Genomic DNA, 117,381 nt, shown 5'->3' on the forward strand with positions numbered 1-117,381 from the left:
CAGGCCCTGAGTCCAAGGCCCAGGACTGGCAAAAAAAAAAAAAAAAAAAAGAATCTTGTGAACTTTCCTGTCTGGGCTGGCTTTGAACCACAGATCTCAGCCTCCTGAGTAGCTGGGATTACAGTTTGTGAGCCACGGGCACCTGGCTGTTGGTTTGTTTGGTAGTCTCATTATGTGACTCAAGCTCATCTCCAACTCCTTCGCTCTTCCTCCCCACCCCCCTGCCCACCCCTTAGCCTCTCAAGCGCTGGAACTACAAGCATCACCTCCCTGGTCATCTGGAATGCTTAATGTTGATTTGTCTAGACTTTACAGTGAGGGACCTCCCGGTGGCATACAAAGGTCTAGAGACACCAATCTCCCAATGGCCAGGAGGTGTCTAGGAGGAAGAGGTAGCCAAAGCTCTTCCTGGGAACAAGTTGTGTTGAACATTTTCAAGAAACAGAAAGCACAAACCAACCTTAGCTACACTGACGGCTCATGAGTTTTCCAGGGCACACTGCTCTTCCATACTCGATTTGCATGTGATACACAGGATGGAAAATCCCTCCATACTTGCTTTGCTCCCATAACTACAGCGCCCCAAAACAGCTGGGGTCCTACCCTTCATCTGGTTCCCGGCTTCCTGGCCCCTGGGACCCAGCCCACAGTTGCCTTGGAGGTGGCAGCTGCTAGGAAGGCGGTGGCTGTAGCAAAGGCCTAGAAAAACAAGATACTTTCACATGTGACTCACACGAAGGACCAGAAACAAAATTACAGTGTGAAAACCAGAGCCGTCTCCGTCTCCTCTGGGATTCCCCTCCTAGTCCAGCTCTGTGTTACTCCTTGAAAGAGCCCTAGCCATGGACCAGTGCTTAGAACCTTACAAGAGACTGCCAGCCTCCCATCTAGGGCGGGCAGGGGCGGTACTGCCCTGCCCTGCCACTAAGGGGCTGGGCTTTCCTGATTGATTCTTCCTCAGGGTCTGGGTCTCAAAAATCTGGGCGCTGGTGGCCTATAATCCTAGCTACTCAGGAGGCTGAGATCTGAAGACTGAGGTTCAAATCCATTCTAGGCAAGCAAATCTGTGAGACTCTGATCTCCACCCCCCCCCCCCCCACACACACACACACACAAGCCAGAAGTGGAGCTGTGGCTTAAGTGGTAGAATGCAGTTTTAAATGAAAAAACAAAAACAAAACCTGAAGGACAGCTCCCAGGCCTTGAGTTCAAGCATACTTAACGGGAGAAAGAGGCAGATAGAGATTCACCCCATGGCAAGGCCCTGGGGGACCCATTGCCCCAGAGCTGCTTGCTTCTTTTAATCTGTCCTGTGAGATATTCCATATGTTGCCAGTTAACTCTGGATTCGTCCCAGACCACCAGAGCTGATGTCTATAGCCTGCAAGCAGTAATTCTAGCAGGCACATCCTCCACCATGGCAGGCTGCCGAAGCCCCTGGCCTTGGCTGTCTTCCATGACTGACACACCCTAGGCTTTTTCTGCCACCCCCAAGAGACCAGTCTGACTTCAAAAGCTACTCCTGTCAGCCACCAGTGTGACCCTGGGCGCTTCCTCCCTCTGAGCCCCCAGTTCCCTCACCTGTAAAACGAAGCTGCTAATTAAAAAAGAGGATCAGGGGAAAGATTAAATGAGAGAAAAAGGAAATCTAACATGGGCAAGAGACTCCACAAACCTTCATTTCCTTTCGTTGTCATATTTCTTTCCAATCATACCTGTTTTCTATTCACTTTATCTTCTGCCTGCTTGGTTTCATTATTATTATTTTCGCTGTTGGTTAAAAAAAAACAAGAGTAACATGGTATACTCATGCATTTAGCTTGGTGGAGCTGTCAAGTCTTCATTATCTTCCTGACTCAGGGAGGGAAACTGAGGCCCAGACACAGTGATGTAGAAAGTGGGCTCCCAAGTCAGACTTCCTAAGTTCAAATCCCACTTCCAGCACCATGTGACCTTGGGCCAAGTCACTTAGATCCTGTGTTTGCTTATCCATAAAATGGGTATGATGAGGGCCTGGTCCCTGCCCTGGGTGGGACTTAGTCATTGTGAAGGACTTGATAATGCCTTTGTGATTGTGGAATAAATGCTTAAAATTTTAAGAATATATAATGTAGCACATGTACATTATTAGTACATACTGAAATGACCTCATGGTTGGGCTTTGCTCTAAAGTATTTAAGGAGAAAGAGAGAAGTTTGCCAGGTGCAAGTAAATCACACCTGTAATCCTAGCTACTCAGGAGTCTGAGACCTGAGGATTGTGGTCAAAGTCAGCCCAGGCAGGAGAATCTGTGAGACTCTTATCTCCAGTTAACCACAACAGAAGTAACACTGTGGCTCAAAGTGGTAGAGCACTAGCCTTGAGCAAAAGCTTAGGGTCCAGGTCTAGATGTCAAGCTCCATGACTGAGAGAGAGGGGGTAGGGAGATTGAAGCTAGATACCCAGGGCTCATACTTGTAATCCAAGCTACTCAGAAGGCTGCGATCTGAGGATCCAGGTTCAAAACCAATCCGGGGCAGAAAAGTCGGTGAGACCGTTATTTCCAATTAACCAGCAAAAAGCTGGAAGTCAGAATGTGGCTCAAGTAGTAGAGTGCTAGCATTGGGCCAGAAAGCCAAGCAAGAGAGAGAGGCCCTGAGTTCAAACCCAGCACTGCCTGACCCCCAATTTTTAAGAAATGGAGAAAGAAAGGAAAGATGAGAAGGAAGAGTATTGTGGTAACATCTTAACATTGGCTAAATTGGGGTTATGGGTTATATATGAGCACATTCTTCCCTCTATCTTTGAAAGTTTTCTATCTGAAAAAAAAAAAAAAAAAGCCCCTTTCTATGACTTGTTCTAAGGCCGGCGTCACAGGATGTCCTGGACGCAGGAGGTATCCAGAAATTTCCCAAAGCATCATTACTGTCATTGCTTGCTCTAATACCACCAAGCCAGAGAAGAGCCAGGACTTCTGACCACCAGGTCTCTCTTGGGGACACCTTGTGTCATCCCCACGGGGGACTTCACCAGCTCTGAGTCACAGCCTCCATCTCCCACACTGAAGATAAGGTTAAAGCAGGAAACTGAGGACCAGCTGGGTGGCTGCCGGAGCTCTGAGGCAGTCTGTTCCTCTTGTCAGGCCTGGTGTTGGTCATCCTATTCCAAAGGATCCTTCCCGAGAGCCAGTGATACTAGGCCTGCTTCAGAGACCAGGTAAGCATGCCACTATAGACTCCCGTCTGACATAAAACCGAACGTCCAACCTCCAGTATACGGTGGTGGCAGCTGTTGGGGAAAGCAAGGGGAAGAGATCTGGGTCCAAGCAAGCACCCTGAGTGAGTGAGTACCTGTGTCCTCCCTGCCCTTGCAGTTTAGACTCGGCCTCTTCCAGATGCGGCCACCGGGGGGCGCGTTGCGCAGGCGCTGCTGCTCTCAGGTGGAATCCCCAGCTTCCCCTGCAGAGATTGGCAGTGGGTGAGGCTGCCTGGATCGCCCTGGGCAGGGGCAAGGAGTAAGGAAGGGGGGACTGTTTGCGAACGCAGCACGACCCCCAGCCACACCTTCCCCACACATGAAACTGCTCATTTTCACTGGTATTTTTTGTACTGACAGTAAAGTTTATTTTTTCATTAGAAAGGCAGTTGATGCTGTGCCACTATTCCCTCCCCGCCCCCCACACTTGGCAGGTTTCTCACCCTTGTAATCCCAGCTACTCAGGAGGCTGAGATCTGAAGATTGCAGTTTGAAGCCAGCCCCAGCAGGAAAGTCCATGAAATTCTTTTTCTCTAATTAGCCACCACCCACCCCATCCCCCCCAAAAAAACGGAAAGGGAATCTCTGTCTCAAGTGGTAGAGCATTAGCTATGAACAAAAAAAAGCTCAGAGACAGTATCTAAGCCCTGAGTTCAAGTTCTAGGACAGGCACAAAAAAAAAAGGGGGGGGAGGAAAGAAAAGAAAATGCAGCTCATGCGCAGTGCATGAAATGGGTACTTGGGATTTGTTTCATGCTTAGTACAGGTCTGGAGATTTCTTGAGCTTAGAGCAAATGGTCCCTAAATTGATGGGTTATGGGGTAAGAGAAGTTCCCTACCCTGCCTCTATACCTCAGTTTCCCTTGTGTGCATGTTTGGAGGTCCTGATATTCTCCCCCAAGTCTTTCTGAATTCTAGTAGTCTCTCCCTTCAGTCCTGAAGGAGAAATGGGAGGATCAGCCCCCCAATCACTGCTCCACAGGGCCCCCCACTTTCTGCCTCCCACCTCCCTTCAGCGTGCTGTGTGGCCTCCTCCAGGACCCTCCCTGACTACGCTGATTCCCCCCCCCCCCCCCCCCCCGCCGCCGCCTCTTGGAAGTCTGTGAGGAATAGTCCCTGCTGTCCAGGGCACATAATGGCCTGTAACTTCCTGTTCTCCATGTGCTCTGGTAATGACAAGAGAAGGTCAGCCTTCCCCATGCCAGTCTTACAGCTCAGCTCCCCAGCCAGCCGGTAAGCTGGTGCCCAGAAGCCTTTGGGACTCTCTGCAAAAGAAATGCCAAGACTGCATCAGGCCCCCAGCTTGAGGTCCTGGAAGCTGGGCTGAGCAAAGGGCAGGGCACATATTTCTGGCTCCAAGGTGCAAGCAGAAATCCAGGCACTTACACAGAGGCCAGGAGGCTCCCCAGCTTCCCAATCCCTGCCTTTCCAGAAACCAAGCACCCAGGGCAAGCCTGAGGGCCGGGGGAATGGGGCCATCCCACTGCACCCTGGGGCCCAGGCTGGGCCTCCAGTCTATCACAGGCAAGTGACTGTGGCCCAGCCTACTATAACTGGGGAACCCCCCAATGCACACCCGGGTGGGGGAGCTGTGTATTTCAGGAGGGGAGTTTTTACCCCCAGAAGCCATCCCACAATGAATCAGGACAAACAGAGGATCCCAGCCTTCACCTTATGTCTGCTGTGTGTACCAACCACCCTCAGCAGGCCCAGGATGCTAGATAGAAGCTTCCTCCACACAGTGAGAGCATCCCCTGAGACAGGGATGAAGTTGAGAAGGAGAATGGAATGCACTCCCTTGGAGCAGGGGAAGAAAGAACCCCCAGTGTACCAAGGGATACTGTCTCTCTCAGATGTTACTCCCAGGTGTGCCAGGAGCAGGGACAAGGGTGCAAGTCAGGCTTTTTTTGAGCCTGGACGCTTTCCCTGAACTCTCAAGGCTAGTGCACCACTTCCGGTTTTCTGATGGTTCATTGGAGCTAAGAGTCTCTTGGACTTTTCTGCCCAGGCTGGCTTTGAACCATGATCCTCAGATCTCAGCCTATTGAATAGGCAAGATTACAGGCATAAGCCAACCAGCGCCTGTCAAGTGATGTCTTGTTTTAAAACCAGCTCCACTGTCCCTTCCCAAACTATAGGTTCAGAGGTGGAAGAGGAGGAAATGGGGGTGGGGGGAGGAAGGACAGACCTTTAAAATCATTGAAACAAAAGGTAAAAATTGACCAGAAGGGGGAAAAACCCTTATTGCATCAGTAACTAATGACTGAGCAGTGAACAGAGCGAAATACAGGCAGTGGTGCTGACGAGGAAAACCACAGTGTTGGCGGAGGCCACCCATGACCCCAAAATGAAAGTGTCCCTTTCACTGTGAGAACACACGCCGCTCTCAGGACTCCCCTCCACCCCTCATCCCACCCCTTGCCACAGCCACCCAGAAATTGGAGGCTTGAAGGCCAGGAGAACAGGATGTGATTCCCCAAAACGTGAAGATCTGGAGGCTGAGACTGCCTCTAGGAGCCAATAACATCCTCTCCCTAAAGAAGCCCTAGGGCGGGGGGCGGAGGGAGGACAGGTCCCTCCACCAACTGAGGACTGCCCGCCATCTTCGCGCAAGAAAGGGAGACACTTCTGCAGGATGTAGAACCAGGACGGATTGGGAGCCCAGCGATGTCAAGCTAGATGACATCACTGGGGCAAATTATTTCCTCTTTCAGAGCCGCAGTTTCCTCATCTGTAAAATGGGGTTAAAAACCGGACCTTTCAGGGTTAGTTCTGTGAGGATGAGGTGAGATCACAGACAGGAAGGTGATGGTGCACTGTGAAGTGCTGTGCGCACATCTGGAGTCGTCCTTGGGACCACCAGATATTTACTGGGCATGGGTCCCTGTTAGGTCCTGGTTCTGCCCAAGGATGGAGACATTAAAGAGCTGTAAGAACATGCTGGGGCAGAGCAGAAAACCGAGTGAGCAGGATTTCCTAGGCCACAGCCCAGAGAGACCAGGTAATGTCCTGCTGCTGGTGTTGGGACACATAGCCAGTCCTCCATCTGGCCTTGGGACAACCTAGCCCAGAAACACTCTCCCTGCTGGTTCTCATGACGCCATCCTCACTGGGCAGGGCTGCTGCTGGTAATGCTGTCACTCAGGGCTTGCCCTGACCCCTGGCTAGCTGCTGTGTCATCACCCCGCTCTAGGGGACACTTCACCTCCTTATAGAAGCTGCCAAGTGAGATACACAGTAAGGGTAAGGAGCAGGCGGACTGCCCTTGGCTTAGACCTCAGCTCTGCCGTCCACCAGCTGTGTGACCTTGGGCAAAGAACTTGACCTTCCTGACTCACTTTTCCTAATCATAGTCATTCCGACCTCATTAGGCTGTTATGAAGACTAAACAGATGATTGATATCAAGTTTTGTATATCTACAGTACTGGGTCCAGCTGAGTTGTGCAATTAATTTTTATCTATTTAGTAAACACAGACTATAAACTCTTCCAAGCAGTTACATAAAATAGCTCCTTTTTTTTTCTTTCTTTTCTTTTTTTTTTTTTTATCAAGGGGCTTGAACTCAGGGCCTGGGCGCTGTCCCTCTTTCACTCAAGGCTAGTGCTCTTCCACTTTGAGTCACAGCGCCACTTCCAGCTTTCTGGTGGTTAATTGGAGATAAGAGTCTCACAGACTTTTCTGCCTGGGCTGACTTTGAATCGTGATCCTCAGATCTCAGCCTCCTCAGTAGCTAGGATTACAGGCGTGACCCATTAGCACCTGGCCCAAAAAAACCTTCAAAATGGGCTGGGAAAGTGGCTTAGTGGTAGAGTGCTTGCCTGGCATGCATGAAGCCCTGGGTTCAATTCCCCAGCACCACATGAAAGGAAAAGCCAGAAATGGCGTTGTGGCCCAAGTGGTAGAGTGCTAGCCTTGAGCAAAAGGAAGCCAGGGACAGTGCTCAGGCCCTGAGTCCAAGCCCCAGAACTTGCAAAAAAAAAAAAAAACAAACCCACAAACCTTCATAATTCTCATAGGAATCCCTCTAAGAGACAAGTAGCATGAGCAGTCCATCTACACATAAAAAGAAAAAACAAAAACAGAAGTTAGATGACTTGCTCTAAGTCATAAAGCTTCCACGAAGCAGGGCCAAAACTGAGACCTCCGGCTGTCTCCTATCCTCCTTCCCATCCTTAGTGTTAGAGTGATAAAATAAGTGAGAGAGGCTGATTAAACACAACCCTGCCCCCCCCCCGACCCCAGGAGGTCTGAGGGAGGCGGGTGGATGGACTCAGACTTTGTGCTGTAGGACATTGCATTGAGCTGCTTCTCTCCCAAAGGTGCCATAGCCTCTTAAGCCCGCTTGAGATCAGCCTCTTACAGGGTTCACGCTTGTGCTAGCCCCTGTCTGGACACCTCCAGAGGCACCCAAACTTTGGCTGTCACCTAGGAGCTGAACACTCACAGAGCCAAGGAAGGGAGAGAAAGTTGAAGGGACCACAGTCAGCCCTGGAGGGCTCGGGAGGGTGGAGACCCTCTCAGCCCCTTCCCTCCTTGCCCTGTGTCATACACCTGTGGGGACAGGCAGCTCACCACTGCCTCAGCCACAGTGGAGGGCCTTGGTCGGTCAGCCACCGCTGGCCAGCTCTGACTGGTCGTCTGGCTTCCGCAAGCCTAGATGATGAAATCTCTCGTGTAATTTCCTCCCATTAGCCCTGTCTCTGCCCTCAGGCCTCGCAGGGCCCGTGCTCTTCCAGTAGGCATCTGGAGTTGACCATCTCCTGCTCTTGACAGGGGGAGCCTCCAATCGGCTGAACATGCGGGAGGCCTTGGCCTGGCTGCAGAAGCAGGGCTCCTGATGCCTTCCCACCTGCTCTCCTCACCCTCCCCCATGAGAAGAAGAAGAAAAAAAAAAAAATGATTCCGGGAGGGAAGTGACTTGCAATGAGAATCATACACAGACTGGGATTTTCAAGCCCAGCTCTTGACCACCAAGAGACCAAAGACACAGCATCAAGGGACAAAGAGACTCAGGTGCAGGACCAACTCAGGAGAAGCTGTGTGGTTTCAGTGCTCAGGGCAGTGGGGGGCTTGGGAGGGAGGGAGGACCCCACGGGTCCCATCTGGGCAGGGAAAGCTTCCTGACTAGGGAGAACCAGAGATGGCCTTAGAAATACAAAAGTCCCACTGGAATCTCCTACCCTGCGGGGTAGCTTCCTGTCCTGGGCCTTCATGCAACATCTGGGCAGCAAGCATTTATTAAATGCCACAGAATTCCCATTATACTTATAGCTGGGGGCTGACGATGTTCCATGATCCCCAGAATCTAAGACCCTAGGAGGACAAATGAGAAAGCAAAGAGAGAGAGAGAGAGAGAACTATGACCAGCATTTTGGGGTTCAACAGTTGCTGATTCCTCCATGTTTGGGATATCCATTAGCAGTGTCTCCCCTGGGATACCTGGGTATTTTGGATAAAGAGTATCTCACTGCTCCAGGCAACCAGGGACCCTAGCACCCCACAACATATATATATATAATTGAAGGAACCATATTGTTCATATTTGGAAAAAGAGTAATGTAAAAAAAAAAAAGTAGGAGGAAGTCAGGCACCAGGAGCTCATTTCTATAATCCTAACATCTGAGTTCAAAGCTAGCCTGGGCAGGAAAGTCTGTGAGACTCTTATCTTCAGTTACTCACCAAGTCTGAAGTGGAGCTGTGACTCATGTGGTAGAGCTTTGAGCACAAAAAGCTAAGGAATAATATCCAGGCCCTGAATTCAAGGCCCATACTAGTACATACACACGTGTGTGTGTGCATGCACGCGCACACGCGCACACACACACATGCACAAAGTAAGAGGACTTGGCTGATAGAGGCTCAATAGGAGTCTCAGAGCTCCCTTGGCTGTGTGTGTCAGGACTGGTGGTACATGGACTTGTCTCTATTCCCCCTAACACCCTAGCTTCCCTGGACCAAAGAGGTGAATCTCAGTCCTGTCCAGGGGGCTCCAGGCTAGGAAAGTCTTGAGGCTTTCTGTGGGAAGCTAGGCTGGGCCATACTGCCACCTATTCCAGATGAGGGGCAAACACAGAGAGCCAGTGTCCTGGGGAGAGGATGCGCAGAAGGATGTTCCCCATGAACAAGGGCTGGGAATGCATTAGGGTCTAAGACCCGAGATGCAATAGAAGGCCAAAGCCTATCCAACGATCCAAGTCTCTGGGGCCCTGGGGCACTGTGGAGTCAGAGTCCACCAGAAGTCAGAGATGAGGCCATTCATTGTCCCACTTATAGAAAGCCCTGTCCTCTTCGTCCCTACTTGCCTTCCTCCAGGATGTCTCCTGGATTTCTACATTGTACACCATGATAGGAGTCCACCAGGACTTCTGTTTGGCCTAGTATCTCCCACAAGATGGCAAGTTCCTGATTGCAGGTACTGGCCCTAATTGATCACTGCCTAAAATGATCTGTCCACCCATCTGTCCATATGACTGTCCACCAAAACCTTCTGAGCCCTGCAGTTTGCCAACTCTGTGCTCTAGGGATAACCAAAGTTCTTTATAGGCTTGTGACAAGAATACAGATGTAAGCCAGGCAGAGTGGCTCATGTGCATAATTCTAGTTTAGTCAGGAGGCTGAAATCAGGAGGATCATAGTTTGAGGATAACCCAAGTGAATAGTTTGTGAGAGCCCCCATCTCAGTTGAAAAAGCTGGGTGTGGTGGTATGATTTGTTATCCCAGCTATAGTAAGAATTGTAAATAGAAGAGTGGTGGCTTACGGTCAGCCCAGGCCCGAAACATAAACAAGATCCCATTTCTAATGAGAACAGCCTGGTGCTGGTGGCTCATGCCTATAATCCTAGCTACTCAAGAGACTAAGCTCTGAGGATTACAGTTCAAAGCCAGCCCATGCATGAAAGTCCATGAGACTCTTATCTCCAGTTAACCACCAGAAAGCTGGAAGTGGCGCTGTGGCTCAACATGGTAGAACCCTAGCCTTGAGCACAAAGTGGCTTAGGAACTGTGCCCAGGCCCTGAGTTCAAGCACCATGACTGACAACAAAGGGAAGGGAAGGAGGGAGGGAGGAAAGATGGAAGGGAGGAAGGAAGGAAGGAGGGAAGGAAGGAAGGAAGGAAGGAAGGAAGGAAGACCTAGAGTTTCTAGATGATTCAGGCCCAGAGAAGGCAAAGGATTTACTTGAGTTTGTTCAGCAAGCCAATGATGGAGTGGGGGCAGAGACATGGGGTGGCTCTATCAAGCTTGCTAGTGACCAAGCATACTTGATAACTTTTGGTACTTAGCGACACTACTGCAGTTGCTGTGGTGTGGCAGACCTTTCCTCTAGAAAACCAGGGTGAGGATTCTCTTCTGACAAGCCAATCCTAATTTTAGTCATTGGGGGCCCAGACATCACAAACCCTCCAAACCCATGGGACAGAGCTCCTGTGTTCTTCCTCAAGCCAACCTGGCCGAACTTCCTTTGGGTTTCATCAAGAGAAACCAAATGTTAGGGTTTTTTTTTTTTCAGTTTTTAATCCTGATAATAATTCTTAGTATTGTATAAAATCTGAGAGGCAAGGGCAGGGGAGAAAAATCCCACAGAAGCTTCTTGGCTTTTCCTTGGGGAGGGGTGGAGGGCAGGGCTAGTGGTGGTACTAGAGTGAGGTCAAGGCCTCATGCTTGCTAAGGAGTTGTCCTGCCACTTGAGTCATACTCTCAGCCCTTTTCACATTGGTTATTTTTTTTTTTCCTGAATACGGTCTCACACTTTTTTATTGTTGATGTTCTTTTTAAGTCGTTCCTGGAGCTTGAACTCAGGGCCTGGGCATTGTCCCTGAGCTTTTACAAGGAAGGCTAGCACTCTACCACTTTGAGCCCCAGCTCCACTTCTGGTTTTCTGATAGTTAATTGGAGATAAGAGTCCCACGGACTTTCCTACCCAGGCTCTTTCCTACCACAACCCTCAAATCTCAGCCTCCTGAGTAGCTAGGATTACAGATGTGAGCCAACGGTCTCATGCTTTCTGCCTGGGCCAGCCCTGTACTGTGACCCTCCAACCTCTACCTCTTACATAGTTAGGACGCTAGGTGCAAACCATCGCAGCCGGCTTGTGGATTGACATGGGAATCTCTTTTTACTTTTTGGGCTGGCCAGGAACCCCATTCCTCCCACCTCTACCCCTGGAGTGGCTGGGATTGCAGATGTGAGCCACCAACCATGGGGATCCAGCCCCCTTCCCTGTTCATGAAGGAAGCAATGACTCCTAAACACTTCTTGCTTCATTTCCAGGAAACCACCTCATAGCCATTTCATGTTGTCGTCATGACGCAGGGTCACAACCCACCCTGACCACCTTCCCCTCCCCCGTAGACACCCAAGCTTGGACACACTGTGCAACTACAATTCCCCAAATGTTTTTTTTCCTAGGAACAAGCCACAGTCTGCCTCGCGGACATGTGACCCGGCTCTGCCCTGAGCCGGCCCTCCTGGGCTAGCCCTGCTGCTGGAGGAGGCTGCAGGAGCCCGCAGCCAGCCCGCCTGCAAGCAGCTTTTTGGCAAGTCCTAACAGGATGCCAGGAGGGCTGGGGGCAGGAAGGGAGCTGCTGGCTGCTAGCTGGGAAGCTCTCCCTGCTGTAATTTACTAAATCCATCTGGGACTCCTTTGAGACATTTTCTGGAAATACCACATTTCAAGGGTCTCCCTGTTAGGAAAGGTCAGAGAGTTCATGCAGGCCTTTCATGTTAAAGGAACTTAAAAGGAAAGGAAAGGAAATGTATCTTTTCAGCTTTAGCTGTGATTAAGTAGGCTCAGGCCATGAGAACATTCAGATGATTTACATGACGTTACACGAAAAGCCAATTAGCCTAACAACTTCCGAAAAAAAAAAAAAAGTCTAGCTCAAGAGCACCCATTTATTAGAGCGTTTGGAATGCGCCAGGCCTTGTGCTAAGTTCTTTCTCGGGGTAGTGATTTATCTCCACCTCCCTTTAGCAGGGCGAGCCAGGCCCAGGTAGGTACCAGGCTCACCCAACAGGAAGCTGCCACTCAAGATCGTTCGTTTGCCTGGGGTCCCATGGCAGGTGGAAGGCCCAACAGGATGGAAATTCAGGTCTGTCCAAATCAAACATTGAAGTTTTGTTGTTGTTTTTTATTGGTCAGTCATGGGGCTTGAACTCAGGGCCTGGGCACGTTCCCTGAGCTTTTTTGCTCAAGGCTAACATTTTACCACTTTGAGCCACAGCTCCACTTCCTGAAGATTTTTTAAAATATAATTTTATTGTTATTATAAATGTGTTTTACAGGTAATGTGTGGTCAGGTAAATAGTACATTTCTTTTTTTATTTGTCGGTTGTGGGACTTGAACTCAGGGCCCGGGCGCTGTCCCTTAGCTCTTTCACTCATGGCTAGTGCTCTACCACTTTGAGTGACAGTTCTACTTCCAGTTTGGGGGTAGTTGTTTGAAGATAGTGTCTCACAGACTTTTCTGCCCAGGCTGGCTTCAGTCTCCTGAGCAGCTAGGATTACAAGCATGAGCCACCAACTCCAAGGAGCTGCTGCTGTTGGTACTGCTTCCTCCTCCTCCTCCTCCTCCTCTTCCTCCTCCTCTTCTTTCTCTTCCTCCTTCCCCTCCTCCCCTCCTTCTTCTTTTCTTCTTTTGCTTTCCCACAGTTTTCCCCTCCCCTCCCTGCCCACAAGTTGCACAGGTCACTTTTTCATTTTTTCACATGCTACTGAATAGCATGATTGCATTTATTCACCTTTCCTTCCTCCCTTTCTGCACTCCCTTCTTTGCCCCCTCTAAAAGGAAAAAGAGGGGCTGGGGATATGGCCTAGTGGCAAGAGTGCTTGCCTCATATACATGAGGCCCCGGGTTCAATTCCCCAGCACCACATAAACAGAAAATGGCCAGAAGTGGCGCCGTGGCTCAAGTGGTAGAGTGCTAGCCTTGAGCAAAAAGAAACCAGGGACAGTGCTCAGGCCCTGAGTCCAAGGCCCAGGACCCGACAAATAAATAAATAAAAGGGGAAAAAAAAGCAGAAACAAACACCACCACCGTCAGCAACAACAAGAAAAAACTAAACCAACATGTACTGGGACTTGAACTCAGGACCTTGCATTCTTGCTTGGCTTTTTTTGCTCATGAATGGCACTCGACCATGTGAGCCACATCTCTACTTTTGATTTTGGGGTGGGTTTTTTTTGCCGGTTAATTGGGGAGGAGCATCTTATAGGCTTCCTGCTCTGGCTGACTTTGAACCTCGATCCTCAGATCTCAGCCTCCTTCCTGAGTACAATTATAGGCTGGAGATGTCTTATTTTTAAGCCTCAAGCCTTGAGGTTCCTGACTTGGCCCTGCCTGCACCAAGCTTCTAAGGACAATCAAACTCAAGTGCATGAAGGTGAAATCTGGTTGCCACTTCTAACTTGGCTGCCTAAGTTCAGAAGACTCTGGGGCCTCCCTGCAGCTGGTCCTGTCCTGAGAATCCTTAGGCCCCTCTATAGTGGAGCAGCCACAGCAGATCAACAGTCATTACCCCATGGATGACCTCCAGAGCCCTGGTACAGGATCTGAGTCACGGCCTGGAGAGATGGCGCAGGCTCAGCTCTGGCTGGCTGTAGGGAGAAGCTCTGAGTCTTGGACCACTTTATAAGGGCCATCCAGGGAGACTCCCCAGTCCTCTTGGTGGCCCCTCTTTGCAACAAGAGCCACCCAGAAAGCCAGGACCCCATATCGTGACAATCCATTCGTCACCACCACCTAGCTCTGGAGACCACACAGTGTGTAAGGGCTTCTTGTCATAATGGAGAACTGGTGTGTGGAGTTAACATTCCGGCACTCTTTTTTAAGCCTTGAGATCTTGGGTGGCTTACTTAACCCCTCCGAGTTTTCATTTCTTTATTAGTAAGATAAGAGTCCCCATGTCACAGAGTTGGTGTGATGATTAAATGAGATAATGTGTGTGAAGCTGCTAACACAGTACCTGGTCCACAGTAATAACTCTGCCCATGATGCTGATTTTGCCATCAGCGCTGGCCAGGCAAAGGGACTCTAGCTGGGGTGTCCCTCTTCCTCTCCCTCCTCCTCCTCCTCTCTTCTTTTTAGATGAGAGTCTCATTACCCCCAGGCTGGCCCCTGAACTCATGATCTTCTGGCATCAGCTTTCCCAGTGCTAGAATTACAGATATGTACTACCACTCCTAGTTCTTGCCTACCAGTTTGAAAACTCCCATTCCTTTCTAGCTCTTCAAGCCCTCCTTGACTTTTCTCAGGCTGGGTTGAAATCCACTTCCTCTAGGAAGCCACCCTAAGTACCCCAGGCTGTTTGATCTCACTGTGTCTGACCTCCCTCTACCCATTGTCTATATATCTGGGCTCTAACAATCTCTCAACTTCTCAAAGCAGTCCTACTGGGTAGGACACCTCTGCTCCTCCTGTCTCCACAGAGCACCTAGGTCACTAGTCCCTCCATGTGGTGTGCCTCCAGCCTGGCTTCTAGGTGGATATGGAGGCTTGTTATTCAACCCCCGTCTCTTTTTCTTTTGGTCAGCCATGGGACTTGAACTTGCGAGAGCTGGGCACTGTCCCTGAGCTCTTTTCCTCAAGGATAGTGCTCTACCATTTTGAGCCACAACTCCACTTCCCATTTTCTGGTAGTTAATTGTAGACAAGAGTTTCATGGACATTCCTGCCCAGTCTGGCTTTGAACCTTGATCCTCAAATCTCGGCCTCCTGACTAGGATTACGGGCATGCGCCACCAGGACTCAGATTCTCCTCCCTTTCTTGCCCCTTCTCAAGCTCCTATTCTCTCCCTAGGAGAGAGCCCATGGATTTCACAGCCCTACAATAAATGTGGAAAGAAACGAGAGTGAATGAGCATTAGACAAAATGTCCTTATTTTCTCTTACCAAATAAGGATATTTAAGAAAAAAAAAAGCCTTACTATTTAAAGAAAGATGACTTTCACACAAATAAAGAAGACCATAATCTCTAATTAAAGGTGAATACCAAGCTGGGGGAAAATTTACCCTTATTGAGAAAACAAAAATGCACCTAATTTCTCTGACTTTTCTCCTTCCTTGCAGTGAAGATTTCAGTCTCCACTGGCCTGTGCCTCCCAAGACTTCATGGTCTCCCAATTGTTCTGAAGATGGTTTGGTCTGTGCTGGAGTCATCCCCAAATATAGTAGGACCCCCCTACCCCCCAATACCTTTGGTTTAGGTGAAACCCTGAGGCTGGGGAGGCCCCTGGCTCTGGTCCAATTCTGGCAGGGTCACTTTTGGCTGGAATCTTCCTCCCTAATCAAGAGGGAATGGAGGTGCGGGGGTCACTTGAAGGAAGGAGATGGGAGAGACCCAAGGACGCTAGTCCTGGGAAGGGAGGAAAAGCAGGCACCCTAGGCCGGAGGTGGGGGGCCCAGGCTGCCCGCTGGGCTGGCGCAGATAGGATCTGAACACACAGAAGCCGGGCCCTGGCTCTTTGATCCGCGGCCAGCCAGGCTGAGCCTGGACAAGGGAGGGGTGGCGCGGCTGTCTTCCGGCCGGCTTTGCGCTGCTGCCAAGGGGTCCTGTGGGGCCGAGGGCTGGAAAGGCATCCAGTACCCCCCCCCCCAATACCTCCTGTCCCCATTGCTCCCGGAGGAGGGGGCGCATCTACACTGATTCCAATACTCCAACCTGTTGCCGGGTGAGAATGGGTGTGGGTGTGTGTGGGGGGGCGGGGGGATTGGAAGGTGGGGGAGCCGAGGAGGGAGGGAGACGACATTGCAGTTTGCAGCACCGCCAACCGAAGGTCCGATGTCCTTTGCAGACGCCATGGCTCAGCCTGTCCTGGAAAGTCCGCGTGCCGACCCAGGAGAAGCCAGCGGTCCGTCCACCGGGATGCTGCGGTCCCAGGAGCCGGCCTCGGGATTCCTCGCGGCCCACGTGGCTGCCGGGGCTCGCAGCTCCGGGCCCAGGGTCCCGGGGTGGAGGCGGTGGATCCTTCTCCCTTGTCCCGCGTTAGGGTCTCGGAACCGCGGATGGGAGGAGTGCTGCCTGCCGGGGCCGGGCATGCCGAGTGTGCTCGGTGTGTGCCCGTTCCCACGTGGGCGGGAGGGGAGGCCTGGCCGGGATGAGGCAGGGGGCAGACAGTGGGGCGTGGAGGAGTCCTAACCTTGGGGTCCCAGTGCAGCTTGTTTTTTTTTTTGTGGGTTTTGTTTTCCCGTTTATTCTTTTTTTTAATCGGTTGCGGGGCTTGCACTCAGGTCCTGAGCGCCGTCCCTGAGCTGTTTCGAGCAAGGCTAGCTGCTTCTCAACCACTTTGAGCCACAGTGCCACTTCCGGCAAACGGCAGGGCTGGCTTTGAACCCTGACCCCCCCCCCCCCCAGATCTCAGCCCCCTGTGAAGGTAGGATTACCGGCGTGAGCCACGGGGCGCCCGGCTCCCAGCGCAGCCCTGAGGAAGACCCCAGGCGCACCAGGCATGCCAAGCTGCCCCTCAGCCCCACCAGCCGGCGAGAGGAGAAGCCCAGGCCCAGGGTGGGGATGTCTCGTCCGCTAGGAAGCAGGGTCAGGACTTGGCTTGAGAAGTCCTCGCCTTGGAGGACACGACGGCTTTCAGGTTGGTGAGCGCCTCTCGCGCCAGGAGGGCGAGCCCTTTAAGACTCCGCCCAGGGAGCACGTCCCAGCCCCGCCCAGGAGCGGAGGGGGGGCGGGCCCGGACCCGCCCGCCACGCCCACCCTGCCGGACCACGCCCACCGGCCCCAGGCCCCGCCCCCGGCGCTCCGCCGGCGGCGCCTTTGATGTTCCGCCCCGCCAGCTCCCGGAGCGGCCGTGCCCGGCGCCCTCGACCCGCGCCCACCGCCCGCCCAGGCGGGGCCAGCCCGCGCTCCGCCCGCCGCGCGCCGGGCTCGGAGGTCCAGACTCCGGGCTCGCCGCCTCCCGGGCCAGCTCCCGTCTACCCCGCACGCCCCCACGTCCCGCGCGCCCCGGCGGGCGGAGCAGCGCACCATGCCGCAGCTGGACGCCGGCGGAGGCAGCGCGGGTGGCGGCGGCGGCGGCGGCGGCGACGACCTCGGCGCGCCCGACGAGCTGCTGGCCTTCCAGGATGAGGGCGAGGAGCCGGACGACAAGAGCCGGGACAGCGCCGCGGGCCCCGAGCGAGACCTGGCCGAGCTCAAGTCGTCGCTCGTGAACGAGTCCGAGGGCGCGGGGGTCCCGGGAGCCGACGCCGGGGCCCGCGGCGAGGCGGAGGCCGGGGCCGAGGTGAGCGCGCGGCGGTCCCGTCCCGCGGGGGTCCCCGTCCCCCACCTCCCCCCACCCCCGGTCCGTCCCCACCGCCCCTCATCGCCCCTCTGCCTCTCCCCGCAGGCCCTCGGGCGGGAACACGCTGCGCAGAGACTTTTCCCGGACAAACTTGGGGAGTCTCTGGAGGACGGTGAGTGAGTTCTGCTCGGCCCGGCCCGGCCCGGGGTGCCTCCCCCTCCCCCATCCGCTGCAGCTCCCCGGGGCGGACGAAGCCCGGGGGGTGGGGGCGGGGGCGGGTTTCCCGGGCTCCGTGGGGCCCCAGCCACTTCCGGTGCCCTGACCTTTATAGGAGTAAACAGACCCCCGCCATCTCCGCCTCCCCTCCAGCCCAGGTGACTGACGGATCCCCAGCCACCGCGGGGAGACCGCGCTGCTGCCCCCCTTTCCCCGGCGGGAGGGATGGGGTGGGGAGCCGTCTAGGGGGGGAGGCCTAGACTCGTGGGGTTCTTCCCCCAACAACTTGGCACCTGGAACACCCTCCACCGGTTCCCAATCAAGGCACGAACTTGAAGGGGATCCCTTGGCAGTCCTTATTTCATGATTATTTTTCTTTCAAGAGCAGACCACAGCCTGCAGCTCAGCAGCTGCCCGGGCTGGTGTCTGACCCAGCTGTGGTTTTTCCAGGCCTGAAGGCCCCGGAGTGCTCCAGCGGCATGTACAAAGAGACCGTCTACTCCGCCTTCAATCTGCTCATGCACTACCCACCCCACTCGGGAGCCGGGCAGCCCCCCCAGCCGCAGCCCCCGCTGGTAAGTGACCACCCCCACCCCCCCCCCCCCAGCCTGTGCCCTGCTACAGGCTGGAACGCGGGCAAGAAAGTGACTTTTGCTGTTTCTCCCCCTCCTTTGGTGGGATCTAAAAAGCTAAAGAACTTTGCTGATAGGAAAGAGAGGCTGCCTGGGGTCATCACCCCCCTGCCCTCTAGCTGTTGGCTTTTGTCTTCCCAGCTTGCTCACAAGCAGGTTGGGGGGCCCTGGGAACAGTGGACAGAGAGAGGACGGTTGTGTTTAGAGTTCGCTTTCTCATCCTCAGCCTTGGAGGGATGGGCAGGAGAGCTTGCCTATCTGGTTCATTCCTGGTTGTGCAGGAGAAAAGGTCTCCCCTCCGAAGGACCCAGCACACCAGGTGGGTTCTGAGCAGGCCGGCTTCCTTGCATAAGCATCAGGAATAGGTTAGTCAATGGTGTCTGTTGGCAAGGGCCGTTTCATTGGATGGGAGCTGTCTTTAACTACCCAGAGCTTAGGGATGTTTGCATGATCACCACAAATCAAGCCCCGTTGCTCCCGGGTGCAGATAAAGTGTGATGAGCCTGTGTGCAGAACTTGGGAGCAGCACAGCTGCACGGCATTTCAGACTGTCTTCAGGTGGCCAGGGTTACGGGTGAGGCCATGTGGAAGGCTCGGAGGTCTCTGATGAGTAACTGCTGGTGTAACACAAGCCCAGGAGAGGTGGGGCCTCCGGCAGCTCGTGATGGGGTCCACCCGAGAGGGAGGAAAGGGCATCGCCGAGGCTGAAGAGTAAGCACTGTGGTGAGAGCTGTTTCCTGCCGAAGCTAGTGGGAGGTGAGAAGGCAGACAACACAGGCTGCTCTCCAGAACCCCGGGTGGAAAACCTGGTAGACAGCTGATTTAAGCGGTGGATGCATCCTCTGGACCCCCTTTCTTCATCTGTGACCCAAGGACGTTGGCTGGCCTGACCTGCTGGAGTGTGCTGGCTCCTGAAGTGGTTCCCTTCTAAGCCTGTGGAGAGCGGGTTTGCTCCCCAACCCTGAGGCCTGCCTTCTGTCTGAGGAGGTGGTTAGAGATTTTAGGGTCCTCTGCAAGGTCTAAACTGGTAGATTTAGGGCCAGTTGATATAACCTACCACTTGTAAACCACTGGCAGGCGTTGCTTGGACTGAGGCTAGGGTCATTGTGGTCATCATGACTAGTTAAAAAGCCTAGGCTGCTCGTCAGGGGCTCACACTTGTAATCCTAGCTACTCCGAAGGCTGAGATCTGAAGATCATGGTTCAAAGCCAGCCCAGGCAAGAAAGTCTGTGAGACTCATCTCCAGTTCACCACCAGAAAAACAGAAGTCGTGCTGTGGCCCAGAGTGGTAGAGTGCTAGCCTTGAGCGAGAAAAAGCTCAGGGACAGTGCCCCGGATCCTGAGTTCAAGCCCCACAACTGACAAAACCCCAAACAATTAGGCTCCAGAAGTTTCCTGGCAGGGGGCAGGCAGCAATTCGGAGTTCCTCTCACTACCTGGGCTAGCGGCAAGAGAATACCCAGAGACAGAGGGCCTTCTTCTGCTTAAGGGTGTGGGTGATGAGACCATTCAGTGTTCAGTCCAAGAGTGGGTGGACCTTAGACTCCCACAGTCAGGATCAGCCAGCCCTATGCCCTGGTCCCCACCATGTAGAAAAATACAAGTTGCAGCGGTTTGTGGCCATGTGTCACACGTGTCCTGCCTGACACTCCTCCCCGTGGCCCCTTGTAGGACACACTACTGGCCTCTGCGAGTGTGGGAGGAGAAGAGCAGGATCTGACACTGACTTTCTTGCCTTGGCCTCTGCAGGTCCATGGGACTGGAATGAAAACAGGGGCTGAGGCCTGGGGAGAGGTGGGGAGGGGGCACTGGGTAGGAAAGATGTCCATGAGCATAGGGGAACAAACCCCGTAGTTCCATCACATAGCAGGTTGAAGTAGTTACTTTCATCCTCGCAAGTACCGTGGCCTGGTTTTGTTTTGTATTCTCTGCTTGGAGACCTGGGACGGGGTTGGGGTGGGGAAGTATGCGCTGGTTGCAGGCTGGACCCCGGGATGCTGGGACACGTAAGGCGTTATTGCTTAGGGAAAGGCAGGCTGTTGCATGGGCAGTACTAAAGGTCTGGTCTGTCCATAAAGGACAGGAGGCAGCATTGCTCCTGTGGCCCTTCCCTGGCCCCCACCCAGAGCCTGTGGCCTGGGCTGAGCCTTTTACCATTCAGGTGAAATGTCCAGACAGACACATGGAGGAAGTCCATTAGTGGTTGCCAAGGCTGGAGGAGGAGGAGGAAGAGGAGCAGGAGGAGGGTGGGCAGTGACCACTAGTGGGGATGGGGCTTCTTTTTGGGGCTCTTGGAATTATGTAGGGGAGCAAGCCTGTGAAGAGGGGGGAGTCTGGCACCCGGCGGATCCTAGATTTAGGGAGAGCCCAGCTAAGTGGTGGAGATGGAGGACTAGACCCGAGCCTCACTGTGACGATGAAGGGCCTGGCGTGGGCCTGAGCTTCCCTCTAGTGCTTCCCATTGTCCAAACCATTCACCAGTCTCCCTGCCTGGGCCTCTGCCGTCCTCCCCCTCACTCCCCTGGTGGGTTTCTGACCTCAGGACTTTTGTACCTACTCTTTGAGCTTACCACCCTCTTCCACAGCTCTTCACTAAGTGCCACCTTTTCATTCCCCCTTCCAAGCTTTCTTCGGATGTCACCCCTCAGGGAGCTTTCTGTGGCCCTCCTCTTCCTCCTCCTCCTCCTCCTCCTCCTCCTCCTCCTCCTCCTCCTCCTCCTCCTCCTCTTCCTCCTTCTTGAGGGGCTTTCCTGGCCCATCCTGGAGGCTCCTCAGTGGCGAGGCAGTTGCCACCGCCTCTATCTGGTGTGCAAGCCCTGGCTTCCTCATCTGGATAACGGGCAACTGAGCTCCCCTCCTAGACTTGAAGCTATGCCAGAGGCTGGGGTCCCGGTGGCTTTGGCCAGAATTGACCTCTTTTCCTGGGCCACTTTGGCTCTCCTGGTGCTTGGTGGCAGTTCCAACGTGGCATCCTGTCGAGACGCCGTGGCTCCTCATCGGGCTCTTGGATGTGGCTCAGGTGCACCAGCCCCTAGTGCACCAGCCCCTACTTGCTACCTGACCTCACCTACAGGCTCCTTTTCAAGTGGTGAAGCAGTACTAGGAATTGAACCCTGGGCCTCGCTGGCTTACACTTGAGCAGTGTCTCTAGGCCGTTTTGCTCTAGGCTGTCTTTCAGCTCCGGAGCTTTTCCCCTAGGCTGTCTCATACTTAATCCTGCTGCCTATGCCTCTTGCAAAGCTGGGATTACAGATGTGCACCACCATGTCCAGCTTGTTTACTGAGATAGCGTCTCTATAGCTTCTTATTTTCCCCAGGTTGTCTTTGAACTGAGATCCTCCAGATCTCTACTTCGCAAGCAGCTGGGATTACAAGCTTGAGCCACTGTGCCTGTCCACCCAGGGGATTGATTATTGGGGAAGAAATAACTATCCCTAAGGCTCCAGTGGGAGCCGTAGCTGCTCCTCCATCCTGAGATGATTTATTTGGAAGTGACTCCCCTTCCTCACCCACATAAAGCCCTTTGTACAGAATGCTTTGTAAGGGAACAAAAGAGGGAGGCCAGCACCCGTGATTCACACCTGTAGTGCTAGCTACTCAGGAGGTTGAGATCTGAGGATCATGGTTCAAAACCAGCCTGGGTAGGAAAGTCTGCAGTCCTTCAGTTAACCACCAGAAAACCGGAAGTGTCGCTGTGGCTCAACGTGGTAGAGCACTAGCCTCGAGCAAGAGAGTTCCGGTACAGCACCCAGGCTCTGAGTTCAAGCCCCACAGCCAACCCAAAGAAAAAGATTTGGGGGCGCTGGAGGAGAGGGACGGGGCCTGCCTTGCCATCTCTCCTGGTTGGACAGTCGGGCTGTCATGCATCCGGATTTCCATTGAGATTATTTTTCTGGAGCACAATGTGCCGAGAACCATGGGCTGAGGAAGTAAGACGGGGCAGGGCCTTCTGCTGCCCCCGTTGCCTGTAGGTCTGCCGCCGTGTAGTCCTCGCGGGGCGGTAGCGGTGGTGACGACTTTGCTCTGGGCCGTGCTTCACCCCCAGAGCTGTGTGCTGAGTGACGGGACTAGGTGATCTCAGACCGCGTCTCTGTGCGCGGCGTGCGGGCAGCCTGCAGCCTCGCTCCTCTCGCGCCAAGCTGGGGCTCTGCCCTGAGGTGGCTTCCCGCCCCGTTCTGTTCTGGGGTCAGAGTGGGATGGCTGCCATTGGGGGTGAACTAGCTCAGCGGGACGGATGAATATTTATACTCAGGCCAACAAAGCCTGGGTGTGCTAGGACGCGCGTGGGGGTGCGTGCGCGCGCGTGCATGTGTGTGCTCACGTGTGCACACGCGTGCTGGTGCTTGAACTCAGGGCCTGTCTCTGAGGTTTGTTTTTTGTTGTTGTTGTTCACGATTAATGCTCTGCCACTTGAGCTAAACTGGAGGTAAGGCCTCACCGACTTTTCCTGCCCGGGCTGGTTCCGAGCTGCGATCCTTAGGTCACAGCCTCGTGTGGAGCTAGGGTTCTAGGTGTGAGCCACCGGCACCCGGCTCACGAGGACTCGTGTCCTCAGCTCCCGGGGTCCCCTCCAGGTGGTCTCCCCAGCCAGAACTAGAGGCATTCATTCCACCTTGGCCTCCACTCGCCCTGAGACTTGGGTGTGACTGCAACTAAAGGGGGGAGAGAGGTGAGCCCCCACCCCCACCCCCTGGTCTCCTGAGGCCTCGGCCCACCCTCTGCCCCAGCAGTAAAGGGGGCGAACAGAACTTCCAGGGTGCTGGTGTGAAGTCACGAAGCCCCCGCTGCCTCTCAGCCTCCTCCCTGCGGTCCCAGAGCCGCCAGGGTCACACCCCACACCCCGGTGGCAGTGCTTCCTGTCACTGTGTACAAACAAGTCTGTGCTGAAGGAAACAGGTGTTTTGTGGGGTCACAGGAGCGCCCTTCCCCCGCGGTAAGGTGCTGGGATCACCAGCGCCCTCCTGTAGATGGGGACCGCCGGGCCAGAAGAGGCCCCCGGAGCAGGACAGGAGTGGGGGCCTCTCCACTTCTGCCGCTGCCCCTGCTGCGGGCCCCCAGCGACCCTCCTCACCAGAGAAGGAAGCGTGGCTCCGCTTGGGTTGCTGAGACGTGGACCGGCACAGTGGATGTGGGGTGTCTGGCAGGTGTGGGTACTGTCCAAGTTGAAGCTGGGTCGGAGGCCTACAGGACTCGGAGAAGGGAGCTCAAGGCTGGACTGGTGTCTGCCCCCCCCTTTACCCCCTGCGGTCCCCTAGCTTCGGATGTGACCCTCGGAATCCCTCCAGTGTTCTCGGCCTGGTTTGGCCAAGCCAAGCCTCTGCCCACCCCGAACTCAGTCCTGGCAAGGCACGATGCTTTGGGGGTGGGGGAAGTGAGCACCAGGGTTCTGCTTTGCTGGATAAAGAGCACAGGGGGGTGGGGTGGCTGCGGGGACAGCTGGCAGAGCTTCTGGAAAGGAGCCTGGGGAAGGGGGAGCAGGAGGACGCCGGGGTGGGGAGTAGCCCAGCAGGGGAGACAGAGACCCCGATGTGCGTGGGCTCAGACCCGAGCCCAGGGCGTGAGGTGAGGCTGGAGAGAGCCGGCACGCGGCGGCGGGGCCCAGGCAGTGCTGGTCCCGGGGCCTGGGAAGGCCGGCGGTGCGTGGGGCGAGTTGGCAGCGTGGAAGGCCAGGGCGGTGCCTGCCGCAGATGGCTTGAGTTGGACGCGCAGGGACCCAGGCCGGCGGCTGGAGGAATTGGAGCAGACCAGGGGAAGGGCATGCTTCGGGCTGGGGGACCCCAGGATGCCGGCCAGCGCAGGTCCACGACCCCCCCCCCCAGGTGGGCATCGCTGTTTTCATCTTATTGCAGCCTTTGGGGATTCTGCCAAAGTGCTGAAAGCGCCTCTGGCTGGCACTTCCTCGCGGTACCCCCGTGCTCGGGGGGCAAGGGGGGGGCAGGGGGTGTCCCCGAGAACCAGGCAACTGCCAGCTTCTTCCTGGGGCCGTTTGCCGCCTGGGGAGACCAGCCTGAGGCGCGGACACGGGAGGGAAGCCACGTCCCCAGAGCCCGGAGGCAGCCCGGTGACACAGCCTTCACCCCGCGGCGGCCGCGTCTCCCCAGCCAGCACGCCCCGAGATCTGAGGAAGCGGACGGACGGGCTGCCAAACGCGCCTCCTCCCGGCCGAGGAGCTGCCTGGGCTCCACGCCGTCTGCTTCCAGATGACGCGTGTGCAAGTGGAGGCCGCAGGCCGTGGGCACACGGGGCCACCCCCCACCCCAAATTGTCTGAGTTGACCTGGGTGCCAGTGGTGGCAAATGGCCTCCTGCTAGAAGAGCCAGATTCCCCCTGAGGCTGGGGGGGGGGGATGGGGGGGCTGCAGGGGGGAGGGGCGGCCCTTCCCCACTCCATGTGACGCCGGCAAATCTGTCACCAGTGTGGGGGGTGGGGGGACCTCTGCGGTCCAGGTGGGCTGGCCAGGCCCGCTAGTTGGGCGGGCCCCAGGTGGGACTGGCCGGGACAGGTGATGGCGTGCAGACTGGGCACTCTGAGTAACTCCGGCTTGGCTCCGGGGGCCGCGGCCCAGCCTCCTCCTGGTGTGCTGGGCCGCCATCTGAAACGCATTACTGATGCTTTGTAAACTCCACATCATTCGGCCACATGAAAGCCTGGGACCTAAAAATAGCCGCTCCCGGAGGACGCCCCGCACCGGCGGAGCCCAGCTGACCTCTGCACGCACACCCACCGCCCGGCCGGCCGCCGCCTCTCCTGGGGAGCCGGGACTGGCAGCGCCACACCCACTCGCCCCGCGTGGGCAGCCCCGCCGCGGCCCGAGGCGCTGTCTAGGCACAGATCTTACCTGGCTGGTCTAGGCTTCAGGCCTTGCGGCCTCACCCGAGGCACAATGTCTGGGGGGAGCCAGGAAGCGGCCTTGAGGGTGTAGCGCAGCCTCGGGGCCTGCTCCGGACATGTCGCTGCCCGCCGTTGTGGAGGGCAAGCTCCTTGCCAAGCCGTGAGGCCCAGCGAGGTGGAAGGGGATGCAGGAAGGGGGTCCAACCGCCCCAAGATGGGCTTGCCCGCCGGTGGGGGAGCAGCCTGGGCCCTGGGCTTGGGTGAGGACCAGGAGGGCCTCTCTGCCAGGGCCCACTCCTCTGCCCTGCTTTCTGTGGGTTCCCTCTCCCTATGGTCTCTGACCAACTGCAAAACCGCTCTTTTCCCTAAAAATAAACATGCTTATGGGATGGGGGAAGCTTTGTAGCTATCAAAGGAAATAATAGGGTGTTTAAGAAAATTACATTGTGTCTTAAGTAACCAGCATGAAAGTCATTAAGCTTGAGGCTTCATTCAGATCAGATGGTTCTGTGGCCAGCCTGGTGGCCAGGCCACCGGAGGGTGGGTGGGCCTCAGACACGGGGTGACGGCCAGGGTCCGGGCGGGGCTGGCCGCTCTTGCAGCAGCCACCCCAGAGCTGGCGGGCAGGCTTTGAAGCCACGTGCGGCCCGGGGAGCCGCCCAGCCGCCTGTGGGGAGCAGCCAGGCCCCAGGCCACGAACGCGGGAGGCCGGCTTGGGGGCGGGAGGGGGTGTTTCGGGGCTTGTGTGGCAGTTTGGACCTGAAAGAGCTCAGATCTGGACGGCCCAGGCCACCTGTGGCCCTTGGCCACACAGAGCCCAGCGCAGACTAAGTGCAAAGCAAAGAGTTGTTGAAAGAACAGCAGCCGCAACAGCTCCGTTACGTATCTAGAGCTTCCCGGGTCAGGTAAGTGCTGTTGTGGCCCCGTTCTCCAGATGGGGAAACTGAGGCTCAGAGAGGTTTAAGAACATGCTAGTAGCCAACAAATCAGGATCCAGAACCACCTGCACTCCTTGCTGTCCTGGCTGGTTTGTTCCAGAATGCGTGGTACTGGTTGCGGTGCAGGCTGGGAAGGTGAGTGAGGGTTACCCCACACCCTCCTGAGTTCATGAGCAAAGAGAAAGTCTGGGGGTGATGACCTCCAAGCCTGGGCCTGGCCAGGGCTGGCCCATCCCTCCTCCAACACCTGCTGAGGGCAGGCGCCCAGGGTCCAGAGGGCTGAGTTGGTTGGTTGGGAGGCCAGAGCTTCGGCCCTGCGGAAGCAGTGCCATGAGGGAACGTGTTGGGAGCCACCCTGAAGGCTGGTTGGGGTTTGGTGTCTGGCAGAGGCTGGCAGGAACTGTCCACAGGAAACACTCTGAGCCAGGCCTGGGAACGTGGCTTGGCCGTAGAGTGCTCTCCCAGCATGCTTGAAGCCCTGGGTTCGATTCCTCAGCACCACATACACAGAAAAAGCCAGGAGTGGCGCTGTGGCTCTCCAGGACAGTGCCCAGGCCCTGAGTTCAAGCCCCGGGACTGGGGAAAAAAGTTAAGTCTGGTGTGGAACCTCTGGGAGTGGCATGGGTGTAAGCCCCAGGGAGCTTCCTGCAGCCTCCCTGGGGTGTTTTGCCGGGAGGATGGGGGCTTTCTACCACTGCCCTGTAATCACCCTGGTTTATGAGGGGCTCAGCATCTGGCCCGAAAGTAATCAGACTGAGGTGCCAAGAAAATGGAGGGCCAGCATCTTGACCTGGCACAGAACTGGCTTTCCTGGAAAGTCTCTGTCTAAGAACATGCTTGCTTTGCGTGGGGGGGGGGGGGGGAGGGGAGGGCCTGTCGTGGGGCTTGAACTCAGGATCTGGGTTCTGTTCCTGAGCTACTCTGCTCAAGGCTGGCAGTCTCGCGCGTTGAGCCGCAGCGCCATTTCCGGTTTTCTGGCGGTTCGTTGGAGCTGCGCCTCCCCGGCTTTCCTCCCCGGGCTGGCTTCGCACCAGGATCCTCAGCTCTCGGCCTTCCGAGTAGCCAGGTTTGCAGGCGTGAGCCATCAGCGCCCCACCCCTTTTGTTTCATTTTGCTCTTAGGTACAGACAATACTAGAAAACACAAGTATTAGTGGGCGAGCCCTCCCCACAGCCCCACAAAGCAGTGGACATTGCATCTGGGGAAGCGCCACGCAAACGGCAGAGGAGAGACCGGAAGCCGGGCGCCTCCTCGCTCCCAGCCCCTCCACAGTGCCCCGCGCCGCCCGGCTCCCCATACCACCCTTCCCCTTGCTGTGCCTGTGCGCAGTGCTAGGGGGGATCTGTGGGCCTCTGCTTCCCTCACTGGGGGGGAGGGGATGGGAGCCTCCAGCGGCCGCTGGTCGTGCCGCACAGAGCCCAAGGCTTTGCCCGGGCAGCCCCATCCTGCGGTGGTGTGGGCAGTGAACAGCCGGGCCGCCCCAAGACCCCGGGATCTCCTGCCTTCCGTAACTGGAGCAGGAATGCAGGGCTAAGACTGGACACGCACCCCCATGTCCTCGTCCCCCGCCCTCCAGCCATCATGGAGGGAGGGCATAGGCCAGATTGTGCCACAGGTAGCCTCTGTGTCACAGCGTGTGTCTGTGTGTGTGTGTGTGTAAGAGAGAGGGGCATGCGGCCGGCCATCTTGTTTCTAGGCTGGCTCTTGACAGCTGCTGCCCCTCACAGCGGTGCCCGCGAGGCCCGTGGCTGAAGGGGGGGAGTCTCTGGTCAAGAAGCCCAAGGATGGGGTACCGGCTCAGGGCCCTCTGCACGCTGCTGGGCACCTGGCGGGCCACTACCTGCGCGGGCTGCCATCTCCCCTGAGCCTCTCCCCCACGCCACCCTCCCTCCAGAGCCTCGCTCTCCTGCCCCTCAGCCCGGCAGAGCCCAGGCTGTGGCCCTCCTGCCCTGGTCCCCGGGGCAGCCGAGGGGGACGCCGCTGTCAGCCGGCAGCTCAGCTACAGCGGCTCCGGAAGCGTCTATTTTCCTTCTAAAAACATCCTGTCCCCGGGGCGTCCCCGCCTGGGAGGAAGGGGCGAGCGAGCGCACAGCCCGGCAGCGCCCACGGCCCTCCAGCGCGGCCGCCCGTCCCCACGCCGCGGCGGGGCCTGCCGTCTGCTGTCCAGGCCCAGCGCCAGGGCACCGGCCACGTGTGCACACGGCACACCGTAGCGTTGTGGCCAGCAGCTGGGACGAAGCCTCCTGGCCCACGAAGGTGTGGGCCCAGCCCTTCCCCGGCCCACCCACTGACAACGTCCTCCAGGCGGGTCCTCCGGAGCACCGTGTCCAGAGCAGGGCTCCCGCCACCCCCTCTGCCTGCGTGGATCAGGGCTGGCACGCTCCGTCGGGAAAGCCCAGGAGCCTGCCAGCCTGCCTGCCTGCCTCTGGGTATGGAGCCTGCCAGCCTGCCTGCCTGCCTGCCTGCCTGCCTGCCTCTGGGTATTCCTCGGGGCCCCTCGTGGGGCTAGCCAGACTCCCAAGCTGCTGAGCTGTTCTGGACAGGGCCCCCCAGGGCCGGTGAGGGCCAAGCTTGGAGCCTGGCTCCAGGCACAGTGGGGCAAAGAAATGAAACCCCAAGGTGGCCTTTGGAGTGGGCCACCTTTTCAATTCCTTGGAGAGCTGCACCCAGAGAGAAAGTGGCCCAAGCTCGTGCCCCAATGTGGGCCTGGTGTTTTTCCAGAATAGGAGTTTTTGGTTTTTTTGCCAGTCCTGGGGCTTGAACTCAGGGCCTGAGCACTGTCCCTGGCATCTTTTTGCTCAAGGCTAGCACTCTGCCACTTGAGCCACAGCGCCCCTTCTGGCTTTTTCTGTATATGTGGTGCCGAGGAGCCGAACCCAGGACTTCATGTATACGAGGCAAGCTCCCTACCACTAGGCCACATTCCCAGCCCCGAGTTTTTGTTTTGTAAAAAGCACAAAGTTACCATATCAAGAAGTGGCAACTGAAGTTTTCCCCTCTGCTCCTCCTGACTCAGACCCGCAGGTGGCTGGGGGGTGGGGGTCTCAGGTGCCGCGTGACCCTGGGCGTCTTCCGGGCTGCGTCATTTGGTCCAGGGCTGCTGTGTCCTCCTTGGGTCCCCATGGAGTCCCATTGAGGGCCCAATCCCAGACCACAGGAAGGGCGGGAGGCCCACGAGGACACAGGCAACTGTGGCATGTTGGGGTCCACACAGGAGGAGGGATGGACAGGGGGCCCTCCTGGGGGGGGGGGAAGGACCCCTGAGAGGTCTCGTTGTTATGCGGCCTGGGAAGTGGGTAGGAATTGGCCTAGCGGAGTTGGGGAGAGTGCCCCAGGCAGAGGGAAGGGCATGGCCCCCCATGGTGGAGAAGGGGCGAGATGGGGGGGGTGGCGCTGCCTGGCATCCTTGGAGACCCCGAGAGCCCAGAAGAGGGCCCAGTCGGGACCGCGCGGGGCCGCGTGACCAGGCGACTCTGACCTCTCCAGCCTCGCCCCCCTCCACTGACTTGTCACCCACGGAGTCCAAGTGACTCGGTTTCTCCTCTGCATTGGGAGAGCAGAACAGCTGCCTCCGCGGTTGACCCCCCTTTCTGCCTGGGTCACCTTGGGCGCACAGGGCTTTTGAGGTGTGGCTCCCACACGGCGCCCGTGGGCGTGAGTCCGGCGGGCAGGCAGAGGCCCCGGGGACTCTCTCGGGCGAGTGTGCCAAGCGCAGAGCCTGGAGGGCGAAGGACGCAGCTGCACTCAGGCCCTGCTCGTGGAGGTGAGCGACTGTAGCATGAGGAGGCAGTAGCCGAGTGGGGGGGGGCAGGAAGAAGGGGCGAGCACAGGCACCAAGACAGAGCAGGCCAGGGACGGTGCAGGAGATAGGGCGAGGGCTTTGTGGGCCATGACTGGCTTTCTCGGCTCCCGATGCCGGTCAGTCCCTAGCAGGCGGGTGTGGCGGAGCCCCCTTGTCCTGGAGGCACCCGAGGGGGTCCAGGAAGTGCTGGCCCAGCCCGGCTCAAGGAGGAGGCTGAGCTTAGAGGACTGGCACAGTAGCCAGATCTCCCTGCCCCTCTGCCGTAAGGCCTTGGCCACGTAGAGGGTGGCATCTCGGAGGTGCCGCTTGCTAGACGTGTGACCTGGGCCTCGGTCTCCCCATCGGTCAGCGGGCTGGTAACTGTGCCCCCTCCACAGGTTGGTTTAAGGCGTCTGGTGCTCAGCCGCCCCTGACATTGCCTGCCTGGCCCTTGGTAGCTCAGTGGTGCACGGATCCCTGTGTCTGCGGGTGGATCCCGGCCCACTGCGGGGGGCTGGGGCGCTTGCCCCAGCGGTCTGCCACGGGAGGAGTTCACAGAAGGGTCTGGTTGGGCCTCTCAGGCTCCTCCACCCCTCACGCCGGCGCGCAGAGGAAGCGGCCACTGGGAGAGTGCTGTGGGGCTCGCGCGCCTGGGGGTTTTCAGTCAACCGTCAGCGAGGGAGTTTCTGGTGGCAGGCTGCGAGTAGCAGCCTCCGGAGCAGAGCAGCCGCTGCGGTCGACAGTTGATTTTTCACCTGAGCCTGCAGAAGTCAGGAGGCGTGGGCAGCCCAGCCCAACTTGAGAGCCAAGAAGCAGACCTACCGGGCTGGGATGTAGCTCAGTGGCAAAGCGCTTGCCTGGCAAGTGCCACATCCTGGGGTTCGATCCCCAGTACCAAAAAAGCAGACCTACCTCAGGAGACCCCATGTTTACCTCCTGGCTCCAGCCCGCTGAGAGGGGAGGCAGGCCCCAGAGGGAGGAATTGTTAGCCGTGAGCTCGGGCCGGGGTCGCAGCCCTGCTAGACACAGCCCCTCACCTGGCCACGGGCAGGAGGCTAGACAGCCGACCAGCAGGATGGGGGGCCACAGGCTGGTGGCAGAGGCAGGGAAAGGGGTCTCCCGATCAGAAGTGTAGTCCATGAGTTACCCACATGTCTGCACCTCACCATTGTAAGCACTCTGCAGGCCCCACTCCCGGCTTCTCCACCCCCCAAGAGCCAGTGTGAGTGCTGAGGTGCTCAGGGCCTGGTGGGGACAGCCACCCTAGGCCTGCCTCCTCCCCTTGGGGGAAGTCCCCGTCAGGCAGGGGCAGGAGGGGAAGTCCTGTCCCTGAGCGTCCCAGGGGACCCCACCATGTTGTCTGGGAGGTCGAGTCCTGGAACAGCCTTGGGCCAGACAATCCAGCGGCTCAGGGATTGGGGGGGAAGGGGGCTCTGTGCTAGATGGCTCCCCCTGACTTGCTACCAGGTACAGAGGGGGCCGGAGCCAGATGCAGCAGCTCCCTCCTGTGTGAGTGACGCGGGGAAGGGTGGCTAGGTGCTCAGTGCCTTCCCTGGAGGCCTGGCCTCCCAGGGGTCTTGAGTTGCTGGCGGGTTCGCTGCGCCCACCCATCGGGCCAGCACTCTGCCTGTGCCTGGTGGCAGACTCCCAGGGGAGGCAGGACCGGCCCCCTGCGCGCACGGGGCACGTAGCAGTCATGAGGGGCTGAGCTGCATTATGGCCTTGCCTAGGCCAGCCTGAGCCCTCCCGGCTTTCCACCAGGTCTAATGTGTTAGTCGGCAGTGGCCATAAGCTCTGCTGTCCAGCTGGTGAAGGCCTGTATCCTCGCAGATGAAAGGCCTTCCAGATTCCCCGGTTTCCTCTTTACTAGCCCCTCAGCAGCTGCTTCCCAAGACTCTAGGACTCAGGTGGACCTCACACCTGTGCCCAGGGGGGCAGACATTTTACAAGGACAGAAACTCAGGTCCCTGAGGGGGAATGGGACCTTCCCCCCTTACACAACATTTTTAAAAAGCTTTTTTATTAGCAGACACTCACTTTACAAACCACCACCCGAGAGGGATGCCCACGCTGCTATGGCAGTCCTTTACTGAGGCACGGAAGGTGTCTGTGTTGTAGGTCCGGGACAGGAGACCCCCGGGGGGAAGGGGTGATGCGTGGCCGCTGGCTGGAGCGTGGGGAGCAGGGGTGGGGAGGAACACTGGCGTACAGAGGGTGGAGCATTAGGAACTGATGCCCTGAACCCAGGGCCTGAGACGAGAGGCCATTAGCTGAGGAGTTACGAGCACAAGGTTTAGGGTTGTTCTGGCTTGGTTCTGCCAAGTTGGGGGCGGGGGCCAGCACGGAGCTCTAAATCATTAGATGAGATGTTTGAACCCATGGCCTGGAAGTTGGGAAGGTGATGAAGGCCCAAGAGTGGCTCGAGAGAGTCTCCTGCTGCCAGGCTAGGTAAAATGAAAACAGTTGTCGGTTGGGTCTGGAATGGTAGAACCCTCTGGGAACCTCGAGTTGTCTTGGGAGGGAGTCAGGGCCGGCTGCATGGGAGGGAGAACGCATGCGACGTCTGGGGAAGGGCTACAGAGGGACGAATGGTGGCCCCTGTGCCCCAGTGAATGGGACTGAGATCCACAAGGTGCAGAAGGTGCTTGACGTAGCGCCCCAAAGGGCCTCAGGCGTCCACACTGCCGCCCGCACTTGTTGCCAGCTGTGTGGACATGGAGGGGAAGGGCGCAGCTCACTGCTGGAGACAGGAGGCAGACCGGGGCTGGTACTCAGTGTGTGGGCTTCGTGCCCTTCCTAGAGTTGGGCTCAGACCCAGCTTTCCCTCTGCCCTCCCCTGGGGCCCCCAGTAGCCAGGTTGCAACAGAAGATCCTAAAATACCAGTCGGGAGTTTGGGGTGAGGCACACAATGCAGCCTCATGGCTAGCGTCGTCAAAGACGCCCTGCTTCCGTGTGCCACGCCGTGCATCACATTTTCAGACAGTGGGCACCCTCGAGTATAGGCACACACTGGGCACAGAGGAGTGGGCCTTGGGGGACAGTGTCTCCCGCTGGCTAGGTGAGGGGTGGCGTCCTCTTCCCCATGAACAGATGACTGAGTCATCTCTTGACTGAGAACCAACCACTCAGCGGTGTGAAGAGTAAAGTCCTGTGGTACTAAGAAAACCAGAAGAGCGGGGGCAGGGTGGGCCTGGAGGGAGCCAGGCCTCACCTTCCAAGTTCTGGGGCTGAGGTCCTTTCCTGGAGGAAAGAGCGCCGGGCCCTGCTCCCTGGGACTGGCGGCTGTGTGCAGTCCTGCAGACGAGCCACTGGCCTCGGGACGTCTGGCAGGAGAGCTCTGCCGCCCAGGACCTCGGCGCGACTGCGCAGAACGTGGAGAGGCTGAACGGGGGCCCCCTGCGACCCCTTGACAGCTGGGTAGCCCAAACCCTGCCTCCCTTCCTCCTCTCTCCTCCTCATGCTCACTTCCCCTCCTTATTTTTCAGCACAAAGCCAGTCAGCCCCATCACGGGGTCCCCCAACTCTCTCCTCTCTACGAGCATTTCAGCAGTCCACACCCCACCCCTGCACCTGCAGACATCAGCCAGAAGCAAGGTAGGGTGGGCCTGGCAGGGGGAGGGGGCCCAGGGAGACCAGGGCCCTGAGAACATGAAGGCTTCACGGTGGGGTGGGGGTCAGCCACCACCTGTGCAGCGCTGATAACTCAGAGCTGCGGCCTTCGCCTCCAACAAGAAAATGGAAAGTGGTGGTGGTTGTGATGGCTGATTCACCCCAGTCCCAGCCCAAGTCATTCTGAAATCTACCCTTGTCAGCTGTGGGAAAGCTGCTGACTCAAGCCTGGGGCTGGGTGGAGCTCTGGCTCCCCGGGCCAGGTTCCTGTAGGCCTTCTGCTCAGAAAGCCGGGCTGGAGCCTGCAGGACCAATCCCGCTGTGGGCCTGGGAGAGTGGCGCGTGGCCTCCCACTCCTGAGGGCTGCACAGGCCAGCGACCGCCTCCTTGCCCGCGGTTCCCTTACCTGTCAGGCCACTGTCCATGCTAGGATAACCCTTAATAAGCCCCTATGTCTAGACCACTAGCAAAGGGAGTAGAGTCATAAAATGACCCATCAGAGGCTCTAGAAATCACCAGCAGCCCGGCTTAGCGCTTACCTGGCCCATTCTACAGTTCACAGGCCGCTGCAGACCCCTGACCTCTCTGGATTCTACTCTCTGACCTCAGGCAGCATGGGACAGCTCCCCCACACTGTGAGCTGGTGAGTGACCCCTGGGAAAGGAGCCGTGCCCATCTCAGTGTAGACAGCAGCTGTTGCAGGGAGAGGACAGAATGGCAGCTGTCAGAAGCTGCTGTTTCTCAGTGCTTATTGCTGGGTGGTTCCTGTCTTGGCTGAGTTGCTTGAGGCATCGGCCCTCTGCCCAAGCCCAACAGCCTGTTGGCTCTACTACAGCCAGGCCAGGACAAAGCACCTTGACTGGGCCTGAAGCATTTCTCAGCTGGAATCACTCCTCTGGCCCTTGGCAAGCTACCATGGTCTTTAACCCCTTGACCCACATGACCTGGGCAGATCTCTAACCTCTCCAGGCCAGGCAGTCGCCCACATGGAGCAGGAACCACTGACCTCCCAGCAAGACAGGGAAGGAAGGCCGCAGGCTTGTCTGCCCCTTTCCCACCTGCTCTTCCTGATCAGCCCACTGCTCCTTTGCACAGAGCTCCATTCTAAACACAAAGCAGGCTATCTCCAAGCACCCTCAGGAGCAAGATGGGGCACGAGCGCTCAGAGCCCAACCTGGTAGGGCTGGGCCCGGATTCTACAGAAGCAAACTATCTCACCAGCCTCTCACAAGTTCCCTAAGCCAGAAAGTCGCAGAGAGCCTGCAGAGGAAGTTTAGTCACTAAAGCTTTAAGCAAAGGAGTGGGAGCCCTGTGTCCTCGGGTCCCACTGGGTAGCCGTGGCTGCCAGAAGAGAAGGGGCTAGCCGTCTCTTCACTCAGCCCTGCGGTAGGCCACACAGGGTGCTGGGTGTGTGGAAGCACTACTTAAGCTGACTGATACTTAGGTTTCTGCCTTCTCAGAACTCATTTGCCAGGTGTGTGACCTAGGTAGGCAAGGAGCCAGACAATGACAGGGCACTGTTAGTATTGCTCTGCTTGGGAGCTGTAAGGGCCCAGAGGGGGCTCATTCCACTTGGGATCTTGGAAAAGGAGTCACTTAGCCAACCAACATGTGAAGGATGGATGACCAGGAGTTCAAGCAGGCAAGTTGGGGCGGAAAAGCAATTCAAGCATCTGCAGAGTGCGAAGGCTCTGGGGTAGGTGTCATCTAAACTGAAGGAAACTTAGACGGCAGCTGGGAGACCCAGTAAATAAGTCTGCTGAGCTGGTCCTGGGAGAAGGCTAACACGTTAATCCAAGGCTGGGCACACTAGTGCAGCTGGTATAAGAGACACAGTGCAGCACAAGTTGTCCACTGGTGGCGGAGGCTTGAGATGCATCTGAGTAGTGAGGCCCATTTGTCTCAGGCTGTGTATTGGTCAGGTCCAGTAAGGTGTGAAAGTCCTTCCTCATGGCTGGCTGGCAACCAGGCTCCTAACAGCTGTCTCTCCCAAACACAGGCCCAGCCCTCCTCTCTACCCCCTGTCCCCTTCCTGCGGATATAGACAGCACTTCCCTGCCCCTCCCGCAGCCCCTGGCGCCCCCTACCCCAGGTGAGTTCCCTGCTGGTAGCCAGGTTCCTGCTTCCTGTCTCCCAGGCTTCAGTGCCCACACAGGGCTGTGCTTACCCTGTGTCCATCTGTCCGTCTGCTACTCCGTGCCTAAAAACAAAGCTAGTGGGAGCCCGAGGCCTGAGCACAGCCAGGACAAGTGTACACATGATTAGCTGTTCTGCGCCCTGCGGAGGCCCTTCTACCCGTGTTCCCCACACTGCTGGCCCTTAGTGCTTCCCTGCAGGGGCCCCACACCGGTGCCAGCAGTAAGGGACAGGACTGAGTTCTCCCCCACAGCACAGCGAGGTGAGCGGGGAATGGGCCTCGAAGAATGGCAGCTGCCTCTTGCACCCTTAATGGAACCAACTCAGCACAGGGAGGGAAGTCTAGACAAGCGGCTGGGGAAAGCTCAGAGACCCCACCAGGCATTCAGGTCAGGGGAAGGACCATGGGAATGGAGTTTCCTGGGAGAAGCAGGGAGAATTACAGTAGCTGCAGCTGGCTGGAGAGATCCCAGGCAAGATTGAGTCTGGGTTTGATTCTGTGAGCAGAATCAAAGAAATTTCAGGAGTGAACCGTGAACCAAGAACATTCTGGGTCATATGGAGAGAAGCCTTAGGGGTCAAGTGTGAGAGCAAGGAAGCCCCCAGCCCAAGGCTCCCGAGCCCCAGCCAGTGGGGGCCGGTGGTAAGGTGGGGACACTCAGCGCTATGTGGTACTCGGTAACCATGTGAGCGGCGCCCGCGCAGTTCTGCAGTGTCTGCAGTGTCGAGAGTAGGATTGGTGTGTCGCATGTGTGTCTGTTCACCTGTGCCCTCAGGCTCTGGCCGCAAGCCCTGGCTCTGTTACCCATCCTGCCTCCAGGTTCACTCACCCGTCCCTGATGCTGGGTTCCGGGGTTCCGGGTCACCCAGCAGCCATCCCACACCCAGCCATTGTGCCGCCCTCAGGGAAGCAGGAGCTGCAGCCCTACGACCGAACTCTGTGAGTGGAATGCCCAGGGATAGGAGGGGGTGGAAGACAGCACATCTGTGCCTTCATGGGGCGCAGGATGGGGGGGCTGGCAGCTTAAAGGACTGCCAGCAGGCCCTGCCATGCCCTCTTGTGGCATGAGCCATGACGGGCTATTTTGTTTTCCCCTTTAATTCATTGCCTTAGAGTAGTGCTCTACCACTTGAGCCGCAGCCCTGCTTGTGGCTTTTTGCTGGTTATTGGAAGAATCCCACCGATGTTCCTGCCCCCCACTGGCTCTAAACTTCACTTCTCAGGTCTCAGCTTCCCGAGTAGCTAGGATGCCCAACTTGAGTGCTCACACTAGCAGGAAAGGGGCTAGCCAGGTACTGGTGGTTCATGCCTGTAATCGTGGCTACTCAAGAGGCTGACCTCTGAGGCTCTCCATTTTAAGCCAGCGAGTCAGAAGTCCATGAAACTGATCTCCAATTACCCAAAAAGCCAGAAGTAGAGATGTGCAGCTCAAATGGTAGAACACTAGCCTTGAAAACAAAAGCTCAGAGACAGCATCCAGGCCCCAAGTTCAAGCCCCAAGACCAGCAAAAAAAGGAAAAAGAGCTGGGCTGAGAAATCTGTATCCCTTCTCCCTGGCTATAGTTAATTCTGTGGCACTTTAGAGATGTTTGTAAACCCTAGGACACACCTTATGCCAGAGGAGGGTGAAGGATGATCACTGGACACAGGGCGGCTCCTGAGCAATCTGTGTGCTTCTCAGGAAAACACAGGGGGAGTCCAAGGCAGAGAAGGAGGCTAAGAAACCTACCATCAAGAAGCCCTTGAATGCCTTCATGCTCTACATGAAGGAGATGCGAGCCAAGGTCATTGCAGAGTGCACACTCAAGGAGAGCGCCGCCATCAACCAGATCCTGGGCCGCAGGGTGAGGCTGTGGGCAAGTGGGCTGGCAAGGGTGGCCCCCAAATCCCTTCACCACTGATGCACCCCCATCTGCCCCGCTTTCCTACTCCAGTGGCATGCACTGTCTCGAGAAGAGCAAGCTAAGTATTATGAGCTGGCCCGCAAGGAAAGGCAGCTTCACATGCAGCTATACCCAGGCTGGTCGGCACGGGACAACTACGTGAGTGACCAAAGATACGCCACAGGGTGGGTCGGGGAGCCTTCTGACACACCATATGCCAGGCCACAATCTCAGAGAGCAGAACTGCTCATGATACAGATGGGGCAAAGCACCATCCACGGCTACACTGGAAAAGGCAGAGGCGCTGCTGTAAAGGCAAGCTCACACATCCTGTCCCCTGCAGAATGCAGTGGTTGGGCCATATGCACAAATGAGGGAAAATCTGGAACTCATTCCCTCAATTCAATTTGGAGATTAGGAGAGGAAGAAGCCCCCAAATGTACCCCTAACAGCCTTGCATTGAGGTCTCAAGACAGGCGGGACTATGCCCAGAATCCCAGCAGTGGCTGGCTAAGCAGCAGGCTAAGCCACCTTCCACCTCCCAGATCTGAGTATCCTTTCTTTTCCTTCAGGGAAAGAAGAAGAGGCGGTCAAGAGAAAAGCATCAAGACTCCACTGCAGGTGAGGTCTGGCCTCAGCAACAGAACGTCCTCCCCTGTGCCCATTTTGGGAGAATCCCTGCTCTGGCCCTGAGGGGAGGGGCAGAGCACGCAGCCTGGGGCCCTCTGGGCACAGGTCCTTGGAGACAAGTGCGCCTTCAAGTCTCTGTGCCCCAGGGATCACCAGCAGGAGCAATGTATAAGCAGGTGGTGTGCCAAGAGGCAGGAAACCCTTCCAAAGCCCTTTGAGGACAGGAATGGCCCCAGTGTCCATCTTCAGTATGGAATGTAGGCATAGCCAATGGCCTGATCCCTCAAGGGAATGTGGATCAGAAAGACGGGACACCTGCAGCAGTGACACAGCAAATGGATAGAGTGGGCAGGTAGCTGTGGTGGATGGACTTCCCCAAAGGCATTCTTGGGCTCTTGCGGAGCCTCCACGCTTGAAGGGGCCCTGGAAGCCAGAGAGGAGCCTGCTTGGGTAGACCACCTCCCTACTCCATTCTTCCCACTGACTCTTCTGCCCAGCTGGGTGACACCTTTTCTGATACCTTGCTCTAGGCCCCCACGGAGGCTAGCTGTGCCATGGAAAGGTCCCTTCTGCCTGTGGGGGCTCTGGGGTATCTGTAACTGGCTAACACTGATATTACCTCTTCTTTCTGGGCCCTGCTCTGCCCTGCTGCCTGCCTGCGCGCCCTCTGTCCTGCTCTGCCCCTCTGGCACGGCTGTGAGCAGACCCTGGCTCGCCTAAGAAATGTCGTGCTCGCTTTGGCCTCAACCAGCAGATGGATTGGTGTGGTCCCTGCAGGTGGGTTTGTCCCCACCATCATTCTCCCTTTGCTTCAAGCTGCTCCCCCAACTGCCTATGCTCTGCTGGGCCTGTAGCTCCCTCCTTTGTCCCCTCAGGCCCCACCCCTAGCCTGCCCAGGAGACAAGGGACTAATCCACACCTCTTAAAGAGTGCTCACCTTATATACATGAATCCCTGGGTTCGATTCCACATATATAGAAAAAGCCAGAAGTGGCGCTGTGGCTCAAGTGGCAGAGTGCTGCTAGCCTTGAGCATAAAGAAGCCAGGGACAGTGATCAGGCCCTGAGTTCAAGCCCCAGGACTGGCCAGGAAAACAAAAGAGAATACAACATAGCTTGTAGAGATCACATGGGTCTTAGGAGTGAAGGGACAGAAACAGAAGGCAGGCAGGTGCCACCCAGGTATATAGAAAGTCCTCAAAGACAATCACACGCCACTCAGGCGGAATGGGACCCCGTCCTCAGATGTCAAAGGTGGGATCCCTGATGATAGAGAATGCTAAGAAAAAGCAATAAACACTACAGGACTGTCCAGTCATGTGACTTGGTAACTTTAGACCAAAGGGCTATAAAGGGGGGAAGCAGTATCCCTGCGCTATCGTAGCTAATGGGCCCCATGGCACCAAACTTGTTTGCTCTAAGAAATACTGTGGGTATGAAAAGTACCCACCAATTGGTTTAAGTTACATAATTTAGATCAGGCAAGGACTGAGGCTCAAGGTAATCAACTACTTGGAACTATCAAAACCAAATTGGCAAGGCTCAGAGGATAGAGCACCAGTCAGGCAAGATGAGTAAGGGCTAGACCCTGGGGTTCAAACCACAGCACTTGTATTAAAAAAAAAACACTGGGTGCTGGTGGCTCAGGCCTATAATCCTAGCTACTCAGGAGGCTGAGATGGGAGGGACTGTGGCTTGAAACTGGCCCAGGCAGAAAAATCTGAGACTTACCTACCAGAAAACCAGAAGTGGTTCTGTGACTCAACGTGGTAGAGTGCTAACCTTGAGTCAGAAAGCTCAGGAATAGCAAAGCAAAGCATGTAGGTCCCGAGTTCAAGCTCCACAAAAAACAGTAGTGCTGTGGCTCAAGTGATAAAGTGCTAGCCAGAGAGTTGCTCGGGCTCTGAGTTCAAGCCCCAGGACTGGCAAAAAAAAAAAAAAAAACCTTTAAGAATCACTTGGTATAAGAGTATAAATTAGGCAGTGCTGCTGCTACCAGGGCAGACACACACTGTTCTCAAAGGGGGGTGGGGGTCCTCCTGTCCCATTTTATGCTAAACAAACTGGCCTAGAGAATTCCTAAGTGGTAACGGGCAAGAGCCATTACCCATTTCTTCCCTTAAGCCTAGTTATAAGGAATGGGGACTACACAGCCTACGAGCCACAGGCACTGCAGAACAGAATCCAATGTGAAGCAGAAGCTGTAAAGACCTACGCTAGGGGATGTTGTCTCTGGAAAAGCACAGGCCATTCTCGCGCCTACTCAAATTCCCTCTGCCACCTGGTGGTGGGTCCTGAGAATTGCACCTGCCCTGGGTCAGGCCAGGTGGAGGTTGTGAGGGCACAAGTGTGTCAAGATGGGACCCACGGTAAGATAGATGCGGGTGTGAGGGCATAAGTGGGTCAAGATGGGGTAGGCAGATAAAAGGGTAGCCAGGCCTGTGCAAGATGAGCATTTTTTTGGTTGTGGTATATGACTGTGAATTCACCCTCTGTTTACAGATAACTCTCTTCACTATTCCTAGGAGGAAAAAGAAATGCATTCGGTACTTACCCGGAGAAGGCCGCTACCCCAGCCCCGTTCCTTCCGATGACGGTGCTCTAGGCTGCCCCGGGTCCCCCGCTCCCCAGGACTCACCCTCATACCTTCTGCTGCCCTGCTTCCCCACAGAACTACTTGCTGGCCCTATGGAGCCAGCACCAACATCCTCAGGCCTCTCTGCTGCTCTCAGCCGCCCAGTCCCCAAAGCCCCACAGGCCCCCCCGCATAGCACCCTTCAGAGTACACAGGTACAGCAACAGGAGTCTCAGAGACAGGCGGCTTAGTATGCAGGGTACACCCCCAAACCTGGGAAGGAGCTTCAGAGATTGAAATCACATGGAAACCAGACAAGGACCTGTCCGGGTCCCAGCTCTGAAGCTTTCAGAAGCTGCACAACTTCTGCCCAACTCTGACCCGGGGCCACCGATTCCAACTGCTCAAGCAGTTGAGATCACATCTGTGTTGTCATCCCGTTCAGGGCATTCGGGTGCCTAAAGCAGCCCATCTATTCTTATCTGCTACGCTGGCCAGATGCCCTTGCCTTTTTTTTTTTTTTTTGCTGTAGGACATAGATGGGCTGGACCTTCTCTACAAATGACTCATGTCCCTTCTGCCACACCCTCCTATGCCAGACACTTCACGGACCAAGAATGACCCTAGTTTTCACAAACACGTGTGCAGTTAACCCCAGAGCTCAAGATGACAATACTTCGCATGGGGATTGAAAAGCTGCTTACAACAAACCAGCTGCTACTCCTAAGCTGGACCAGAAGAACCTCCCATGTTCTCAGCTTGCAAGAAATGGAGCAAATGGAATTAGGTCTATGAGTCCAGGCAACAGGAATAACCTGGCCCTCCCTCCTCTATCAAGCAAGTGTGGGTATGGAGGGTATCTGGTTTTACTTCCAGTTACACGGCACCATTTACTAAATCTACTCACTCCCACATCCAACTCATCCCCCTCAATTGAGCCAGCTTTTGGGCAGCTATGGAGAAGACAAAACCTGGCCATCCCCCTGCAGAGCCTACTCAACATGCAGACCAGGCCAGCTTGCATTTCCTTAGGGGGCTGCAGGAAGAACCATCACAACGGAAAAGCAGCCCAGAAACGGCTAGTGGACACGACTTTCACCACAACCCACTTTAACAATTTTGAGCCAAGCTTCAGTCCTGAGCCTTAACTTTCTTTTTGCATTCACTGTACATAGCCTGAATCCAAAGAAAACTGGTCATCTACTCCACATGCCCCTCAAGAAAAGCTTTTAGTTCCTATTTAGCCACTGGTTTCTCAGAATCAAAGATCACACATTCTATAGTGTAGTGTTATGAAAAGTCTTGGGGGTGGGGGGAGACCAATGTAGTAGTCAAAGTATTTTTGTATTAATGTGTCATCATAGAGAACCTTTTTTAAACATAATAAAGATACTTTTTACTGGGTTTTTCCAAAGCCTGGCACTGAGCTGTTTTGGGTAACAGAACTGAACACTTCCCTCTTAACAGAACTTGGGTTATCACGGTGCTACGCATTACCAGGCTCTGGCCTAGGGAATCGCTCTCCCAGCCAGGGATTTCTCTCATCTTGTTCTCTCTTCCCCAAGGCTGGCATTAATCTCGATTCCCCAACTAATGCAGGCTAGCCTACTTCTGTTTTTTTTTTTTTTAAATCAGTGTCAATTTAATATCCTACAGAAAAATTTTAATGCCACCCTTTCCTTCCAAAGGTCTGTGTTAAAAACAATTTTCCCATTTTCATCCAAGACTTTGTATAAAGTCTGAATAATAATCTACGCTTTACATGGCATTGTCCACCACACTAAAGTGTATTGCTGCCAGGCACCTGGTGGCTCATGCCTTTAATCCTTGGGACTCAGGAAGTTCAGACCTGGAGATTGCAGTTCAAAGCCAGCCCAAACAGCAGTCGGAGATTCTTATCTGAGATTCAATTAACTACCAAAAGGAAAAAAGCCAGAAGTGAAGCTTATGGCTCAAGTAGTAGAGCATCAACCTTGAGTGAAAGTAAGTATACTCCTCCATTAATGTGAATGGTATCCTAAAGCCACCAACAGGTTAATCAGCCATCAAATGACAAATGTTAAGTGTGTCACACAAGCCTGATGTTGGTGGCTTATGCCTATAAGTTACTCAGGAGGGTGAGATCTGAGGATTGAGGTTCTAAGCCAGCCCAAGCAGGAAAGTCTGCGAGACTCTTAACTCCAATTAACCACCAGAAAACTGCAAGGGGCACTGTGGCTCAAAGTGGTAGACCACTAAAGTACATGAAGGACAGCATTCAGGCCCAGAGTTCAAGCCCCACGACTGACAAAAAAATCTATGACAAAGGACTGCTTGCTATAGGCCACTTTCATGCACTTGAACATTTAGTTCACAGATTTAACATTTAAGCATATACCTGTAATCCTAGCAGTTGGGAAGCTGAGGCAGGAGGATCATGAGTTCAAGGCCAGGCAGGGCTGTATTGCGAGGCTATCTCAACAAAGTAGGCCACTAGAAATTGTAATCCCAGATCTGCTTCTTGGGAGAGTGCTAGAGGAAACCAGCCATTCTTTGGACATCTGTCCCATTTTAAAGAACTCCACTCTAGCTACTGGCCTACTTGTTTCCAAAAACTACATTCAAACAGGGCTTGTGCAAGGCTGGGTTGTTCCATCTGATCTGGGGTCTCATTTACAGCACACTGGTTACACAAAGTGCCCTTTGTATGGTTGGTACAGGGCAGTCTTTGGCAACTTTGTTAGAATCAGACCAAATCTCTAGAAAAAAACATTGACTTCAAAAAAGGAAATCTGACTCCTCCCAAATAACACCACAACACTCCTGTGAGGCCAGAAGGTGATAAGATTATAAACACAAATTGAACTTCAAAACTATTCCAGTCCTCCATCATAGGCAGCCAAGAGCCAACCCAGTTTTCTGAGCTAGCACAGAAACAGGATTCTAGTCTCAGGTACTAATTCTACATACCTGGCTGTCTTGACTACCCTTCTACAGCAGCTGCACCCCATCCTGTTCAGAGGGGATAGGTATAGAAAAGGCTCAGCCTAGCAAGTCTCCCAATTGGTGTTTCCCCTTTCCTAAGAAGGGGCCTAGAATTGAATTCTAAATGCTCCCATGGTCTCAAGTTTCTCTTGACTGTAGCAACAAGTAGGGTCTGACATACTGCTTTCTAAGTCTGTTCCATATACAAAAAGCCACACTAGCAAATCCACTTAACAAGCAGAATGCTTCTTTACATCGTAGGCAGGAGGAAAACGAGTTATTTCCTCAACCACCTCTAGAACAAACAGAATGAAGGGTCTAGACTAATAAAGCAAAGCAGAACTTAAGGCCCTAGGCCCCAATCTAGTTATACAAAAAAGCTCAACAGGCTTTTCTTTGAAGTTAGGAAGGTTGTATTAGCTGACTGGCCTAAAGTTTCTCATCCAGAGTTTTAATAGGTTAATAAGGTTCTTTGAAAGTCCACTGAGCTGACTATGGTTCCTAAACAGTTAATTCCCCCAATCCATGATTATAATCACCTTGTGTGGACCAGTCCTCCAGTGGACATCTTAAATCTCATGCCTTAAATGGATAGCTTTGAATCTTTGTAACATTCATGAAAAGTTTGGTTTTTAAATTTCAAGTGACAAAAACCCAGTGTAAAACCAGCAAGCCAGAGAAGTATCAGAGTCCTTACCGTTCGCTAAGATGGATGGCACTGTAGACGGCAGCTATGCATTTTCCTTGGGTGCAGAGAAAATTGGCAAACATTCTTCACCTCTACCTACCAATCACCCAAAAATACCCAACATTTTCTGCTTATTTTCTTTCCTGGCAAAATAAAGGGTATTTCCTAATTAAGCAGTTAGGTTAAGAGGCAACTCCTCTCCTCTGAGCATCAGTAATTGGGAGAATTGTCTTCATAATTTATGACCAATAACTAATTTGCAAACCAAGTCCGCCACCAAGCATTACCTCTTATACATGGGAACTACTCATTTTCATCATGCCCAAACCTGTACTTAAGTGATTTTTCACTTCCATTTGTTTTTTAAAAATTCAGAGCAGTACACTTAAAGGCAAGTCTGCCACCAAGTAGCCTCTAATTCCGTCTCAGAGGGATGACTGCACAATCTTAACAGCTACTGTTTTAACCTGCCAAAGGTCATCAAGCATTAAGCAGCAAGGCAAGAGTCTAGTTTCAAGGTATAACATACCACATTTGCACAAAGCTGAGAGGTAAGAAAGTTAAGAATGAGGGTATATTCCAAAAGTGAGGCATAGCTGCTGTGGGTAATAGGAAAGGGCTACTTAAGATAATAGCAGGGAACAAGGGAGAGAAATATAGCAGTAATAGCCAAAGTGAGAACTGCCCTATCTGATAAACAGCCACAAACAGCCCATTTTCTCAGAGGAGCTTTCAGATATAGTAACATGAACTTTAAGAGACAGCTAGACGCTGGTGGTACATGCCTGTAATCCTAGGTACTCAAAGAGGTTGAGATCTGAAAATCACAGTTTGAAACCAGCCTAGACAGGAAAATGAGACTCATCTTCAAATAACCATCAAAAAGCTCGAAGTGGAGCTGTGCCTCAAGTGGCAGAGTGCTAGCCTTGAGGAAAAAAGGTCAGGGACAGTGTCTAGGCCCTCAGTTCAAGCCCTAAAACTGGCACAACTTGCACACACACACCACAAATTACCATAGTCTCTATCTGAAAGATGCAAGGAACCTTTATGAACAATGGTGTTTCTTGCTTTTGTCCTTTTGTCAAGGACAAAAGTCCTTGTGCGTGCACACACACACTTGGAAGGCTGAGGGAAGGAAAAAACAAAAATCCCTGGGCCACATGGTCAGATCCATCTCAAAAAAATTTGTGAGAGGACTCATAATAGGCTCCTGTTTCCTAAAATCTACTACTTAGCTAGTAATCCTAGATCTTCGGTGAAGATTTGGGTGTGTCAGGACATTAGTAGGCTGCAGGACTTATTACAGTATGCATTATAGAGGAAAAACTCCACCTAGAACTGGACTGTTACCTTCCCAAGTGAATCAGAATAGAAAACAAGCTTAGGGACCAGCAAACTTTCTGTAAAATGCCAGAGAGTGTTTTAAAGCCTTCAATGGTTAGGTATTGGAAGGGGGGCTCTTATTTGTTACATTCCTGGAGCTTGAACTCAGGGTCAGGCACTGTCCCTGAGCTTTTTTGCTCAGGCTAGTGCTCTCCCACTTGAGCCACCCCTCATCCCTCTACTGCTGGCTTTTTTGCTCATTAATTGGAAATAATAGTCTCATGAACTTTCCTGCTCAGGATAACTTTAAACCACAATCAAGGCTAACACTTTTACTTGAGCCACAGCACCACTTCCAGCTTTTTCTGTTTATGTAGTGCTGAGGAATAGAACCCAGAGCTTCATGCACGCTAGGCAAGCACTCTACCAGTAAGCCACATTCCCAGCCCCATTTTTGTTTGCTTTTTTAAACAATGCTTACCATATTAGTATTTAAGAACATCATCAGATACAGACCACGTGTGTACTATAGTTTGCTATCTTTGGCATAGAAAACAGGCATGATGGTACATGTCTGTAACCTCAGCCCTTGGGAGGCTAAGGCAAGAGAGATCATGAGAAGATCAAGAGAGAAGCTAGCCTGAGCTATGTAAGACCTTAAAGTTATAGTATACTGCTATCATAAATCTAAAAGGCATAAGGCCACCTTAGTAGATCAAGCAACCATTAGGATAACAAACATTAAGCAAGTATAATGTGTAACAACACATAGGGCAATTATAGGCAAAGTGAATTTGGCAAAACAATAGGTTTAACCAGCCAAAGCCAAGTTAGCTCACAATAAAAACAAGAAAACTGGCCGGGAATGCGGCTTAGTGGTATAGCACTTGCCTAGCATGCATGAAGCCCAGGATTTAATTACTCAGTACCACATAAACGGGAAAAGCCAGAAGTGGTGGTGTGGTAGAGCACTGGCCTTGAGCAAAAGAAGCTCAGGGACAGAGCCCAGCCAGGCCCTGAGCTTAAGACCCAAGACTGGCCAAAAAAAAAAAATCCAAAAAACCTACAAAAAGCAAACAATATGTGAACTAGGAAGGAGGAATAAAAAGGAATAGGAGAGAAAAAAAGAAAGGAGCAAAGAGTCAGTTTACCTTTGTGAGTCATCTCAAGCCATCAAAACATTTTCTACCTTAAGGAAGCCAGCAACACCATCAGGGCAAGTACCAACTGCAGCACTGGTTCCAGTTAACATATAAACAGGAGTTAGAAGCTGGGCACTGGTGACCAAGGGCTATAATCCTAGCTACTCAGGAGGCTGAGATCTGAGGATCAAGGTTCAAAGCCAGCCTGGGCAGGAAAGGCTATGAGACTCCTATCTCCAATTAACCAAAAAACTGTAAAGTGGTAAGAGTGCCAACCTTCAGTGAAAAAGCTCAGGGACAAGCACCCAGGCACCCACCACCAACAAAAAAACCTACAAATTAAAAAATAAATAGGATTTAGGAGACAAAAGCCTATCAGTACATTCAGGTTCCAACAGCAATCTAACAATTTACTGAACAAGACACATCTGCTTAAGAATTTTTTCAACTAATAACCAAATTTAACCCACTTAAGGAGACACATTTAAGCCACAAAAACAAACTGTTAACCTACTCTGCAACTTACTTTTTATTTAAAGAATCTTAAACTTATGAAGGATTTTTGCATTTAGCTACCTTACTTAATGGGAAAAGGTTTTACATGCAACTAATGTAACTGTTTTCTCCACAAGGAAATCCTGATCATAAAAAGATGACATGCCACATGAATTAAGTGTTTTTAATCAAAAAGCCAACAAGTGTCGAGTTACAGTTCTCCCTCCGCCCCCCCCCAAAAAAAACCCACTTGAACTTGGTAGTAACGGAGTCTCCAGCAACATATTCAAAGTTGAGAAGATTAAAAATTAACAGGAAAGAGTCCTCAGGTCCAATTAAGAGCCCTGCTTCATACATACCAGTTGTCCTGGCTAGAGTCAACCTAAAAACCCCACTAAGAACATTAACTTCAAGTAGCCTTTTTCCAGTTTCCAATTTGTGAATAGAGACATATTTTGTTAATTCTATCAGAAACTTTGTTGCAACTTATTTACAATGCCAACTTCTAAAGCTTAACCAAAGTTAACTAGTCAATAAACTAGGCAGAAATTGCTCTACAGAGAGAGAAATCCTAAAATGCCACTTTCCACAGAGAACCCAATTGTTTGTTTTATTTTGAATAAAGAAAAGAGAAGCTTTTGCTCGGACTAGAAGAAACTCAGTCGTAAGTTTGGGATGTGTATTCAAACTACACATGCAATGAGGACAATATTACGCTAATGCAATTGATGTGCTGTTGCATTTGTCTACTGTTTGTCTATTATTAACAATTATAAACAGAGCAGTGCAACTAGTATTTGGAACAATTCTTATAGTGTTTCAGTGTCAGGCACATTTCACTTCTCTTCACACCACTGGTTCTCTTTGCGTACCTAGAAGAAGAGACACACATTAGGAAGTACCTTAAGTAGTCTTTCCTAAGACTTGTAAGTACTAGGTCCTGCTAGGCCTAGAGGCTAGACACTAGAGGCTAAAAAACCCCAATAGTCTGAAGTCAGAAGGGCAGATGAAAAGCTGGAAAAGTGTTAAGGGTTTATTTCTAGTCTGGAACTGGTGGTTCACAGTAACAGTAATCGGGAGGCCGAGATCTGAGGGTCATGTGTGAAAGCCAGTCTTCTAGACAGGAAAGTTCGTAAGATTCTTTTATCCATTTAAGCACCACCAAAAAAAGCCACAAGTGGAGCTGTGGCTGAAAGTGGCAGAGTACTGGCCTTGAGGAAAAAAAGCTTAGACACAGGGCTGGGGATATGGCCTAGTGGCTAAGAGTGCTTGCCTCATACACATGGAGCCCTGGGTTCAATTCCCCAGCACCACATATACAGAAAATGGCCAGAAGCGGCGCTGTGTCTCAAGTGGCAGAGTGCTAGCCTTGAGCAAAATGAAGCCAGGGACAGTGCTCAGGCCCGGAGTCCAAGCCCCAGGACTGGAAAAAAAAAAAAAGCTTAGACAGTGCACAGGCCCTGAATTCAAAGCCTCGGGACACATGGACACAGACACAGACAAAGACATGGACGGATACACACATACACAGGTTTATTTCCTGATTCCCTTTCTTTGCTTGACCAGGTTTGTATTCTGCGCTGCTAAAATGATCAAAAAAGCAAAGGCAATGGGCACGTTAAGTTTCAGTCCTTCAGGCCTATTTTTCTAAAATCAAGTTATGTTAACCTATGACAAAATGTCCCAGGTGTTAAAACTAGAAATTGTTACTGAAGTCATATAAAAGCATCCCTCTAGCTCAAAACCCATTTTTTTTTCTTATGCTTATAAAAGGGCAGTGTCATTCAAGTGTTTATAGACTCAGGCAGGTATGTGTATATGCAGGACGCAGGGTATACACTACTCCCTCAAATACCAACACTCCTTAATAAAGCTTGTGATCAAAGATAAGCAATGTGATACCTACCTGGGCTTCCTCCTCTTCAGTAAAGTCATTCTTGATGTTGAAAGTTTTGCGAATCTCCTCAGGAGTTTTCCCCTTAATCATATTGGCAACAGTCTTGCATGTGACATCAAGCAAACCTTTGATATCTAAGTAGTTTGCAGCCTGTAAAATGACAGCTGTTCACTGAAGTATACTAGACTAATTCCAAAGTTAGTGACTAAACAACCTCTAGCTAATTAACTTTGAAATGCTAGATAATTTTCTAATTTTTTCAGATTTCTTTTTTGATCTGTAAGTTACTTGCAAATGTGTTACTTTTTAAATATTTCCATGCTTTCCTAGATATCTAACTTTTTAATTCCACTGAAGTAAAAGAATACACTTATTCTTAGCATATCAGTCCTTGAGCTTGAAGTTGCAGTGGGCACTGTCCCTGAGCTTGTTTTCTTCAAGGCTAGTGCTCTACCACTTGAGCCACAGAGACACTGCCAGCTTTTTCTGAGTTTATTGGCAATAAGAGTCTTACGACTTTCTTGCCCAAACTGGCTTCAAACTTTGATCCTCTGATCTCAGCCTCTTGAGTAGCTAGGATTACAGGCATGAGCCACCAGCCCTCAGCTAGATTAATTTCTTTTTCTTTTTTTTTTTTTTTTGGCCGATCCTGGGCCTTGGACTCAGGGCCTGAGCACTGTGTCCCTGGCTTCATTTTGCTCAAGGCTAGCACTCTGCCACTTGAGCCACAGCGCTGCTTCTGGCCATTTTCTGCTGGGGAATTGAACCCAGGGCCTCATGTATACAAGGCAAGCACTCTTGCCACTAGGCCATATCCCCAGCCCTAGACTTCTTATGACTTGAATTCTTGAGACTTGGTTTATGGCTCAGAACATGGTCAATCTTAACAAGACTTCTATTGTCATTTGACGTAATGTTCTGTGCATGTCAAGACCAGTTGGTCAGTCACATCATTCAGTGTATATTTATTTTATCTACTTATTCCATTAATTATTAAGAAACAAGTACTGGGATATCTATGACTAGAGATTTGCATCCCTCTCATCTGACTTCCATTGCTTTTTGTTTCACTTTCTGGAAGTTCTGCTTCTTATATCCTCTTAATGAATTAATTCTGTTAACATCCTTTGGTTTTTGTTTATTTTTTTTGGCCAGTCCTGGGGCTTGGACTCCGGGCCTGGGCACTGTCCCTGGCTTCATGTTGCTCAAGGCTAGCACTCTACCACTTGAGCCACAGTGCCACTTCTGGCTTTTCCTATATATGTGGAACTGAGGAATCGAACCCAGGGCTTCATGTACATGAGGCAAGCACTCTACCTCTAGGCCATATTCCCACCCAGATTTTTTATTACAAAATCTCCTTGATATAGTCACTGTAGCCTTCTTTGCTTTAGTGTTAGCATACACTTATTTTTCCATCTTAAGCCCAATTGTTACTTTACATTTACAGCACAGCTGATTTACATTTCTATCGAATCCAATATCTCTGCTTTTTAACTGGTGTTTGGATCACTTATATTTACTGCAATTGTTAATATGTGGGTTTAAATATAACATTACATTTGTGCTCAGAGGTTATTACAGCTCTCTAGTGGCATTTATCAAATTCAACTCTATAAGAACTACCACATACCAGAATAAGTTCGAAAAGTGTTCCTTGGTCAACTTTCAGGAATTCTTGGTCCCAAACAGGAATATCATCTGTGCGCTTTTCTTTGTTCTCATCATCCTCAGGAGGAGGAGGATCATCCTTGTGGTGGGTGCACCACTGAATGACCTGCAACAACACAACAACAAATCCCTCTGTGGTGTTTGTTACAATGTATTCATTCCACTGCTGGAACATTCCTACATTATTCCTGGGATAAGAAGTTGTTCACTTGAGCAAGAGGATGATCTTCAGCAAAAAGGCAAGCTTAAAAAGCAAAAATGAAGCTTGAAAAATCTTTAAAAATACTAACAGGAGAAAAATCTTAGCAGATTTAAAGCAAGCCAGACAGGGTAATATACTTTTGATGGTGCATTAAAAACTTCTATGAGCTGGCCATGATACAGGCCTCAGTACAGGATTGAGTAACAAGTCAGCTCGGGTAGGTAACTCTGTAAGATTATCATCTCCAAATAACCACTAAAAAAACTAGAAGTAGAGCTGTGGCTAAACTGGTAGAGAACTACCCTTGAGCAAAAAGCCCAGGCCTTGAACTGGGTTTCAAGCTCCAGGACAGCACCAAAGAAAACCCCACTGAGATCTTCTCTCAACTCACTCAGAATGGTAATTACCAAGAAACAACAACAAAAGGGAACCTTTATACAACATTGGTGGGACTGTAAACTACTACAGCCACTATGGAAATCAACAGGCTTTCATCAAAAGTCTCATAATAAAACTATACTATGATGCTGCTACACCACTTTGGTGCATATATCCAAAGGAGTATATACCAACATACAAAGAGACATCTGCACACTCATGTTTATCACAACAGCCACGTTATAGATCAACCTAGATGCCTAGCCACGAATGGATAAGGAAAATGTAGTATATATACATAGTGGGAGTATTAATCATAAAGAAGTTATACCATTTTTATGAAAAGTAGATGGAACTGGAGATCAGGCTGAGAGATAAATCAAGCTCACAAAGTCAAATATTGTATGTTTCCACTCCTATGTGGAACCTAACAAGCAATGAGGAAAATAACAATTGTAACAGGACATGAGTGTAAAAAGAAGACTTTCTGGAGATGATTTGGAGGGGAAAGGAAAAGGTACTGGGGATGCAGAGGATCTAAGAATGTTTTATATACACATATATCTATATAGATTATCACATAAAGAAACCCACTAGTTTGAAGAGGCGAGAAGAGGACTAAAGGGAATAGAAGGATTGACCTTTTTCTAAGTACACTGTACACATCTATAAAATTATCATAAATGCCCCTTATTCTACTTACACATGCTTATAATAGTAATATAAAAAACTAGCAAGTTAGTACCATTACAGAAGCTTGGTGAAATAAGACTGCTACTGAAACTTATTTGCACTGGACAAAGACATTACATTTGGGGCTGGGAATGTGGCTTAATGGTAGAGTGCTTGCCTAGCACACATGAAACCCTGGGTTTGATTCCTCAGCACCTCTAAAATAATAACAAAAATGTTACAAAAAAGTAGTTAAGATATGTATAGGCAATTAACAAAAGAAATCTCAATAAACATGCTCAGCTTCACTAGATACAAAACACCGAAGTCAGATAGTATAGATGGGGAGTAAGGAATCAAAGTTCTGATGATACTTCCTTTCACTGTGAAGGAAACCTAAATTCCACAGCAGAGAATTTTTAATCATTCTGAAAACTGATCTATAGGACCTAAGAAACCTGAGCATTTGTATTACTTTATAATCAAGTAATTCCAAATATCCTAGATGTGACTACTTGCTATAGGAATAAAAACAGGAAAAGCTAAAAGATTCTTTTTTTTGGTCAGTCGTGGGGCTTGAACTCTGGGCCTGGGGACTGTCTCTGAGCTCTTCAGCTCAAGGCTAGTGCTCTACCACTAGAGCCACAGCAACACCTCTGATTTTCTGGTGGTTAATTGAAGATAAGTGTCTCACAGACTTTCCTGCCTGGGCTGGCTTTGAATCTGGATCCTCGGATCTCAGCCTCCTGAGTATTAGCTAGGATTACAGGCTTGAGCCACCAGTGCCCAGCCCATAGGTTCTTTTAGTAGAGAGATGAACAAATCAAAGTTTTATTCAGGAAACTGACAAGCTAGATTATGTGCATAAAAATAACACTGAACCTGATAAAAGTGTAGAATCTAGGTGGCAAGTAGTTTATTGTATAATTTTTAAGTGTTTTTACTTATTTTACAATAACCAACCACCCTTACTCACCCCAAGGTGAAGAAATAGCAACACCCAAACCAGCTAGGTGAACTACCCAGCTGAAATAGTCAACCAGTGTAGGTACACAGGGCAACACTCCAGGTATCCTAGAAACACTGTTAGGGAACTATTCTACATTTCCTGCACAAGTCCTGATTTGCTGGTTGCTTGTCTTTTTCAGAACAACCATCACAAACATTCGCCCAGCACAGGATACAGAGGGTTCTTTCAAATTTTTTTGCATGTTTAACTTTTTTCATAGTAATAAATGTTGGGAGAAAAAATAATGCTGAGAGAAAACTGAAACAGCTGAGAAAGTAATGGACAGAGTGCAAAAAAAAACACAAAAGAATTATTTCAAGATGGAAAAGGTCAGTGAGGTGCAGTGGTTTTCACCTACAATCCCAGCTATTAAGGAGAAAGAAACAGAAGGATTGTGGTTTGAGCCCAGCCTAAGCAAGTTAACAAGGCCCTATCTCAACTAACAATATACCTATAATCCCACCTATGCAAATAGCAAGGAGGCTTGCATTTGGCTTAGACAAAGAGCACAGAATACACTGTATCTCTTAAAATAAAAAAAAAAAGACAAAAAGGGCTTGAGGTGCCTTAAACGGTAGAGAGCTCCTACCTAGCAAGAATATGGCCCCAGGGGCTGGGAATATGGCCTAGTGACAAGAGTGCTTGCCTCGAATACATGAAGCCCTGGGTTCAATTCCCCAGCATTACATATATAGAAAATGGCCAGAAGTGGCGCTGTGGCTCAAGTAGTAGAGTACTAGCCTTGAGCAAAAGAAATTCAGACACTGTCCAGGCCTTGACTTCAAGCCCCAGTACTGGAAAAAGGAAAACTTCTTTCAGAAGCATTTTACACTAATATTGGTTGAGCATTTAGCTCAGTGGAAGAATACTTGCCTGGCAACTACAATGCCCTGAGTTCAATCCTTAGCTTTGTTTTTTTTTTTTTTTTTGGGGGGGGGGTGGAATAATAAAGAAGCAAAAGAAGGTGGGGGTGTGGCTCAAGTGGTTGAACTGCTGCCTAGCAAGCTCTAAGTGCCAAGTTTAAACCCTAGCACATTAGATAACACCACCAAACTGTATACTTAAATAGTTAAGATCGTAAATTTGATGTTACATGTATTTTAGCACTTCTTTTTTGAACCAGTAGTAGGGCTTGACAAGGGTGTTTCCCCCTTAGCTTTTCCCACTCAAGGATGGTGCCCTACACAGGAAGGAACTTCCTGAATAGAGTCCCAGGGGCACAACAAATAGGGGAAAGACTCGACAAATGGGGTACTACTACAAATTAAAAAGTTTCTGCACAGCTAAGGTCATAGCCACCAAAATAGAAAGACAGCCAACAATATGGGAAAGGATATTTACCAGCACAGCAACAGACAAAGGCCTGATATCTGTCATCTGCAGAGAACTCAAAAAACTAAGCCCCTCCAAGCCCAATAAACCTATTAGGAAATGGGCAAAAGAGCTAAAGAGAGACTTCACAAGAGAAGATATAAAAATGGCAAAGAAACACATGAGGAAATGCTCAACATCCCTGCTAGTAAAGGAAATGCAAATAAAAACAACCCTGAGATACCACCTCACCCCAGTTAGAATGGCCTATACTCTGAACTCAGGAAACAACAAATGCTGGAGGGGCTGTGGGGAAAGAGGAACCCTTCTCCATTGTTGGTGGGAGTGCAAATTAGTACAGCCACTTTGGAGAACAGTATGGAGGTTTCTCAAAAAGCTCAATATAGACCTACCCTATGACCCAGCCATACCACTCCTAGGCATCTATCCTAAACAGCAAAACCCAAGATATCAAAAAGACATTTGTACTTCCATGTTTATCGCGGCACAACTCACAATAGCCAAAATATGGAAACAACCCAGATGCCCCTCCACAGACGAATGGATCAAAAAAATATGGTACTTATACACAATGGAATACTACATAGCGATTAGGAATGGTGAAATATTGTTATTCGCAGGGAAATGGTCAGAACTCGAACAAATAATGTTGAGTGAGACAAGCCTAGAACACAGAAAACAAAGGGGCATGATCTCCCTGATATATGACTGTTAACAAAGGGAGACGGAGAGACAGTAGAGACCAAGTCTGTGAATACTGTCTATGTTCTTGATACATTGTATATTGCATATATGTCTACCTGACCTAGACAAGGGATAGAAAAACAGGTCGTAAGATACAAGAAATGTACACACTGCCCTACTATGTAACTGCACCCTTTTTGCACAACACCTTGTAAAAAAAAAATTTATGTTCAATTAATAAAAAAAAAAAAAGAAAAAAAAAAAAGGATGGTGCCCTACCTCTTTAGCCATACCTCTACTTCTGGCTTTTTGCTGGTTAACTGGAGATAAAGAGTCTCACTGATTTTTCTGCCCAGGCTGCCTTCAAAGCATGATCCTCAGATCTCAGCCTCTTGAGTAGGATTACAGGCATGAGTCATTGGCGCCTGGCTCCCACAATCTTATTAAAAGATTCTAGACTACAATGTGGATGAACCCTGAAAACATTGTTCTGTTTAGTGAAATAAAATAAACAAAAGGAAAACATTGTTTGGTTCCATGAATGAGGCACCCAGAATAACCAAATTCAAAGAGACAAAAATAGAATAGTAGTTATGAGAGCTCAAGTGGGGAATGAGAAGTTAAATGGGTAGAGTTTCAGTACAGGATTATGAGAAAGTTCTGGAGATGGTCATTGGTGATGGTCACACAATACTGTAAATGTACTTAATGCCACCAAATGATACACTTTTTATTTTTTATTTTATTTTTTTGTTTTGTTTTTTGTTTCAGTGGCCAGTCCTGGGCCTTGGACTCAGGGCCTGAGCACTGTCCCTGGCTTCTTTTTGCTCAAGGCTAGCACCTGCCACTTGAGCCACAGCGCCACTTCTGGCCGTTTTCTGTATATGTGGTGCTGGGGAATCGAACCCAGGGCCTCATGTATACAAGGCAAGCACTCTTGCCACTAGGCCATATCCCCAGCCCCTGGTACACTTTTTTTTTTTTTTTTTTTTGGCCAGTCCTGGGCCTTGGACTCAGGGCCTGAGCACTGTCCCTGGCTTCTTCCCGCTCAAGGCTAGCACTCTGCCACTTGAGCCACAGCGCCGCTTCTGGCCGTTTTCTGTATATGTGGTGCTGGGGAATCGAACCTAGGGCCTCGTGTATCCGAGGCAGGCACTCTTGCCACTAGGCTATATCCCCAGCCCCCCTGGTACACTTTTTAAAGCTAAAATAAGCTAGTTGCTGGTGGTTCACATGGGTAACCCTAGCTACTCAAGGATGCCAAGTTCCAGAAGACTGAGCTTCAAAGCCAGTCTGGCCAGAAAAGAATTCACTCTATCTACAAAATGACCAACAAAAAGCCAAGTTGGAGATGTGGATCAAGTAGAAGAGCAACAAGTAAGCCAAGTAAGAACTAGGCCTTGAGTTCAAACTTTGGTATTTGTTAAATTAAAAACAGATAAAATAGGGGCTGGGAATGTGGCTTAATGGTAGAATGCTTGCCTAGCGTGCATGAAACCCTGGGTTCAATTCCTCAGTACCACATAAACAGAAAAGGCCAGAAGTGGCGCTGTGGTAAGAGTGCTAGCCTTGAGAAAAAGAAGCTAAGGGACAATGCCCAAGCACTGTTCAAGCCCCAGGACTGGCAAAAAAAAGTTTTGTTTTGTGTATTTTATTTAAAACTATTTAAAAAGACGGTTAAATGGAAACTAGACAACACAGAACATAGACGTGGCCAATAAGTGAAAAGATGTCCAACAACTTTTTTTGGGCCAGTCCTGAGGATTGAACGTAGTAGGGCCTGGGTGCTGTTCTCTGAGCTTTTGTGCTCAAGCCTAGTGCTCTACCACTTGAGGTACAGCTCCATTTCTGTCTGTCTGTGTGTGTGCATGCGTGCAAGCGCATTTGCTTAAAATAGAGATAAGAATCTCAAGGACTTTCCTAGCCAGGCTGTCCTGCAACTGTGATCCTCAGAGCTCAGTCTCCTGAGTAGCTAGGATTACCAGCATGAGTTGCTGGCAGCCAACTCAAAATCACTTTTTACTCTGTTCAGGAAGATTAATAGTCAGTATTATTAAGAGTAGGAACAAATAGGCAACATAGCTACAACTAATGCAGTTCAAGTTCTTGAGAAAGCCTAAGATGAAACTGCATAAATTTCAAAGGGAAACTGCAACAGGAAGCAAACTGCAACTGAACAGTCCTATCTCTAAGTTTTGCCACTTTTTATCCCAACTGATATTCCAAAAGGATAAAGGGTAATTTTCTTCACAACAACTAGCCAACTGAACAGCTGTGTAAATTTGCCCTTTGCCCTAAAATCCTATACAATTTGGGGACTCTTCATGCTAAGACACAAAGGCAATCAATAACAAACAAACAAACAAAAACAAACCCACAGGTTTTTATTTTCAAGCTCTCATTGTCAGCAACAAATACATTATTTTTCCTAAGCACATACTGTTTGTTGTATTTCACCAATATAAATGTGCTGGTGGTGCAAAAGACTAGACAACTCAAATATTCACAAGGTCTGCAAAAACAAGCTATATAATACATATCTTGTTACAACCTTACCACATAACACTTAAAAAAAAAAAAAAAGATGTTGCCTGGTTCCAATGGCTCATACTTGTGATCTTAGCTAGTCAGGAAGCTAAGATCTGAGGATTGCCGTTCAAAGCCATTAGACTTTTTTCTCTGGTCTTTGGCCTGGGCTCTGTCCCTGAGCTTTTTCAAGGCTAGCTAGTATTCCAATCACTCTGAGCCAAATTGCCACTTCCAGTTTTCTGGTGGTTAATTAGAGGTAAGAGTCTCACAGACTTTCCTGCCCAGGATGGCTTCAAATCCCGATCCTCAGATCTCAACCTCCTGAGTAATTAGGATTATAGGCGTGAGCCACTAGCACCTACCTCTATTAAAGGCTCTTATCTCCAATGAACTTCCAAAAAGTTGGAAAGAATGGATTTAACCAACAGCTGAAATACATATACATAAAGTCCAATAAAATCTATGCAGAATAAGTTCAAATGTGGTTGAGTCTACTTTCAAGAATGTTGGTCTTAAAACGCTAGCTACAAGAGCTGGGAATATGGCCTAGTGACAAGAGTGCTTGCTTCGTATACATGAAGCCCTGGGTTCGATTTCCCAGCACCACATATATTGAAAACGGCCAGAAGTGGTGCTGTGGCTCAAGTGGTAGAGTGCTAGTGAGCAAACAGAAACCAGGGACAGGGCTCAGGCCCTGAGTCCAAGACCCAGGACTGGCAAAAAAAAAAAAAAAAAGGCCAAGTATGGTAGTAAAAACCAGTACTCAGGACACTGAGGAAAGAGGATCTTAAGTGTTCAGGGAAGGCCAGAGCTTGCAATGGCAAGATCCTGTCTCGAAACAAAACTAAAACTCCAAGTGACCCAATTCTAAAAACTCTTTCAAAACCTTACCTGAGGTTGTGAATGTATCTCAGTGGTAGCGGAACATGTATAATAACATGCTCAAACTTCTGGGTTGACTGCCAGCACATATACACCCCCAAAAAATAAAAATAAAAGAGTTTACCTTTTTTAATATTGCTGCATTAACATTTGGTAGAGGAACTGGGTCATCATCTCCTTCATCATCCATTCCCAAATCTAAGAATACCGGAGAAAAGTAGCCATTATTTCCTAACTCCACTATAATGCTTACACCAAGTAACTTACAGGTAAAACAAGTAACTTGCATGACAAGTTTTTTCCATGAAAACTAAGAGGTATTTTACTAAGCATTACAAACAGAAATGGTTAAGTATTTTACTAAAACAACAGCATTGAAAATTGGTGGCCACCCTCAATTCCAAGTAATTGTGTGAGGAAATAGATGCACAGTAAAGTTCTTCTTTAAAAAGAAAATAGGCCAGGCCCCAATGGCTCACACCTATAATCCTAGCTACTAAGGAAGCTGAAATGTGAGGATCACAGCTCAAAGTCAGCCAGGGCAAGAAAAGTCTGTGAGACTTTGATCTCCATTTAATCACAAAGCTGGAAGTGCACTGCTCAAGCAAAAGAGCACTAGCCTTGAGCAAAAGTAGCTTAGGAACAGTGTCCAGACCCAGAGTTCAAGCCCCAGGACCAGCACAAAAATGAAACAATTAGTAAAGCTAGGTATAAAAAGTTAAATGTTAAAGCCAGGTGCTGGTGGCTCACACTTGTAAGCCTAGCTACTCAGGAGGCTGAGATCTGCAAAACCAGCCCAGGGAGGAAAGTCTGAGATTCATGTCCAATTAACCACCTAAAATCCCTAAGTGGAGCTGTGGGTGGTAGAGCAAAAAAGAGCCTTGAGCCAAAAAAAAAAGAAAGAAAGAAATCTCAGGGACAGCACCTGAGTTCAAGTCCCATGATGGACCCTCCGAAAACTTTTGTTGTTGTTAAACCAAATGGATCTACCCTTCAGCTCCAAGACAGCTGAAGAAGCTCTAACAAAGTTCTTTAGTAACTGTCAAGTACTCCTTAACTGTCAAAATTAGAGGCCAAAAGTTGCCCATCAGAGGTCACTCATCTTTACAAAGTAGTTTCAGTAGAGTGCTAAAGAGCAAATTCAGAGAGCTGGGAATATGGCTTAGCAGTAGAGTGCTTGCCTAGTATGCATGAAGCCTTGGGCTCAATTCAATACCACATAAACAGAAAACAAATCTGTGCAGTTCTAAGACAAATAATGGAAGGAAATTGTCCAAAACATTAACAGGAATCTTCTTAGGAGTAATGTTGGAGGTGCTTACATTTTTGTAGCAATTTGCTGCAAAGTTTATGTTTCATATTAAAAGTAGAAAAGGTTAAAGATGGGGGCTGGGAATGTGGCTTAGTGGTAGAGTGCTTGCCTAGCATGCATGAAGCCCAGGATTCCATTCCTCAGTACCATATAAACAAAAAAAGCCGGAAATGATGCTGGGGCTCAAGTGATAAGAGTGCTAACCTTCAGCAAAAAGCTTAAGGACCGTTCCCAGGCCCTGAGTTCAAGCCCTAGGACTGGCAAAAAAAAAAAAAAAAAAAAGATTCAAAAAATTCATCTTATCCTATATTCACTTATCTCCCTACCAACTTTGCCCCTTATCCCATATATAGTGCTAGAACACAACTATAAAATGAATTCTCAAGTTCTTTTTTTTTTTTTTTTTGCCAGTTCTGGACCTTGAACTCGGCCTGAGCACTGTCCTGGCTTCTTTTTGCTCAAGGCTAGCACTCTGCCACTTGAGCCACAGTGCCAATTCTGGCCATTCTCTATGTATATGGTGCTGGGGAATTGAACCCAGGGCTTCATGTATGCGAGGCAAGCACTCTTGCCATTAGGCCATACTCCCAGCCCAAGTCTCAAGTTCTATTTGGATCAAGTCACTTATGTTTCTCCTGAGCAAGTATGACCTATTTTTAATAAAACAAGAGAAAAGAGTTATACTGTAATAAAATATTTGTGTAAAGGTAATATATTGATAAAGAACACAGATCAGCTGGCTTATATTTCAATTTATATGGAAATAGCCTATAACTAGGAAGGAGTGTATTAAGTTCCTTGTGGCTATGAAGAATCACTTCTCTACCATTAAGTATGCAATGTTTTGTTTTTAAGACCCAATGCACAAATAGCAACACTTATTCCTTTATGCTATTTAGTTTCAAGGACTTCTGAAAGACACCTATATCCTGATATCACACCTTGGACCAGAACAAGTAAGCCAATCCACATACACATGCCAAGATCTTCACTTCTGATTTTCCTCTGTTTAAAAAAAAAAAAAGGTGTTTTTTAAGCCACATGAAACCAGAGATGCTGAAGATGCAAAATAAGGAAAGCACCAAAGCTGCCAAAGTCTCCTATGTAGAAACCTACATAAGGCCACTTGGTACTTAAACTATTCCCTTTTGATCCTCAAAGGATACAGAGGGAAAGCAAGTTCACTTACTTCAGTGATCAAAGGAGCCTTCTGTTCTTAAAATTGGCAAATGCTTCTGTGAAGCAGCACTCAAGACAGATAGTGTATCAAAAATCAACTAAGATGAAATAAAGAACATTGCCATTGCCCAAGCTGGTATACAGGCAGCAATTTTGCTATCAGTTCCTCAATCTTTTAGAAAAAGCCTACTCGCCTACCTTTAGGAACATTCAGATTGTTTTCATTCTATCAGTGAACAAACCAAGTTTTTTCATTCAACCGGTACTTGATGAACTGGATTGTGGGATGTACCAAAGATTTTGCAAACTTAATAGAAGAGATTTGTGTGTAAGTTACCAGGATATAGAACTCCAAGTCCTGGTTCCAATTACCCAAAAGAATGCATTTTGCTTTTATCAGAAAACAGAAGTCACTAACTTAGAAAACTGAAGACACAACCTGCAATTCAGCTTCTAGAAGATAAAGTTAGGGCAAGACTTGTAGTCCATGCTTGTAGTCCTAGCTACTCTTTCTCCTCTCTTTTTTTTTTTTTTTTTGGCCAGTCCTGGGCGGACTCAGGGCCTGAGCACTGTCCCTGGCTTCTTTTTGCTCAAGGCTAGCACTCTGCCACTTGAGCCACAGCGCCCCTTCTGGCCGTTTTCCATATATGTGGTGCTGGGGAATCGAACCGAGAGCTTCATGTGTAGGAGGCAAGCACTCTTGCCACTAGGCCATATTCCCAGCCCCTCCTAGCTACTCTTGAGAGGCAGAGATCAAGGGCCTTGATTTGAGGCAACCCTAGGTATAAAGGTGAAACTTTACTCCCATTACCTGAGAGGTGGACCAGGCACGGTAGTATAGAAAGCACAATATGGGCACAGTGGTGCTAGTCTGACATTCTAGTGACATAAGGAAGCCTAAGTAGGAGGACCTAGGCTGAGCTGAGCATAAAGTGAGACTACACAAAACAAATCTATCTTTAGCAGTCTAGAACTCAGGCCTAGATCCATACTCAATTGCTTAGTACACTGTTACACAGATCTTTTCAAAGAATCTCAGTTTAAGCTCAAAGTCATTTCCTTTTCTATTCCCCTCAAGATTCATTTACAGTTCTGCCAACCACAGTATGAAAAGCCTACCCTGTTCCAACAAGTCAACTAAAAACAAATCCTCAATTTTACTTTTTTTAAAGGTCTACCTCAGGCTGAGAATATGGCCTAGTGGTAAGAGTGCTTGCTGCGTATACATGAAGCCCTGGGTTTGATTCCCCAGCACCACATATATAGAAAACAGCCTGAAACAGCGTTGTGGCTCAAGTGGCAGAGTGCTAGCCTTGAGCAAAAAGAAGCCAGGGACAGTGCTCAGGCCCTGAGTCCAAGGCCCAGGACTGGCCAAAAAAAAAAAAAAAAAGTCTACCTCAGTATGATCTCCCAAAACATCCTAATTATTAAGCTTACTAGGAGTACATTATAGTGTTTCCAAAGCCTGAAATAACAGCAGCCAAGATGCTCCCACAGCACCACTTGGCACTTAACTAATGCACCAATTACACCACGTGAGATTGCTTTTAGTGTCTGGCTCTACTCCCTAGTTTCTAAATTCTTTAAGAGCAAAGATTATGTCTCCTTTACCTTCTTTTCACTAGCATATAGCTAATGCAACACATAACCATTCCTCTTCTCCAAACCTTGCACGTAACCCACCCTCCCAAGTGCTGGGATTATAAAGGTATGCTACCCTGCCGTCTAGCCTTCTCTTCATTTACTAATAAGCTGTATATACAAACTGCTGACATCTGACTCCTAAAGTACTGCATATGTTCCGTACCAGTTTCTGAAGGGAAAGCTTATTTTTTAAAAAGACATGTACCTATTTTCCCATATACAAGCCACACTTACTCCGCTGAGACAATGCGCTTCATTTAGCTGCTCTATATCAAGACAATTCTTCTCCAAAAGCTTTCATTTTTGCCAGAAGAATTTGTGAGGGGTTGGGAATATGGCCTAGTGGCAAGAGTGCTTGTCTCATATACATGAAGCCCTGGGTTCAATTCCCCAACACCACATATACAGAAAACGGCCAGAGGTGGCGCCGTGGCTCAAGTGGCAGAGTGCTAGCCTTGAGCAAAAAGAAGCCAGGACAGTGCTCAGTCCCTGAGTTCAAGCCCCAGGACAGGTTTAAAAAAAAAAAATTGTGATTCCAAATTTACTTAGAACAAATGAGCTAGTCTGAAGCTTGGGGATCCTTTCTATCTTTAATAGGTTATGGTTTTACCCACTTACTTGGGGGGGGGGGGAAGCCCATTAATTCAAACAATGCAGAAAAGGATTGCCTAAATCACAATGCACTTTTATACACCTAAAACCAAAATTTAATTCTCTGTGTGTATGCCCATCCTGGGACTTGAACTCAAGGCATGGGTACTGCCCTTGAGATTTTTGGCTGAAGGCTGGAGCTCTACCACTTGCCCCACAACTCCATTCTGGCTTTTTGGTGATTAATTCAAAGGCTGGGCTGTCTTTGAACCTTGATTCTCAGATCTCGGCCTCCTGAGCATCTAAGAGTACAGGTGTGAGCCACCAGTGCCCAGCTCAAAATGTCAATTCTATCCATATCTTTAGATCTTATAACATACCATGACTCATATAAATTCAATACTTATCTCAAATTACCAATTTCTTCTACTTTCGTCCCACTCAGATTTTCTAATAAACTTACCTTCCAACATGGTCTTGATGGTCACAGATTGTTTGGCAATTTCTACATCAACTTCAAAAATTTCTCCATCAGAACTCTGTAACTTAATTGAAGGCATCTACAAAAGGTATAGCAAATGTAAAATTTAAAAGGTATTAAGTCAGACATTTTATCAACTAAGTCAGAGGACTCTTATAAGGATTTATATAGTATGTAACCCTATAAAACAAAAGTAGTTCTTTGGAGACTAGCTTACAAGTGTTTCTATAAAAAGGTTTTCAAAGTATTACCTCCAATGACCAGAAATTTTTAAGGTCTACATTTCTACTAACCACCATTTCTATAAAATGTTTTTAAAATGTATCTCCAAAGAACAGAAACTTTTATGGTTTACTCTTCAAATGATATGAATCTGGTTTGGGGGGAGGGGGGCTTGCCAGTCCTGGGGCTTGAACCCAGGGCCTAAGCACTGTCCCTGGCTTCTTTTTGCTCAAGGCTAGCACTCTACCACAGCGCTACTTCCGGCTTTTTCTATATATGTGGTGCTGAGGAATCGAACCCAGGGCTTCATGTATACGAGGCGAGCACTTTACCACTAGGCCATATTACCAACCCATGAATCTGTTTTTTAGTTTTGATGCAAAACGTTTAAAATCCTTATTATTAGCCAACACAATTCACTGGCAGACCAGAGGGGATCAGTCCAAAATAAAACAAAGATATTGGGCTGGGAATATGGCCTAGTGGCAAGAGTGCTTGCCTTGTATACGTGAAACCCTGGGTTTAATTCCCAAGCACCACATATATAGAAAAAAGAAAGAAGCCGGAAGTGGCATTGTGGTTCAAGAGGTAGAGTGCTAGCCTTGAGCCAAAAGAAGCCAGGGACAGTGCTCAGGCCCTGAGTTCATGCCCCAGGACTGGCAACAACAACAACAACAAAAAAAGACAGCAATTTTTTCAGCAAGACCTACCAGTAAAAAATGAGTTCAGGGCGCAAGACATAATACACTTGCACAAGTATGAAGCCCTGAATTAAAATCCTAATACCATCCTCTTCCCCCCCCCTCAAAAAAAGAAAAAAATGAGGTCAGACTCAAAGAGCAGATCCCAATATGCTCATTTATCTTTGAAACAACACTCAAGACCACATACAATACAGGACTTCAGGATAAGCAAATGTCAAAGTAAGCTCAAAAGGAGCTTAAATTTCAGACAGCTTTTTATCTTTCATTACTCACTGCCCAGGTGTCTTAAATTCGAGATCTTCTGTAAAATTCTCATAACTATTACTTGCTTCAAAAATGCACTTATTAACTCAGATAAATTATAAGCCATTTGGAAAAAGCAATTAACTTCAAAGGACAAGGTTCTGAAGGGGAAAAAAAACACTGAAACTCTAAATTCTAAACCAGCAATTACTTATCTTCAGATTCTCACTCCACACCAAAAGAGAGCAGCCTGTCTGGCTGTAAAACTTAAGACTTCTTTAGAACTCACTTTCACATACAGCTCTTACAGGCTTGTGCTTCTGAGGTATTCACAATCTTATGTTACTATCTGCTAACACTCTTTAAATGGGTTTGTATTAACTGAGTAAATTTTCACAAAAATGTAGTTTGACAGTTTTAGGTTCAAAGAGAGGACTTGCTAACATCACTTAAAACATTTATTTAGCTTTCCTGAAACAACTGTTCACTCATTCTAGAAGCAAACAAGCTGCTAGAAGGAAATATGCTTCACAATCAGCCATCAAAATATTCGGCTCTCACTCATCCATGGTTGGACAGAAGCAGATTTCACTTTTCATCTCACAGACATGTCTACTTCTCCACGTTACCTACTGCCTACCAATAATATAACTGACCAGATCAATGGATAAAGGCACTGTGATAAGGGAACAAAAGGTAACCTGAAAATATTCTAAAATGCGCTTTATTTTTTAATTTAAAAAAATGCTGTTTCTATCTCATAGTCCTGTTATGAACACTCAGGAATTACACGTCTACGATGCAGCTGTTAAAAATTACTTAAGTTTCATTGAAAAAAATCACAATAAATAAAGACGTGCTTAGTCATAGTCAAATTCAGGTGTTGGGTTACTGGTAAGGAAGCCACGATCTTATTAAGTAACACAGGCAAATCGGTCAATCTGTAATTCGATGCACTTTGTAATTCTAGACAAAACAGAAAACTTTTAGTGTTACAGTAGAATGTAAGTGCAAATTTTTTAAATAATGGATGGGATTTTTAATTTGGCATGATCCTCAAAAACATTTCAGTCCTTCAAACTCCTGTACTTAAAAACAAACCTTTGAGGTTGGCACAAATCAAGTTCTATGACATTATACAATTTTTTTAAAAAACACGTTTAAGAGACCTGGAATTTTGACTATTCTCCTATGCAAGGTGGAAGACTGCATTGTTCTGCGCCACAGATGATTTTCTCAACTATGTCATTGGATGAGAAAACCCCAAAGCCAAACCTCAACTTTACACTAAAAGTGAGCCAAAGCAGGTGAACAGAGAGGCCACGCTCCCTTAACAATGCCTCAGGAACAGATATTCTCGAAAGAACAGACTCTTATCTGCAGAAATGCGGCGGACAGTTAATAGGCCGGGCTGGTAGCCAGTGAGGCCAGAGCAGAGGAAAGAAAGGAAGGGGGTCAAGAACCCAGACGACCACCCAGGTCAGGGCCGAGGCCCACGCCCCTAACCCTGAGGGTCCAGGAGAGAGAGCCCCAAGCCGACGCAGGCCCGGGCCGCAGCCTAGGCCTCGCAGCCGAGCACCGCCCCGGAGCTCGGCTCTCACTCCCCGAGCGCTACGCCAACGCGCCGCCAGGCCTAAGCAGGCGGCGAAAGGGCGGCCCGAGCCTGACGGACCCCGGAGTACGACGCCGCCCGGAGGCTCCCGCGCGCCTCAGGCGAGGCGAGGCCAGAGTGGGCCGAGCGGCCGTCCGCCTCACACAAGCCTAACTAAGCCACCCAGAGGAACGTCGCTCAGCCCGCAATCCCGGCGCCACGGCCCCTTACCGCTGTGGGCGGTTACTCACGGTGTTTGGTCTCGAAAAGACGGCGGACTAGGAGTCGGCCGGGAGCTGAGCTCCGTCAGAGCAAGGAGAAGAGAAAGACGAAGACAAGGCCACTACAGCGACGCCGCGCGGCGTCTCCTTTTATAGAAGCGGGGGAAGGGGCGGGGACAAGCGCCGAGGACCCCGGGATCCGTGACGTCACACAGACAAACTGGGCTGGCCTCCGAGAACGCCTGACGGAAGACCGCGAGTGTTGGAACGGAACCGGGCCCTTGGCCGTGAGTCCACCGGTGGCAGGCGGCAGGACGGTGGAACGGAGGACTGGAGAAGGACTTCCGCCTTACCGACGCTCCAGAGAGCGTAGTCTCTTCCCTCATGGAGGCCCGGCACCGGTTAGGTAACAAAACGGCCCGGAAGGGTCTTTCAGGCAAGGGCTGTCCGGAGCTGAGTGAAAGACCCCGCTCCAGAAAGGCCTGGAAACAACAACAAAAACGGGGTGTGGGTGTGGGGGTGTCGTTCATGGGGACGGGGGTGGGGGGTGGAGTATTTCACGGCAGCCTTCCTCCCCCCACCCCCTCCCTGTTGACCTCTTGAGGTGGAATATCGTTAGCCTGTTCTCGTCCCCCCGTGAGGGAGCAGGTTCCTGAGGATGAAGCAGAGGCTGGATGCGAACCTGACTCCACAGGTTTTTGTTGTTGTTGATTTCGTTTATTTGCAGCACTGGAGTTTGGATCCTGGGCCTTGCGCTGGCGAGGCAGGTGTTGTGCTGCTGACCCCCACCTGTAGCCCTCCACAGGATATTCTTAACCTTTATTTCCCACTCTCAACTTCTCAAGTGCCTTCTAGGCCTCTGGTGGTCGTTGTGGCGGGGAAACCCGAAACCTAGAGAGAGGGTGCGTATGTGGCAGTGAGGATCCATGCTTTAGATAAACAGGCCCAGGGGGCCCTAAGTGGGAGGGTATGAGGATCGAGGAAATGAACCAGACTGCTAGACCCAGCCTGGACAGAACTCGGTTCTCTTGAGCTGTTCCCAGGAGGTTGTGTCAGGTTGAAGCAGCTCAAAGCAAAGGGAGAAGTCTGTAAAGCATCCACCACGCCTCACCCTATTGGGGATTGGAAATCGGCCCCCACCCCCAGCCCTACCTAGCCTAGGAGCATTACATCCCTCCCCATGAGGCTCAGGCGCCTGGCTCACCTTGCCAACAGGCACGTGATGGTATTCCTGACTCCAGGAAGACAAAAGACACTGCCACACTGGGCCCTCTAAAGAAACCAGAGACCAGCAGCTCCTCTGGGATGGGACTGGGCAGGGAGGCCAAGCAGCTCCTTGGGTTACCAGGTCTTTGTCTGCAAAGCTGTGGTATCCAGTGTCTGCCAGGTGCCATAGCTGATGACAGAAGATGAAAGGCCCATGCTTTTTCTCTGCAGCTCCACTTTCAAGCCTCTTAGACCAAGACCACAGGAGTGCCTCTGCTGTCCTGCCCATCTGTAAGCTGGCACCTTAGAAAATTGTTTCGCTTCCTAAGTAGGACCTGGCTGTATCACGAGCACACTGCTAATCCTCAGGACCCAGCACAGTGCCTACCACAAAATAGATATTTTTTTCCCCAAATATCTATCACCCCTCAGTGTTAGAAATATCAACAGAGGCTTGTCTTAATAACAGATTTGGAGGTTGGGAGCGTAGTGGGAGGTCATGTGCTTAACATGTACCAGGCCCTGGTTCAAATCCCACTACTCCATGTCATTTACTTGTATAGACTAAAGTATAGATTATATACTGTTTACAGATTATGGCAAGAAAGATACACAAAAAAGTTACCGTAGGATAAGACTAGCTGCCTTGGGATGGGATTTGGGGTGATTTTTCACTTGACTACCCTTTTCTGCCTTCTGAATATCAATCCAGATGAATGTATTATGTAGTGGTTTTGTTGGTGGTGGTCGTGGGGCTTGAACTCAGGGCCTGGGCGCTGTCCCCAAGCTCTTTTTGCTCAAGACAAGCACTTTACCACTTTGAGCCACAGTGCCACTTCTGGTTTTCTGGTGGTTTATTGGAGATAAGACTTTCTTGCCTGTGCTGGCTTTGAACTTCAACCCTTAGATCTCAACTGCCTAAGTAGCTAGATTTACAGGTGTGAGCCACCAGCACTCGGCTGAAAATTTTTTTTTACTTCAAGAAATAAATTTGCATTGTCCAAAAAGAAATGTACTCATTACTTGACTTACAAAACTAACCTTAGTGCATCACCATTTATTAAACCACTTTTAAAAATTAAAATAAAGTTGACATAACACAAACTCTTGCTGTAATCTAGAGAAAGATAGTCCCCAGTTTTATTAACTTTACACAAGTTTGCAAAATGAAATTTTAAAAAACAAAGTAATTGGCCTCAAGTGAATCCACTCCTAATCTAATTAATCTGATTCCATGGGGGCAGGTTTCTCTGCCTTTTACAAAGTCCAGTGATTCTTAGACAAGCGGTAAGTTGAGAAACCTTAGTAGGGGTTCAGTGATGAAGCACCGCCAAAAAGGAGCCAGTAGTGTTTTATCTGAGGTGACTGGTTTATCACTATACTTACCCTCCCTGTAATCTTCCACTCAAGGAACCAAGGTGGTTGCAGAATTGTGGGGGTACAGGCTGGAGATGATCTTTATTTATCCACAATTTGAAACCCATGTCAGAAAGGATTGGCCCTACAGTTTCTTTAGTATGTGTGTGAGAAGGGAGCCTCTGGCTCCAGAGCTCTCCAGAGCAGAGGAGGCCAGGAGAGGCCTCATTCTAACTTCAGGCACTCTGTAATTGAAACCTCTTGTTCCACCAAAGGAGGAAACAAACACAAATACTTTCCCATAGCAAACAGCTGCTGAAGAGCAGAGCTGAGGCTACAACCTCAATGGCTCCTGCCATTACAGCCCAGTTACGGAAGCTTGACCCACTATTCCAATGCCAGGAACATTTTCTGGTTTACATCTGTTCCCAGCATACTATCTTCCAGAGAAACTAAAAGCATGGAGTTCTAGCAGTCTGGATGAGAAAGTCTAGTCATGGAGAATCTACTTCCAGAAATGAATCCCCTTTGTAAATGGAGTCTTTATTGCTTTCACACATTCACAGGATTCCTTTAAGATGCTTTCTCAGTATAGCAAAATGGCTCATGTCATGAGGCTGAGATATGAGGATTGTGGTTCAAAGCCAGCCCAGGCAGGAAAGAAAGTTCGTGAGACTTTTTGTGTGTGTGCTCCAGTCCTGGGGCTTGAACTCAGGGCCTGGGCTCTGTCCCTGAGCCTTTCTGTGCTCAAGGCTAGTTTTCTATCACATGAGCTTCCTGTGGTTGCCTCAAACCATGGCAAAGAAGAAAGGGGCTTGTGCATGGATGGTCTTCCTTCAGAAGAAAGGCTCTCTGCCTAAACTTCATTCATTCCACAAGGCCAGCTTTAATCCCTTCTAAGGGAAGTTGTCCTCCAGGACCAAATTACCTTGCACTAGGTCATTTAAGAGGTAAGGAGCCTCTTAAAGGTCTTTTTTTTTTTTTCCAATTCTACATTGCCACACTGGGGAATCAGACATCTAGGACACAAACCCTTGGGAGATATATTCAGACACATCCAATCCTAGCAGCAGTTTTATACATAACAAAAGCAATATTTACAAAACCATTTGGTGTAAACCAAATGTATAGCTCATTGAGGGGAAAGGGAAAGAGGGTGAGGGGAGGCAGGGGAAAATGAGGATGTAACAAGTTGAACAAGAAATGTACTCACTGCCTGACATATGAAGCTGTAAGCCCTCTGTACATCACTTTGACAATAAATAAGCAAATATTAAAAAAATAAAATACTCAGCCAGGCACTGGTGGCTCATACCTGTAAATATAGCTATTCCTGAGTCTGAGACCTAGAGGATTAAGATATAAAGCCAGCCCAAGCAGAAAAATCTGTAAGACTGTCTCCAAATTACCAGCAAAATACCGAACTAGAGATGTGGCTCAAGCGGTAGAACGCCAGCGGTGAGCGAGCGAGCAGAGTAGGAGATTGAGCCTGGGGTGTGAAATATTCACTTAATCTGAATAGGGTGTGCTTTACTTCATATAAATCACCACACAAAAAGCATAACCACATGGTAATGCCTGTAGCGGGGTGCCAGTCCATTCCTGGGGGACCTCATATAGCTTCTTCACAGCCACCCGATCACTGCCAAGGCTGAAGCAGCAGAGGGAGGTGCTAGGAGGGGAGCCAGGAATGTTGCAAGATCCCTGACCCCATGATTTATTTGACCACAACCCCATCGTATCTTGAAGGCTGCTCGTCGAGTTCCTTGCCTCTACCTGGGCTAGTAAAGGCCTCCTTTGGAAAGCTGCTGTGGCGGCTTTGAGGTTAAGTGTGGTGACCACCCCTTAGGTGGTCACCTTAGGTGGTCACCTTAGCCTTTTGGCTATCTGCACCCCCTTGCCATCACAAACCCAGGTGGAATTGGAAGGTCTTGTCAAGCCCAAGTGAGGCAGGGACTGAGAGGTGACACTGCCTAAATCAGTGTTGCCAGGAACTAAGGGAAACTTACATATTGCAGTCACAGCAACCCTATGAGCTGTTTATTATATTACTTCATTTTATAGGAGGGATTGCCAGGCTGCCATGGACTAGGTGACCTGTCCCAGACCACATGTCAGTGATTGGTGGAATTTGAACTCAAGCCTGGTTAACTCACTTCAGATAATTCAGAGCATCTTATAATGGCTACACTCTGTCCCACTCATTCTCAAAAGACGCCCCCCACTACCCTCCTTTCTACTTGAGTGGCTACACCCAATGCAGAGGAGGTAGGTAGAGGAACAGAGAACTGCTCTACAGCCCAGGCAGGCCCCCAAGCACTATCAGTGTGACTGGTCTGGCCAGCAGGTGGTGCCAGAGGGCCAGGCTGGCTGTCTCAGAAGTCTCCCAGGCTGCCCTTTTAGCCTGGAAGCTCATTGAGTTTCTCCAGATGTCCCCTGGCAGCAGCCTCAGGCCATCTGGGCTACAGTGTCCCTCTCTGAAAAGAGTTTACAAAGGCAAGGCTAGCTGGGGCAGGGATAGGCCAGGGCAGTGTAGAGCTTTTGGATGACAAAACAATGCAGTTAATGATTATCATCAGCTATGCACCCCCCCCCCCACCCCTGTGCCCTTTGGCTCTTATGGAGCCCTAACAAAGTTTTGGCATCAGTAAACTGGGCAGACACCAGAGAGGCCATTCTCTTCTGTCTGCAGCCCAGCAGCCAGCTGACTCTACACAGGGTTCTAGGCTGGCCCCAAGTTGCATTCCAGGGAGCAGAATGGGGTGATATCAATGAGGCAAGGTCAAGTGTGACTAGCACTCTACCACTTGATCCACAGCTCCTCTTCTGGTTTCTGTTTTGTTGTTTGTAGTTTATTGGAGATAATTTGAGTTTCATAGACTTTCCTGCCTGGGCTGGCTTCGAACCATAATCCTCAGATCCCAGTCTCCTGAGTAGCTAGGGTAAGAGGCATGAGTCACTTGCACCCAGTAGAGTCTCGCTCTTGCTAGGCAGGTGCTCTACCACTTGAATCATCACTCCAGCCCTGCTTTTGCTAGTATATGTGTTACTAGGGCTTACACTTGGCCTCATGTTCTCACTTGGCTTTTTCGCTTATAGCTGGCACACGACCATTGGGGCTATGTCTCCAGTTCTAGCTTTTCTGCTGGTTAACTGGAGACAAACCTTTCAGATTTGTCTGCTTGGGCTAAACTCTGATCCTCAGATCTCAGACTCTCAAGTGGCTAGGATTATAGCCATGGGCCACCTGTGCCTAGCATACCTCTTCACAATAGCTAGCATCTCTTCCTGTCTCCATCATGGCACAGCACCAAGGTGAAAAGGAGAACCTCGTGCAGGAGCTTCGAATCCACAAGCTCTGCCTCAACATCTGTGTTGGGGAGAGCAGACAGACTGACCTGGCAGCTACGGTGCAGATCTCCATGTTTTGCAAAGCTATATCAACTGTCAGATCCTTTGGCGTCAAGAGAAATGAAGGGATTGATGTCTACGGCACAGTCTGTGGGGCAAAGGCAGAAGCAATCTTGGAGAAAGGTCTGGAGGTACAGGAGTATGAATTAGGGGGGAAAAAAAGACAAAACTTCTCACTGGAATAATTTGGCTTTGGGATCCAAGAACACATTGGTCTGGACATCAAATACGACCTAAGCACTGGACTTCTATGTGGTGCTGGCCAGGTTTCAGCATCGCAGACAAGAAGTGCGAGACAGGCTGCAATGGGGCCAAACACAGAAGCAGCAAAGAGGCAGCCATGTGCTGGTTCCAGCAGAAGTACGATGGGGCCATCCAACCTAGCAAATAAATCCCCATTTCTATCCAAAGGCCAATGAAATCTTCTCAATGAGAGGAAAAAAAAGTATTTAGTTAGCACCATTGTACCCCACAGAATATGAAACAAGAAAAAAATGAGTTATCTGTTCCTAAGGAGAATAACTTCTAGTGGGTGAAATGTGGTAAGCACAAACAGAATGCTAGGTGGGTAAATACGTGGAAAATCACCTTAGCTACTCAGGAGGCTGAGATCTGAGGATCACAGAAAACTCTGAGATTCCTATCTCCAATTAACCAGCAAAATGCCAGAAGTGGGCCAGGCGCAGGTGGCTCACGCCTGTTATCCTGACTGCTCAAGAGGCTGAGATTTGAGGATCATAGTCTGAAGCCAGACCAGGCAGAAAAGTACCCACAAGACACTCCAGTTAATCACTCAAAAACCAGAAGTGGCCCCATGGCTCAAGTAGTAGAGCACTACCTTGAGTACAAAGAAGCTCAGGGCCACAAACAGGGGCATGCTGTGTAGTCTTGGGCATGCTGTGTAGTCTTAGGCTGCTGAATGCTGACCAAATGAAGTCCAACTTTCTCACGATGTCCTACAAAACTCCTCATGCTTTGCTTATCTGATTTGCTCTCATCTCACTCTCACCCATTCATTAAATTCTAATGATGTTGACTTGAATATTCTGGAACATACCAAGCTCCTCCTTAGAGCCTTGCACACACCCTGGTACACCTCTCCCTGATTAGGTAGGATTATAGGCATAAGGCAAAACTTCTTAAGAGAGTTTGGAGTATGTCAAGGATAATGGAGAAAAAGAGAAAGGTGTGCTTGCAGGTCTGGCTACTTACTGGATGTGTACAGGGTAAGAGAAATGCATGTCAAGAACAGTGTGAGCACACACTGAGAAACACCAGATTGGCTGGAAACCAGGAACTGTTCCACATGTTAAGTCATGTGAGTCACCAGTAGGCTGCTGGATGCATATATAACTGGAGAGGCTCAGGGGAGAAACTGGCCTAAAAACATAAATTGAGGCTCTTTTGCAAACGGGTGGGATTTGATCCGAAGAGCAAGGTAGGAAGGAGACTAGCCAGGAGATCTGGAACACAGGTGTCAAGAAGGTTGAAGGAGCCGGGCACTGGTGACTCATGCCTGTAAAAGAACAAAACAACAACAAAAACTAACCTGAGCAGCTCTGAAGAGAGACAAGTAATTGCAGGAAATTATCTAAAACATTAATAGGAATCCTCTTAGGAGTAATGTTGAAGGTATTTATACTTTTGTAGCAATTTACTGCAGTTTATGCTTTATATTAAAAGTAGAAAAGGTTAAAGATGGGGGCTGGGCACGTGGCTAAGTGGTAGAGTGCTTGCCTAGCATGCATGAAACCGAGTTTGGTTCCTCAGTACCACAAACAAAAAAAGCCAGAAGTGGCACTGTGGCTCAAATGATAGAGCATGTTCTAGACTTTGCACTTGTGACGCCTCACTATACCTTATAATGTAGCTTTTTCTCAAGGCAAATTTGATCTTAAGGCTTACACTTTGCCAGGACTACAAAACCTGGTTACCATGCCATCACCAGGCCCCCAGGCTCCACTGCCACAGTGGAGCAATTCTACAATCACTGCAAAAGCCTAGATCAAATGACAAGAGCCAGATCAGCAGATATCCCTTGAGCATTCTCAACAGCTGTCAATGAGACCTTTCACTGTGGTCTTCCCAAGTGCTCCCCAAATCAAGGAACACTTTACTCCCTTTCCTATCAAAACCCTGGTCCTTGACTTCCCCTAATGGGAATTCCATTTGCTGATAGTGCAGCCTAATACTGCACCAAAAAACCTTGGTAGGCCAAGGTGGTAGATGCATAGCATGTGTTAAGGCCCTGGGTTGGGAAGTGTTTGCTAAATCATCTCTTAGAACACATACAGTACAGTCCAACAGTTCCCCCCGCCCCCATAATACTATGGATGGTTGAGGAGATGGTACACCATGGCTAAGGTTATCTCTAGAATGACCCCGAAAGAAAGGGCTGAAGGCCTGTTTCAGGTGGTGGAGCACATGCCTAGCAAGTGAAGTTTTGAGTTCAAACTCCAGCATCAGAAGAGCAATTTCCAGGCTAAAAGCAGCAAAAGTACGAGTGAATGAGCTGCTGCTTTAGCAAGTGTTGTAGGCAGAGAAAACACTTCTCCCAACCCGGTAAGGATCCCAATACCTTACAACCCACCCAAATGAAATGGGGTTTGAATTTGCCATTTGAAGCAAAAATGTGGTCTTTTTCAGCACTGCATCACTGGCTACAATTTCTTCTTTTAGCTCTTGGGAGTAATTCTGGCCCACAGGGCAAGATCTGGGATTTGTAGCACATTCCACTGTTATTACATCTTTGTTATACTAAATTCAAACATAACTCACATTTCCTTTCTTCTAATGTATATTCTGGATCAACCTCAAACTATTTACAAGGTCAGCAATGCGTTCAAGACAAAATGCTGTTGTAGTAACACACCATTGTTCTGTACGGGGCAGTATTTGTGCAATTACTAACATGTAAAAAAAGCAAAAACATGAAGAACTAAGCCCACAGCAGACAACATGGAATAGTACCAGGGAATACAAAGGGGGAAACACTGGCATAGAAAGACACAGCCTGACAATGGAGGGAAGGTGAGAGGAGGGCACACAAACAGTGGAAAGCAGATGAAACAGTAGAGCAGAGGCCCATCAGCAGCACTGGACATTGGTGAAAAGTGAACTAAGCATCTCAAGGGCAGTGATGGAAGGGAGGGAACAAGACAGAGAGGGAACAGCTGACATTAAGCAAAAGGAAAGAAATGTACATATCACTCGATCTGGAAGAATTTGTGAACGTTCGTAGAACTTTTTATGTTAAAAAAAAAAGATACAATCTGAGCTCAGCTGCTCTAGAGCTCTGCACAGTATGCCAGCACTCAACATAAAGGGATGGTGCTAGGGGATAGGTACAGGTGGCTCCTGGCTATCATTCTATGGAGGACAGGATATTTCTGCCAAGGACCATTTGGGTATTTATATACTCAGCCATATAAAAAGATCAATACAGGTTGCAGGCAGCCAACAAGAAACACTCAAGAAACATGCATGTCTGGTCCATCATCTACCAAATGATTTCAGCAGCTTTTATGGCTCACTGTTTGGATATTCTCTATGTAGCTACTGGGTGTGGGGGGGGGGGGCTGAGATGGGGAAGACCATAGTTGGAAGGCAGCTAAGGCAAAAAAAAAAAAAAAAAAAAAGGTTGAGGCCACAGGCTCATGCCTATAATCCTAGCTACCCAGGAGGCTGAGATCTGAGGATCTTGGTTCAAAGCTAGACAAGACTCCATTCCAATGAAAAGAAAATGAGGCCTGCCTAACATTCTAGGAAGTGAAAAGCAGGAAATCTGAGGTTCAGGTAGGAAGTGAGACTCTACCTAAAAAATAACCAGCACAAAAAAAGGCCTGGAAAAAGAGGGCTGGAGGCATGACTAAGTAGACTCTCTGCATAGCAAACATAGGACCAAGTTCAAACCTCAGTCCTCACCATGGACTGAACTAAGCAAGACTATTAAGAAACTGGGTCATGACCTCACAGGGCCATGAGAGGATCTATTCTACCCCTTACCCAGAAGTTTGTTGGCCTGACCTCTGTGTAGGCTTCATGGGGCAACCTGGGATCCAGATGCTCAGCAGAACTCAAATCAACAGTCTTGGATACTGGTCAAGCTAGTCTTCAGGTTGCTGATTAAGCAAACTCCAGCCAAGGGAATTTTGGTTCTTACAGAACCAGAACACCAATAGCTATTCCCAGCCAGGTGCCATTGGCTCATGCCTATAGTCCTATTCAGTAAGCTCAGATCTGAGGATCACAATTCCAAGTCAGCCCAGGCAGGAAAGCCTGTGAGACTCTTGATCTCCAGTTAACCACCAAAAGGCTAGAAGTGGAGCCTGTGTCTTACATATTAGAGTGTAGCCTTGAGAAAAAGAATAAACAAACAACAACAAAAAACCTCAACAGCTCAGTGCAGTGCTCAAATCCTGAGTTTAAATCTTAGGAAGAGCACACAAAAAAAAATGGTAGGGTTTAAATGGAGAGACGTTACATTACATTGAAAGAAACCATGCAACTTACATACATGGATGAAAATATCACAAAACTATTTTGTACAATTACAGTATGTTAATAAAAATGTTTAAGCTGGGTGCAGGTGGCTCACTCCTGTAATCCTAGCTACACCGGAGACTGAAATCTGAGGATCACAGTTCAAAGCCAGCCAAGGCAGAAAAGGTCCACTGAGACTCTTTATCTCCAGTAAACTTCTCAGAAAAAGTAGGAAGTGGCGCTGTGGCTCAAGTGGTAGAGGGCTAGCCTTGAGCAGAGGCTCAGGGACAGTGCCCAGGCCCTGAGTTCAAGCCTCAGGGCCAGGAAAAGTTTTAAAAAGCAGAAATAAAATATATTTACAATCTTAAGACATAAAGCTTAAGTGAAGCAGATATGAAGATTACCAGGCAGTCCCAAATACATGATCACTTTGATAAAGGTTATTTATTACAATACTGATACAATTAAGTTATAAAGTTTATAAAGGCTAAAATATTCAAAGAATGTGTAAGAACTGATTAAGGCATTAATGAAAACAGTTTTAGCCCCTGGCAACAGAACCTCAAAACAACAGTTGTTTACTAAATTTAAAGTCCATTCCTAGGAACAGATTTATGGTTGAAGGTAAAAAAAATTATACAGGACAGGTCAAGCACAGAAACAAAGAGTAATGTAATACATTTATTACCCAAACTAATGAACCACCACCATCCATCACCACATAACCCAGTTTTCTTAAATTTATATAGTTTGGAAAGAGTAATTCTTAACCCTAGATATAACAAATGAGAATCACAAGAATCTTGAAATTATTTTGAGGATTTTGGTTCTTACAGAACTGTGGTACAGAACCAAAGGCTGAAGTTTGCCCAGGCCCTCCTCCAAATAATTTAAATCAAGATTTTCACACATATCAAGACAGAAAACTACAGAGGTAACTTTTTTCCCCTACTAAGAAAAGTCTGGAAAAAACTAGAATACTGATTATGTTATACTTTCATTTAAACAAAACTACTACACCAAATATTTAATATGTAGCCAAGAAAAGGGGAAAAGAACCATCAGTGTAGAAGTAGGGAAAAAGAGTGAAAGGGATGAGGAAAGGCTGGTCAATAGTTAAACAGAAGTGGTTCTGGTGTGCTGGTGGAGAGTAACTAAAGTTAACAGTAAAGTGCTATAAATTTCAAAAATCCAGCATGATTTTTAAGTTTTTACCACAGATGATAAATGCTCAAGAAAATAGTTGGTTAACCTGATTTAAACATTACACAATGTATGCATCAAAACATTATAGAACCTTATTAATCTGTACATTTTTGCCATTACCAGTTAATTTTTTTAATTATGTAATTAAAAAATCCTGTTTGGTGATCTGAGGATTGAGACTTGAAGCTAGCCTGGATGGGAGACTCCATGAGACCCTTACCTCCAATTAACCACCAGAAAGCCAGAATTGGAGCTATGGCTCAAGTGCTAGAGCAAAAAAATTCACCAAGGGCTGGGAATATGGCCTAGCGGCAAGAGTGCTTGCCTCGTATACACGAAGCCCTAGCCCTGGGTTCCATTCCTCAGCACCACATATATAGAAAAGGCCAGAAGAGGGGCTGGGGAAGAGTGCCTGCCTGGTAAGTGCAAGGCCCTAAGTGGCGTTGTGGCTCAAGTGGCAAAGTGCTACCCTTGAACAACAAAGAAGCCAGGGACAGTGCTCAGGCCGAGTTCAAGGCCCAGGACTGGCAAAAAAAAAAAAAGTTCACCAATAGCACCCAGGCCCTCAAGCCCAAAGACCAGCACACACATAAGAAGTTTGATGAAGAAAACGAACCCAAGCAACAAGCATATTTTACAAATTTTGTTTCAAGCAAACTTCTGTCAACACTCAGTACACAGAGTATTCAGAATACTTCATCTTTGTTTTATGCTGAAGATAAAACCCAGGGATGTGTATGTTAGGCAAGTGATGGACGAGCTACACCTAGCTCACAACACTGTTCTGGACAATCGTCTGTTCTTATAGAACTAAGTTTTTGTGTGTTGTGTGCTTGCTAGGCAAGAACTGTACTTATCCATGCCAGGAAAACTTTTATTTTTATTTTTTGTCTGATACAGCACTTGATGCTTTTTGCTCATTGTCTCTACCAACTGAGCCATACCCTCCAGCCCCGTTTTTTTAATGAATTAAGATATCTTTTTCCCCCAATGCTAGGGATTCCACCAAAGGCCTTTCCCATGCTACACAAATGTTCTACCACTGAGCTACTTCCTCCCACCCAAACAAGTAGCTTTGAAGATTGTGAACATCTTATTCTAATGTTACTTTTTGAGAAATTAGCATCATCCAACTTAGTAATCAATTCCCATCTAACTATAATTGTATATTTTCATAAAAAGCACTATACTTACCAATGCAATTTCCTTCCTCTTCTCTTAAGCAGGTAGGACACTCTAACTTTCTACTTAGAAATGGAAACGCCCAGTCATTTTAACTGGACAACTATGCAAGAACCAAGCAATTTTTGCCACAAACCCCATTCTGCTAACAAAGACTGAATTTGTGGATGACAGCCCCATAGGTCAATTAGAAGATTCTTATAAAATCAACTCTTATCACAGAACCTGAAAAATATCTGCTAAGTGTCCAGAACACTTAAATATTGCTCAGTCAAGAAGAAAGGACTTAATATAACAAAGAGAAGGGAAAGAAAGGACAATGAAAACCTATTTTTTAATAAAAGGCTCAAACTTGGTACCTGCTGCTTTTACCCACTGCGTAGGTCTCTACCAACAGAGCCATGTCTCAACCCCTACAAAGGACTTTTTATTTGGACAATAACTTCATAAGCCACCAGATAAAGTTTCAATGAGATCAAAGAAAGAATAAAGTGGACATTAGAAAATTAACTCCAACTATAAATAGACACTTCCAAACTGTGTATATGGTATTTCATTTGCGCTGAAGGGAAATATTGTAATTTCTGTCAGTTTCAAACTTAACACAGTACAAAGTGAGGAAACATTTATTTATCACACTCACATAGTAATGGTTAAGCATCTGGAAGTGTACCCAGGTAGCTTAAAATATCAAATATTAATTTCCACAGAACTATCTTAACGTTTAATCTTATTCAGAGGATAAGAGGGAAATTCACTGGACGTTGAGCACTTGCACTTCAAGTGCCCCTTTGTCTTGAGACAACACACTAAGCCATGATCCAACAAGTTTTCTATTTGGTTTCATTAATTACCACTTAAAGAACTTAACAGAGACTAATGCTTTAACAGCTTTCTTACTGAGATAAATTTAACTCTAAGATTAAGTCTCAACAAATAATGTACAAATATCTGTTAAGAGCTTACCAATCTGTCAGTCATTTTAAAGAATTCATGTAACATACATAGCAATATATTTATAACCAGAAACTGTACTAAGTAGACACATCATTTGTCAAGCTCTACCTGAAAACATGCCATATCAAACAGAACCCTAAATTAAACTTAACTCGCAAGTCATATGGTTTAACATTAAATCTTACTGAAGCAGCACAGATTTCCTTTCTTACAGACGAGAAGAGCATACCACCAATCTCACAAATCATATTATGCTTTAACACAAATAAATCTTCAAGGTCTTCTGAAGAATGCCAGAGGTCGTGTAGTAGCCTTGGTCTTTATTTTTCTTTACCTAGAATTCTACAAATTCTGTATTTATCAACTCATTTTTTTTCAATAAACAGCACCAGTCTTACCCACTGATACAATTAAAATTTGACTTTCTCAGTTCTTAGTTCACAAGTTTATTATGAAAAACACTGCAGTGCTCTTGTGCAGTAACATCTTACAGGAGGGGGAAAACAGCTGTTCAAAACAACTTACCAGGTTCTGACAGTAACAAAGAACAACATAGGGCTGAGATTTGAGAAGGGAATAAACTGAGTGCAGACAAATCATACAATTAAATTAAACGGTATCCCTGAAAATAAACAAAACAATTTCAAAACTCACAAGGGGAGGCCTTGGTACTTATTTTTAAAAATGTTCATTAAGCTCCAATGATTGTTTGCTGCTATCCTTATCTACAGTCATGCTGAGTAAAGCTATAGCTAAATGGAAGTTAAACTGTATTCACGAGGTGTTAATGTTTACATCTTATTATCTGCAGTCTCTCAGAGAAAGCAAAAGTAACTACAAATAGCGCTATGCCAGAAACTGGTTTCTTGACCAACAATGTCGCTTCAGCATGCAATGAACTGGTTCATTCTAAAGTGGTCACGGCTGTTGATGACAAGAAGCTTTGTATTTTTATATGGCACATCTTTTGGTCCGTGTGAAAACAAGTTTTTTGAATGTTAACTATTTTCTGACACTTTGGAGTTACTGTTGCTCTTCCCATTTCCATTAGGTCAATATATGGTTCATGGCAATACTGTACAAGTTTAAATTTTCATTACAGGAAGTAGTCTGGGGTGCGACGAGTCACATGTGGCTCGCCTCTACGAGGTGCTGGATCAAACTGCAAGCTGAAAAAGAAAAATAAGATTCACTATTTTCATCCCAGAACATGCTCCCATCAACAATGACAAAAATAAGACCTTCAATCTTTCCAAGTTCCAACTTCACACTTTTTCCAGTTAAATTTTTTTTCACTAGAATCACAGCAACTTCAGCCAGAAGCATAAAAACTATGCTTTTTTATACAATGGAGTCCTTCTAAAGTCATGTAAACTGGAAAGAGGGTTCTTGTAAGTAAATTTTAAAGCATGACCATGGTACATGGGCGTAACCCTCTCTCCCAATTTCCACATGCGAATATGTAGGACAACTGTAGGCCCTAACTGAAAAACAAAGCATAAAGGGTTGAGGGTGTGGCTCAATTGGTCTAACACTTGTCTTACAAGTGCAAGGACCTGAGTTCAAAACCTCCAGTACCACCAAAAAGTAAGACAGTTATTCATGGGCCACATTTGCAGTTCTATTTAACCTGGGAATCAAATATGGGGAGGATTACTACCTGAGGTCAATCCAGTGGAGTATTGGGGGGGGGGGGGGATTCACGGGACTCCCTCAACTCATCCAATAGCTGGACAGAGTAGTTACCTGTCACCCCAGTTCCTCAGGAGGCTAAGATCAGAAAAGGAATGTGGTTCCAGATCAACTCAGACACAATTCACAAGACTTCCAACAGAAAAGAGTGGGCCTGGTGAGTACCTATTATCCTACAGCTACAGTGAGAAGCATAAAATAGGATCGTAGTCAAGGCACAAGCCTGGGCCTAGACAAAAACTGAACTCAGCAGAATGCTGGTGGCTAGTCACTCAGAAGGCTGAGATCTAATGATCGTAGTTCAAAGCCATCCTGGGAAGGAAAGTCTATGAGGCTCTTCTAATAAACTACTCAGAGAAAGCCAGAAGTGGTGCTGTAGCACAAGTGATAGACTGCTAGCCTTGAGAAAAAGAATTTCAGAGACATAGTGTCCAGGTCCTGAGTTCAGGACCCAGGATCGGCAAAAACAAAACAAAACCAAAACAAAATAATAAATAGCTGCTCAAGGAATAGTGCTTGCCTACCAAACACAAAGCTGAGTTCAAATCCTAGCATTACCAAAAAGAGAAATAGGTGTGTGTGTGTACGCAACAACTATATATACATGTAACCCTCTGCATGTGTGTATTGTTAACTACATAACGGAAAACCTGAAGGGTACAATGGCTCACATCTGTAATCCTAGCTACTTGGGAAACTGAGATCAGAAGGATCATGGTTCAAGGCCATGGTTCTAGACAAAAGTTCTTACGACTCCCCAATAGATAGCTAGGCACAGCGGCATATGCCTATCATTCCAGCTATGGCAGAAACCCAAAATGAGGAAAAAACTGCTGTCCAGGGGCATGTCAGGGGGAAGAAATGGGGGGTAGGTGTCAAGATACCAGTGCTTTTGGCTGGAGGAGTTCATTGATGAAGTTCTTACCTGGCAAATACCAGTTTCTGAGATCAAACTTTACTATCATGCATCAAAAAAACATCCCTAATAAATATTAGGGTATACAGGTTAAGTTAATTTTATCAATGTGTTTAATACAACATAGGGACATTTCAACAGATATCTAATAAAAATTAAGTTGGAATCTGATTTAACAAGAGCTTGCTAACAAGCACACCTCTATCAGAACACAACACACAAAGGTTTCAACTAAATGGTCAAGTGTGAATACTTACAAAGAATATTTTAGAGTGTCATCAAGCTCCATGATTGCAGCTTGGTTACCACAACGATAACAATAGTTAGGAGCGCTGAAAATTGTTACTACATTCCGGTCATGGCACCAGTTATATCCCTACAAAGAAAAGAAATAAAACTTACTCCCCTCTTTTACATAATTAAAAGAGAAAAATAACTATAACTTCTAAGCAGCCTTTCTGCCCTTTGAGCATTAAAATACACGTGCATTTACTTTCTCTCAACTACAAAATTAGGGTTTGGGGGGTGGTCCAAAACTGGGACTTGGACTCAGTACTTAATGCTTTCACTCACTGGCTAGCACTCTATCAAGTGAGTCATGCACCCAATCGCTGAGTTGTTTTTATTTTTATTCTTTTGCCAGTCCTGGGGCTTGGACTCAGGGCCTGAGTTTCTTTTTACTCAAGGCTAGCACTCTGCCACTTCTGGCCGTTTTCTATATATGTAGTGCTGGGGAATAGAACCCAGGGTTTCATGTATATGAGGCAAGCACTCTTGCCACTAGGCCATATTCCCAGCCCTTTATTTTTTTTTTAACTACAACAACCTTAGCCACATGAGGTACACATCAACTTAGTCTCGGCTACATGAGAAGCTATCTATCTAGGTAGAAGATTATGGTTCAAGGTCAGTCGGGGGGGGGGGGCTGCCAATTACCAAAGAATTCAGGGCTTCTTATAAAGCTGATCTTCTGTGTCAGTGTTTCATCAGTTTATCATTGGAATGACCATAAACATTAGACTAGTTTTCTGACCATTCCATGTGAAAGCAAATACCCACTGCTATACTTTGACTGATTCTCCCCTTCCCACAGTGCTCTTGTATTAAACACTGTTCCTAGCGTGACAGGGAGCATCCTTGAAGAGGGTGGTAGGATTCCACAACCAGTTTCCTCTCCTTCTTTGGCCCCTTGGCTTGAGATGTGGCCACTTACTCTGACACATGTTCCTATCATGATGTGATACTGTGATGAGAAGCCCAAACCAATGGCACCACCCAATTTCCACACTTGCAAATTACAATAAAACTCTGAATTTTAGAATTAGCCCAAACGACATATTTTGTTGTAATGAAAAAAGCAGACTAACACATGCCCACTAGAGAGCAGAATCCTGTTTTCTTCTCAAACTTGGGGGAAGGACCTTTAAAATGCTTCTAGGATATGTTTCCTAGGATCCCCCATCTCATACCCTGAAAGTCCAGCTGAGCACCTGACATACTTTTGTTACTTTCTGTATTTAGCACTATTCATCAACTTCTTTCCCTTAACTTCAGCAAAGTCAGATTCTATTGGCAATCACAAAGTTCTATTGGTTAAACAGGTTTCTAGTGCTAAAGTATACTAATTGATGTTAGCCAAGAACTCTAGCTTATTTCCCTTCTACTTTCTTCTTCAAAATCACCTGTAGGATAGTGGCGCTGTGGCTCCACTGGGTAGAACACTAGCCTTGAGCTGAAAAACTCAGGACAGTGCCCAGAGTTCAAGCCCCATGACTAACCGGGGGAAAAAAACTTGCACCAAATCATCTGTAGTCCTATCATCTGAGGAACATGTCAACTTTTCTGTGTTTCCCTGGTCTCTCCTACATATACACTAAATATACAAATACACAGTATCATATTCTATTCGGCCCATCTCTCTGCATCTTTTCCAACCCTTAAATCCTAAACCCTCCCAAGTCATTAAGAATTTTCCCAAAACAAACTAAACTGTATTTAGTTTTATCATCAAAAATCTCAATTTAAAAAAAATTCTAGTGCTAGTGGCACATGCCTTTAATCCTAGCTACTTAGGTGGCTGAAATCTGAGGAACATGGTTTGAAGCCAGCCTTGGCAGTAAAGTCTATGAGACTCTTATCTCCAATTAGCCACCAGAAAACCCCAAGTGGTGCTGAGCAAAAGAGCTCATGACAGTACCCAGATGCTGAGTTCAAGCCCATGACCAACCAAAAATAAAAAAATAATAATAACAAAAAATTCTAGTAGGCATATCCTCAACACACAGGCTACAAAGGCAAACTACACAGAATGTCTAAAAGCATCAATGTGAAACTTTTTCCTGTAGTTACAAATGAGCAAATCATGTTTTAAAGGACAAAACATACCTCCATCACCAACTGATGAGCTCTAGACACCAACGTGAGGCCATTGGCATGATTAAATGTCTCAGAAATATCCTGCCCAAAGGTGTAACCAGCTCCACGAGGAGATATACCCCAACCACCACGATCATCTGGATCTGACCACAGCAAGTCACACATTGGACCCTAAAAATCAAGTACAAATTATAAGTTGCCCTTTACTAAAATGGCAAATTCATTATTTGAGTAATTTACCACTAGCAGTATTTTACTAAATCACTTTTGGAGTGGTATATGCTGAAAAGAGCAGATTTTGTATGTTTTGTTGAAGGAGAATATTTTCCAAGTGTTTATATGGCACAGATGATGTCACTGGTGAGTCCTGCAGCAACATGCCCTCATCTGCCTATAGTATGCAAATTTCAACCTAGGCAATATGGGCTGGAGGCTAAGACAGAATTTCTTAAGGCAGAAAATGTACATTCTAACAAGTCCAATCCCAAAGCTGTTCTCACACAGAAAGATTTCTAAACTTTTCTAAACAGTGAGGTTAACAAGAGTGCACAAATTTTACAGGGTTATTTTGAGAATTAAAAAAATATATACAATGAATTGACAATTAAATTTTTCTTTTCCTAGGAAGTTTTCTGAGAAGTAATTTATTATCAAATAAAAAACATACCTCATGGGGAACTTCCTGTAGGCGATCAAGTGCTCTAATGTGATCCAGTGTATCTATGGATGGTGAGAGACCTCCATGTAGACAGAAGATCTGAAAAAAAAAAATTTGGTTTAAAATGTTAAATTTGAGCTGGGAATATGGCCTGTTGGTAGAGTGCTTGCCTGGTAGACATGAAACCCTTTGTGATTCCTCAGGTACCACATATATAGAGAAGGCCAGAAGTGGTGCTGTGGCTCAAATGGTAGAGAGCTAGCCTTGAGCAAAAAGAAGCCAGGGACAGTGCTCGGGCCTTTAGTTCAAGCCCCGAGACTGGCAAAAAAAAAAAAGTTAAGCTCACTGAAGAACTTTCCTTTCTTTCTCATGGCTTTGGCATTCAAATTGCATCAACTCCTTCAAGAAAATATTGATTTAATTTATCTATAAGCCCTGCCAGAGACTAATTACCTACCTACTCATAGGACTTTCTTGCAAAGCTCTTCTACATACATCTCTCTCTACCCACAGACAATGAGAAATAGTCACAGAGGCTTGTGATCCCACCCCATACACATCAGTACCCAATATAAAACAAGAGTAACAAAAAAGTTTAAATAAGGGGGCTGGGAATATGGCCTAGTGGTAAAAGTGCTCGCCTCGTATACATGAAGCCCTGGGTTCAATTCCTCAGCACCATATATATAGAAAAAGCTGGAAGTGGCGCTGTGGCTCAAGTGGTACAGTGCTAGCCTTGAGCAAAGAGAAGCCAGGGACACTGCACAGGCCCTGAGTCCAAACCCCAGGACTGGCAAAAAACAAAACAAAACAAAAAAGTTTAAATGAATGCAACCAAGCCAGGAAAGGTGATGGGACCTCTACTCCTAAGGCAAATGCAGAAGAACTGTGTGAAGCCAACAGTGGGCAAAGTCAGCAAGGGTCTATCTCAAAAACATAATAAAGGTGGGGTACTCACACAGGTGGCTAAAACCCTTAGGATCATAGTTTGAAGCTTAGCCCAGGTAGTCAAACCCAATTAACCAACAACAACAAAAAGCCAGAAGTGAAAGTGTAGCTCAAGTAGTAGAGTGCCAGCCATTAAAAAAAAAGAAGAAAGCTACACAAGAGCAAAAAGCCCGGAACTCAAGCCCAGTACCTAGTACCAAAAAGGGGAGGGGGCCCTGGAGGGTACTAATATTAGACAGTTACGAAGCTATATACTAAGGAGTAACATTGTCCAAAAAGAAATGTACCCATTAACTGACTTATGAAACAGTAATCTCTCTTAATAATAACAATTCAATTATGTTTTTTAAAAAGAAGCTATTTACTGTTGGCTCAAATGGTATGCTTTCCTAGTGAATACAAGGCTTTGGGTTCAATCCGCAGTAGGGCAAAACAAGTAAACAACAAACAAACAAATGCTGTCACTATAGAAAAAAAAATCCCCAAAAGGATGTGAGGATGAAAAGAAACCATATTCCTAAAGATAATCAGCAATAATTTTAAGATGTACAAACCTGCCCATCCACCAAGGCAGTGAGAGGAAGATAGTCAAAAAGATCTGTAAAATATTTCCAAACATTTGCATTTCCATATTTCCTTAAACACTCATCATAGAAACCATAAACTTGTGTGATCTGTCTGCTCTCATGATTCCCTCGAAGAATGGTAATGCGTTCACGGTAACGAACCTAAAACAAAACAGTAAATATAAAACATGTTTAAATCATACTTTCTCACTTTACAATAAAATAAAATAATTTTCAAAAATTGTTATTGTAAGCGTGGTGGACAGAGGGATTTTGTAAGTCAGGTAATGAAAACTTTTCGGAGAATGTCACCCCTTCCTTCACTCTCTCCCAGTCCCACTTGAAATTACAGATTTTTAACAAACATTTTCAGTATTCATTAGGTGTTTGGCAACCCTTTCTCAATAAAAATCTAAGTTATGCTACCACCAACTTTAAACCAAGTATTATGAGGGTTACAACCTCATGAAAAATATAATTAGGATCAAGATTTTTAATGAACATCAAATTATGCAACAATCTTCACCCAATTGTAGAATATTCCCATTACCTGAAAAAGATCCTTTGCTGGGTGTGCTGGCGGCTCACACCTGTAATCCTAGCTGAGATCTGAGGATTATGGTTCAAAGCCAGCCCAGGCAGAAAAGTCCCCATGTGACTCTTATCTCCAATTAAGTACATTAAATTACTTTGAATTAAGTCAATTAAAAAACCAGAAGTAGCGCTGTGGCTCAAAGTGATAGAGCACTAGCCTTAAGTAAAAGAGCTCAGGGACAGCACCCTAGGCTCCAGGTTCAAGCCCCACAATGTGACACCCCCCCCCCAAAAAAAAAATCTGAGTTGGAAGCATGGCTCAGATACCAACTGAGTCCCAGCCCTGGGGGGGGGGGGGCAGAGAGGAAGGGGGGAAAAGATCCCTTATGCAACTCACTGTGCCCCCCCTCCTAGTCTCAATCTTGGCTCTTGGCAACCAATGACTTACTGTCTCCTGAGATTGCTTTTTCTAGAAATTTCATAGAAATCGATACCAAATGTAGTCTTTTGTGTAAGTATCACTTAAGAGTATTTTTAAAGGCTCACCCATGTTGTACATGCATATCATATAGTTGTTCCTTTTCAAAGAGGAGCACTATCTTGTGTGTTTGCTAATCCTGGGGCTTAGGGCTTAGGTGTTGTTCCTAAACTTTCTTTTTTTCCCCTCAAGGCTAGTACTCTACCACTTGAGCCACAGCTCCATGTGTAGATTTTTGGTGTTAACTGGAGATAAGAGTCTTATGGACATTACATCCCCAGGCTGGCTTCAAACCATGATCCTCAGATTGTAGCCTCCAGTGTAGCCAGGATTACAGGTACAAGCCACTGGCGCCTAGTTAAGCTGCACATTATCTTACTATGTGTGGCTACAGAACATTTCATTGCTCTACTCACCAGTAGGATGGAGTAACTGTTGCTAAAATAATCTACATTTCTCTTGGGCAGATTCCTAGGCATAAGTTTTCAAAGTGGCAGCACCATTTCACATTCCCACCCACATTACACGAGGATAAGCTCTCTAAATACTCACCAATACTTGGTATCATCAGCTTTATTAGTCACCCTAACAGATGTGAAGTGGTTCTAAAATTTCTATATCTTCTTTTTATTTATTTATTTATTTTGCCAGTCCTGGGGCTTGGACTCGGGGCCTGAGCACTGTCCCTGGCTTTTTTGCTCAAGGCTAGCACTCCTCCACTTGAGCCACTCCTGGCCTTTTCTATATATGTGGTGCTGAGGAATGGAACCTAGGGCTTCATGTATAGTGGCAAGCATTCTTGCCACTAGGCCATATTCCCAGCCCCTAATGTCTTCTTTGATGAAAGATTTACTGAAGTGTTTTGCCAACTTTTTGTTGTTGTTGTTGTTATGCTGATCTTGGGGCTTGAACTCAAGGCCTGGGTGCTGCTGTCCTTGAGCTTATTTGCTCAAGGCTAGCGCTCTACCCACTGGATCTATATCTCTACTTCAGGCTTCCTGGTGCTTAGTTGAAGGTAAGAGTCCCACAGACTTTCTTGCTCCAGCTGGCTCCAAACTGCAATCCTCACATCTCAACTTCCCAAGTAGCTAGGATTACAGGTATGAGCTACCAGCACCCAGTTGCATTTCTGCCACTTAAATTATCTGTCTTGGCTAGACACAGTGCTAATGTCTGTAATCCTAGCTACTCAGGAGGTTGAGATATGAGGATCAAGGTTTGAGGCCAGCCAGGAACAACTATGACTCTTATTTCCAATTTCTCCAATTAATCACCAGACAGCCTTTGCTGCCTGATCCATTTATTCTATTCACACACCATTTGTGATAGGCCCATCATTTCCCTACAACATTCACTTGTTAAGGGAATAAGAGGGAAGTATTTTTCCACACGATTCTGGAGGCAGAAGTCAAAGTTCAAAGTATCACCAGTTTAGTGTCTTCTGAAGACCTCTCCTTCTTGGCTTTCCTTCTGTGTCTTAACCTTTTCTCTTGCGAATGCCACACATATTGGATCAAAGCCTTCTAAAATGACCTCATTTTAATTACTCTGTAAAGGCTCAAGTTCCAAATACCATCACTTTTTGAAGTACTGGGAGTTAGCATGCGAACTATGAGGAATTCCACTTATCACAGTCTCCTGCATGAATTATTTATTGCCAGTCCTGGGGCTTGAACTCATGGCCTGGGCACTGTCCCTGAGCTTCTTTTGCTCAAGACTAGCATTCTACCACTTGAGCCACAGCCACCACTTCCTGCTTTTTCTGTTTATGTGGTACTGAAGAATCGAACCCAGGACATCATGCATGCTAGGCAAGCACTCTACCACTAAGCCACATTCAAGCTCCTGCATGTGTTTTTATTGGTAACAAATCCATTTCTCTTCTGTGCACTAGGACTGACCCTGTGACTGACATAAGCCACTTTCATAATATCTAGAGTCACAACAGAAACCATCCACCAGCGAACCTAAAACAGATGGTGAAGGTTTACAAATTTTTCATTTTACAAATGCAGAATATGACTTCCAAAATATTTGCAGCATTTTACAAAATGTGGCTATTAATCGCCTAAAATTCAGTTCTAGATGAGACCATGTCTCATTACTTCTAATATTAAGGTATGTGACAGCAGCAACCTTACCATTCTGTAATAAGGCTGCCTATGAAAAGTGGGGGGTGGGGGGACTTCCCACAAGGCAAAGTAAACATTTTCATAGGCAAAAGCATTTGACACTAAGAGTAGTACCATTTTGTGTTTACAATCAGATCTCTACCTAAATACTGGACAAAGCTGTAACTGGCTTACATAAAATTTTGCAAGTTGCTTCCTTCAACTATCTTATTTTTCCTACTTTAGTTAGCTTTTCTTTCTTTTTTCTTTTAGAGACAGGGTCTTGCTATGTAGCTCAGGCTGACTCTGAACACTTGATCTCTCTGCCCCAGCTTCCTTCTTAGTTCTAGGATCACAGACTACTACACTGGCCCTATTTATCACTTCTAATATCTAAATTATTAGGTAATGTTTAATGGCCGTAAACTATTCCATTTGGATAAAATATAATTTAGACATTCACTCACTGATGGGAATTGCAACTGATTTTCTCTTTTTCTAATGTTCAAGATAATACTATAATAATGTATTTTCACTCAAAAATGCTTCTTTTGGGGCTGGGAATATGGCCTAGTGGTAGAGTACTTGCCTAGCATGCATGAAGCCCTGGGTTCCATTTCTCAGCACCACATAAACAGAAAAAAGCCGGAAATGGTGCTGTGGCTCAAGAGGTAGAGTAGTAGCCTTTAGTAAAAAGAAGCCACGGACAGTGCTCAGGCCCTGAGTCCAAGACCCAGGACTGGCAAGCAAAAACAAAAAAACGCTGAACCATCCCCCTTCCCAGAATGAAGATACCACAATTGTTAAGCCTAAAGCTTGAGTTCCTAAGATGTAGAATTTAACATTTGTAGGAAGAAAATAAGACACTGGAAGGGAAAAAACAAAACATCACAACATTCAACAGAAGTCTTAAACCATTCAAAAAGCCCAAAATTGGAAGGCATAAAATTGAAGTTACCTTAAGAGCTACAAGCAGTGTGACTGTTTCAACTGAATAATATCCTCTGTCAACATAATCTCCCATAAACAAGTAATTTGTATCTGGTGATTTTCCACCAATTCTAAACAGTTCCATGAGATCGTGAAATTGCCCGTGCACATCTCCACAGACAGTGACTGGACATCGAACCTCTTGTACATTGGATTCTTTTGTCAGGATTTCTTTAGCCTACAGATGGAGAGAATAATAAATAAACACATACATTTGGTATTAAACAACATTAGCAAAGATATGTTTACCCCCAATGGACATTATGGGGCATACCTGGTATATGTAAAATTATAGACACTTATGATCTTATAAGACAAGATATGGCTAGCTTCTTTCCACTGGCTATTCTATCCTGTAATACCAAGAGAAAAATGTGTCTCAAGAAACCTCATTTCGGGGCTGGGGATATAGCCTAGTGGCAAGAGTGCTTGCCTCCTACACATGAAGCTCTCAGTTCGATTCCCCAGCACCACATATACAGAAAATGGCCAGAAGTGGCGCTGTGACTCAAGTGGCAGAGTATGCTAGCCTTGAGCAAAAAAAAAGCCAGGGACAGTGCTCAAGCCCTGAGTCCAAGGCCCAGGACTGGCAAAAAAAAAAAAGAAAGAAACCTCATTTCTATCACCAATATTGGGAGCCTATAAAGCAGATCAAATTGCCATCTAACTAAAATACTAAGGAGTTCATTACCATCCACATAAGAACAATGAAGGACTGGGAATATGACCTAGTGGTACAGTGCTTCCCTAGCATGCATGAAGCATCACATATATAGAAAAAGCCAGAAGTGGCGCTGTGGCTCAAGCAGTAGCATGCTGGCCTTGAGCAAAAAGAAGTCAGTGTCAGTACTCAGGCCCTGAGTTAGTTCAAGCCCCAGGACCAGCAAAAAAATAAAAAGAACAATGAAAACACAGTAGAGATGTACAGGTACCCACTTCCCTCATCCTTAAGAGTTCTTTTTTTAAATTTTAATTTTATTGCCAAGGTGATATACAGAGGGGTTACAGTTACATAAGTAAGGTAGGGTACATTTCTTGTCATACTTGTTACCCCCTCCTTCATTTTTCTCCCACGTTTCCTGCCACCACCACCCCAGCCTTAGAGTTCTAACTACTCATTCCAGAGGTTTTTCCTGTCTTTTTTTTCTTTAAAAACATCACATTTTGTCTGTTATTCTGGCGTATTTTTATACTTATTATCAAAATACAAGCTTCTTTTACAATTGGATTATCTATGTACATACTTTTTATGTGGCATGTGCATTCTCTCATAATCACAAATTCAAACATTAGTTTAAGGGTAAAAGTTGAAACTCTGTCATTTATTCATTCAATAAACATCTACTGATCACTTATTATGTGCTAGAAAAAGTATAGTATATCCAGAGATGATTTTTTTTCTCTATTACCTGAATGACTACATGCCCAGACTTTGGAAGCCCCTGGACATATACAGATTATCCTCACTGCTATAAAGCAGAAATGCCAAAAACAACCAAGAAACAACATACAGACTATGTTAAGTGTCATGAAGGAAAGGAAGAGGCTAATACAGAAATATTTCCAGAGGGAAATATTGCTAATGAGACAGTGTTCATTACTACTTTTCTTTCTTTCTCTTTGGGACATTTGAGATTCAACATATAGCCGCCTCTCACCTGCCAGGTAAGCATCCTACCACTGAGCTACATACACTCGCAGACCTTGCTAAATACACGGTGCGATAACCAAGTTTAAAGCACAGATATGCAAAGATAGTTGCATATTAAAAATCTCAATATTCATGTTCCTTCTATTAAGTTACTCTCTGTAATCTATTTCCAAATAGTCACAAAAAATATCAGGAAAGGGCTGCGAATGTGGCTTAGCAGTAGAGTGCATGCCTAGCCTGCATGATGGCCTGGGTTCAATTCCTGAGCACCACACACACAGAAAAGGCTAGAAGTGGCACTGTGGCTCAAGAGGTAGAGTGCCAGCCTTGAGCAAAAAGAAGCCAGGGACAGTGCTCAGACTGAGTCCCAAGCCACAGGACTGCGGGGAAAAAAATACCAAGCATCCCAAAATTTCATCTAACATTTTGAAGTTTAGGAAAAACTTGCACATTTCAAACGGCTATTAGGAAATACATATAACTATTAAATTCAACTTTATTATGAACATTTTCTCTTGAAGATAATTTCAATTTTCCTAGGTTTATCCAATACTAAAGAGCAGACATCAGGTAGGCGCTAGTTGCTCATGCCTGTCTGTAATCCAACCTACTCAGAAGGCTGAGATCTGAGAATCACAGTTCACTCAGGCAAGAAATTCTGTAAGACGTGCTACATGTAAGCCTGTGGCTGACAGTTCATGGCCAAAGTCCTAGCTATTCTGGAATACCAAGGATCAAGACCAACTTATGCAGAAAATGCACTAGATTTAACATCTAATTTGATCAGAAACAAAACTTCAAAGTATTTATCTGGACCCCTGTTTACTTCCAAAGCTTTTTGTTGTTGTTTTGAGGCACGGTAGGATCTCCTTGTGCACTAAATGAACTACATGGATTGAACCCTCTTAAAATACAGGCAAGCTCACAGATCATCCATGCCAAGATTTTTAAGGGCAAAGTATATCCATATACGGAAGTATCACAATAAAAAACACCTTTGTATAATATATGGTAGAGAAAAAGTCTAGTAGGAGATTCCATCTCCAAATAACCAGCAAAAAGGCAAACTGGAGGAATGTCTCAAGTGATATAGAATACCAGCCTAGCAAGAAAGCTGAGAAAGTGTGAAGCCCTGAGTTCCGAAGTACATAATGGAAAACAAAACACTTGAACTAAAGAAGATGAGGGGGGGGGGGAACACTAAAATAAAGTGTTAGAAGTAAAATAGCATAGTCTTTTTTTTGTTTCATATGTAGTACAAAATTGAGGCCAGGTACAGTGGCTGATAGCTATAATCACAGCTACTCACGAGGCAGATTATCAGAAGGACTGAAGTTCCAAGTTCATAGTATGAGTAAAAAATTCAAAGATCCCATCTGAACCAATAAAAGTTGAGCTTGGTGGTGTGTGCCTGTCACTACGTGCAACTAGGATTCTAGTACAGGAAGGCTTGGGCAAAAATCCAAGACTTTATTAGGGCAAGAGGTATGGCTCAGTTGGTAGAGTACTTTGCCTATCAAGTGCAAGGCCCTGAGTTCATGTCCCTCCCCAAACTGGACTTTGTCAACCCAAACTAAGCAACAGAATGCATCCATTGTAGCTACTTCATATAAAATGATACTGACACTTTTCCTTTTGAGTTCACTTTTCATTCTATGCTTATTTATTAGTAGTTAGTTCTCCTCTTAAGAACATTTAACTATCAAGAACTAAATAAGGGGTTGGGAATATGGCCTAGTGGCAAGAGTGCTTGCCTTGTATACACGAAGCCCTGGGTTCGATTCCCAAGTACCACCTATATAGAAAATGGCCAGAAATGGCGCTGTGGCTCAAGTGGCACAGTGCTAGCCTTGAGCAAAAAGAAGCCAGGGACTACTAAGGCTCTGAGTCCAAGGCCCAGGACTGGCAAAAAAACCAAACCAAACCAAAAAAAACAACTAAATAAGGGTATGCTAATAGTCATTATATCAATGTATATATGGGGAAATGGAACTTCGCATCTTGAGGGTGAGGATGAAGCTAGGAAAGAATGATGGAAAGGGTACATTGTACTTATAAACTGATTTGTTAAATTGAAAACTCTGTGCAACTAAAGATGATAATATAAAGAACTAGATGAAGTTCCTATGTGCTTATATAAACTGGTTTAATCTGCTACTTTCTGGCATTTTCTCCTAAATACATGTTATTTATCTTAAGTACTAGTTATTTTGTTTTGTGTCTTTTCTCCTACAAGTTAAAAACTTTATAGAGTTGGGAACAATTGGCTCACATCTGTAATCCTAGCAACTCAAGATCTGAAGATTTCAGTTGAAAATTGGCCCTGGCAAGGAAGTCCCTGAGACTTTTTTTTTTGGGGGGGGGGGGCAGTCCTGGGCCTCTTCGTGCTCAAGGCTAGAGTTTTACCACTTGAGCCACAGTGCCACTTCTGGGTTTTTTCTGAGTGGGTTTACTGGAGATAAGGGTCTCATGGATTCTAGCCCAGGCTGGCTTCAAAACACAATCCTCAGAACTCAGCTTCCTGAATAGCTAGGATTACAGACGTGAGCGACCAGTACCCGGACAGTCTATGTATGAGACTTTTAGCTCCAATTAACCACCAAAAAGCTGCTAGTATGGGTTGGGGATTTAGCTCAGTGGAAGAGCACATGTCTGGCAAGTGCCAGTCAGTCCTCAGCTCTGGGGGAAAAAAAAGAAGCTGGAAGTGGAGCTATGTCTCAAGTCGAAGAATACTAGCCTTTAGGGAAAAAGCTAAGGAATAGCATCCAAACCCCGAGTTCAAGCCCCAAGACTGGCAAAACAGGAGCAAATTTAATTCTTAGGTGGATGTCTTATTAGTATTCTAAAGAATTGAACAGAATTTCATTTTGCTTCATAGAAATCCTATGTAAGACAGTTTTCTTTTATATAATTTTCGTAATTGTGCAAAAATCAGTGTATAAATCTAGATTTGATAAGGTAGCACCTGACTAGCTCTGGAAAAAAAGGGTCTTGAATTTAACCTCAACCACCAAACCTTTCCTCATTACTTGTCTTTCATTAATTATAATGAAATTTTATAAATAAAATTATATTCAAAGAACTACAGGATTTTATTTTTGCCTCTAACCAAAATGAGTAAGCATTCAATGAAAAATGTTTCATACAACAGAATTCACCTCAGTTTTTACATATATGTGCAAGAATTAATCATTCATAACCATTTCCATACAGAAAAAGTTAATCTAAATGACTGAAAACTGTTGCGACATATAAAATTGTATACGTATTCTCACCATAACTACCATGAACAAAATTCATCCACTCTAGGTCTGTTTCCTACCATATGGATAATTATACCCTAACCAACCCTTAAGGCTCCATTTTAAAGCACTTTTTAAGGCTTGTTTAAGTCAATGACACCCAACAGAAATAGACAGTAGCTATTACTGTTTTACAGAAAAAGAAAATGTGGTCACCACTTGCACAAATATTCTACAATATTTTCTATCAAGAGTTAACTACAGGGGCTGGGGATATAGCCTAGTGGCAAGAGTGCCTGCCTCGGATACACGAGGCCCTAGGTTCGATTCCCCAGCACCACATATACAGAAAACCGCCAGAAGTGGCGCTGTGGCTCAAGTGGCAGAGTGCTAGCCTTGAGCGGGAAGAAGCCAGGGACAGTGCTCAGGCCCTGAGTCCAAGGCCCAGGACAGGCAAAAAAAAAAAAAAAAAAAAAAAAAAAAGAGTTAACTACAGGGCTGGGTATGGTGCAGGTTTAGGCAGGAAGACTGAGAATCCCAGGCCAGTCTGGACTCCATAGTGAAACCTGGTCTCATGAAACAAAAAACAGCCCAAAGAATTAACCAACCTAATTAGCCAACCTAATTATCTGACACTGCTATTCTATTAATTGTAGCAACTGCCCCCCCAAATCAACCCAAAGCAAACAAATTCGTGTATAGTCAAAAACTAATTATATATCATATAATATGTAGAGTGAATATATATATGGGGGGTCTTATATTGGTTGAATTCCAAAAATAAATGTACACTGTCATATGGTTAATAGTAGTATCACTGTTAGTTTATACCTAATCTTTGTGAACTACACTTTCTATGCCTTGTAGCCATGTAAAATGAATTATAGTGCTTGTCTTGCAGGGTCAGTCTAGCACAAGGGTGAAAATGATCATGTGTAGTAGAAACCACAAGAACTAAGGCACAGGGGCTGGGAATGTGGCATATCAGTATAGTACTTGCCTAGCATGCATGATGCCCTGGGTTCAATTCCTAAGCACCACACACAGAAAAAGCCAGAAGTGGCCCAATTGCTAGAATGCTAGCCTTGAGCAAAAACAAGTCAATCAGGGGTAGTGCTCAGGCCCTGAGTTCAAGGTCCAGAACTGGCCAAAACAAAACACAAAAAAAAAAATAGAACTAAGGCACAAATGGAGAAAGAGAGCACAAGAGCACCAGATTATAGCTGGTCATGTACACTTTACAAAAACACCCTGATTCGAAAATATACATCTCTCTCACAGCCATGTTCATTCATTCCAAAATACAATCCCAATATATAAACAGGAAATAAAATTGCATCGTGAAGAAGCTCAACAATTACTTCCAGACTGTCTTCTACCAATTTTCCAGACACTACCTCTTATCCATTAACTGGCAGTCAGACCCCTCCTTTTAGCCTATTCTACAGCTAGGGCAAAAGAAAAGTGACAAAAAAAAAAAAAAAAAAAAACTTCCCTCTTCCAATTCAGTTCTTGCTTGGGTCACATGAGAGCACTTTAGACAAGGATAGGAATGAAAAGAAAAAAAGATCAAAATGGAAAGAAGGAAATATTTTCTATCCCACAGAATTTTTCTATCTCCTCAGCACTTTCAGAACTACTATACCACCTCAGCTCAAACTCAATATCTCCTGGTTTTTCTTGCACATCTATTTACTCCAAGGATAGTAAGCTACAAAGGTTACCTCCAACTTTCTAAGGATACTGACAACTGGGACTTCAATGAGGAAGGGAAAAGATTTGCTGTGTTAAAAAAGAGGAATGGGCTGGGAATGTGGCTTAGTGGTAGAGTGCTTGCCTAACAAGCACGAAACCCTGGGTTCGATTTCTCAGGACCACATAAATGGAAAAAGACCGAAGTGAAACTGTGGCTCAGATGGTAGAGTGCTAGCCTTGAGCAAAACGAAGCCATGGAAAGTGCTCAAGCCCCAGGACTGGGAGAGGGGGAGAGCGAGGGAGAGCGAGAGAGCAAGAGAGAGTAAGAGAGAGAGAGAGAGAGAGAGAGAGACAGAGAGACAGAGAGGAAGAGAGGGAGGGGGGAAGTGGGGAGGGAGGGACAGACACACACACCACAGAGGAACATCTGACTGGAGATATAGATCATGCTTAGTACTTCACACACATAAACATTTGATTCTGGAATGTATAAGGATATAAAGAAAGGCATTTTATAAGCGCAGTAACAATATAAAAAAGTCAATTACACTTTAATAGAACTTTTTATAGCCCAGTTTCTGGGATATGATTTATACTATCTTAGAAGAGACAGAAAAATGACCTAGGACTTTCATTTCACCAATCCTATTTGAGGACCAAAAGTAGTTGGTCACAACTAAAATAGGAGAATTATTATTCTAGACAAAGTTGGACAATATAGGATATAAATAGCAATACTAATAAAAATGCTTCATTTAGCAGAACTGATGATTCTGCAATTCAGTGTGGTCCCAATTTATCTGCACCTTACATTATGAATACCACTTCAGAAAAGACAGGGGATTTGCCAAGCAAGGCTAAAACACTGAGATTAGAAGTCACAACCTAAATCTCAGTTTTAGCTCTTATGGCAAAGTCATTTTGCTTTTTGAGTGCTTAGCTTACATCTATAACCAAGAGCAGTAACTATGTGAAATACGATGTAACATATTTCTCACTTATTTACTCTCAATATTCATATGATTTCTATGGATATGAGCCAAACAAGCCTTTTAAATTAAACATACACATACATTCACAAATGTTTCACTCACTTCAGGTAAGGACTTAATCTTGCTCAAATAATTTTCAGTTCATATAATTAGAAAGAAGCAGCCTGTTTTTTTCAGATGCATGTAACAAATGCTAAAATTAAATGAAGCCTTGATGATTGCATTTTATTTACAGTGATTATAGAGAATGGAAAACAGCATGCCTAGCTGGGTAAAGAACTCTTCTGTAAAGAAAAAAAATTAGCTATTAAACAATATTCTCCTCATGTTTTGGTAAGACCTGAAAGCACAAAGCCAAAAATCAAACATAAGTTACTGCTAAAGTCATGTAACAGATCTTTTATGTAGTAAGGCAAAAGCAACTTAATGGTATTTACTTCTTCCAATTTGTAGATGCAAATATACCTAGCCAATTATATAGATGTAGTGATGGTACTAAAAAATTTAAACAATACATTATGACTCTCCAATCTTAGCTTTGCACATCTCTAAAAAAATATTTTTAGCTGGTCAGTAACATAAAAACTATGTGTACATCCTTTTCTATAAATACATGCCTGAATTTTCTCCATTTTGAATAATCTAACAGTTACTTAATTGCTAGTGAAATACCAGAACAAAAATCTAAACAGAGTGACAGAGACCTAAAGTTGACGTTTACTACATCTTTAAGAAAAAAAAAAAAAAAGCTGAAAACAATGCACCTTGGCTCCATTAAGATGCAGCCACATCCCACCACCTAAACATCTAACACTATCTTATCGTCCACCTCCACTCATACTCATTACACCATGCTTGTCTTTCCAACTGGATTTAAAGCTCCCAGAGAACACATAATTATTCATCATTGCCTTCTCATTTCCTTGGTAAGAGTAGGCAACTGTGGACAATCAACACATGTTCAGTATCCAAATGCAAACTACTGTAATTGTTAAAATTACCCCAGAGTACCAGATAAAGTCTCATCATTTAGCCTAGGTTGACCTGGAATTCAGATGGATCCCAATGCCTCATCCTTCTTAGTACTGAGATTTCAGGTGTGCACCACCAAGCCTGGCCTCAGTTTTTTTATTTTTTTTTTATTTTAAACTCTAACTTATAGTCAAAGATGAAGTGACCTGGCTGCCCCAAAGTTAGTCCTAATTATTCACTCAGGAGCAGAAAGAGAATGAATGCCCAAGTCTAGCAGTTCAGGTGGTAGTCGTTCAATCATACCATCTTTTTTTCAATGTTTTTATTTACAAATAACTTGTCAATCTAGGTAACTACTAAAAAAATGTTCATATACATCACTGAGGTCTGAAAGTCAGTATAAAGTCATTTATAGCACCTAGAAATTGAGTTCTGGTAACATACATTAAGTAATGTGAGTGTGTGTGTGCCACTCCCATTCCTGGGGCTTGAACTCCACTTCGGTGCGCTGTGCTTAAGTTTTTGTGCTCAAGGGTAGGGCTTTACTACTTGAGCCACAACTTTAATTCTGGCCTTTTGCTGCTTAATTGGAGATAAGAGTTTCACATATTTCCCTTCAGTGATTGGCTTCAGCATGAGCCAACAATGCTAGCTACATTAAGTTATTTTATCTTATTTTGTCGGCCATGGGGCTTGAACTCTGGGCCTGGGCACTGTTCCTGATCTTCAGCTCAAGGCTCCATCAGTTGAGCCACAGCACCACTTCCGGTTTTCTGGTGGTTAATTGGAGGTAAGAGTGTCTTGGAGTTTCCTATTTTCCCTCCTCAGATCTCAGCCTCCTTAGTAGCTAGGATTACAGGCTTTAGCCACTGGAGCCTGCTATTAAGTAATTATTATTTTTTGCCAATCCTGGGGCTTGAACTCAAGGCTTGGGCACTGTCCACTTGAGCCACAGGGCCACTTCTGGCTGAGGAATTGGAACCCAGGACTTCATGCATGCAAGGCAAGCACTCTACCACTAAGGCACATTCCCAGCCCTCCTTAGATCATTTTTAAAGGCCTATTTCTTCATCTCTCCCACCTCCTTTATTTTTTTTTCAAGCAGTACTGGGGAACTGGACAAGAGCTACAGACACACTACACTGCCCATCCCTAAAGATCTATTTCTAAACTTTTAAATAACCACCACATTTTAAAGGTTGACAGAGAGAATCAATGGTCAAAAAACAGAAGACTCAATACATTGCTACTATTGAAGTTCAACTTCCTCACACTAGTAACAAGATTTTGTGCAGTCTTGGGATACAACAATCTAAATCTGTCTTAAATTCCAATTGTCCCTAGCATTTTCTGAAAATGCATTATCTTGAGAACATACATTTTAAGCTTTTGAGCCTAATTATCACATCAAACCACAAGCCAGTGAGCAAATTCATTTCCACTAGTGGAAAGAGGAAAAACTCAACACTAACATGAAATACCAAAGTTCCTCAATTCTGCACTAAAATGAAATGGTAGCTCACTGTGCAAAAGTAAGCTAAATTGTTCACAGAGATGAACATTTTAGATACTTTAGAAAATTTAGTTACAAAGCTTTTAACAATACAACACAGCTGATGGCTAAATGATGCGCTTCCTTCCCCAACATCTATGGAAATACAAAACAGGTTAATACACAGAGTTCAGCGTTACTAGACAGACTGGATCAACCCATTTTCAGTATCTGTGAGACATTAAACCAGCACAATGCCTCGGGTATAGAAAGACTGATTATTACACTACTACCAGCCACAAAAACACAATCAAGCCACTTTTCCAACAAAGAGCGAGGATACAAAGCTTGACATTCTTCCAGTTCGTAGCTCATTCTAAAAATAAATGGCAAGATGCCAAGTATGTTAAGCTCAGAGAAGGAAGGGTTTCACGCTACCCACTTTTGAGTCAGCAGTGTAAATCATAAACTGACACTTGATTTCCAATCCAAAAGCCTCTTTCTGTAGTATGACTCACCAAATCCTCCATTTCTTCCAACTATGAAAAATAAAGTTATACTTTTCCTTTTATAAGTACCATCATGACCTTCGTAAAAAAAAAATTAGGTTAACGATTTCTTAATTCTTACAACAGCCTTTACACGGGTCTCGGAAGACGACGGCTTTGGTGAGTTTGCCGCCAGGCACTTAGGGTGGGCCAGAAGGCTCTGGGGGTGACCTCTACCACAGGACCTGGAATTAGATGAACGAGCCTGCCTTTTGGGAGGGCCCTATGGGGCGGACTTGTGTATTTCGAGGATTAGGCCTAAGTGAAATAAACGCCTTTTGCCAACATTACCCCTCGAGACCCCGCGTCCCCCCTTCTCTATCTACACCCGTTCCCGGGCGAGACACAACACAGTTCCGCGGATCCGGTTCTCAAAAAATCCCTCTCTCCGGCCCGGGGGGGGGGGGGGGGACCCACGGGGTCTTCCTCGGCTCCACCTCCGCCCCGCCCGGCGCCATCCCGGGAGGCTCTGAAGCCCCGGAGTCGGGCGCAAGGCGCCATTTTAGGCGGCGGCGGTGGCGGCGACAACCAATCCGCGCGCGGAAGGCAGGGGGCGCCGGGTCGCTCGGGAGCCGCGGCGGGCCGGGCCCGGCGCCGGTCAGAAAGGCTCGGGGGGTTAGTGGGAGGGGGGTGGGGGGTTGGCCCGGCCCGGCCCGGCCCGGCCGGCGGCTCCGCCATATTGCACCCGCCTCAGGGCTCCCTCCCCGGCCGACCCGGCCCCCACACAGCACCTGCCGCCACCCCCGGGAGCGGCTCACCTTCTCGCAGAGACTCTTGACCTGGGACTCGGACAGCTGCTTGCACTCGTTCAGCTGTTCGATCCACTGGTCCAGCTCCTTGGTGAACACCTTCTCGTCCATGATGCCACACGCCCGAACCGGCTGCCGCTCCGCGCTGCTCCCGCGCCGCCGCCCGCACACGGGCCACACGCACACGCCGCCGCCGCCGGTTCCCGGAGTACTTCGGGTGGGGGGGGGACCCTGACGGCTGTTAGGCGCTGGCGCTAACCCCCGCCGGCTCTCTCCGCAATGCTCGGCCGCCGGCCGCTGTGCCTCCTCTTCCTCCTCCGTTCGCCCTAGCTCCGGAGCTCGGCTCTCTGTAATGGCGGCTGCCCGGCGTGGTGACGTCACACGCCGGCGTCAGGGGGCGGTGTGGAGCGGAGAGGGGTTGAGGTGGGGGGGGCGGGGCGGGGCGGGGGTAAGAAGGGCCGGGACTCTCGTGATGCGCAACTGCAGAACCGGCCGCGGTCAGGCGCCCAGCCGGAGCGAGGGGCTGAGAGAGAAAGTGGAGGGGGGGGGGGGGGAAAGACGCACGTTGGGGGGCCACAGCGCAGGCGCAGCGTGGTTGACTGACTGAGGGGGGTGGGGAGGGAAGAGGACGCCGGACGCTGCGTGCTTTTGGGGCGTGGTCCCTTCGAGGGATGGGGGGAGGGGCCGGGGGCCCGAACCGAAGGGAGCATGCGCAGTGCTAGAAACTGCGAAAGGGGCTGATGCTGGAGTTCGACGCGCCTCCAACGCCGGCGCAGGCGCAGTGTAGATGTGCGGGGGTTGTGGGAGGGTGTTCCTGGCTGCCCCGCGACCTGTTCCCTGGGAAACAGCCAGCTGGGCTGACAGGCCTCCGCTCCTCATCTGGAGACTGCCTGTGTTAGCCAGGAAGTAAGGATGAAGGACCCCCCCCCCCGCCGCCCCGTCGACCTTTTCCCCGGCACATCCCGGCTTTTCCGCGGTGCATCGGCCGCTGTGGGGTTGCGCGGGATTCCGCATCTTTGGGGTGACCTCCCTTACCCTCCCGTAATTAGGTCACTGGTGGGCGGAGGTGGTGTACCTGACTCCTGCTCAGCTCACACACACACCCCCGGGTGGGGGTCACCAGTGGCTTTTCCTCTAGCCTCCGATCAGGCTCGGGCCGGGGGTGGAGGGGGTGGGGGGCTGGGAGGGGTGAGGGTGCGGGGGAAGAGTGCGGCCTAGCTGGCTCTTCCCTTCAAGTCCGGTTTCTCTCCACCCTCCCGCTCTCCCCCTCACCCCTCTCTCCGGGATGGAAGACTCCCCCCCCCCCCACCCCCAGCCTGCTTTCTAGTGATCAAACCTGTAGGACCAGGACGCACCCCGCCCTCTCCCGGTCCAGGCGGTGGTGGTGGTGGTGGTGGTGGTGGGACGGCGGTGGTTAGCAGCCGATGCCCTAAGGATCCGACCTTAGTTTGGTTCTAATAACCTCCTCGGGGTTTGCGAAACGTTTTTCACATTACGCGGTCCCTGCATTTACAGAAATACTTGGCTCCGCAGAGCGCCAGCCTTCTGTGCCAGATCCTTGGCCTGGGAGGGTAGAGGAGGGTCATCCAAACCGATGAAGGCTCTGGCCCTGGTGGAAGCTTGTGTTTCCCTGTTTGGAATCGTCAGAGATCATGATGTTCCCAGATATCCAAAGGAGGTTTAAGCCATAAAGGACAAGACCATAAAAGACAAAACAAAAGCTACATCTTTTTTTTTTTCCTCTCTCTTTTTTTTTTCTGGTCTTTGGTCTCTAACTCGGGGGCCTAGACACTGTGTGTCCCTGAGTTCCTTTCTCTCACAGCTAGCACTCTGAGTCAGAGCTCCACTTCTGGCTTTTGGAGGGTGTTTTTTTAAAAATTTGATTATTCTTTTTTATTATTAAATTTTATTGACAAGGTGATGTACAGAGGGGGTACAGTTACATAATGGAGGGGGGGGTTGGGTAGTTGGAGATCAGAGTCCCACGGAGGACTTTCCTGCCGGGATTGGCTTCGAACTGTAATCCTCAGAGCTCAGCCTTTTTGAGCAGCTAGGATTACAATGTGAGCTACACCAGCGCGCGCCCCCGCTGTAAATTTGTCAAGCTCAGTCAAGCCTGCCACACCCAAACATTCAGGGATGCACCCTAGGAGAGTTATTTTTCTGCAGCTCTGAGGACAGTGCCATGACCCACGGGCCTCCCCAAGTACTCTTCATCCCAGACAACCTGCCTGGCAAGGCAGTCTGGCTTGGCTTCCTTGGGCTGGAAACTGCAATTCTGCTTTCCCTTTGTACCTCCCATTAGTGTGCCCAGAAGAAAGTACTGTATTTCAGGTTTACCACATGTTTGCCAGACTGGGGGGGGGGGGTGGGAATCCTGTTTTGCAATTAACATCCCCATATGGTAGAAGTGTATGTGGAATGAGTGGGGGAGGGGAGATGGACCTTTCACTTGGTGCTCATGATTATAAAGCCATGCCCAGAGTGCTATCTTAGTCTTCAGTATTGTGAGAACTAGTCCTGTGCAAGAAGCAGACAGGCACTCAGAAGAGAAGGGACTTGTCCAAGATAACAGCATTTAAACCTTCACACTTCCAAATCTCAGCCACAGGGCTGGGGATATAGCCTAGTGGCAAGGATGCCTGCCTTGGATACAAGAGGCCCTAGGTTCAATTCCCCAGCACCACATATACAGAAAACGGCCAGAAGCAGTGCTGTGGCTCAGGTGGCAGAGTGCTAGCCTTGAGTGGGAAGAAGCCAGGGACAGTGCTCCGGCCCTGAGTCCAAGGCCCAGGACTGGCCAAAAAAAACCCAAATCTCAGCCACCCACCATCAAGAGTTGACCTTCCAAGGACTGAAATATGGAGCAAGGTCAGTGTAATTTCCCCTTGCTGAGTTAACTTACCCACCAAGATAGTGGTGATAGTTGGACACCCATTACTCCTGTAATCCAAATCTTAGGAGGCTAACATCTGTGGATCAAAGTTCGAAGCAAGCCTGGGTAGAAAAGCCCTTCAGACTTACTGCCAATTAGCAACTAGCATAAAGTTGGAAGTGGAGGTGTGGCTCAAGGGGGAGAGCACCAGTCTTGAACAGAAATTGCTAAGGGACAGTGCCCAGGCCCTGAGTTCAAGCACCAGGGCGGCCACCAAAAAAGAAGAAAAGATAAAAACATGAACTGAGCACCAGTGCCTCACACCTGTAATTCTAGCTACTTAGGAGTCTGAGATCAGAGGATCATGGTTTGAAGCCAGCCAGGAAAGTCCATGAGACTCTAATCTCCATTAAAAGTACCCCCCCAAAAAGCTGGAAGTAGAGCAGTAGCTCAAGTGGTAGAGTGCTAGCCTTGGACACAAAAGCTCAGGGTAGTGCCCAGGCCCAGAGTTCAAGTCCCAGGGCTGGCAAAAAAAAAATGATGATGCTTATTTGGAAGATTAAGAAATATTGAACACCAACTATGTGTTAAAATTATGAGAAGGGTTTTTCAAATACGGTAGACGCCTGGTTGGTAGCATTAATGTAGGTGTTATTTTCCCTTGATGCAGATTACTTGGCTCGCCACCATCACAAAATGGAAGGAAGATATAATTATATGTATTTAAAACATACTGCCAAATAATTAGATGCCATGACTTAAATTCTTAAAGAATGAATTCTAAGGAGCTCTTATTAACACTCAGTTCATGAAAGCAAGGCAGACATGATGATACAGAATAGAGAACTATGTTAATCAGAGTATCTTTGCCTTTAGAAGAAATCTGCAGCACTCAAAATGGACTTGAAAGTTCAGCTTGATTAATCTAGCCTTAGCTAATTTGATCTGACTGACTCAAGTCAACAGCTGAGGAAGACTTGGAACAAAAATTTTAAAGTAAGCCAAAAGGAATTGTCCATTTGTTTTAAAGAAAAGAAAATTCCTGGAGAAAAGCAGAGAGTGAACAGAAGAACATTGGCTTGGAGAAAGACTCTTTGCTCAGATGACAAATTCTGTATACAGTGAATCGGAGTGTGGCCCATGATGTTTAAACATGGCTATAAATAAAAACCATCTGATGATGGGGGTGGGGTAGGAGGAGGATAACCTTGAGCAAATAGCTTTATAATAGGCACTCTTAGCCAAGATATAAAAAATTGGCATTAAACATGGAGAAGTAATGAGGTGGATCTCATTTGTCAGCAATTCTCTAGGTCTTACGTTAGGTTTATTTTGTTGTTGTTGTTCCTTCTAGTTCCATGACTTCTAAACTTACTGAGACATAAAGCAGGGTACAGTAAGAAATAACACTGAAGTCAGGTGGACCTGGGTTTCAATTCTTGGTACATTTTCTCAGTCTCCGTTGTCTCATCTATAAAGTAGGAAACATTATTATAGCCCAGTAAGTTTCTTCTGAGGATTAAAGGAAATTGTAACTGTAAAATACCAAGAAGTAGATAATAAATATTCAACAAGTGTTTTGTTTTGTTTTGTGCCAGTCCAGGGGCTTGAACTCAAGACCTGAGCACTGTTCCTGGCTTCTTTTTGCTCAAGGCTAGCACTCTACCACTTGAGCTACAGTGCTACTTCTGGCCTTTTCTATATATGTGGTGCTGAGGAATCGAACCCAGGGCTTACATGTATACAAGGCAAGCACTCTACCACTAGGCCATATTCCTAGCCCCCTCAACGAAGTGTTATATACTACTTTTATGTTTTTTATTTTTGGTGATGCTGGTGTTTGAACTCAGGACCTTATACTTGACAAGCAAGTGTTAATACACTTGAGCCATGCTTCTTTTTTTTTTTTTTTTTTTTTTTTTTGCCAGTCCTGGGGCTTGGACTCAGGGCCTGAGCACTGTCCCTGGCTTCTTTTTGCTCAAGGCTACCACTCTGCCACTTGAGCCACAGCGCCACTTCTGGCCATTTTCTGTATATGTGGTGCTGGGGAATTGAACCCAGGGCCTCATGTATACAAGGCAAACACTCTTGCCACTAGGCCATATCCCCAGCCAGCTTTAGTTATTTTTCAGATAGGCTCATGTTTTTGCCTGGGGACAGGCCTTCTAGGGGATAACAGGCTGATGCAACCATGGCCTAACTTACTGGTTAACATGGGTGTCTCTCTAACTTTTTGCCTTAGACTGCAATACTCCTGATTTCAAGTAGCTGGGATTGCAAGCATGAACCACAGCATCCAACTATTTCTATAGTATTTTTCAGTGGATCCTGATGCCAATTGGAGTCCTTCAGCATTTGCCATGAAATACATTATGGTGTTTGGGTAGAATATATAGAGCATAGAAAAATCAAGAACATCATATAGGCCAGGTGCTAGTGTTTCACACCTATAATCTTAGCTACTTAGGAGGCTGAGATCTGAGGATTACAGCTTGAAGCCAGTATGGGCAGGAAAGTTCATGAGATTCTTGTCTCCAGTTAACCATCAAAAAGCCAGAAGTGGAGCTGTAGCTGAAGTAGTAGACAGTTCCCAGTTCAAGTTCCAATTCCAGGAAAAAAAAAACAAAAGACGCTGGTTAGTCTCACATTCCTGTCAGCTCAGAGTCCTGTATATGAAAAGGAAAAGGGTTCTATGCCTGAAAAGAATAATATATTTTTTTGTACCTAGGCCTTCTATGCCCACAGAAGTCTCCAAATAAAGTCTAAAGCAGTCATGTTAGTGGCTGTGCCCTTGGAAAACCTGACATGTTTTGGCTAACTGGACCTCCCCTGCCCCCTTTACCAGGTTTTTGTACACTGCATACCCAATTCTTCCTGAAAGTCAATGTCTTTCTCTGTGTTTCATGTTTGAAGTTTTCAGAAAAACTCAATTTATATTGCCCTTTCGCCTGGAATTAGAGGTGGCCAATGTTTTGTGGCCAGGAACCTTGCCACAGATTTAGGCCTTCCTTCCAGCTCCTGTAGTTTGGCGAAAGAAAAAAGGGGAAGAAAAATGATCATGTCCCTGGTTCCAACCCATGACATCCAGGCAGCATTCTGTTACAGAAGGAAATGTTTTCCTGTCACGGGGGAAAAAAACTCAACCTGGAATGGAAGGCAAAGTTCAACACTCTAGAAGGCGGGGTAAACGCCTTATGAAAAGTATTACAAGCACTCTACTGCAGCTCTTAAGCATCCTATCGTAGGGCTGAGAATGTGGCTTAGTGGTAGAGGCTTGCCTAGCATGCATGAAGCCCTGGGTTTGATTCCTTGAAAAAAGCTGGAAGAAAGAGCCAGAGCACTGTGGCTCAAGTTGTAGAATGCTAACCTTAGCAAAATAAACTCAGGGACAGTGCCAAGGCCTTGAGTTCAAGCCCCAGGACTGGCAAAAAAAAAAAAAAAAGATTGTAACTGGGTGCTGCTGGCTCATACCCATAATCCTAGCTGCTCAGGAGTAATATGGTGCTTACAAGTTGATGGTTAGCTTGTAGAGAAAGGATGTCTTCTCTTTGAAGGAGTAGGCAAGAGAGAAAGAGCCTCTGTCAACTGGAAACAGCAATAAAAGGGTTTGGAGGCATGGCTCAAATGAGTGCTAGCATTGAGTGAAAAAGCTAAGGGACAGTGCCCAAGCCCTGAGTTCAAGCCCTCAGACGCGCACATACTCACAAAAATAAATCTAGGGAGATCTGTTTCCCAGCGATGACATTTTACAGTAGAATGGTACCACAACTTGGATATTGACATTGATTTAATCCATTTTTTTCAGATTTCCTCAGTTTTACACATAAATATTCGTGTATGTGTTAGTTTATGTAATAATGGTACACCAGTGAGAATTTTCTTTTGTGTATACTTTTCTCCCAGGGAAAAATTCTTAGCTTTTATCAGATTCTCTCAGGAATCAGAGTCCCCAAAATGATTTTGATTCCTAGCTCTAGGAATTTTATAATACCCTAAACCTCTATAGATCTCTGTTCCAACAAGAAGCTTTGTTGTCATTTTGAGACAGGATGGCCCAGGATGACTTGAGCTCTTCCACAATTGCCTTTTGAATGCTGAGATTACAGGTGTATACCACCATGCCTGATACAAAATCAACATTTAGTTAGCACTTACCACACAGTAGGCATAGGGATACATGTAGATAAGGGGTAAGGCAGAGGGATACAAGGAAAAGGTGCATAATACATAGTACACCAAGTTTCTGCTCCAAAGAACCCTGTTTTGGGGGGAACTGGGGAAGTATTTTCACAGAAGCTATTCTTATATCTTAAAGAATAATCTAGAAGGCTTCAGCTGAGAAGAAGAGAGACTGTTCAAATCCATCTCTCTTAAATCATATCTATTCTCAATGCTTGGAGAAAACATCGGAAAACATGCCTGCATTTGTTTATTCTACAACATTAAGGTGTTAAATTCTTCAGCTCCCAAGTACAGGTGCTGAAGCCAAGAGATTTTTTTTTCCCTTGAGTCTGTTTTCCACTATCTTGTCCAAACTGGATACCAGATCCTGCCTGCTTAGGCTTTGAGAAAGGCATTTTATCTGTGACTCCTTGATCCCATCAGAGCTTATATTTAAAGCATGAGTGATGAGAAGAGACCGCAGCTGAGTCTCTGGCTCTGTCTCATCCCCTAGAGCACCCTCCTCCTCCCCATTGAGACTCTGCAAGCTCGCCTTTCAACTAAAACATCTCAACTCTCCAACCAATGGGATTTCTTTTTCTACAAGAGACTCATCAGAAACCTGCAGGTGTTTGGCTGCCACAGACCCCTCGTGACTGCCCTCCCTATGTTCTCCGGTTGGCTGCCTTGGGTAGGCCCAGCTCAGACATGCCACGTGACCCCCTTTCTCTGAGTAAACTTAGGGATCTAGGTTCTCTAGTACTACTTTTCTTTTCTTTTTTTTTTTTTTTTTGGCCAGTCCTGGGCCTTGAACTCAGGGCCTGAGCACTGTCCCTGGCTTCTTTTTGCTCAAGGCTAGCACTCTGCCACTTGAGCCACAGCGCCACTTCTGGCCATTTCCTGTATATGTGGTGCTGGGGAATCGAACCCAGGGCCTCATGTATACAAGGCAAGCACTCTTGCCACTAGGCCATATCCCCAGCCGCTGTAGTACTATTTTTCAAGGTGATCATTCTGGTGTAACCATCTCTAGGTCTGGAAGACAAACATTATCACCAAGTCTACGCTTTGAAGAGCTTCTAGGAAGCCACATACACGGCACCATTTCCTATGATTTTTTTATGTGCTCCTCCTGCAAGTGATTTAACCCACTAACCTTTGACATTTTCATATGTACTATAATTTAAAACCATAATAATACTGTCCTCATATGGTTATCTTAAGCATTAAAGAAATTATTCCATCTGAAGTTCTGAACATGTAACAAGAATACCTTCTACATGAGTTATTAGCATCTTTTTTTTTTTTTTTTGTCAGTCATGAGGCTTGAACTCAGGTCCTGGGTGCCGTCCCTGAGCTCTTTCACTCAAGGATAGTGCTCTAACACTTTGAGCAGCAGCTCCACTTCTGGTTTTCCGGTGGTTAGTTGGGAGATAAGAGTCTCATGGACTTTCCTGTCCCAGATGGCTTTGAACTGCAACCCTCAGATCTTATCTACCAAGTAGCTAGAATTACAGGTATGAGCCATCAGTGCTCTAGTTAGCATCTATTTTTTAAATAATAAAATGGAGGCATAAAATTACTGTTAATTATGTGAATTCATGCTTGCTGTAGAAAATTTTGAATTACTTCAAATTTAAGGAGGAAACAATTACAGCATCCAGAGATAAGAGATGCCATCATTTAAATGTGCATTTCTTCCAGCTTGTGTGTGTGTGTACGCGCATGTGCGCGCACATGTTCCCACATTTGTACTTGGGAATTAAAAAAAAAAAAAACTGGGTTCAACCAGTTGCTGGTGTCTAATACCTGTAATCCTAGCTACTCAATAGGCTGAGATCTGAGGATCACGGTGGTTCAAAGTCAGGCTGGGAAGGAAAATAGGAAAGTCTGTGAGACTCTTATCTCCAATTAACAACCAGAAAATCAGAAGCAGCACTGAGGCTCAAGTGGAAGAGCGTTAGCCTTGAGCTGAAGAGTTAAAGGTCAGCGCCCAGGCCCAGAATTCAAGTCCCATGACTGACCAAAAAAAAACCCAAAAAACAATTCATGTTGTGGAACCTGTTTTATTGAACTGATTCAGTTTATTCATTCAGATTATTCAACTGATATTTTCACATGTATTTAGACACTATTAAAGTAATACTTTTAATACTACCTAGTTTTCTTATACATTAATATAACCCAATGTATACAACTAATCCATTCGTTTGATTCTTAGTTTTCTGTTTGGTTGTTTTATTTTTTGCCAGTTCTGGGGCTTGAACTCAGGGCCTGAGCACTGTCCCTGGCTTCTTTTTGCTCACGGCTAGCACTCTACCACTTGAGCCACAGTGCTACTTCCAGCTTTTTCTGCACATGTGGTGCTGAGGAATTGAACCCAGGGCTTCATGTACATGAGGCAAGCACTCTACCACTGGGCCATATTCCCAGCCCCTGATTCTTAGTTTTCTATTTTTATTTTTACATACAGAAGTATGATAAAAGTGGAGCGTGTATGTTTAGCTTGAACTCTGTGTATGTGCATATGCATGTGCTTGTTCAACTTTTCTACTCATTACAAGGGCTTTACCACTTACATAACCCTTCAATTTTGGCTTTTTACTGGTTAATTGATGATAAGAGTCCTGAATATTTGTCTGTCCAGCTTGGTTTTTACCACAGCTCTCAGATCTCACCCTCCTTAGTAGCTAGGATTTTAGGCAGCACCCTGTCACACAGTCTGTGTATATCAGTATTTACTTCTTTAAGATAAATGCTTAAAAGTAAAATGGCTGCACCAAAGCCAAACTCTGCTTTTGTTTTGTCCATGTTAAGTACACAGGAAAAGCCATTCTGTGTACCTAATCTTTGGTTCATGACATACCCTCATAATTGGTATGTGGATAGTCTGGTTTTTGTTAATTTAGGTGGAAAATTCACTAATTTAATCATGTAGTTATTACCCATGAACCAGCCATCCAGAACAAAAGCTAGGACCTCGACAATAACCAAACTCTAACCACAGCCCTGTCCCATTTTTCTGGGGTCTCCAGGGAACCACCCTGGCTTTTCTGCTCATTCCTTTGCTTTCTTTTCTATGTAGTTTTATTTTATCAGTATCTATTCCTAAACAGTAATTTTAAAAAATTATGCTTCGCTTTATAAAGAGAGTGTCTCTTGTTGTATGTGATCTTTCAATATTGTATCACATTTCACTGTAGTTAATTCATTTTGACTGATCCAGAATAATCTCAAGAGTTTATTCTCCAAAATAATAATACCCAGGCTTACCCTCAACTCTCTCACTGAATGGACAACTATTTGTTTCCAACATTGTTGTTATTCTGCATATTGCTATTCTGACATTATTACAAAGGTCTCCTGTTGCACACAGGCAAGTACTTCTCTGCAGAACCAATTTAGACTTCCAGAGTCAAAAAAAGAACTCATCTGGGTCCCCATCTTGTGGTTCATGTTTCCATAGTTTAGGCTTTATGTTGTTCTTCAAAATGGTTAGATCAGTTTACTTCCCCTCCAATGGAGAGTGCTCATTCCCTGCCCCCAAAATTCCTTCCAACAATGGGGATCCTTTAAACGTGTGTGTGTGTGTGTGTGTGTGTGTGTGTGTACATGCACGCCCCCCTCTCCCCCCTCTCCCCCCTCTCCCCTCCCCTGTCCTGGGGCTTGAACTCAGGGCCTAGGTGCTCTCCCTAAGCTTTTGTGCTCAAGACTAGCACTCTACCATTTGAGCTACAATTCCACATTGAGCTTTTTTGATAGTTAATTGGAGCATTTCAAGGACTTTCCTGTCCAGGCTGGCTCTGCACTGTGATCTTCAGATCCAGCTTTCTGAGTAGGATTACAGGTGTGAGCCACCAGCACCTGGCTAAATTGTTTTGATCATTTGAGAGGAAAAAAGTCTGACCTCCTGCTACCCAACTCTGTAGCAAGGATTGAATCCTCCAGAAGCTTCTGACTCAGAGAATTGTTCCCTCTCTGATAACTGACATTTCTGGGACTGATTCCCCAGTGGCTCAGCTGCTTTCCCATGTCCTAAAAGAGGTGACAGTGCTGAACGGAGGCAGTGATGGGAGCCAGGATGGGAAATAAGCCCAGTTCACTACAGTGAAAGCTTGTCCCCTGGTCTTACCCCTGCCAGTATCAGATCAGTCCTTCTAATGAAATAGGCATTCTCTCTCCCTACTCACTACTGAAGAAATGCCAGTATAATGTCACCTTTGTTGTTTGCATTGATAAATTTAAACCTCCCTCCCTGCTCTGCAGTAAAAGAACTTTCTATTTTGAGCTTAGTGACATAGCCCAAACCAAACAGAGAGCATCAGGCTGCAGTGTGAGCTAATAGTTTTCCTTTAAGGAGGAAGATCCACAAGCAAACAGGAAGAACTTCCAAAAGACATCTGCATAGCAACACGCAGCCCATGACGTCCCTGCCTTTCTGCTGACAGATAGATTTCAAGGCTGAAAACAGAATACTACTTAACCTTCAGAGCAAGTGAATTCATCTTGAACTATCAGGTTTCTTAAAATCAATTTGCCAAGAATTTACTGATGCCCCTGTGCACCTAGCACCAGACTTCTAGCCAACCAAGAATTTATGCCAATTTAAGGAGTACCCTAAATATTTGTCTAAGAATACAACTTCTGCTAGTCTGTTTCTATGGGAGAATTCCTGCACATTTAGGGTAGGATCCTGGGTCTCAGGAAAGCCTCAGGCATGCAGAGAAGGCATGTTCACATCTGTTTTAACCACCGGTATGTGACCACAAACCCTGGCTTGGAAGAATGGACCAAAGGAGAGTAAATCCTCCCACCCCTTAGAAACTCTCCTGTTTCAAATATGCACAAAAGTAGAGCTCAGAGTATAATTAACCCCCACCACCAGCACCGGGCTCCAATAGTTACCAGCACAATAGCAATTTTGTTTAATTGATATCCCAGACCTCCCTCATCTCCACTGGTTTTTGTTATTTTCCTATGCAAATGCTTTGTGTGCATTATTTGGCTATAGATGCTGAGGGTCAAACTCTGGGTAAGGTAAATCTATCACTGAGCTACACTACCCAACCACGGTCAGATTTCCTAAATGCAGCTTAGTACTGTGTGTGTGTGTGTGTGTGTGTGTGTGTGTGTGTGTGTGTGTGTTTTAGTCAATAAGCATATCTCTTTTTATGACCTACCCTTGGAAATTACAAGGTCACTTCTGCTGTGCACTGTTGGGTAAAAGTCACAGCCCACTTAGGTGGTTGATGGGAGATGAGTCTCACAGATTTTCCTGCCTGGGCTGACTTTAAACCACAGTCCTCATATCTCAGCCTCCTGAACAGCTAGGATTACAGGCATGAGCCACCAGCACCAGGCCAGACTCTACCTTTAGATTGGCAAGATTCCAGAAGAGCATGGGAGTTAGGATGGCCATAGAGATTAGGAAAGGGTGAACCTGCTCTTCCTGCACCAATCAAGACAGATGTTTCAAACAATGGAAACCTGGTGGAAGAAAGGAGGGAGTTGGTTGGCAAGACCACATTCTTCAGTTGTGTCCAACGTACCTCAAACAACTGAGGGACTGAACCAAGCTGAAACCCAGAGAGACTTGTTCAACCTGTGTCTTAGAGTGGGGCTGCACCTCCAGGAAGACAAAGAACCTTTTCCAATATACCACAAACTACCACAAGGGCAAGAGTACCTAAGGGACTTTAACAGGTGACTCAATGTACCTTATACTTACTAAGGCATCTAGTGAATATATGGTGTTTTGGGGGAAGACTATAAGATTTTGTTTTGACTTAAGCTTCCACCCACTAGTTGGCCAAGAAATAGAGTATCTAAAACATAACACTAGATGACTAAAATACTGTCTTTAAGTGGGTTGTGCTTTTTTAGCACATTGTACTTTTTTAAGTTGCATTGGTCTAGACTCCTATAGACCTCTTTGGAGAAGCTAAGACACTGTCCCCAATATATATAGGACTAGCCTTATCAATGTGTTTCTACTCTTGGCTGGATGCAAAAAGTGGCCATAGATTGCTGAGAATGTGGCTTAGTGGTAGAGTGCTTGCCTAGCATGCATGAAGCCCTGGATTTGATTCCACAGTACCACATATACAGAAAAAGACAGAAGTGGTGCTGTGACTCAAGTGGTAGAGTGCTAGGCCTTGAGCAAAAAGAAGCCAGGGACAGTGCTCAGGCCCTGAGTTCAAGCCCCAGGACTGACAAAAAAAAAAGTGGCCATGGAATTTCAGAGAAAGTGAGACCAAATAGAAGATCTTGTCTCCTCTTTCTCCTTTCCTCTCCTCACCCCTTCCCTCACTGTTCCCTTCTCTTTCCTCTTACTTTTCCCTTCCTTCCTTCCTTCCTTCCTTCCTTCCTTCCTTCCTTCCTTCCTTCCTTTCCTTGTTTCTTTTCTCTTCTTTTTTTTTTTTTTTTTGCCAGTCCTGGGCCTTGGACTCAGGGCCTGAGCACTGTCCCTGGCCTCTTCTTGCTCAAGGCTAGCACTCTGCCACTTGAGCCACAGTGCCACTTCTGGCCGTTTTCTATATATGTGGTGCTGGGGAATTGAACCCAGGGCTTCATGTATATGAGGCAAGCACTCTTGCCACTAGGCCATATTCCCAGCCCCCCTTTCCTTGTTTCTTTTTTGTTAATTGTGGGGGGTTGAACTCAGGGCCTAGGTGCTATCCATGAGCTCTTTTTGCTTGAGGCTAGCACTCTTTGAGCCAAAACACCACTTCTGGTTTGTTCGTGGTTCACAAGAGATAAGAGTCTCATGCCTTTCCTGTGCAGGCTGGCTTTGAACCGCAATCCTCAGATCTAAACCTCCTGAATAGCTAGGATTAGAGGCGTGCGCCAGCAGTGACCCGGCCATTCTCTTTTCTTCACTTTCTTGTTCCTTTATATTAGTTTTCCTTCAGTTATCATCATTAACATAGCTTTTATATTTGGGTAACATCCCAGGAAAGTAAATGCTTACATCTCTATTTATGGGTTTCAGGAAGATAATATAAAACGTGGTCATTTCCAAGTGTTACAAAGAACAGGGTAGCATCATGTATCCTTGACTTTGATAAAAAAAAAAAAAGCAGGCTTGTTTTGAGACACTTCATGGAATCCAGATTCATATGTCAATCATTGAGATTATTCAAATGCTATAACGATGCTGTTAAAGCCATTGTGATCATCAGC

The 117,381-nt window shown here is 47.3% G+C and overlaps 3 protein-coding genes, 1 long non-coding RNA gene and 1 pseudogene across 10 annotated transcripts; 2 read left to right on the forward strand and 3 right to left on the reverse strand.

The window, feature by feature from the left end:
- Positions 1-16,152: 16,152 nt before the first annotated feature.
- LOC125342179 lies at positions 16,153-26,619 on the reverse strand. Its single transcript, XR_007209158.1, has 3 exons — positions 26,491-26,619; positions 25,143-25,146; positions 16,153-16,163 (listed from the first exon to the last, which is right to left on the reverse strand). It is a non-coding gene; the product is annotated as an uncharacterized LOC125342179 (long non-coding RNA).
- Positions 17,185-41,024, forward strand: Tcf7 (transcription factor 7). 7 transcript variants are annotated; one of them, XM_048334310.1, is made up of 12 exons: positions 17,185-17,464; positions 17,570-17,636; positions 18,131-18,255; positions 33,350-33,458; positions 34,029-34,116; positions 35,473-35,565; positions 36,430-36,549; positions 37,292-37,454; positions 37,545-37,652; positions 38,066-38,114; positions 38,828-39,054; positions 39,224-39,462. In XM_048334310.1, exons 1-12 carry the CDS (start codon positions 17,210-17,212, stop codon positions 39,242-39,244), a joined length of 1,425 nt encoding a protein of 474 aa, XP_048190267.1. In that variant the 5' UTR covers positions 17,185-17,209; the 3' UTR covers positions 39,245-39,462. The 7 variants fall into 7 exon arrangements, with proteins under 7 accessions (XP_048190267.1, XP_048190270.1, XP_048190268.1 ...); XM_048334313.1 differs by lacking the exon at positions 39,224-39,462 and adding an exon at positions 40,625-40,650 and having other exon boundaries at positions 17,187-17,464; positions 38,828-38,900; XM_048334311.1 differs by lacking the exon at positions 35,473-35,565 and having other exon boundaries at positions 17,187-17,464.
- Positions 41,025-47,325: 6,301 nt separating this feature from the next.
- On the reverse strand, positions 47,326-66,917 carry Skp1 (S-phase kinase associated protein 1). Its single transcript, XM_048334318.1, has 6 exons — positions 66,784-66,917; positions 63,755-63,851; positions 58,690-58,763; positions 50,840-50,983; positions 49,216-49,356; positions 47,326-48,181 (listed from the first exon to the last, which is right to left on the reverse strand). The coding sequence occupies exons 2-6, from the start codon at positions 63,849-63,851 to the stop codon at positions 48,146-48,148; spliced, it is 492 nt and encodes a 163-aa protein (XP_048190275.1). The 5' UTR covers positions 66,784-66,917; the 3' UTR covers positions 47,326-48,145.
- Positions 66,918-72,584: 5,667 nt separating this feature from the next.
- On the forward strand, positions 72,585-73,117 carry LOC125342177 (annotated as a pseudogene).
- A 7,862-nt stretch (positions 73,118-80,979) lies between these two features.
- On the reverse strand, positions 80,980-103,523 carry Ppp2ca (protein phosphatase 2 catalytic subunit alpha). Its single transcript, XM_048334317.1, has 7 exons — positions 103,173-103,523; positions 91,791-92,000; positions 87,698-87,871; positions 86,205-86,294; positions 85,547-85,708; positions 83,419-83,537; positions 80,980-81,722 (listed from the first exon to the last, which is right to left on the reverse strand). Exons 1-7 carry the CDS (start codon positions 103,272-103,274, stop codon positions 81,650-81,652), a joined length of 930 nt encoding a protein of 309 aa, XP_048190274.1. The 5' UTR covers positions 103,275-103,523; the 3' UTR covers positions 80,980-81,649.
- Positions 103,524-117,381: the final 13,858 nt, after the last annotated feature.

This window comes from Perognathus longimembris, chromosome 25, assembly GCF_023159225.1.
Source record: "Perognathus longimembris pacificus isolate PPM17 chromosome 25, ASM2315922v1, whole genome shotgun sequence".
In the NCBI taxonomy this organism is placed as follows: domain Eukaryota; kingdom Metazoa; phylum Chordata; class Mammalia; order Rodentia; family Heteromyidae; genus Perognathus; species Perognathus longimembris.

What these genes read in the sequence shown, in the direction of transcription:
- Ppp2ca (XM_048334317.1), bottom strand. Translation starts at nt 103,274, where the DNA reads ATGGACGAGAAGGTGTTCACCAAGGAGCTGGACCAGTGGATCGAACAG. An exon ending in CTGCCTTGGTGGATGGGCAG is followed by an intron (nt 86,295 to 87,697) that starts GTTTGTACATCT and finishes TTTTTTTTTCAG; the next exon opens with ATCTTCTGTCTACATGGAGG. An exon ending in GACACTCTAAAATATTCTTT is followed by an intron (nt 81,723 to 83,418) that starts GTAAGTATTCAC and finishes TTTCTTTTTCAG; the next exon opens with CTTGCAGTTTGATCCAGCAC.
- Tcf7 (XM_048334310.1), top strand. Translation starts at nt 17,210, where the DNA reads ATGCCGCAGCTGGACGCCGGCGGAGGCAGCGCGGGTGGCGGCGGCGGC. An exon ending in AGGCGGAGGCCGGGGCCGAG is followed by an intron (nt 17,465 to 17,569) that starts GTGAGCGCGCGG and finishes CTCTCCCCGCAG; the next exon opens with GCCCTCGGGCGGGAACACGC. An exon ending in AGACATCAGCCAGAAGCAAG is followed by an intron (nt 33,459 to 34,028) that starts GTAGGGTGGGCC and finishes CCCATTCTACAG; the next exon opens with TTCACAGGCCGCTGCAGACC.
- Skp1 (XM_048334318.1), bottom strand. Translation starts at nt 63,851, where the DNA reads ATGCCTTCAATTAAGTTACAGAGTTCTGATGGAGAAATTTTTGAAGTT. An exon ending in CACTTTTCGAACTTATTCTG is followed by an intron (nt 49,357 to 50,839) that starts GTATGTGGTAGT and finishes GTCATTTTACAG; the next exon opens with GCTGCAAACTACTTAGATAT. An exon ending in CTGAAGAGGAGGAAGCCCAG is followed by an intron (nt 48,182 to 49,215) that starts GTAGGTATCACA and finishes CTCTTCTTCTAG; the next exon opens with GTACGCAAAGAGAACCAGTG.